General features: G+C 59.4%; 2 protein-coding genes across 2 annotated transcripts; both read right to left on the bottom strand.

Moving 5' to 3' along the window:
- Window positions 1-1,874: 1,874 nt before the first annotated feature.
- Window positions 1,875-65,074, bottom strand: CACNA1E (calcium voltage-gated channel subunit alpha1 E). The gene is made up of 47 exons (XM_082766470.1): window positions 64,974-65,074; window positions 64,411-64,550; window positions 57,176-57,279; window positions 56,403-56,555; window positions 56,000-56,181; window positions 47,807-47,910; window positions 38,352-38,467; window positions 37,218-37,271; window positions 36,874-37,008; window positions 36,559-36,768; window positions 35,498-35,610; window positions 35,304-35,416; window positions 35,090-35,221; window positions 34,760-34,832; window positions 34,288-34,405; window positions 33,909-33,976; window positions 32,959-33,056; window positions 30,557-30,613; window positions 28,927-29,526; window positions 28,564-28,826; window positions 28,207-28,366; window positions 27,693-27,822; window positions 27,090-27,149; window positions 26,704-26,810; window positions 24,885-24,896; window positions 23,456-23,552; window positions 22,520-22,680; window positions 22,050-22,187; window positions 21,435-21,636; window positions 21,121-21,285; window positions 20,352-20,462; window positions 19,444-19,527; window positions 19,230-19,355; window positions 18,995-19,060; window positions 17,349-17,440; window positions 17,086-17,251; window positions 16,813-16,940; window positions 14,891-14,987; window positions 9,220-9,325; window positions 8,091-8,198; window positions 7,524-7,624; window positions 7,275-7,381; window positions 6,626-6,734; window positions 5,602-5,730; window positions 4,052-4,232; window positions 3,741-3,934; window positions 1,875-3,277 (listed from the first exon to the last, which is right to left on the bottom strand). Exons 1-47 carry the CDS (start codon window positions 65,064-65,066, stop codon window positions 2,741-2,743), a joined length of 6,600 nt encoding a protein of 2,199 aa, XP_082622596.1. The 5' UTR covers window positions 65,067-65,074; the 3' UTR covers window positions 1,875-2,740.
- Window positions 65,075-65,472: 398 nt separating this feature from the next.
- Window positions 65,473-90,268, bottom strand: LOC309880779 (uncharacterized protein; the record flags this gene model as incomplete). The annotated part of the gene is made up of 5 exons (XM_082766044.1): window positions 90,106-90,268; window positions 80,060-80,477; window positions 70,222-70,592; window positions 67,419-67,535; window positions 65,473-65,720 (listed from the first exon to the last, which is right to left on the bottom strand). The coding sequence occupies exons 2-5, from the start codon at window positions 80,449-80,451 to the stop codon at window positions 65,473-65,475; spliced, it is 1,128 nt and encodes a 375-aa protein (XP_082622170.1). The 5' UTR covers window positions 80,452-80,477; window positions 90,106-90,268.
- Window positions 90,269-107,022: the final 16,754 nt, after the last annotated feature.

Raw genomic sequence — 107,022 nt, forward strand, 5'->3', positions numbered from 1 at the left:
CTGCCTGCAGGCTGGCCCGAAAACTTTTAGCACTTCCAACAGCTCTGCACAGGAGCGACGTAAGCCCTGATTTCAGCATCTTTGGTGGAAAACCCACCCGAAAGCTCCAGGCCGGGCAACAGGAGCTGCAAGCACCCGACCTCCGCGTGCAGCACAGACAGGGCGCGGGGCGGTTCTTTACAACAAGGTTTTATTTTTCTTTCCTTTTGACAAAAAACATTGAAGTTGTACATCGCCGCCCGTCGGTCCGCTTCCCTGTCTGGGTCCGAACGAGCATGGTTTGTTACAACATCCCGCCCTGGCGGCGGAACATCTCCCACCCCCCCTCGGCTCCTGGCGGCCACACCGGGGGTCTCTGCCCTCTGAGACCCTCAGGGGGGACACGAGGATGGGGAGGGGGCGGCCGGCCCCAAGGGGAGATGCTCCGGGGCTGCCCCATCTCCCCACACACCCCCACGCCCCTCTGTCCCCCTCCTCCCTCCCATGGTCAAAAACGACCACCGACGGCGGGTCGGGGGCTCGGAGCTGGAGGAAAGGTCCAAAAAGCCAGGGAAGAGAGGTCGTGCAGCAGCAACGTGAGTCCAGCGACTTCAAAAGGAGAGACGCGGGCTGCAACAGTGCCCGGGGGCTGGTTCCGCTCCCCCCTCGGCGGAGTCCTTCCCGCGGTTCTCCCGGGGTCCTTTTTGGTTTCGCAGGCTTGCTTTGGAGGCGCCGCCTGGTCCCCGCGTGTCCCTGCCTGCTGCGGGAGCAGGAGCGATGGCTGCTGCGGGAGAGGCAGGATCGGGGCATCTTCGTGCCCCCCAAGGGGAAAAAATAACAAAACAAAAAAAAACAGGCTCTGGTTTGCTTTGTACAGTTTCCGTATGTTGGTACAACACAGCTCTCAGGTAGCAAAGCTCGGGTTCGCCGACTGGTGCCACGTCGCCTCCTTGCACGCCCAAGTCCCTGCCACCGGTGGTCATGGTCACAGCGCCAGACATGAAGAGCTGCCTCCTCCCCTGCCCTCGGGCTCTTCCTCGCTGCCTTTGGAAGGAGAAAATGCCAGCACCTACATTTTAGGGACCTACAGCATCTCCTCCTGCAGCACTGCCAGTCCCATCTGCGTCCCTGTCCCCCACGGGGCATGGCTCGTCCCCAAACACGGAGGCTGGGACAGTGACAGAGGGTTTTTTGGGGGAACTTTGGGGACCATTTTGCAGCTGGAAGTGTCCGATCAGAAAAAATAAGGGGCTGGCAGGGCCAGCAGAGGTGCACCCACCGGGCAGTGAGGCAGTAGGGGTTTGGTTCCACCACGGAAACCCCTTTCCTGGGTGAACAGAGGGCGCTTTGGCCATTAGAAAAAGGGTTTTTGGCTCATGACGAAGCCCGGCACGGGGCGGGATTTGCTTCTTGCAAAGCAGAGCAGCTCTGGGGGAGCTCCCTGGGGGCAGGGACTGATCTGCACATGCAGGAGCGGGGCCGTGCGTGCCCATAGCATCTCTCGGTGGGGAGCAACGGGGACCAAAGCCAAGCCTGGACGGCCAGAAGTGCCGGGGGCAGCCCTGGGGACACCAAGCAGAGCATGAGAAGGGCAGGATGAGGTTCATCACCTCCCCGGCGGGCACACACCACCTGAGGGCACCAACTCAGCACCATCCAGACCTCCGGCCCGCAGCGCTCCAGAGGGCGCAGCACCCTCCTGCTCCCCATGGCCATGCTCTGGCTCCCCACAGACAAAACTCACAGCCAGGGCGGGCCACCGGGCACCACGGGGCCATGTAATTACCAGATTAATTAATGACCAGCATGGGGCATCCCGCTCCCGCTGCCACCACACAGCACGGCCGGGCCACCCCTAAGGCAGAAAGCGCGATTCCCACCACTGTGATTGCCAAGGGTCAAGGGGACCGAGGGGACAAGGGGACCAGGAGGACGTCCCTGCTTCTCCGTCACATCCACCGACATGCAGCGAACCCCGCAGAGGCTTGGTCAGATGACTAAAACGAATCCATGTATGTGTATATCTTTATATATACAGCATATAAATATATATACACACACATACCGTATGTACACGCACAGGCACACCTAGAGTTAGTTCTCCGTGTAGGAATACAGCTAGGTCGCTGCCAGACGGGGTACATTCGGCAGCGCCGAGCCCCCCTCGCTGCTCCCGTCTGCCCCAGTACAAACCAGTTGGCGTTGGCGTGGCCCACAGGGGCAGGCACAGCCGCTCCCAGCCGCCTCGTGCACCCTGGCCCCCCGCACCTCGCCCCTTCCCCGGGCCGGTCTGAGACCCTCGGGGATGGAGGCTCAAAGCCACGGCAGCACAAACCCGAGCGACTGAGCCCTGGGACCCCCTTGCTGGGGTTTTTCCGGCCGCGGGGAGCAGAAAACCATCGTCTCGAGCCTTCCCGGGTCCTGGGGCTCTTGCTCGTCCCCGGCCGGGGCCGCTCCACCTCCGGTCAAATGCTTCTCTGTGCAGAAAAAAAAAAGTGATCGTAATAAATGAAAGTCGACAGATTTTAATTTTTTTTTTTTTTTGCACAAAGACTTTTTTTTTTTTCCCCATTCCGGTCAGTTGGGTTTTCTTCTTTTTTTTTTTTTTCATTTTTGTTTTTTTGTTTTTTTTTTTTTTTCATTTTCCCCTTGCGTTTGGTTTTGGTTTCGTTTCATTCCCAGGCGCGGCGAAGAGCATGCATTGGGGAGGGCAGGGCGGCGGGGGCGGTGGCGGCGGCGGCGGCGGGGGGGGCGCAGCCTTCTAGCACTTGTCGTCTTCCTCGGTGTCGCTGAGCACATCGATGCTGGCCCCGCACATCACGCCCTGCCCGGCCCCTCGCCTCCGCCGCCGGTAGTGCCCGTTGGGCATCTGCCAGCTGTGCCGCAGCGGCGGGGCCGAGCCGATGGTGTTGGAGCGGCCCAGGCTGGTGGCCACGGCCGCCTCGAAGGTGAGCGTCTCCTCCTCGCCGCAGTCCGAGGCGTGCGAGTCGTCGTGCAGGGCCAGGTAGGGCTCCGAGATGTAGCGCTGCGGGGTGGACGGCCGGCTCGGCTTCCCCGCCGGGGAGCTGGAAGACTCGGTCAAGCCGGCGGCGTTGGGCTCCTTGGAGAGGAGCGGGGACCCCCCTTCGGTCTCCTCGGGGGGCGGCGAGGCGTCTCCGGCGGCGTGCCGCAGCATGGAGGCGTAGGAGAGGAGGGGACGCGGTTTGGGGGGCACCGGGGGGAGCTGGCGGCGGCCTCGCCGGGGTGTGCTGGTGTCCGAGATGGAGGGGATGGAGCTTTCGCTCAGCGAGCCCGTTCCCTGCAAGGCACCGAGACACGAGGGGGAATGCAGGGGCTGAGCTCTGCTCGCGGTGGCGAAAAGCACAAAAAGATTTTGGCGTGCCACGGCCAGCGAGAGCAGGGTGTCTGCAAAGCCGTGGTGGGAAGTGCTAACTGCTCTCTGGCTGCCGGTCCCTCTGCTCCGAGCGCTGCCATCTCCAGCTTTTGCAGCTGGGACACCCCAGCCTTGGCAGGGAGCAGGTGCCACGGTGGTGGGATTGGCTCCAGAGGCACCAAGACCCTTGTCCCCTCTCCCCACCACACCGCAGGGCGCACCGGGCATCCCCAACCCACCAGTGCCACACCAGGGGACACGGATAGATGCCACCACCGGGAGGAGAGACACAGCAGAGCCCCCACAACCAGGGCTCATCTCCCCAGCTTTGGCAGCGAGCTCTGTTTTTAAGCCTCCTTTTGCACTTCCGAAGGTTTCCTCCACCCACCTGCCTGTTGGGTGTCTGCGACCTGCCCTCGCTGGGTGACCGGGACTCGCGCCGCCGCTCCGGGGACTCGTCGTGCGCCTGGGGACTCCTCTCCTCCGAATTGCAGCGGGAGATGTCGGGGGACAGCAAGTGCTTGCGCTCTTTGGATCGGCCCCGCTCCCTGCCGCCCGAGCGGTGCCCGTCGGACCTGTGGCCTGCAGCAAACCCCATCAGTCCCCGCTCTCCGTCCCCAGCAGCGGGGATGAGAAGGGACGGTGCTGGGCTGGTTTTTGGGGATGGGAAGGGGCTCGCAGCCGCCTGACCCCACTCACCCGAGTCGGCGTTGAGGCGCCGGGCGGAGAGCTGGAGCGAGGAGTGGTAGCTGCGCCGGCGGGACTTGTAGGTGTTGTCACTGCTGCGCTCCATGGAGAACTCGTCCAGCCAGGAGGTGTTGGTGCGCTTGTCCCGGATGGTGGAAAACGACCGCCGCATGGAGCTGGTGTCCGTCACCACCTGCAAGCAGCCCCGGCCGGCCGGGGACGGGGTGAGCACCAGGGTGGGAGCTCTGTGGGATGCTCCAGCAGGACCCCCACCACCACCCGCAGCTCCTTAACGCAATGGGGAGGTTTTGGGGAGCGGCCAGCCTGGGCACAGTCCCCCAGGATGATCTCAGCACGGATCGGGGGCAGGAGGGAAGTGGGTTGAGCTGAAGCGTGCTGCTCAGCAAAGCGTGCGAGCGTGGCTCGCGGCACGGCCAGGTGCCAGAGGAGGGGCGGCAGCATCCTGCCCATGGCACGGGGACAGCACGGGTGCTGTCCTGGCATCCCTCCCGCCTCGGAAACAGGACCAGCAGAGCAAACAGTGGCAGTGAAAAATACATCATTACAAGGGAAGGGAGGCAGGGAGGGCCCTGCCTTCTCCAGTGGTTATTTTCCCAGCTTTTACACATCCCTCCCTGGTCCTGTATTATCCCCATGTCCCCTTGCCCTGTACTCATCCCCTCTCTCCCCACGCACACTGTTGTTTTATCAATTTTCCTTTCCTTTTGCTCTGCCATTCTTCTTCCTACCTTCTCCCTTCCTTCTAGCTTGCATTCTCATATGTTTTGTGGAAAGCATCACCCCCTTATATATTTTCCTTTGCTTTGCTTTAACAGCTTTGTACCTCTCCAACCTTGAGTCCTTCTCCCTGTCTCCTTTCCTCCTCTCCTCCCAACCGTCTTCCCCCACTGCCAAATGCTCAGGGAAGTCCACCAAAAAAAGCTTCCCTTTCCCTTCACGTCCCCAAAACACCCTGCAGCAGCGCCACGCTGCACCCGCACCCACACGGGGTGCTTGCACCTCTGTCAGAAACCACCGGCTTCATGGTGAAGGGTTGCAAACCTGACCCCCCAAAAAGCTCCCGTGCCTCGGCCAAGGCTGAATATGAGACAGAACAACAGAGAAACCAGGCAGACAAACGAGGAGGTGAAATGTGGCCTGGGCTCCCCCGGACAGACTGTCCGAGGACACATGCGGACAAGCACATGTGGCGCGACAAGGGGAAAAGAAGGAGAAGGCATTTCATCCTCTGGGACCTTACAGCCGGGCAGAGACCCCAAAAACCTCACCCAGAGCCTGGGGCTGGAGGAAAGGAGGGGTGCCCCATTGCCTGGGGGCCCTGCTCCAGGTCCTGCTCCACCATGGACCAGGTGCTCGGTGCTCCTGGCTGCTCTCCACTGCTGGTCCCCACCAGACACGGGGACAGCAGCTGTCCTCCTTGTGAGGCACCCCAAAGATGGGGAAATAGAGCCACGGACCACTGGGTGGCTTCCTCGTGGAGAGAAGCACCAGCGTTACCTTTGCTCGGACCCGGCACCCGTGGGGGCTTTGCTTGGTTTTACCTGGGGATCCACAGTGAGACGAGGCATGGAGGAGGCCCTCCCAGAGACAGCGTGGTCCTGAGTGTCCACGGGAAGGTAGCTGCCACGGTTAGAGGGCTGCACTCTTTGAAACTCCCTAACCTCTGGCTCCTGGAAACAAACACACAGCCACGCTCTTGGGATGGGGTTGGGTCACGGCAGCGCGCTGCTCCTGCGGCTCTGCAGGGGACAGCCCGGGTCCACCAGGGCTGGGTTTCACAGGGGGCCAGAAGGGTCTGAGACAGATTGTCAGGATCAAAAAGGATCTGCATTTCACAGCCTGGTGCAGGTGAGCCCATATGGGGACCTTCACGCTCATCTGATGCCCACCTCGCACCTCTTTCCTTCCGATGGTGGCAGTGGAAGCCCTGCCTGGATCAGCCCGTCCTCCCGGGCTTTGCCTCCTTCCCAATTCCCAACGTAGGGGAATTTGGCACAGGACGTGGCAGCGGGGACAGGGAGGGCCACACGTGTGCGTGGGACAGAGCTCACAGGGTGCGACAGAGCACGGGGACACGGAGCGGGCTGGGGACGCACGGGGGCACAGCGCCGCGCCCGACGGGCGTCGGGGTGGTGCAGGGCTGCACACGCACAGACACGGAGAGGCAGAGATATGTATATGTATATGTATCTGTATATATGTGTACGTATATACACACACACACACACACGGACACGGCTGCCACCCGCCGGAGTGGCGGTTTGGGAGCTCGCGTCGGCTCGGGGGGCAGCAGCACTGACAACAAAATGAACATGGATCCGAAAACATCAGATACCATCGCTCAGCACGGGGTGACCCGCTGAAACGAGCGCTCAGCGGGGGAAAAAAGAGCAGCCTGCGGAGAGAAGGATATTTTACTGCAGGGCATCGCGCCGCGCTCGTGGCTCCGGCTGCAGGAGGCGAGGGGCCAGAGCCCACCACGCCGACGGTCCCACACCTCCCCGTGCCCACCAGCGTCCTCCTGGGACCACAGAAAAGCACCTCAGAGGCAGTGCGTGACTTTACCAGAGACTGGTGCTCCTGGAACTGCCCGTGGGCCGGGTCCATGCACGCCAGCTGGAAGATCTCCTGCGGCGAGAGTGGGCTCAGCGAGGGGAACCCACTCCGGCTGCTCCTGCAAGGATGGTTTGGCTTCAGGGAGAGCACAAACGGGGTGCTGCCATCGCTGGGGGTCCCCACGCTCACCCCCCAGGCTGAGACCCCCAGGGCAGACACCATGCACCTTGGAGAGCTCAAATGGTGCCCGGGAAGGAGAGGACAGCGGCACCGCAGGTCCCATGGCAGCCAGGAGCCATCCCAAATGCAGCACCAGTAATTCAACCATCTCCTTGCCCTCAGCCAGGGTGCTGGGGTCCCCCCCTGGCCCTGCACCACCTGGGCTGCCCCCCAGCTTCCGCGCCACCCCAGCCTGCAGGAGAAACCCGTTTCACGTAGTGCAGGAGCTGGTGTGAAAAACAACCCCGTGGGACAGCAAGAGGGAAGGCTCAGTGCTGTCCTGCAGCCAGAATTTGGGTGGAAACGGTTTGGGGTCAGAGCGTGCACTTAGAGCTGGATGCTCCTGCTACAAGGTGTCCGTGCGGATACCTCAGCGTTCCCCCTTCCAGGAGCAGAAAAGCTGCAGGAAAACCTCACCTCTCCTCGGGGCGATACTCACAGGCCCGAGAGGGTGTCCTGCTGGAGGTACGGCAGAGCCTTCGCGTTTGAGATGATTTCCTGCGGCAAAGAGGAGGGCTCCATGCGCTGGAACATGGGCGCGTTTTTCTGTGATGGGGGAAAGGGAGAAGCTGAGCCTGGACGAAATGCAGACGAGCGTCCTGCGCTTTGCCAAGCACGGCTCCGCCGCTTGGGAAGGCGATGGGGTGCTCACATTCACCGCTGAGGATGCACAAACAGGGCAGCTCACCTGCTCCTCCAGCTGCTGCCTCTGCTTCTTGGCTTTGCTCTGCTTGTAGTAGTCCATGATCATCATGGCTGCGTAGATCTTGCCAACAGTCAGGTCAGAGGCTGAGAGCACAGCAGGGGAAGGAAGGGGGGATGCTTTTACGGCAACAGGAACTGCGGGTCTGAAGGCACCAGCGCTCACCTCGGGAAGAGCCCTGCTGTGGTCGCCCTCAAAATCTGCTCGGTGCTGGAGCAGAGAGGGCACCAAACACCCGGGTACTCAGGGGAGATGGAGGTGGCTTGGCAGCACCACGATAACCCACCAAGGCCACCATCAGATGTGGAGGAGCTTTGAGCAGGAGGGTTGGGCCAGGTGGCCTCCAGCAGTTCCTCCCAACCTCAGCCACCGCGTGGATCAGCCCAGTGATGCTCTGCCTCCTGCCCCTACGTGCTCCAGAGATGACTTACGGAAAACTCTGGGTTCATCAAAGGGTTTTTTTTTTTTTCAGAAGGACTCCCACGAGCACAAGCCCTCATCCCACCTCTTCCCCAGACAGGACCGGGGCTGCAGAACTTGGCAGAGACTCACTTTTTGGCATGGGTACCAAGAGGTCGAGCATCTTCTGAGACAGGTGAGGCCAAATGGTCAGGATCTCCTTTTGAAGCTCGGAGTCTAACTGCTGCCAGTCTGCACCACCTTCAACAGCAGGGAAGCAGTGGTCAGCGCGCACCGAGAGCTGGCGCCTGGGCCCATCCCAACACCCCCTTCCCACCCCGAAGAGGGGCCCCCTCGCAAAGACAAGCAGCAAACCAGCTCTCGGGGCTGGGAGAGCCACGTTGCATCAGCCAGCCGGCTCTCCTGCTCCTGCGGGGAAACTTTCCTGCCATCCCCTCCATATGTGCCGCCACCTCCCATCCCCTGCCCTCCCACTCAAAGCTGCCATCCTCGAGCTCGCCTTGGGTCCGTCTCTGCGGCTCCGATCCTACTGCAGCCCACACACACCTGCTGCTGCCCCACTTTCTCTTTTCTGGGGAGCGGATCATGTGCTGGTGCAAGAGCAGCTCTGCCTGGCTGAGATCCTCGAGCAGGAGGGGAGCAGAGCTCTCTGGCCAGCGGCGCAGGGATCTGCCGTGCTGAAAGCCCTGCTAACGCGTGCCAAAGCAGGGAGTAAATCCTGGGAGAAGGAACGCGGCCAGGCTCAAATCCCTGCTTTATCATCCAGCCAGGGTTCAAACCTGGTGTTTCAGGGTGCGGGCTGCGCACCGGGCTTCTGCTGAGCTCGCCCTGGGTTGGATTTTCTGAGCTGTTCCCAGGGGACGATTTATTGCAAGTGGCATGTTTCCGCAGAAAGCTTTTGATCCGATGAATCAGAGCGTTTTCAGCGACAACAACAAAGCAGGTTTTTTTTCTGCTCTGAACATAAAATGTTCCTTGCGAGACGGATTTCTGCTCCGCAGCCCTAGGAGGCCAGGCACACGGGACTGTCTCCCTCCTCGGTTTGGTTTTGCACCAAAGAGGAAATTCTTCTCCTCCTTTAAACTCTGGGCATCATTTCTGCTCTCTAGCAGCAGCTTCTCTTGCAGAAGGAGGCAGATATTTGCCTGCCTGGGTGCATCACCCCCATCCATGAGGCTCAACCCCACTTTGGCTGTTGTGATGCCCACGGGACCTCCCCCAAACCCCCCTGCTCTGCCCTTTCTCAACCCCCCGACGTTACCTTTGGCGATTTTGATGTCCAGGGCGGTGCGGATCAGCGCCATCAGGGTGGAGGTGAAGTGGACCGTCATGTCCTCGGCCACGGGCATGTTCATCAGCACCAGTCTCTGCGCAAGAGAGAGAAGAAAACAGCGGACGGAAAACAATATCGAAAAACACATCGACCGGGCTGGAGGAAAAGAAATCAAACGTTAAACGAAAGGAAGAAAAAAAATAAATAAAAAGAAAAGGAAATTAACAGGAAATAAAAAATAAATAAATAAAAATAAAAAGCAACAAAGAGTGTCAAAACAGCACAGCCAAAAAAGAAGGGCAAGGATCACCCCGCCGCCCCCGCCCCCGGCTCCTTCCACCCCAGGACACCGGCTCACTGCCTTCCAGGGCTCCTCCTGCGCCCCAGGAACGGCCCCTGGGCCCCCTCCCCAAAAAACAAGGCTGGCACGGGGCCGCCGCAGCACCTCCCGGCACTTTGGGGAAGACGCCGCTGAGCCAGCAAGGCGTCGGAGATGCTCGTGAGGGGGAGAGGGGGCTCAGGTCTCCGTTCCCGGGTGGTTTGGCTTTCCAGCTCTCAACCCTTCCCAGCTGGGGCAGGGGAGAGGAGGGTCCCTAACCTGCGGGGACTTCGGCTCGGTTCCTCTCGCATGCTACATCCTGGCGCCCCCTTTTTGCGTCTTTCAGAGATGAAGTTTGCCAGCACATGCACAGGGTCCGAATTATCCGAGGGTGGGGAAGGGGAAGGAGGGGGGAGAAAAAGTGCAGGAGGAAAGAGAGGAGGGCAACCAAGGCAGGTTAGACACGCCATGCTCCTTCCCCACCCCGGGCAGGCGGGGTGCAAACCGAAGTGACCAGATCCACTTTCCAGAGAGTATATTTTGCTTTGAGAACACCTGGGGTCGTCCCTTCCCTTCCCAGTCCTTCATCCCCCGGCTCCTCGTGTCCTCTCCCTGCCTTCAACCCTCCCTTTCTCTCCTGGGGGGCTGGCACACGTGTGAACCAACACACGAGAGCTGGAGAAGGGGCAGCCAAGGAAAGCTCCAGCTCGCTCCAGGCGGGCAGCACGTGGCTGCACAGCGCCGGCTCCTGTCCTAGGGGCTCCCACCCCAAATCCTTCAGGGTTCCCTGGGTGCCTGCTCTGCTCCCACAGGGCCAGGGCTGCCCCGGGAGCTGTAGGGGGGAATCTCAGAGGTTTGGCTCTGGTGTCTGCCCCGCACGAGCCGTCCTTAGGATGTCTCGTGCCGATGTGCCTGGCTCTTCACACCCCACGGGGCTGCTCCTGTGGTTTGTATCCTTGCAGCCCAGTGGGATCCCACCTCCGTAGGCTTTCAGCTGGCTGGGAATAGGGTGGCTGCCAGCCCAGGGGATGAACTTGGGCCAGCGTGGTCCTGCAAAAACATCCCACCTTCCTGAGAGTGCTACGGGGCCGCTCCTCATCCTCTCCACCTCCAGGCTACCCCTTCCTCTGCCCCTCTCCCTGCTCTCCCCCAGGGGTCTTCCACCCCACAGCTCCCCAGGCTTGCAAGCGACGATGCCAGCATCACCTGCACGGGCAGGGGAGACCAGAAAGCGTGGCCGGGACCCCTGCGGGCACACCCCAGGAGCTGAGGACGGGTGGGAAGCCCCCGGTGCCTCCCCGGCTCCCCCAGCCCCACCTCCCGCCAGCTCCTGCCGGGCTCTAGCCCCCCGTAGAAGGAAGGGTTGATCTACCTTATAGGCCACTTTGGAAGGACATCTCTTGCCGAGGCCTAGCGGTGGTGACATAAGAGTCAGCATTTCATACATCTCAGTGTAATGGATTCGGCCACTGCTCATGGAGGGGGAAGGGGAGGGAGGGAGATGCAGAGAGAGAAAGAGAGAGAGAGAGAAAGAGAAGGAGGCATTCCCAGAGAGCGGAAACAACGTACGGACAAAATAGTACAGGGAACAGGAGAGAAAGAAAGAAAGAAAAAAAAAAATAAAAAAAAAGAAAGAAAGAAACAACAAACGGACAAACAGGAAAAGAACAGGAAACCCGTTAATCAAGGCAAATCATACACGAGAGACTGTCCTGCTGCGGATTTATAGCACTGCTCACACAGACCCAGGAATGCCGGCGGAAAGCGACTCACCCCTCTCTCCGCTGCTGGCCTCAAAGCGCCTGCCCCGCCAGCAGCCCGGGGGTCCTCGTCCTGCCTCACCCCGTCCCTACAGCCCCCCGGCAGCCCCCAGCTCGCCCCACGGGTTCCAGGGCTGTGTGCGAGTGGTATAAATCAGATACACGGCGCTCGAGCCATGGGTTATCGGGGGTAGGGCGCTGCGCCCCACAGCGACTCAAAAGCGCTCGGTGGCCGCCGTGTCCTGTCTTCCCTCCCGGGGGGGGTCTGGGGGTTGCTTCGGCCACCTAACCCATAGCCAGAAGGCTGTGTATCCCCATCTCGTGGGGTCTATGCAATTGGGAGGCAGCGTCTTGCATAGAAGGCAGTGGGCCAGGGTCACTTGTCAAAGGAAGATGCCCAGTTGCTTCCGTCTGGCTCTGCGGATGGACCGCGTCCCCACCATGCAGCAGTGCAAAAAGGCATGCTGTAAATCGGCTGGAAAAAGAAAAAAAGAAAATCAGGAGGAAAAAAAGTTGTGCATGCCATGCTCCCCGCCCTGGCTCTCTCCCGCATGCGGCTGCAAGTTCCACCAGGTTGGAGTTTAAAGAGTCTCGGCAGAGGCAGCTGTTTGGCCCTTCCAACATCGATTGGGGTGCCTTTGGGTTTCCCCCGGGGGGGGCAGCACGGAGGGACCCCCGCCTCGCGCTCCTCCACTCGTAGGGCCAGCCTAGGATCGCCACAGCGAGGGGTGCTCCAAAAAATGCCCCGCGATGGGCTGAGGGGTTTGGGCTGTGCCTCCCTCTCGCCATACAGCCAGCGGGATGCTCAAATGCGTCTCCCCGGGGGGGGCGCCGGGCTCGGCCACCTCTTCTTCCCCTCGTGCCAAGCTGCTGCAATATTTGGGGTGGCTGCAGGGCAGGGGACACCTCAGCAAAGCAGAGGCACCGACCTCTGCTGCTGCATCGCAGTGGGGCTGGGAGGAGGGTGCTGGGAAACAACGTGCTCCTGCTGGGATGCTGGCTGCTTCCCCAGCCCCATGCTGAGAGCAGCGGGAAAAGGCAGCGAGAAAAGGGCCAAAGAGCCCCCGGCAAGATGAGTCCTGGTGGTTTGGGGGTGAACATAAGACAGAGACCACCCGCAGTGAGGGTTTGGGGCACAGAGCAGGTGGGACAAGCCGCCCCCTTTGAGACCTGAGACGTTAAAAGGGTCGGAGGGAGGATGACAGCAAGAGCAGGGGCTGTTAGGTGGGATGATGAAGAGAAAAGATCCAGGTCCAGCAGCCCGTAAGCGGCACCGCTGCAGAGCTGGCTGTGCACTGACTTGCTGTGCCTCACCGCGAGGTGACTTCAAGCCTTCACACTTGAGAACTTTGTTCGGAAAGGAAGCAAGACAGTGAAATTGAACCCGCCGTTCCCTGCGGGGTGGATTTCAGCACCCACAGCATATGCCAGGCTTTGTCTTGTGCGCTGAGATTCCCTGCACCACGAAGGAGGAACAGATTCCCGTGAAAATAAAGAGATTGCAGCAAACCCCAGCAAATATTGCATGAGGACCGTGCTGTTCTCAGACGGGCTGCACGCTCTGCATCTGCCTGGAGCAGACGCCTTAAATCTGCGCTGTGCCCAGACACCACGTCCCCGTGGAGGAGGAATTTAGGGCAGATCTGCCCTCCCACGGGTAGGAAATGACCATAACCATGCCGTCGCTTGCTGTTGGGAAGAGAGCACAGGAATATGGAGCGGGGAGGTAGTAGGTTTGGGAGCAGATGTCCGTAGGGACACGAACATCAGGGATGCTTGCAGGCAGCAGAAGCGATGCCTGCTTTCCTGGCTCATTTCTGCTTGACTGCCAGAGGCAGAAGGGGTTGAAGAAAGGCAAGAAGAGCCCCAAGGAGTGGAGCAAGACACGGTTACAAGACCTGCTCTCCCCAGCACAAGGACAGTTTGCTGGATCTCCACGGGAAGGCTTTCTGCATCGATGCCCCCTTGTAAACCCACCTGCAGATTCACTTCCACACCCTGCTGCACCTCCATGCAGCACCCCGGAAATGCCCATGCACCACCTTGCCCAGAGCACCCTGTCCCCCAAGTCACAGACATGTTTTTGGCTTTTCTGCTAGCATTTGTTGCCAAATTGCCTGGTAGGAAAGGGGTGTGGGCTTGCTCTCTTATGTTATTTTGGAAGTTAGGGCTCTTGCTGCCTCCAGGAACCTGTGCACTGCATGGGGCAGGCTGACCAAACTGCAAGGTGAGTGTAGGGTCGGCATTTGGGGATTTGGTCCATGGTGGCAAAAGTGTGATGTCCACGGGGGTCTTCCTTCTTCATCAGTTCCCTTCTGGGAATTGCTCCAGGCCAGCCGGAACCCCTGAAAATCTCTCAGATCCTCAAAATCCCCAGCTTTGGGGGGCAGCATTTTCCAGTTAAGCCCTGACATCAACTGATAAAGAGTAGGAACTCCTCCTGAAGGCGTCTTCTGTCCTCGGGACCTCAGCACAGCCCCAGCCTTTGCCAGGAAGGCGGCAGAGAAAAGTGGAAAGGCTGCAGGGACCCCATCCTTGAGGGGCTGAGACATCTGAGGGTCTTGAAAGAAGCACCCACCTTTCCTTAGACCTCTCCCAATAAATGAGATCATCATGTCTGGTTTCCTCTGCCCTGCTCCTGGTGCCAGCCCATCCCATAAGACTTCGGGCAGCAGTGGGGTGAGGCTCTCCTCCCTCGCAGGATGAAGGCTGCGGCCAGGGGTGCCTGAGCTCCCCTCACACATCTCGGATGCCCGTCGGGTGAAGAGGAAGGAGGAGCTCTGGTTCAGCCTGTTGTGCCATGGAGATGGGTGGCGTGGCACTAGGAAGAAGAAGGCGGCAGGCACAAGGTTTTGCTCGGTTGCCACCCCGAGGAAAAACGTAAAAGGAGGTGCAGAGATGCACAAGGAGGCCTGGCCACCACCTTGGACTTAAGGCTGAGAAGCCGGCTCAAGCAGGGGGAGAGCTGAGCTCCAGAGGCTGGGAAGGAGCCCAGGTGGCCGCTGGCCCCCGGGGGAAAGGTGCAGCCCAGGCTGGGGCTGGGACAGACCCCATGGAGCCAGCCTGGCCCCACACCTCCTCCCAGCGGGGCTGGCAAGGCATGGGCACGATGCACAAGAACCTGGCTCCCCAAGAGGGTGCCACGGGATGTCCCCAGATGTCCTACAGGGAGAAGGGTCACCCTGGCATCCCACCCTCCCTCTCCCAAGCAACAAAAGCCCCAGATCCTCCATCCCCAGGAGCAAACCACACCTGAGCCCCCTTTCCAAACAGGCATCGGGGGGGAAAAGCCCTGATCCCACTGATGCCACCGAGCGGGGACGGTGGCACGCGTCCCGGCGGAGCTGGGGGCTGGCTGGGGGCAGTGCAATTTATCAAACACCCCCAAACCCCCCCAGGAGGCTCCGGGCCCCCCCTGGGGGGGACAGCTGCTGGCCCTGGCAGGCCGCGGACCTCTTTAAACTCGAAGGAAAGCAACGTGAGGGTTCCCTCGGGAGGCGCGGTGGCGGTGGAGCGGGGGGAAGGAGGGGTGGATGGTGCGTCCCGTGGCCAGGTTGTGGCGGAGGACTGGGAGGCAAACCTTGCACGCCACCCTGTAGGGGCAGTTCTCTCCTAGGCCCAGAGGAGGCGAGATCACCCGTACTAATTTGTACATATCCTTATACGAGATCCTGCCGCTGCAAAGGAAGCACAGGTGGGTTAATAGGACACTGAGAGGGTGGAGAGCTTAACCAGGGGGGCTAGGACCAGCTGCGGGGCATGGCTCTTCTCCTTCTGGCTCCGTCAGACCCAGAGAGGGGAAAGCTGGGAGCATCAGTGGCCGCCTTCTCCATCACAGGCCAGCTCACGCCTCCTCGCTCTGCCCCACGTGCCCCCGGCCACTGACACCTGGTGCTGGGACAGGGCTGGGATTTTCGGGGCAAGGGGGGGAGGTTGCAGCCGGTTTGGGCCATGAGCCCTGCTGGTGGAGCCGCGTCCTCCCCAGTGCCACCAGCTCTCTGCTCCTCCCAAGGGCCCGGGAGGCCGGCAGCCGAGCGAATCGTGTCTCCGGTGTCTGGGGACCCCGAGGCAGGGAGACATAATGTGACCGCTGGCTCTGGTGCTAGCACCTAGGTCTCACCAGAGCACGCTGTGCCAAGGGTCCACATTATTATCCCGTACACGCACCCCTTCTCCCCCAGGCCCAGTCGTTATCGCGGCAGGATACATCCCGTATCCACCCACCGCCGGCTGGAGTAACGAAGCAGTCGATGCAGGAGCTGTGCAGGGCCGGGCGCAGGGGTGCTGAGCCCCCAGCCCCAGCTCCGAGCCCTTTTGGGAAGCGCACGGGGGCCGTGCTGAGGTGCAGCGTGCTGCAGCCTCCTGGGCATCCTTGGACAAGCTGGGAGGGAAACCGCACGAGGAGGCAAAGAGCAGCAGCGCTACCGTCCTACCCTTCTTTGCCTCTGGTTTCTCCTCGCCCTCCTCCCCCCGTCCCCTCTCCATCGCTGAGCCAACCGTCTGGGCAGAGCCAGTCCCTGAGCCTGCCTGGCCTCGGACCCGCGTGCTGTCCCCACGAGACCCCTCCTGGGAGAGCTGCTGCCCTGCGTGGGTGCCGGGACCCCTGGGGATGTACTCACCCGTTCCTCGCCCCGCAGCGGGGGCCGGGGCAGCCCCGGTGGCCCTAATACCACCGGCTCTCGTGCACGGCCCCTAACCACCGTGGTTTGCTCAAAAATCAGAGGGGGGCTTCCTCAGGGACTGTCCTGGACAGTCTCCTGGGGCAGGTTACGGTTTTAGGCTCAAAAAGAAAAAATGAAACTGTGGTTGGAGCTGGCCTCTCACAAGGCCAGCAGTGGAGGCGAGGTCTCCAAAAGGAACACGTGGCTGCCAAGGGTGCTGAGCCAACATCACCCTGGCATGGTGGCGATGGGACACGGCTCCACAGAGGCTGTGCCCAGGCTGGGGGTGGCACGAGCCACCCTCACGGTGCCAGGGCTGGCAACCTTGGAGAGGTGGGGGCTGGCTGGGGGAAAGGTAAGCCCATGCCCAGCCTCCACAATCCCCAAACCCCTCAAAAACTCTCTGAATCTCATCTGCAGGTGAGCTGGCAGGAGCCCAGCAGGCCCCCAGCATGTCCCCAAGGCCTGGGACAAGCCACCCTCTGCCCTGCCCCAGGAGGAGCCGGGGGCGCTGGGGACCCAGCCATGGAGGCTGCTTGGGCAGAGGCTGGGGAGGATGCTGAGAGGGACCTGCCCATGGGATGGCAGGGGAGGAGAGGGGGAGCAGGAGCCTCCAGCTCTCAGGATAAACACCACGGCCAGCCACGGACGTCTTCAGGCTCTCAGCTAAGGTGCCTGTGCCACCAGGCGTCGTGGGAACTGGCTGGTACCTTTGTAAGGACCGTGAGTGAGAGCAGCCCTGCCCTGGGCACTGCAGCTGGATTTCGGCAGCAACAGGCAGAGGCACTGCTCAAAACCAGCTCTGAGAGGCTGCCTGGGAGAGAAGGAGCTGGCTACATACCACGCTGCTCTGTCATACTCTGCCCAGATCCGGACAAACTCATCCAGATGGTGAGGCCCCAGGATGGAGGAATCGCGGGTCAGGTATTCGAAGTTGTCCATGATGACGGCCACGAACAGGTTGAGCATCTAGGCGAGGGGGAGAAGGGCGGAGAGAAAGGGAAATGGGAGAGGGAGCAGAGAAGGGAAGGGAGAGAGAGAAGGAAGGGAAGTCAGGGTGAGATGGAATTAAACGAGGAACCGAGAACACACAGCACGGGGCCGGGGAACTCACCAGGAACGAGCAGAAGAAGATGAAGGAGACGAAGTAGACGTAGGCCAGGTCGGTGCCGCAGCGCTCGTTCTCGTTCTGCCCGGACGTCGCTGTCGTGTCCGGCTCGCAGCCCTTGCCCTCCAGGCAGGACAGCATGATCTCCTGCCATGCCTCCCCGGTGGCACTCCTGCGCCCAAGGCACCGCGCTCAGCACCCCGCGGCAGGCAGGATGGAGCAGGGAGGGTGGACCCCCGTCTGTGAGCCCCCCGCCTGTGGTTCCCTACCTGAAGAGGAGCATGAGGGAGCCCAGGAAGCTGCGGAAGTTGTTGTGTCGGTTAATGTGGCTTTCCTCATCCAGCTTGATGTTGCCAAAAACCTGCCGGAGGGAGAAAAAGGTTCAGGCAACACCGCCGGTGCCGGGGAAGTGGCTGCGTGCTCACCTTGGCTGGGGGTGCACGATGTGGTGTGGGATCAATCCTGCCCCAGAGCCCAGGTGGAGAAGCAGCCCCATGAGGGCAAGTGGGCACAAATCCTGCCCAGCAAGGACAGGAGGTGGTAGAGGCTGCTGGAGGCTGAGCTGCCATGGAAATGGGGGCTCAGAGGGTCTGGGATGAGCCGAATTTGGCCGCTGGAGATGACCTGCGATGCTGGAGTCGGGCACAGTGGCATAAACAGGGTGGGGAAATGCTCAGTGCCCAAGGGACAGACGGACCACTAGCTCACCACAGACAGACAGACACTGGGGGTTACCAGCCCACGGCCCTTCCCAGGAGGTCCCCAGGGCCAAAAGAGGCAACGAATCCCCAGATTTGGGTAATATCCTAACAATGACCCACAGCCAAGGCCACGATAGGACAAGGAACGCTTGCAAAGTGCCTCAAATTGGAAAAATGTGCTGTTATTACTGTTAAATATTTATTCCACTTTCCGTGAATCTAAAAATACACCAACTGCAGAGTATTTTTTTCCCTGTACAGGTTTTTTTGCAATGTGTAATTGTAGAATATTTTCTGCCTCCAGCTATTTTGCTCAAATAACGCCCACAGACTTTACTGCTTGGGGATTTGTTCACAATAGTGTTAAAAAATAAAATAAATCAAATACTACCACACGGCAGGGAGGGGGGCTGAGTCAGATGGCAGTTGTTTAGCGCGGAGAACACCTGGAGCCGGTGCTGGGATTGTGTGGGCCAAGAGCAGCCACGCGCCTCTCGGGGCGGGAGGAGGCCAAACACCAGCGCTGCCAAGCAGCCCGAGCCGGAGGCGACCGCGCTGCCCACTCCCCAAAATCTGCTCCCTCCCCTCTCCGACCCCTCCTAGCGCTGAGCGTGTTGATTATCGTGGTGGCTGGCTCACCCGGCGGCTCCGGACCCTGAGCGTGAGCAGAGATGCTTTGTGAGAGCCTCAGCGTGGGGCTTAGTCACCGAGGCAGCCCCGCCGGCACGTGTTTGACCGGGAGCTTTCGCTCACGTGCCACTTCTGCACCAGGCTGGAGCGTGGGGAGCTCACGGCTCTGCACATCTCCCCTTGGTAGGTTGCTGCAGGGCCCTCAAATCGGGATCCCACCAGCATTGAGCCCACGAAAACCCTAGGTGGAGGGATGGGTGGGTGCACGGCTGCGGGTGGCCGTGCCATGGTCCCTTTGGTTTTAGAGGTATTGGGTACAACCCCTAAAAGCACAACGCCTGTGGGATGAAGGGGTGGTGATTTGGGAGCAGCTGCCACACGGGGTGCCCAGCTGAGCCCCCATGTCCCCAGGGGTACAGGTGAGGAGGGCAGCTGAGGTCCCAGCAGTGCCACAGGCTCTGCGGCTCCCAAATGAGCTCTCCCACCCCTGGGACCTCCCTGGGCACCCGGGCTGGCTGCTGTGCAGCGTGGTGCTGAGCACACGGCCGTGCCAGAGGGCTGCTCGCCGAGCTGTCCGTGCCCACCTGCATCCCAATGATGGCGTAGATGAAGAAAAGCATCGCGATCAGGAGGCAGACGTAGGGGAGGGCCTGCGAGGGAAGCACATGAGTCATCTCCTTCAGCTCGGGTCCAGCTCCAGAGGCATACAGAAAGAGCAGCGAGCAGGTAAACTGCTCCAAACCAGCTCTCCTGCGAGCCAGCAGGGCAGCAAGGCCCGGGGAGCAGCACCCCCAGGAGCCTTGGGCATGGGGAACTTACCTTGAAGGACTGCACGAACGTCCAGAGCAGGATGCGGATGGTGTAACCCTGGCGCAGCAGCTTGATGAGCCGAGCCGCTCGGAAGAGCTTCAGGAAGCTCATGTTGAAGCTGCTGGTGTTCACCAGCTGGGAGAAGAAGAGGAGGAGGGGGTCAGGGGATGGCAAGAGCCCCCCAAGCCCTGCCAGCCCCCCCCAGCCCAGCCCAGCCTGTCACCTTGGTGTCCGTCAGGATGATCTCCGTGATGCTGCCGATGACAGTGATGAAGTCGAAGATGTTCCAGGTGTCCCGGAAATAATTCTGCAGGAGGAAACAGAGAAGGAGCAAGGATTTGAGATTGGGGTGGCCAGTCTGAAGGGTGCTGGGACATCCCCATGCAGAGCTCACAGGAGGCACGCACGGATCCCTTCCCTGGCTGCTCTGGCACTGGGATGCCCAGCCCGCTGGTGGCCACAGGTGGCAATAACTCATCACACCAACCCTTGGGGCCACAAGGCTGCTGTGTCCTCCAAGGGTTGCAAAGAAAAAGCAGCCCAGGACTTAAAAGAGCAGCTGGGGACTTGAGGACCAGGAATTAGATGGAGAGGTCTCGCTGCTGGTCAGGCCTGGCTCAATGCACCAGCACCTGGTGGCTCCCAGGGACAAGAAACCACTGCCACCAGCACGGTGGCAGCAGGGACTGCACGGTACATGGTCCATGCCCCAAGCACAGAAGAAACGAGGCAAAAAGCCCTGCAGCATGGCTTCCCCCAGCACGACACCCACCCGCAGCAGTGGAAATCTGCTTAAAGCTGAGCAGTGCCAAGCTCTGGCCGCAGGATGCCTGCTGCTGCAGGCTGAACTGACCGATCCCTTTGGGCTTCACAACCTGCAGCAGCTCTGGCTGCTGGCCCGGGAAGCCTGGAAGGACTGTGCTGACCGAGAAACCAGCATCTAGCAGTGGGAAGTCTAACGGGAGCCAAAGAAGTGGTTCCAACCGCCAGCCTCCAAACAGCTCCCAGGCTGGGACCCAAAATAGATGGCATTGGCCTGGTGTTATTAACACCTTCCCTCCGTGAACTGGAGGGATGAGGTGTGCTAAGTGCAAATTAACACCCTCGTCAACAACAGGATCAGCCACTCACCAGAAAGCCGAAAGCAATGATCTTGAGGACGCACTCCAAGGAGAAGACCATGGTGAACGCAATGTTCAGGTACTTCAGGGCCAGCTCGTAGGTGTACGGAGCAGAGTAGTACTGATGGAGACAGACATTGCAAACTTGGAGGGGGACAGCCAGCCTCTTGTGACTGATGTCTGCCCCCAGGAAGATGTGGAGGCCCCTGCTCCTTGCCCACGGTGCCTAGAGACCACCTTCTTCATCCCCTCCCCACCCCTCTCCCAGGACAGGGGCTCTGCTTCTGAGAAGGAAGAACAGAATAATTGCAGATCTTCCTGCAGCAGAGATAACCCTTTACAGGATTTGGAAGTTTTCTTACTCCTTTTCACTTTTTAAAAGTTTCAAGAGCTGGAGTGTGGAGAGAACAAGTTTTCAGGGTGGGAAAGTGGAAAAAGTCCCCAAACCCAGGCTTGGGAACGAACAACTCTGTTTGGACAAGCAAACTACATGGTCACATTTTTCACCTGGACGTGGAAACTTGCAGGGACTTGCTCAGAGCCCTCTGAAAAGCTGCTCTGGTCCTCTAGTGGACCACTCACAGCCACTGTGGACCACATACTAAAGACACCAGGAGCTGAGGCTGACCCTCTTGTCAAGCAGCAAAAACACGCTCAGGCTCTGCCTCAAAGCATCTCCTAAGAACAACCTCAGTACCCTCTGGTCCCATTCAGGACAGGATCTGATCTTCCTCCTCCCTGCCACCCTAAGCAGGGCAGCCTGACCCTGCCCAGCTCACCTTCATCATCAGCACCACGGTGTTCAACGCGATCATGGCCATGATGGTGTACTCGAAGGACGGGGAGACCACGAAGTGCCAGACCCGGTACTGGAAGGTGTGCCGGTTCTGGGGCATGTAGCGTGTCAGGGGCTTGGCACTGATGGCAAAGTCAATACAGGCTCTCTGGAACAAAACCACGTGTGTCAGACCCTGACCAACGGTGACATAGGGAACACTGGCTGCCACACTTCTTTTATGGGTTACTTGCACCGCTGGACAGCATTTTAAATGCCCGGGGAGCCCCATGGTCCCAAACCCTCCCCAGACTGTACCTCGTTCTTCTCCAGACTGCACTCCTCCATCATTTTGTCTCCTTGCTCTTGGAAGGTGATGATGATGAGAGCCACGAAAATGTTGACAAAGAAGAAGGGAAAGACCACAAAGTAGACAACATAAAAAATGGACATCTCCATGCGGTTGCTGCGGCTGGGCCCACGGTCCTCCTCCGTCACGTCCACTGAATGCTGCAGCACCCTGTGGGCAGACAGGTGAAGAAGAGCAACCAGAGATGTGTCCCTCGGGACTGCCGCTGTACAGCACCTCCCATGGGATCCACCTCGGGCTGTCCGTGCTGTCCCAGGCTCTCCTGGGCATGGAGAGAGGGCTGCTCCTACAGCCAACGCTAAAACTGACCCACAATTAATATATCATATATATCTTATAGCCATGCAGGAGCAGGGATCATCCATCATTCACTTTCTAAGGAAGAAGCTAATACCAACTTCATCTAGGGGTTAAAATCTCTTTTGTCCTGCCCTAATTTCTCAGCCCTCCCTGCTACTATCAGTTCCAACCCCCGTCCCACCTGGGTATATCCAATTAACCCAACCAACACAACGGGGACGTGCCCACCCCATTCAAGGGAAGAGGACAGAGAAAATACTCACTGGGGCCAACCCTCGCCCGTGGAGACTGTGAACAGGGTGAGCAGTGCCCAGATTATGTTGTCGTAGTGAAACTCGTGTCGTTTCCACTCCCGGCACTTCACCTCCATCTTGTTCTTCTCGTGGTCCACGTAGTTCCCTCTGCAGGGTTGGGAGAGAGCAGAGGCCTTGCTTTACATCGCCAGACAGGAGATGGGGGCTTTAAACCTGGGGGCAGCGCGTGGTGAGGGGACACCACAGAGGGGGAGAGGCTGGATAAGAAATAGAGGGAGCAAAGAAATCGGAGAGGAGGAAAGACAACAGGATGCAGAGTGCTGATACACAGCAATGGGACAGGACTCGGACTACATCGCCCATCCCAAGAAACTACAGCCAAAAAATGAGCAAAGGACTCCACCGCTGGATACCCAAAGGGACATCGCCCAGCACCCTGCCTCTGCCAGAGCTGTCGGCCCACTGCGTGGGGCACCTACATGCAGTCCTTCTCCGTGTCCTTAGAGCTGTCAGTGCAGTAGAAGAACTTCCCCTTGAAGAGCTGGACGGCAATGACGGCGAAGATGAACATGAAGAGCTTGTAGACGATGAGGATGTTGAAGACGTTCTTGAGGGAGGTCACGACGCAGTCGAAGACGGCCTGCAGGAGAGGGCACAGCTCACCGTGGGCAGCCAGCAGCCCTGGCACGGGGCAGGGCCCAAATCTTCCTCAACACTACCGGGTGGAAGACGTCTCCCACTCCCAGTAGGAGAGCAAGGAAGGAGGAAAGAGCCTCCAGTGCTCTCTGCAACCATGGTGGCAGACGCCCAGAAATGAAGTGACATGAGCCAAAGACCATCCACCCACCAGGAGGAAAAGCTGGGGCAAAAAACTGTCTCTGGGGTGCCACCCTGGGCCTCATCCACCAGCCAAAAATATCCCTTCATGGGGATCACTCAGGGCTCCCTTGGTCTCTTAGTCCTTTCTGGCTCCATACCCCATCAGCTAAAGCAGTGAAATCCACGATCCTACCTGCACTGCATGAATAATCCCGCTATTCAGCAGGGAACCACCCCCCTGCTGTGACACGAGGACAGCACAGCGTGCAAAATCTGGGCTTGTTCATGAGCTGCTCTGGTGGGAAAGATAATGAACTTTGGAGAGGGATCTGAGCTCTCCCAGAGCCGGGGCCGTGTACTCCACCAGCAGAGCAGCTGGGCTTTGCTGCCTGCTTTCCGTGCCAGCCCCGATGTCCCTGGCAGAGCACCCGGCTCGGATCTATCTGCTGGGCTGCCTTTAAATAACTCACGGCACCGCCAGATGTGGAGCAGTCTGAGAGGAGCCGTGTTTGGAAACAGGGCTCCTAAAGCACAGCAAACGCCCTGGAAATGGCTTGTTTAATCACGACGCTAGCGCCGGGGGCGGGCAGCGTTACCTTCAGCTTGGGCAGCCGCTTGATGGTTTTCAGGGGCCTCAGGACCCGCAGCACACGGAGGGACTTGATGGTCTTGATATCCCGGCCCTTGTTGGTCCTGCCGCATGGGAGGGAGGCGCAGGCACCCAAAAATGAAGAGGAGACACAATAACCTTCGGGACCTGGGGCTGGGTGCTTTCAGAGCTGCCCCCAGCACGTGCACGGGGAGGGGACTGGGGCCACGTGCCACAGCACCGGGCAGCAGTCACAGGCGTGCTGCTGAAGGAGAGCTCAGCCCACCTAAACACGTCTCCTTCCATGCACACGCTTGTCGGAAATGAAAAATAAAGCCAGCCTCTCCCCTGGAGGATTAGCATCTTTTACAGGGTCTCAGCTACCTTAGGGAATCCCCTTACTGTGTGGAGATGCCAGGTGGCACGCTGCGTGCCCCCACGTCCCCAACCCCTCCTGCAGGCACAGGACATTTCCAGATGGGGCTTACAAAAAGCCACCACTTCTGCAAATGGTTCTGCTGCTGCCTGCCAGAAATCCCCAGTAAAATAAGAGATGAACCCAACAGGCAGGTCCTTCACCAAGGGTTTTCCATCCTGGTTCAACCTCAGGATTCAGCACCCACACCATCTGTGGGGTTTTTTTGCACAGATGCCTCATCCTAAGGTTTTCTGCCTTTTTCCATCAGTGCCCCCTGATGTGGTCAGCCCTCCCCACATCAGGGTCGTGCTCACCTCCACCCCAAGCCAGCTGAGCAAGGCAGAGCTCCCCAGTGGTGGTTCCTTCCTAAAAAACCCTAAGGCACCCCCTTGACCCTCATTTCTCAAAAAAACACCAAGGAAAGGACTTACAATGCCAGACACTCCAAATTACACAGCTCCTTTGCGAGGGTTAATGCAACAGGGAGCACAATAACGGGCGTAATCATTAACAGATTTAAACAAAGCCACTAATTAATGCTCCTCCCCAGGAGCGTGGCCTCACAAAGGGGTGGGAAGAGATTGCACCAACAGCTCCAGGACCTGCTCTGCACCTTTCACCTCCCAATTTTTGCCCAGTGGCAGGGCCTGGGCATGCAGCTGGAGCATCTGAGAGGGGGGGTGTGGGGCAGATCCCTCTGCCTTTAGCTCCGACAGCGCTTTCTCCATCCCCTGGGTGTGCTTCCCACCATCACGGGGTGTGCACGGACACTGTGACCCGTGGTGAATGAATCCTCCTCTAAAGGAAGGGAGATGCATTGCTTACAAGGAAAGTCCTGCCCACCCTTCCATCCTTCCTGCACCTGCAGGGCGCACAGCAGGGCGCTCAGACCTCGGGGAATGGCAAACAGGGACACAACTAAGGGGCAGCACGGATGGCAGACAGACGGACACCTGCTCTCCCTCCCCGTTTCCCCCCCCAGGGTCCCACCCCACGGACACTCAGGCGGCATAGTTACCCCAAAGCATTCCTGCCGGAGATCCCGAGCCACCGAACAGCATGAACAGAGGGGAAAAAAAGAGAGGAGAGAGAGAAAGAAGGTAAGGAAAGCATCACGGGAGCTGCATGGGGATGACCGCAGCCCTCTTGGGCAGCTCAGCTCATCTCCGGCGGTGCAGGAGAAGGCTGCCCAGAAGAGGAGGTGCAGGGGAAGTGGCAAGAGCCAGGCACTGACCACTGCTCAGCCTCTCCACCTGCTGCAAACCCACAAACGTAGGTCTTACAGCCTGGCAGCTCCGCAAAGCCGCCCGCTAATGCCTCCTCTGAGGGTGCCACGGGAGGCAAAAGCCGGCGGGGTCTTTAGTTATGGCTCTGGTTATTCCAGCTAATTTAATTCCAGCTCTTTGGAGATTTATGGCAGCATATCAGGCTTTTTATTTAGGCTGCGCTCGGGCTGATGCATTAAGCTCTCCGTGCTGAGAGCAGCCAACAAGAGGCAGGCACAGGCAGCCTCTCGCTCGCGAGGCGCAGGCTCTGAGCGAGCAAACTACAGCATCATCCGGAGACGTGGATGGACACAAGCTCATTTTTTATTTCGAGGTGGCACTGATGGCCAGGGGGTGATGGTGGCACCATGGGAGGGTGATGGTGGCACCACGAGCCAGCTCGCAGACCTCCTGCTGCAGCCACAGGGGAAACCCAGCCACAGAGGGGGCAGAAAATACAATTCAACACCAAAGCACCCCGTATAATTTTCTGCCAGCGAGTGCTGGAGCTGCCCACGAGCTGCTCTCGCCACCTAACAGCATCAGCCACCCCACGGGCATCGCTATGCCTGCCGACAAGGAGAATGGGCACCTGGGGAGACATCGGTTCTCCCCGTACCGAAGAGCTTAGCGAGGCAGAAGGAGGGGAGAGGAATTCAAACAGCCCTGTGAGAGTTTTTCTCCCCAGACCATGAACCAGGCAGGTCGGGACAGTTGTTGCCGCAGACTCCCCGTGGCTCCGGGGGTGGCAGCATGTCACTCCCGGGCGCTGATGGCAGATGCAGGCATTCTTATAAATGCTTCGCAATTCAAAACCCATCGGAAACCGCTGCGCTGCCTTTGTTCCCCTCACCCCCGAATTTATGAGATCATCTCCTCCAGCAGGAGCCACCGGGGGACACGGGGGAGAGGGACAATGGTGCAGGTTTATGTTATAAAGGGCCCTCCTCCGTGGCACAAGCAGCTCAGTGACTGCCCAGCCAGAGGGGCAGGTTACGTGTGTTTGCTGCAAACATCCGTGGAGATGCACAGGCCCCTCGAGACTTCAGCTGCCTCAAGTCAGAGGGGACCTCTCCATCCCTTGGGAGGGTGGCTGGGGACAGGAAAATGCCACGATGCTGCCCACCAGGCAGTGTCTGAGTGTCACAGCGAGGAGGAGCTCAGAGCAGGACGCATCCCATCCCTGGACTCAGCACCAGAGCCCAAATACATGGTGAGGATGCTTAGCAGGTGAAAGCTCCACTTCTGCCACCCATTCCCTTATTGTTAAGGGCCCCTTTCAGGTCTGGTTCCACCACCAACCTCTTCCCAGCATCTCCACTGCTTTGCCTCCCTCGCTCCCTGCCTCCTCGCTCACTGGTATTAGACAAGCAGGGAGCAAGGAGCCTCTGAGGCTACCCAAGTTTTGGCTACCAGGGGTACAGCCGGGCTTTGCACACTATTGTGAGGAGCCGTTCCCAAAGCAGAGCACAGAGAAATCCCCCCAAGCCCATCAGGGTCCTGTAGCCACACCACATGGCTGCATCCTCCCACCCCAGCTGAGGCAGAGCCCAAAAGACAACGGCCACTTACGCCAAGGCGAAAGCCACCAGCGCTCCCACCACCACGATGAAGTCCAGGATGTTCCAGAGGTCTCGGAAGTAGGAGCCGTCCTGCAGGATCAAGCCCTGGTCGATCATCTGGGAGGGGAGAAGAGCGGGCAGGAGATCACCAACTCGGCCATCGAGCGCCCAGCCAAGCTGGGAGACACATCAAGGAGCATCATGTTTTGGGAGAGCCTGGAGGCTGGTGTAAGTGGTGCTGAGCTCTCCTGTCTCCTATTGCTAAGAACCAGGCTTTAAAATTTCTGTTGTTCACGTTTAGGACCAGAACTGAAAACTGAGCTACTTCCCCCGTGAGCCACCCCCTGCAGCAAGCACGCTGTGGGACCTGCTGCCACCAGCACAGCCTTATCTTACCTTGATAACCATCTCGAAGGTGAACACCCCGGTGAAAACGTAGTCAAAATACCTCAGGACCTGCGGAGAGAGGGCAGGGGTGCTGCCAAGGGGGGAAGCAGTCCCTGGGCACATCGCTATCTCCCCACTTTAAGGTGGACAAAGCCCTGCTCCAGACCCCTGGGCCCTACATCCTCGTGTCTGAACGTGCTCCCCCCGTGAGGCTGTGGTCCTACATGGCCCCTAACCACTGCAATATTTTCTTGAAGGCCAAGGGGGATTTGTCCATCGGAGTTGCTCAGCTTTCCCTTTTTTTCCTGCCCTCTCCAACCTGCCCACCTCTGAGATGCTGCCGAAGGCACGAGCCATCCCCATGGCCATGTGCCACTCCAGCTCAGTTTTACCTCTCACTGCCAAACCCAAAACACCCCTTTTTCACACCAAACCCATGTCCTCCTTGCCTCCTTGTTCCTACCCTCTCATTTGCTCTTCCCCCAGCCCAGCCACAGCACCTCAGAGCCCACCAGCAGCCCATCCCCAAACATCACTGTGACACCACCCCAATTTTGGAAGCGCACAGCAGGCGTCCCTCTCATTTGGGGATCACAGGGGGCTTGCAGTCACCTTGTTACGGTCGGAGTTGGTGAGGACGGGATCCTCGGCCGCGAGGGCGATGCTGCTGGCGGCGATGACCAGGAGGATGCACATCTCGAAGTAGCGCAGGTTCACGATGTAGTGGCAGGCTCTGCGCACCCTGTGCCGAAACAGCGGCTGACCCGCTCACCACTGGTGTGCCCCACGCACCCAAATCCCACCCCACGTCCCCGGCTAGTGACCTTATTGGTACAGGCTCCCAGGGCTGGGTCATAGCAAAGGGTGGCAGAAAAATGGAGGGGTGTGCAACAAGCATTGAATAAAATCCCAGCTAGCACCCAATGGTCAAGAGGAAGCGGTGAGCGGAGCTGGCACAGGGGGAAAGCGCTCTCAGGCAGGGGAAAGACACCGTTAATCAGGTTGTTGGGAGATATTCAGCCCCCTTCCCAAAGGTATCACCTCTTTTCCATGAATACGAGATGTCTGTCCCCTCACAGCCCTCCCAAGCCCTGAATACAAAGGCCAAAAATAAAAGAAATCTCACGGGTTCGTGGTGCTGAAGATGAACATGGAGCTGTGCGGCACCATCGCTTTGCCCGTCTCGCTCTTCTCCTTCTTCCGCTTCTTCTTCTCCATCTCCTCCTCGTCCTCCTTGCTCTCTGCCTCCTTCAGGGGGCTGGCTTCCCCGTCGGTCTTGTTGCTAACTGCAGAAAAACGAGAGCCTTTGCCAGGTACGGGGCGAGGGGCAGCTTCTGCCTCCAGCCCTGCCCTGCTCCCTGCCGTGGGGACCCGGGGAGGAGAAGGCACCCGATGGCCAGGGATGGGAAAAGCCACGCAAGCAGCTCTCTGCTCCCCCCAAACTCCCCCCCAAGGCTCTCAGGAAAGAGAGAGGGGTCCTCACTCTGTACCACAGCGGACTCTTGGACATCGATCATGATGGCGGTGCTCTCGGTGGCCTTCTCGGTGTTGGCGGTGGCGGAGGAGAGGTCGGGCTCGCTGCGGCTCACGGTGCGGCTGGCCCCCAGCGCCGCTCCCCCCAGCAGGGCTTGCTCGCTGGTGTCCGGGCTGCTGCAGTCCTGCTCGCCCAGGCTGCCCTCCAGCCCCCGGGGGGGCTCGGGTGCCGCTGCTGGGGGGCTCCCCTCCTCAGCAAGGACCCCGTTAGTCCTGCGGGAGGAAGGGGAGGAGAAAAAGGTGTATGATAACTGGAAGATGATGACTCAAGGAGATATGGGGGCTACAAGATTCCCCTCCCCGAGCTACAAACCTGGCGGGCTCCCCGCTCGCCTCCGGCTCGCCCTGGATCAGGTCCAGTGCCGCGGCAGCATCCCCGCGCCGGTCCCCATCCTGCGCCCCCTCCGCGGGGCCGGCCTCCTCCAGCCCCATCTCCTGGCTGCCCGAGCGGCTCCCCAGGGCCGGATCCTTCCCCTCCATCCTGGCTTTCCGGTGCCGGCTGCGCCGCTGGCTCTGCCTCATCCGCGCCCTCTCCTCGATGCCACCTCCTGCCCCTTCCTCGCCCGGCTCGCAGTTCCCGTGGCACGCTTTTTGGTGCCACAGCTCCTTGTCCCGCCTGGCCCGGGGCGATGGGCTCCTCCTGTCCTCCCCGCCGCCCGCCTTGCTCCCCGGGGCCGGCTGCTCGGGGCCCTCGGCCGGCGGCCGCTCGCCCTTGCCACCCTGCTCCTCGTCGCACTTCTCCAAGGCGACGCCGTCGCCCGGTTTCTTGCGTCGGAAGATGCTGGCGTGGGGGTTGATGAGCGGGGGCTCGTCCTTGTTGATGCCCTCCTGGCTGGACATCTGCATGTGCCGGCGCAGCTGGCTGGTGCGCTGCTCCCACACCGACATGTGGTGCCGCCGGCGCCGCTCCCGCCTGCAGCGGGGACAGCCGGGGAGCGGGGTCAGCGCCACGAGCCCCCCATGTTGGCATTTCACCCCACAGCACCCCAGCTGCATGCACCCACCGCCCCGGTGACGAGACATGGGGGTGCACATGGAGACACAAACACCTGCCTGGTCACCGAGGGTCAGTCCCCTTTAGCCTTGCAGCATCCCCCTGGTGCTGGCAGGGGTTGGAAATCGGGCTGAAGCTGGTCCCCTGCCCCTCTGAAAGACCTCTGCCCCATCCCAGCCAGGTGGTGACCACCGTCCCCTTGCTTGCTTGGGGACACCACTTAAAATGTGGCCGAAGTCCTCCTGCTGCAGCCAGGATGCTGGCACTGGGGATATTTTTTCTCCTCCAGCTCCTTGGAGCCAGGCTCCTTTTTGGAGCATGGCTGCCCTAATGATGGCTGGGCTTGGGTGGCAGTGCTGATGGGATGGGGATGGAGAGTAAAAAGGGAAAAGGCACCAGGTACAAGGCTGGCCTGCTCACTGAGAGGTGCCCCTCTCCGCCCTCCGATGGGACATCTGCAGTGGGGCACCCCTGGACACACAGCCCCTTTCCCTGCCTGTGCTCGGTGTGCAGCCAGCACGTCCCACGGGGAGCCCGTGTGCGAGGATTTGGGGCTAAAGCTGTTGGCTTCCCCCCCATCCGGGGGTCCTCTGTGCTCCTGCGGGTGTGCTCTGGGGGAGCTGCGCCTCCTGGGGCTGTAAACGGATCCTTTCCACCGCCATAAACATGAACACAGACACCCCGGCGAGGACAGACGTTCCCTTCCCGACACACGGAGACACGCACGTGCACACACGTACACTGCTCACCCACGGAGCACACGCCGGTACACACCCACGGGTACACCGACACGCACACACACACTGCGGGGAGGCTTGGCACGCACAGAGCCACGAGCGCACGCAGGGACACGGGTGCAGGGCAGCGCCCCGAGGCACCCACAGGAGGGGCAGGGGCTGCCCAAAAAAAAACAACACAGGGGGCCACAGAGGACACGCGACCCACGTACAGGTGGCTGCTGCGCGGCTCCCACATCGACATGTGGTGTCTCCTGCGCCTGTCTCTTCTGGGGAGGAAAAAACAGACCCATTCAATCCCCAGCACCCCTCCTGTGCCTGCCCAATTTGCACACCCCGCCGGGGCTCACACACCGTTAGGTGAAGGGATGCACGCAGCGGTGCTCACCCCGGGGCTGCGGATCTGCTCTGGGGAGCAAGAGGGATGTGGCCAAGCGAGCTACCTCGCCAGCCACTCAGAAATCCTGGTCCTCAGGAATTTAGCAGCTCTTTCCAGTGCTGAAGGAAGAGCTGTTCACTCCTACCCAGCTCCACGCTGTGCTTTGACAGAAGAGGTGATGTCGGGCCGGCCCCGAGCTGCTCAGAGCACCACCACCCATTTACACAACCATGCGTGCTGCCCTGAGACCACGGAACAGGATACGAAGCTCATATATGCAAATCTGCATGCGATTTACATTTTCTGCTTTCTGCAAACGCCGCATGTGCGCTGTGAGCAAAGACACCCCGACTGCATGCGATCGAGCACACGTGTGCGCGCAGAGCTCACGCGCGCGAGTCGGGGCGCTCCCTGCTGCTTTCCTGCAGGACACCTGCAGCCCCAGCACCCCCCCGCTGGTGACTGCCACCATCATAGGAGCGAAGGGACAGCCCGGTGCCACGCTCAGGGTGCACACCCGCTGCCTGCCACCGTCCCCGCAGCAAGTGGCCGCGCGGCACCGCCGCGTCGCGGCACCCGCGTGCGTCCATCTGGCCACCCACTCGCCCAGCAGCCCGAGCCATCTGCACCACAGGCGCCCGTGCGCACACGCCGTGCTCCAATCTGCACCGCGGCCACCCACGGCAGCCTGGCCACGTGGGAGCACTCCTCCCGACGGCAACCGGACCTCTCCGCCGGCACGAACGCGTGCACCGAACCTGCCCGTGCCATGGACCCACCGAAGCCATCTGCGTGCACCCGAACCCGAACCGATCCTGGAAAACATCACCTACAGGGCATCACATCCCTCTCCCCTGTCCCTGGAACTAGGGACCCTGAGGAGGGGAAGGAACTAGAAAAAAGAGCTGCAAATATCACTGTCTCCCATTTCAATGCCACAGAAACAACAACAAATTAAGATTAAGAAAAAGTAATCTGCTTTCCTAGCCAGCTGGACGTGACAACAGCAGGAAGACCAGCAAGGATGTGCGGGCAAATCCTTCAGTGCCCTAATATATTCCATCTCCCGCCTCTTCCTCTCATATCTCTCCCTTCTCCAGCCCCTTCTGCAGCCTAAATCCTTTTATTTCTTCACTTTATCCAACGTGTTCACACTGGCAGCCAGAGCCAATGCCCGTGAGCTGGTCACAACACACAAACTCTGCCATCTCTCCTATAAAACCCCCAAATCCTGCTTGCGAGGAAGAGAGGGAGATTTCTCTCTTATTAGGAATCTCTCTTCACCCCCAGGCAGGTCTTACAGGCACTCGTGCCACCCCAAAGCCAGCAGGGTGGGGGACCATCGCATCCCATCCCTGGGAAGCCGAGGAGCTCAGGCAGCTCCCCAAAATCGGAGCTGAACCTCGCTGCTTCCTCCATCCCCACGGGTTGGAGCTCGCCTGGGTTTCTCTCGGCAAATTTGCAAAGAGACGCAGCCGTGTGTGAGCTTGGCTTGGTTTCAAAGCATAATGAAACCTAAAATTCCCTGGGAAGGGATTCTATGAAAAAAAATAAAAAAATAAATCCTTCCAGCCGTACCGAAGTGTACTGTTTTGGGAAACAAATCAAAACGCCTCGTTCCAATGTTGACTTAGAAAGTTTTATGTGATTTAGACCATATGACAGGGCAAAATAAAAGAAAAATAAGGTGTCTAGGAAGGAAAAACAGAACTTTCTGCTGCTGCAACGCAGAGGCAGGGCTCCTCAACAACAGAGTGTCAAGGGTTTCATGTGGGTTTGGGTTTTTGCCTTCCCCAAATCAAATTCCCTTACCATGAAATGCGATTTTGCAAGCCTGCTCCATCCCGTGTAACCGCATTACAGCCGGGGAAGGAGCCGGGGGGGGGTCAGACTTTGGCACTGCTGGGACCCCCAGCTCCCACCTGCTGCTCTCCCCCTGCCCCACCACAAAGAAACGCTGCACAGGAGCGACCACCACCCATCTCCTCTTCCTCATCAGCCTCTTCCCTCACCCTTAGCAGCAACTTCACCTATCGAGGCTTTGTGTTTTGGGGCAGGAAGCCTCTCTGGGGAGATTTCTGCTGTATGCAGGAGGTGAGGGAGCATGGGGCAGCCCCAGGACCTGCTTTGGTGGCCTGGTGTCTGCCTCACGGAGGGCGCACATCCATCTCCTCCTGTCCCCCTCTGCACCCCCAGGGAGGGGAAGGGGGCTCAAGGGGCTGTGGGGTCACTCACTCGATAGCTGGCATGTTGGGGGCGGACATGGGGCTGACTTCCTTGGCTTTCTGAAGGGCGTGCTTCTGGTTAAAGGCCTCCTCTTCCTCCTGCTCATCCTGTGGAGGAAACGGAGGGGTTGCTTAGGGGGAGGCCGGCGTTTTGGGGGAACGTGCGCCCATCGGAGACTGTGGGGTGAGCTTCGGTGCCAAAAGAACGGCACAGAGACAGCCTTAGTTTGTCTCACACTATGGGGATGCAATTTCCCCATCACACTGGATCTCACCGAAGGCGTTAGTGCTACCTGGAGAAGTGAACCCAGCCAAAACGACCCCAGATGGCATAGACCAGCACAGCCTGTCCTCCACAGCCACAGGGTGAAGTGGGGCAGAGAACGGGAAGCCAGGGACCCACAGACAACCCCGGCACAGACCATACAGCTTTAACGAGCCTGGCCACATCTCCAGAGCAGAAAAAAAGTTCTTGGGAATCATCTTAACTCATTCAGCCTCTCCAAGAACCTCATCACCTCAAACTGGTGCTGCCGGCACACCACAGGGGCTCACCCAGCCCTCTTCCCCCGAGCCACAGCCCCCAGCACGTGGCGGGGCAGGGGGATGGGAGCCCCCTGGATTCTCCTGTCCCATTCTGTTTGCTAGGAACAGGTCGGATTTACCCATGGGGGCTGCCTGGTGAGCCCACAGGAGCCGAGGAACAGGCACAGGCTGTGCAAAAAAATGAGCAGCATGGGATCTCTGGGCTTCTTTGAAGAACAGCAATGAACCCTGCAGCTCTTGCCTGCTTTACCCAAAGGGCACCCCAACATTGCAGCCTTCCCCAAATATTCCCCAGCGCGGTCTTAAAAGCAGCCAAGCCCAGCAAGCTTCTTGAGCACCACCCTAAATCACATCCTAAATCACCCCCGCTGCCCTGAGAGCTCCCACCAGCAAGGAGGAGCAGCTGGGACGTACCTTGGTGAGCTCCTGAGCGTTGGCCAGGTTGTCCACCGCGATGGCCAAGAAGACATTCAGCAAAGTATCTGCGGGCAGCTAAGGATGCACAAGCCTCGTGGTAAGGACAGGGGCGTCTGCAGCCACCCCGGGAGGGTGGCCCTGGGGGCTCCTCGCCAGCTCGGGGACAAACTCCTCGCCCATCCCATCCATCCTGCCCGCAGCACATCTCCAGGCAGCTCCTCCTCTGCGCCCGAGGTGTCCAGGGCTGCCCCACGCGTGGTGGGACCCCCTCAACGGGGAGAGGAGGAAGGGGCAGAGGGTTGGGAGGGGTGGGTGTCCCCGGGGAGGGAGATGAGGCGGGGTTGCCCTGCTACAAGCACAGCAGCCAGGCGGATACAGTTTCCGAACAGGGTGAGGACGATGAAGTAGATGGAGGACCACATGCCCGAGCGAACGCCTCCCTGCGAGCGGATGCCGTTGTACATCACTTCGTTCCAGTCCTCACCCGTTAGGATCTGCACAAGAGCAAGCCAGCAGGTCAGTCACCGGCCACCCTCGTCACCCTGACACCCTCTTGTCACCCGGACACTCTCCACCCACCCCACCAGTGCACAAAGGGCAGCCTTGAGGGAGAAGCTATGGGGCTTTGCTGAGGATTTGGGTCTCCTCGGAAGGGTTTGGAAACTCTTCCACCTTGGAAGAGTTGATAATAACAGAGAAGAGAGCCAGCTGCTCAGTTTTGTGGAAGGAGAGGGAGCGAGGGAGTTCTGTCCTAGCAGCTGGACCCGTTTGGCTTCAAGACCCCATCCAGCAGCGAGCAGACGGCCCCAAGGCCATCAGGTGGTGTCCCCCTGCAGCCCGGCTCCTACCTGGAACACCGTCATGATGGCTGCGGGGAAAGTGTCGAAGTTGGCCGACGGTGTCCCGTCGATGAAGTTAAACCTGGAACCACGAGGACAAGAACAGGCTGGGGTAGGGGGCGGCGAGCCACGGCTCTGCGCCATCAGCTCGTTGGTGCTTTGGAGGCTTTCCCCTGCTCCAAGGAAGGTCGTTCCCAAAATATGCCCCAGCCAGAAGGACCCCCCAGCCCCGAGCACATCCCAGGCAGAGCTTTTGGTGCAGGAGAGGTACCAGCAGCAGGCTGAGAGCAAGGCTGCAGACTTCCTAGATGCCCTTTCCCCAGACTCGTTGTGACCTACCTGCCTCCGAACAGCTGCATGCCCAGCAGGGCGAAGACCACGATGAAGAGGAAGAGGAGGAAGAGCAAGCTGATAATAGACTTCATGGAGCTCATCAGCGAGACCACCAAATTCCTCAAGGATGCCCAGTACCTAGAAAAGAGACGTGGCTGGAGCACCCGCAGCAGTGCTAGCAGGAGAGCAGCGACTGGATCTGGGGGTGGCTGGCTCCTACTTGGTTATTTTAAATATCCGTAGGAGACGAAGGGCTCGTAGGACACTGATCCCAAAGGAGGTTCCTGGTCTGAAGATGGCCCAAACCACTTCAAAGATGCTTCCCACCGTGACCTGAGAAGCGGACGTGGCCGTGAGTCAAAGATGAGCTCAGGATGAGAAATCTTCCTGCACCCCATCCCCGTGGCCACATACCCCACAGTCAAAGCAGTTGAAGGAAGAATGGAAGTACAGGCGTGGCCCCATGCCATACATCTTCAAGGACATCTCCAGGAGGAAGAGCCCAAGGAACAGGAACTCTGCATAGTCTGGAAGAGAAAACCCAGATGTTCTACCCTTGGGACACGGAGCATCGAGGAGCACCAGTAGCCCACGTGGCACAGGGCAGAGGTGGGACACGCCGAGGAGCACGCTGCTTCCCCCAGCTCTCAGGCCAGAGGATGGGGTTGGGAAGCAAGCCTGCCAAGAGCTAATCTGCGAACAACAGGGCACCAACCCCACAAATTAATCTTCAGGGTAGGTACACTGGTGCCCCAGTTGTTAGAGAAGGCCAGAGAGGGCTGGCACGGAGCAGAGCAGCTCCTCAGCGTTATATGGTGGCGGTTGGGGTGTCCGCAACGACGTTAACCACATGGCACTGTAGGGGAACATTAGCAAGCTGGACGTAAATCATTGCACGGCTGGAACTTGGCCAGGGTAACCAAGCCAAGCAGCCATGAGCCAGGGAGAAGCTTCTCAAGCTATTTCACCAACATTAGCAGGCCAGAGCCTGGCTCTTCCCCTTGCCCAAAAGCTGCGTCTCACCACGACCAGCTGCCATCCCACACCGTGCCCTGCTGGGATCCCAGCAGGCCTGAGCATGCCAATGCAGATTTGGGCAGGCCTGCTGCTTGACAGGGACATTTTCAAGGTGAAGAAGAGTAAAAGTGGATGGGAAAGCAGCAGTGTCCCTCCTGCAGCAGCTCAGGAGCAACACACGGCTGCCGGGGGTTGAGCACAGTGCTGCGTGCCAGGTTGGATGTGGATGTACTGAGCACCACTGCTCACAATTTTGGGATAAATCCACCTGAATCCTGCAATCTGCCTGAGAAAACCATCAGACCCAAAGCGCATGAGGCCAGGAACACTTCTCCACGTTTTCCTGTGGGGCCGAGACCACTACCAGTGGCCAGGGTGTGTTGGAGATGAAAGGCTACCCCAGGTGCAGGAGGTTTTGCCGTCCCACGCACGCTCTGCCCCCGGCACGAAGGACTCACAGAGGAAGTGTGTGAGCCAGGCGGGCTGGTTGTGATGCACGATGGCCACGCAGGCGGTGTTGAGGGCTACCAGGCTCAGGACGATCCAGTAGAAGACCTGGGATTTCACCATGTGGCGGACGGAGATGCGCAGGAGGCGCTCCTTGTGCCGCAGATAGGAGGCACCATCCACCCTGGCGCCTTTCAGGCCCGAGCGGCTCAAGGGGTTACCTGAGGGGGGAAAAAAGGAGAAGATACCAAGGTGAGAGGACGAACCGGGTGCCCCAGCCCCGCAGGAGCCACGTCGGGGGGAAAAAAGCTTGGAGCAGCACCGACCCAGGGTGGGATGGAGAGGTCTTCTCTGCGCCAGCCTCCGCTCGCCCACCGAGGCAATGTCGACGCAGTGCTCGTCGCTGGAGTCGCGGTTCATGGTGTCCGTCCGGTTCCTTTTGATGGTGGCTCGCCTGAGCACTGGCAGGGGGAGAGGAAGGGGTGCTGGAGCTGCGGTGGCACGGCTCTGCCAGCAACACACTCATGGCTCCACACCCCAGTGCTTGGCTGACCCGGGTCTGGCGGTGGGATGTGCCCCCTGGCACGTCTGCAGACCTCCCTCCACCCACGGAGGAGGGTTTCAGCCTCCGTTTGTGGCCAGCCACCAGGAAGGGCTTGGCTCCTCTTACCTTCTAAGGCTGAGGTCCCGGAATTTTTGTTCTCTTCGGCCAGCATGACTTCCTCTACGCAAAACACACAGTTCAGCATCAGGAGACAAGACACCAAAGGTGGAGCACACCACACGTCACTGCCTGGTACCTAAGCACTTTGCCCAGCCCAGAGGTGGTCGCTACAGGTTGCAAACTCTCATCAAGCGTTGGGGCAGTGTCCCAAAGCAAATTCTTTGGGGTGGCAAGGGGCAGCTACTGCACATTGCATCAGGAAGAGAAATTACTTCTGATCAGCCTGGCTTCTGTAATCAGCCTCCATAAATAAGCTGAGTCTTGTAGACAGAAAGTCTCTTTTCTGAGTCATGCTCTTGGAGGAGACCCCTCTCCGTATCCTCTGTGTCTCTGAAGGGCTCCTCACCTTCTGCTAACTCCTCGGAGGAACAAAACATCTGCCCTCTACTCACTCACAAGCTGATTTTATTCATGAATTCATGAGTATAAAGAAAAGAAAGAAAAAAAAAAAAGCAAAAAAAAAAAAAAAAAAAAGCTGGGGATTTATCTGAGTCTTGTGGATGCCAGGAAAGCTGGGTCCCAGGGCCAGGCAGTGGCACGGCAGAAAAGGGAGCTGACTATGGCGCATGAGGCAGAGCTGAAGGTGAGCAGTGCTACCCTTGTTTAGAGGAACGATAGGAACCTGAGAGCCATCACCTCTCCAGGGGAAGAAAAACAAAAATAGAAATAAGGTTAACAGGTGGAAAACCACTGGCACCGCTCACCGCTCTGCTTCCCCACTGCCCACCTCTGCGTGAAGCTCCAGCGAGCACCAGCAGACGGGGACGTGTTGCGCAGCAAGGCTCATGGCCGCGAGGGCTCAGCTGCCTCTCCTGGTGACACTACGTGCCTCACGCCCCAAATATTACATTTCTGTGCCACAAAACGCGAGGTTTCATCAGCTGCTGGGGATGTCCCTGCTCACAGCCTGGCTGGAGAGCCGCTGGAGCATCACTCCTGCTGGGGCTGAGCCCGTCCGTGCGCCCAAGGTCACCATGAGAGCACCCAGACAGCCCTGGGGTTACGCTGGGTGATGTTCAGAGATCCGTCCCCATCTCAGCCACCCTCAGCACCATCACCCCCGAGGTTCCCAGCTTTTACCCGCTTTGTCTATCCAGGCCCTGTAGCCGTTGAGCTCCCGCTCGATCTGCTGCTGGCGCCGCAGCTTCATGAAGGCTCGGCGGTTCTCCACGCGCTCGCGCTCTTTGGCAAACTCCCTGGGACAGGGCAGAGGGGGAGGTGAGAGCACAACCAGGGGGTTCTCCTGCCCCACGGATATCCCATCCCGTCCACCTCGCCACCCTGCAGCCCCCAGGTTGGGCACTGCCACCTCCTGTGTGGCTTTGTCCCCTGCTTGGCCTCGTGTCCAGCTGTCCCCTGATGTCCCCTGTGGCTGTTGTCACCCATCTGGTGGCCAAACCCAGCAAAGCAAGGTGAGACCAAGAGCCTGGATGAGCAAAAATCTGCCAGAAGGGACAGTTCCAGAATGGGGGAGTTATTTGCAAGGGACATGGGATGAGCAAAGAGGGAAGGGGAGCAGCGCCCTCAGCTCCTCTCGCACAGGGCAGAGGATGCAGCACGGGGAAGGAGCCAGGGGAATTTGGAAGAAATGGAAATATTTGGCAAGAAACACAGATGTGGCAAAGCAGGCAGCCCCACGCACAGCATCCTCACACCAGCACCCTGTGTTACATGGAGGATGACTTCAAGGAAGTCCCACACCCACACTCACACACCCCAAACACCTGGGGCATCTCCACCCACACGTTCCACCTCTACTGCTGGACACGTTGACACGCAAAAAGTGTCCCCCCCTGCAAAAAGACATCCCCCAGCACACCCTTTCTCGCACAAGCATCACCAGGATGGGCCCTGCACCAAGCACCCCCGCCCCACCGTGCCCAGATGAGCAGCAGATGGGGAAGAACAAACAGCTCCGCTCCCGTTCGAGGCGAGCATCTCTCTCCCCAGAGAGCAGCAGCAGCAACCTCCAGCCTCCAAATACTCAAAAGAAGCGAAAGAATCGGTCTGTCTGCTGCAGAGGGAGTTCAAGTGCATTACCCCAGCTGAGCTATTACACCCTTAATGCTGTGTGGGCTTTTGCATGTGCGCGCGCGTGTTTGTGTGAAAAGCCCTGAATGTTCCCTGCATCTCTTGTTTAAGATCCCCAGACAATTCGAGCATTTTTAATTCCACCCCAGGAAGGTGAAGTTTCCTGCCGCTCCGGCATTAAGCATCAAATGCCTCTCCCCCTCCAGCTCCGGCTTTCAGACTGAAATGAGACTTTCTTCCTAGGGCAGGGAAGGGGGAAGAGAACAAAAGGGGAGGAAGAGAAAAAAGCAGCCTAAGCGGAGGGAAGGAGGGCGGGGGGGAGAGCGAGGAGGAGACCTCCCACAGCCGGCGGGGAAAGGCGCTCGCCAGTTTGGGCACGGCATGTGAAAAACGCTCCTCGCCTGGCGCGGAGGAAAGGCAGGATGATTTTGGCTTCATCCCCCACGCCGCTTTCTGCACAGCAGCGAACTCGAGGTGCCAAGAAGCGGGGAGCTGCCATTCGCAGCCAGAGCCAGCGGGGACGCTGCCTTTGTCCCTCGGTGTCCTTTGTCCCTTGGGTGTCCTTCGTCCCTCGGAGCTGGGGGGTGCCAGAAGCAGGCACCAACGCTTCCCCGTGTCCAAGTGCTTGCTCGTGCAGCCCTAGCTTGCAAGAAGCTGGTGCCATGCACACAAACCCAGGGACACCGCGGTCCCTTCTGCTGCGGCAGCATCTCCGAGGGAGCCGCTTCCCACACTGCTGCTCCCTAATGGAGCCTAATTGCTTTTGTCCATTAGGAGGAGGAAGGGGGGCAGAGAGGAGGCATAAGAAGAAGAAGAAGAAAAAAAATAAAGTTAAATTCAAGTTAATGAATTATTACATCTCAGAGAGACACGTTACCGAGCGGGGCAGCAGCGGGGGCTGGTGACATCTGAGAGTGGGTAGGCGATGCTGACAGATCAAGGATTGCTCAGAGCCAATTTGCAGCAGCGGGTAGAGATAGCGCTGCGGTGCGAGCACGGGGCCGGCCGCGCTGACTGGCAGCCGCCTGGGAACGCTCCAGGCACGGGGCTGGCCCCCCGGGAGGATGCTGCTCCCCGAGGTGTGCGGGTCACGGCTCACGGGATGGCACCGCTCAGCTCTGCAAGGGGCTCCGGGGGGCCAATTTGAGCAGGGCATCCCTCCCCAGGCCAGGGGGGCTCTCCAAATCTGTAAAGGCAGGGTGAAAGTGTGCACAGAGAGCCTGATGTAGGGGTTTCAGCCTCCAGCCTCCTCTCTTTCCCCCATGGAAAAGCCTGTGCCGAGCACGGGGATGTGTTGGACCTGGTGTGGTTGCAGCTGTACATTTTGGAAAGCCAAAGGTGGGCACCGAGGGATGGAGGTGGCGGGGGGAGCTTGGCAAGCAGTGTGCCATCATCCTCCTGCAGGCGAGGAACCATCCAGACACCGTGCCCAGCCTTCCGTGGCGATGGGAGCAGATGGTTCGCTCCTCCCGGGGAGGAAAATTCCCGTTTAGAGCCCTGGCAGTCCCCTGACGCAGGGTGAGAGCATCCTGGTGGGAGACCCCGGGGGCATGGCCACGCTCAGCAGCCTCCTGCCCCAGGCTCCTGCGCCCTCACGGCAATGCTGCTTCAGCATCACTGCTCTGCAGGGCCCAGATCCAGTCTTAATAGAAGAAAACATGTTAAAACATCCACAAAAGTGCCCCTTTTTTGGGAAAAAATAAAAATAAAAATAAGGGGAAGAAAAAAAAATATCATGGGTGCTGCAGCCCACTTGTATCCTTCCAGGAGCTTCTCTGAGCCCAGAGAGGGGATGTAGCACTGGTCACACCAACACTGTGCTTTCCATGCTTTGAAACAAGCCAACCATCTTCAAAACCATCTATTCATCACCTTTCACTGCCATTAAAAGCACCTCCAACAAACCTGCTACTAAAAGGGTCTTGAAATGACCCAAGGCAGCAGGAAGGGTGGGGTGGGGAGAGGAGAGGTACTGGCTTACATGCTGGAGAGGAGGCAGCAGCAGCATGCTGCTGTGGAAAAGCCAGCTGTGGTGGGTTGTACAACAAGGAGAACCATCTGTATGGCATCAGGTAACACTTCTGCTCTGCTCAGCACCAGCAAGGTCTCAGCACACGGCTCCTGTCCAGTTTCAAGCACCACGATTTGAGGAAAAACACCCTCACTCCAGGAGGGTGTCAGAAAAGGTTACGGGACAGAACGGACACCAGGTGGTTTGGAAAACAGGGATGAAAAGGTGCAACTCAGGAGGATCGGATGGTATTTACCCAAGAGACGTAAAGGAACCACAATAAGCGTGCTGAACTAATGGTGCAGCCTGTAACCCGGCACCCGAGCCTAAACAGAGGGTGGCAAGCAGGGAGCAGGGCTGGCAGCACCAGGCAGAAAGTCTGGTGGTGGCACCAAGGTGACAGCAAAGGCTGGAGCAGGGACCCTGAGGGTCCAAAACCCCCTGACTGTACTCCTGTGGGCATGCTTACAGCGTTTAAGAGAGGCAGGTGGTGGTGGTTGCCTTCTCCCAGGGAGAAAGCTCGTGATTTAAAGCAGATTTTCCTACGGGTGCTGCTGGAAGTCTTCTACCAGGGTGAGGAATCTCCAGGGGAGAAGTCACAACTCCCAGCACCACAGGGCTCCTTCTATAAGCTGGTCCCTCAAAGGGATGCGGGCTGTTGTGGCTCCACGTCAAGCCCAAAATCAGTGGGGACACAGCCACCACTGGCTGGTTATTTTACGGGACACCCCACTTTTCCCAAGGAGCGACGCTGTCACAGGCACTGCTGCTGCCGGGCAATGGCAGGAGAGAGCAGGCACCCTGGAGATCTCTCGGGCCTGGGCTTTGGGCAGCTTTGAAAATAAAATCCAAAAATTCAAATAACCGGGGGATGAGCCAGAGTGGAGACAAGACAGAATGGAGACACGGGGATGACACGGACACATTGAACCCCTGGGGCCAGCAGCACAGCCCCTCCATCCAAGCCAGCTGGGGTGTTCCAGCTTCAGGTTTCTTTTCGAGGTACAGGCTGCAGTCTTTGGATCTAAACTCACAAAACCCACGGATCCCCACGGCTGGAGTCGTTCCTAACCTCCCAGCTACGGCAGCAGCATCTCAGTGCAGCCCCCGCTGCGTTCGAGGTGCTCAGAGCAGTGAGAAACATGGGAGAGGCTCACACTGCGCCTGCTGGTGGCGAAGGCAGCCCACTGAGCGCATTAAATACCTCCCCTCTTCTCCCCAGCGACTTCGTGTCTGCACTTGGCTCCAGTCAACAAGCTCTCACCCATCCCAGAGCAAGCTCCACCATCGTTTGGGATCGGGGCCAGGCATCTGTGTCACTGCAAAGTCCCTTGAGGATGTCTCTGGTGGAGCAGGTGCCCTGCACTTCACGGGGCCGCCAGCCCCAGGGCAGCTCAGCACCTCTGCGCACGCACTGCGCTCGCTCTCCGGGAGCAAGCAGCACTCCGTGACCCGAGAGAAAAGAGCAGCCGAGAGCTTGCAGAGCTCGTTGTTTCCAAACAGAGGAAAACAAGTCAAAGAGGGCAAACAGCACATGGAAAAAGGGAGCCAGCCGCCGAGTGGCAGCTCCAACGTTTGTCCCGAGGTGACAGCGCGGGGGTTCGCAGCTCCGTCCCCCCTGCTCGGAGGGGGTGGCATCAAAGGCAGCATAGCAGGGTCAGCCCTTGCTGCCAGGAGCGTCTGGCAGCCCAACGAGAGCAGCAGAGGTGGAAGCTCAGGGCTTTGTTCCGCTGCAGGCAGGGCAGCACCGGTGCAGGCAGCGCTGCTTCGAGCGCCCCGGGCTCTGCCAGCAATCGCTGCCCCCAGCTCACACCGCATCGCTCCTCCTATCCCCTCCCCGGATTTTGTCTCTGTAAACAGGGAGGGTTTTGTCCCCCCTTTGCACGTGACAGCAAACAGAAGGTGTGGGACCAGTGCTGCGAGTGAGCTGCTGCACAAAGCAGCCACCGATTTCCAACGTCTCATGGCGCTAACTTCCCAGGAACTGCGGAGCGCTCTAATTGATGGCTTCCAAGCGAACACAATGGATCCAGAGCTAAGCATCGAGCGTGAAACCCACAACGCATCCGCTAGGTATGTCACTCTGCTGCTGCGAAACAAACAAACAGCCTCCTACGACGTGCGGAGAGCTGGCAACGTGAAGTGATTCATTCGGGGGATCCTGCCCAACCCACCCAACACCGGCACCAAACACCCCCTTGTAACGTGGTGTTGGTCACCGTGAGTTGGCACCTTTCCAAGGCCAGAATCACCTGGGTTGGAAAAGATCTTTGGGATCATCACAGAGTCATAGAATCACCTGGGTTGGGAAGGACCTTTGGGATCATCGGGTCCAGCCATCAACCTGACAGCTATTGCCAACCAGGACAACTGAAATTAAGGAAGACCTGGAGCGAAACTCCAAAAACAACACATGAGCTTTCCACTGAGTGCTTTGTGAAGAGCGTCAAACCCCAACCTGTCCCCCCCCAGCCTACAGAGCAGATCCCCAGGAAGGCACAGAGCCCAGCAAACACAACGTGGCTGAGACCTGCTAGCAAATAATCCCCAAGGAGAATCAACGGGGAGCGCCACACATCCAACGCGCCGCTTTCCGGGCACACATGGTGGCATCCTGCTGTCACTGCCGACGTCCCCACCAGCTTTTCCGTGCTGTGGCAGTGTGTCTCCCTGCTTTCCCCTCCGCAAACCACCCACCTCCCAGGCGTTGATCCTCTCCTTCCCAGCGCTTGGCTTCGAAGCACCTGATCCAGCTCGAACGCGGGGCCCGGGTTTTGCGCGGAGCCGTCAAAAAATAAAAAAACCCAACCCTGCCTCCGTCGAAAACGTGCGCTCGTTCCTTCAACGCCCTTATTATTAATTGCTAAAACTTAATCTTATTCATCGTTTGTTATGCCTCAAAATTGGAGAGGAAAAAAATTCAAATTAAGCCAAGTGAAAAGATTTCAGAGATGGTACAGAAGGCTCCTGGAGGAGCTGAAGAATGCTCTCCGGAGACCGGGAGCGCAGCGCTAACCCAACCTGAAAGAAAGAAGATCTTAAGACAAAGAAATCTTGCCAAATTGATCCTTTAATTATAACATTAGTCGTTTCTTTCAAAGGCTTAGTGCAAGAGCTGGGGGTGGGGGGCAGAAAAGACTTAAAGGGAGAAAAGACTTAACATCACCAGGATGAGTGGAAGCAATTAGCAGGGTTTAAATTACTCTCTTGTTTGGTACAAGGCAGATGGATCTCATTTTTCCTGCCATCGTGCTCAGCTTCTTGCTCTGCCATCGGCTCCCAGAGGACCTCTCATTGGCACTACCACAGAGCCTCCCTGGGTCAGTCCCCATCCCCGTCCATGCTGCAGACCACGAGGTGCCACCACACCAGGCCAGCATCGCTGCTCCCACCAGGTCTCTGCAGCTTCCAAGCACTGCCACGCTGGAGATGCAGCCCGAACACGTGGATCCAAATTGGTTTGCATGGAAAACAACCGAGGAAAATGAAAAAAAAACTCTACAAATTTGCAGACCTCTGCAAATCTCCAGCACGGGGCAGCTTTTGCATCCCCCTGGCTCGAGGCTGAGCCCAGCCCCGGGACACACGACCTGCTGTGAGCCTCACTCTTCCTGAGCTCCTGATCCACAGCCTGCGACAAGGCAGAAAGCAGGGCATCTTGGCTGGTGCTCCATCCTTGCTCGCTCCAGCTCTTCTGCCAGGATTATTTCAGGAGCCGTGTAGCTTTAAAAGCTGAGCAGTCACATCTCCTTGGGCTCTATACCTGCAAAATGTTCTCAAAGCGGAATGGGGCCAATTTTTTTCCTTTTTTTTTTTTTTTTTTTCCCTCTCCTTTCTGCTTTCAGTTAGAATTAATTGATCCGTAATTGCACCCATAGAGGGGAAAAGTTAATAGACACAGTAATAAATGCCAAAGCCCCAGAAGAACTTGCTCTCCAAGCCCCTGCCTGGAGCGACTCCATCTCCTCTTAATAGCCTTGCATGCGATTCCAGCGCATGTGTGCGTATTTAGAGAGAGAACTGAGGAGCCTCGCTAGGATGGAAATCATTTCTTTTCCTCTCCCACATACATTGTGCTCGGGAGCAGATGGATCCAGGCTGTTTACATCACGGAGGTCATGCCTCAGCCTAACAGTTGGGGAACTGACTGTTGGGAGAGATGCGCATCGCAACCAGGAGATTGCTAAATCTGGGCTCCGGCGAACTTCTTCTGATGGTGGCACATTAAACAAATGTCCTCCTGCAGCCTCTTGGCACTCAGGACCTGCCTGGGGCGTCTGGTTGGTTCCTCGGTGAAAATAGTTGCGAGATGAAGCAAGAGGAGGAGGCTGGAAGAACCAAGGGGACCTTGTCAGTAGTCAGTGCAGGTTGCAGGTTTCGGCTCCTCATCGTGGGTCACGCAGATGATTTTTTGGGGTTGGCCAACGCACAGCAGCATCACTGTAACCCTGTCTCAGCCAAAGTCATGGTAAACAGGAGGGCAGAGGCCAGAGAAGAGACTCCTGCCTGCTTTTCCCCTACAATAGCAGATGGGACCAAGCACGTGGGCCACCAGGACTCGCTGCTGAGCACAGCGCCCCGAGTTAGCAGAGCAACTGTGTTTTCAGCTGGCCACACACAGCCTTTTTTCCTTCCCCCAGAGCAGCGCTATTACACCAGGAAACATTTCTTTCCCATGGAGATGTTTCCATGGAGCTCGTCCCCAACATGACCTCCTCCTCCCCACTCAGCCCAGCGCAGAGGGATGCGGCCGGACCCCAGCTGCAGGGCACGGTGATGGAGAGGTCACCTTTGCCTCCTGGAGTGGAGCCCGGAGCTCTCCTCCAGCACAACAGAAGGGTGAGAAGCATTAAAAACAAAACCTCAGCAAGCAGAGCGAGGCAAGGAGCCCTCACACACCTTCGCTCAAGGACGCACGGGGCGTGCATGCAGAAGCACCGAGCCTCACACCCCTCCACCAGCTCAGCAAGAGGACAGCCAGCCTCGCTGCCAAGGGGGTCCCGAACCCACGGAGGGGCTGGGGACACCACAGCCCCCTTGGTGGCCTTGCACCCATGGCAGAGCCCAGCTCGCCCAGCCCCGCGGGAGCTGAGCAGCCGTGCTTTTCCCTAGGTAGCTGGCACGCCACGAGAGCATCTCCATTGCCAATTAGGCCACCCGCCCACGCGCATCCTTCCCCAATACAAACCCTATCAGCGATAAACAAACAGTGGAAATGCCAGCCGGCGCCTGGGAAGAGCCCGAGACAACTGCATCCAATTCGGCAGGCACGAGAAGGGCTGCCCCATACGGTCCTGGTGAGGGCAAGCACCCAGGGAGGGGCAGGGCACAGCCGGGTGTCCCCACAGCCACCCCGGACTTGGCATCTCCAAGCTGGATGTGGCATAAGGAACACAAAAGTCACCCAATGCTGCTTGGGATTCTTCATCCTCCGCAAGGCAGCATGTAACCTCGTTGCAGCCTGTCCCCACAGCCCCTGCACCTGGACCTGGGGAGCTGCAAGCCACCTGGAGATGTTGAAGCCCTGCCTGCCTCTCTAGAAGCATGTCCAAAACCACCACCACCACCCCTGAACACACAGGGATATTTAGGACAATGATAGAGATGGCCAGGACCAGCTTCCACTTCGATACCCGCATCCCAAAATCACAAGCCATTAAGAAACAAGCACCAAGGAAATGTACTACATGGCTTTAAGCTCAAGGAGAAATGTGCTGCTCACAGCACCAGCCTGCACACACAGGGAAGTCTTTTTTTTCTCACCGAATGCTATCTCCGAATCCAAAAGAGCAGCTCGGAGTGCCCACAAGGCTACGTGGGGATGTTGATCACACACCAGGAGCCCAGCACAAACCCTCACGGTGCCCCCTGCCCTCACCACAGCCACCCCTCGCTCCCAACAGCCTCGCTCCCTCCCCGCTCTCTAACCCCTGCCAGAGCTGAGGATGCGCCAGTGCAACCTTGGTTCATCGTCATGGAGACGAGAAGCCTTTTTCTCTCCAAACCCAGCTTGATGGCTTGGATTAAAATCTCCGTTCCTTTGGGAAGAGCACCGAGGTGCCCCAAGCCCATCCTGTGCCCACCACACACCAGCAGCTGGCAAATGCGCACCTCACTGCAGACACATCCCGAGCTCGTACCCGTTTCCATATCGCTCCCTCATGCCCTGTGCCCGCCAGCAGGTTGCAGATTTGTGCCAACAACAACTTGCACATGACCAAAACCACAAGCTCGTCAGGAAGGAGAACCAAAGCATCTCCAACGAGGGTGATAAACAAGCACCAGGCGGTGCGGAGACCATGGGGAAGGGGGAGGACACCGGTGGAGATCTCCGCCCCGGCATCCCTCCCCAGGGAGCAGAGGAGATGAGCCACATTTGGAGCAATCCCCTGCTGTGGGGCAGGTGTGGAAGGGGACAGGGGGACCTGAGGGGCACAGCAGAGCAGAGCTTGGGGCTCAGGCACGGCCCGGAGGAGGACAGCATCTGGCTTACCCCGACAGCACTCCCAGGACAAGGTTGAGGACGAAGAAGGATCCAATGATGATGAGGGGGATGAAGTACAGCCAGTTCCAGGTGGCTCCTAAGGCATCATTGGTCTGGAGGGGAAAGAAAACACAGGTATGAGGTTACACCCAAGGCAGAGGGTGGCACTTCTCCCCCCACACTGACCACACCACCCTCCTCCGGGCATTACAACCGTGCCCCTGAACCTGATGGGCTCCTGCTGTCACCCTGCTGAGTTATCCCACCCGAGCCCCAAGGAGCAAGCTGCAGCTCCAGGCAATTATTCACTGGGGCTTTTAATAAGGCAGTGCCCCCCCCCGGTACCCTGCAGCCGCTCCCCGGCCCCATTTGTCCTCGGGCGCCAGGCAGCGCGCACATGACGCCGGGCTGGAGGGTGATGCGGCAGAACGTGACTGTCTGGGGGAGGTGGCATCAATCTTGTTGCGATGAAAGGCTCTTTCTCTTTTCTCTCTCCTTCTTCTCTCCCCCCCCCCCTCCCCTTCCCTTCCCCGTGCTAATTAAGCCCTCATCTTCGTCTGACTCATTGGCACTACGTCTCCCCGCCGGCCAGCGCAGGAGCCGAGCCCATCTCCTGGAAGGGAGGAGAAAGCCACCATGCTCGAGCCTTCCTCCAGTGACCAAAGTGTCCTCACCGTGCCAGCACGGAGGATCCCAGCACTTGACCAGCACATGGAGGGGGATGCTATGGGCAGAGACCCCGGTGCTGCCTGCCAGCCCCTTCCCTGGACACCCCGAATGGGTGCCTTGGCTTTGCCCCATGCCATGAGCACCTCTTTGGGGTCAGGGAAAGCACCTGTGGAGGCTCATCGCCCTCTTCCTTTGGCAGCAGGGGCACCACACATCTTCTCGAGGTCCTACTCCACCACAAGCCCCATTCCTTGGGGCCAGAAGTGAGCACAAGGATTGGGAACGGTGTATGGGAATCTCAGGCAGCCAACGCTCACCACCACCCTCCAGGGACACCCAGACCTCCCCGAGTCCTGGCTCCAGGCCACTGCTCTCCAACAGCCCCGTTTTCCAAGGCATCAGCCTTGAAGGCACTGTGCACCCCTTGGACCAAGCCCACGCAGGCCTCCAGCCTGCTGTCACAGTGCCATTGGGTGCCTGCCACCCATGCTGGGACCAGTCCCTTTCAGAACAGGCCCCTGCCTGAAAGCCGGGGGATTTCCCCCAAGATGCAAAATAGCTGAGTCTTTAATGGGTGAACATCTTCCCCTGGGGCTGGACACAGGACAATTTCCCCAGGGTCACCAGCAGCACCCCGACACCACTGTGCTCTGCGGGCACTGCCTAAACTGGTGGCACTGGGGACCAGCACTGCCCTGCTCCAATGGCCAGAATTTGTCCTTTTACTCCCCCAAGGATCTCGTGGCCTGAGGGGCTCGGCATTTCCCACTGCTTCTCCATCCAGCCCATCGTGGCCACCTCTGCACCCCAAGGCTGAAGCAGGCCAGCCCGTGAATAACGCGCTATTCCCACTGGAAGGCTCCTCGAGCAGACGCTCTAATGGTTGCCCTACCTCTCAGCCTAAATTTATTTGTGGCCAGTTTATACCCATTTGTTCTCTTGCCAGCATCGGCCTTTGGCTTAAAGAGCTCTTCGTTTCCCATCCCGATGTGTTTATAGATAGCGATCACGGCCATCCCCAGCCTCCGCCTTGCTAGATAAAGCAAGGTTCCCCCAGTTTTCTCCTAAATCACTGCCTCTCCCTCCCTGATTTTCCTAGTAGCCCCTTCCCTGCTCCAGTCCATGGTTAATGTTCATCTTCCCAGGACACAGGAGACCTGAAAGAGCCATCCCAATGGGTCCCAGGGCACCCCAGCACGATGCTATGAGCCTTCATCATCCTGATGGCAAACCTCTCATCCTGCCCCTCCGCCTCCACCCTGGCACTTCCAACCACAGCAACCCGGGTTCTTAGGGGGTGTCTTCACTCTCCTCCAGCACACACGTGTCTCATCCCCATGAAACCCCACCAGCAGGTCCCAAAGCCCCATCCAGCCCCCCCTCGGAGCTGCTCCCTTCCCACCAGCTCCTCTTCGTCACCTCTTTCCCATAGCAAAAGCCTTACTATGACGAGCAGCTCTGCACGTTTCCTGCACTCAGAAAACCTGTCCTCTGCTGCCAGGTTAGCCCGGCATGACCTACCTTTGGCAAACCCATGATTCATTTTCCTCTTTTGCCTCCAAAATCTGTTCCGAAATGGCATGCAATTGAGGTCAGGCTCGCAGCCTTATTCCTGCCTGCCTTACTTTTTCCTTCCTCCCCCCGCTTTTAAATATAGGCATCGCATTCGCTCTCCTCCAGTCAGCTGGTGCCTCCCCCAGCACGCCGGAGCTGTTATAAATACGCGTTACCAGACCTGCCATTTCGTGTGCCAGCTCCCCCCAGAACGCGGGGGGAGGCGATGCCCAGCGCCACGGCGATGGGCACCATGGGCTGGGGCCATGGCCATGCTCTTGGTCATGCTGCCCAACCTCTGGTTGCCTCCGTGGTTGTGTTCACCAAAACTAGGGTGAGAAGCCCATCCAGCACAGGAACCATGCCCCAACATCCCCAGCCTTCTTCTTCCAGTGGCAGAGCGAGGAACCGCTTGCTGCCCCTTCAAGCATCCTTCATGAGGTCCGTGTTGGCTTCAGTTTTGGCACTTCTTCGGCACGAAGGTGTCGTTCTTTTTACCAAGCAGCCTGTTTTTCCCAACCCTTTGGAGCACCATTTATTTTTAATAACCTTCCTCAGTTAATAATTCATTGGCCTGGTCCCCTGTGCCTTCCCATAGGTTTTTCCCCTTGGTCATCCATCACATGCAGAGGCCAGGGCAGACACACCACGGTACTTTAATCCCTAGTCTACACAATCCCTAGTGTCCTTGTGCTGGAGACCAGGTCCCATCGCTCACATAAGCCCTTTGGGAAACCAAGGCGCTGCCTGATGGCTGATCCTTCTTCTCCCCTTCACTTTAAAGTTGCAACCTTCTTACTATAGAATTTTAGATCCATCTCGGTTGGGAAAGACCTTCAAGATCACCAAATCCAAGCCAAGTCTCCCCATTCCCCTCGGTGCCACATCCACACATCTCCTGGATACCTCCAGGGATGGGACACCCCCACAGCCCTGCACACCCTATTACACACCTCAGCACCCAAAACACCACCACCCGTGCTCTTCCACGGCCACCTGCCCAAGAAATATGCTCGCTACCACCTTCAGGAATACCTGAGACACCACCGTGTGCCTTCAGCCTACAAGGGACCCAAGCCACCCCATGGAGCTCTGTCCCCAGGGGTGATGGAGCCAGCCCTGCAGCCACCCCAGTGGGCACCCGGGCACCCCAGGGAGCAGCTCTGCTCTTTGGGCAGCCCCTGTGCTTCCGAAGGGCAGGAAAAGGCGCAGGGAGCTGCAAAAGCAGGTCTCACTCGGGGGCCAGAAATCTAAAGAAGTCTAAATATATCCCGCCGTCGAATGCAAAGCACAGGCTTGCAGCCCACACGTACCCTCCCTCAGGCTGTGCTCGCATAGGAAACTTCAGGATTTCTTTGCTGGGTTGGGGGGGGTGAAATAATAAAACAACCACAAACTCAATTTCTCCTACCTAAAAATAAGCAGAAAGCGCCTTCTGCCTTTGCAGGGCACCTTTAGTCCTTATTTCCCGGTGGCTTGATGGAAAGTGGAAGGAGAGGAAGGGCGATGGGTGGATGGAGAAGGAGCAGAGCTGTGCTCTGGTGAAGGTGGTCGCTGCGCCCAGCACCCACACAGTGCCCTGCACACACCGGTGGCCCGCACGCAGCCACCTCCCCTGTCAAAATTCATCTGCATTAGGAGAGCCTCCACGATTTCTGCTCGAATATGGAGCGAGACAGCAGGTAATTGGATTGGGGTGATATACAGCCAATGCCGCAACCGCCTGGCCACCTGCTCGGGGACACGCGCAGCACGGGGCACCACGATTCGCACACCAGATCCCTGGTTTGGCATCTCCTGATGGCTTTTTGGGGTGGCTGCAGCCATCCCTCCTCATCCCCGCAAACCGCAGCCACATCCAGGTGAGCCGCGCGCACAGGCCAGCAGGCGCAGCATCGCAATCCAGCAAAAAAGAAAGACAACAACAACAACAAAAAATCTCCCAGCAGATTCCCTGACCTAACCAGCTCCCTCAAGACCTTGACACCCGCTGCTGCTCTCTCCAGCGCAGTAACAGATCTCCTTCTTCCCTTTAATAGCAGTAATTTCATCTCCCGCATGCAGGGCCATGCCTCACTCCCCGCCAGCCGCGCCTGGTATCCATCAGCGACCCCGGTGCTGTACAAGATCTGAATGAAAATGCTTTTCTTCTCCAAATTAGGTTAATGAGGAAATTGGTACATTTCCTTCACCGAGCAAGGGCCGGCCCCCAGCGGGCCGCATCCTGCCCTTGGTGGGCGCCCCGATGCTGTGCCCACAGCACCGCGCAGACCCCGGGGGGAAAGGGGATGGGGAGTGGGAAGAGGTCCCCAAAACAGGACACGGGATGCTCAGCGAGGGCTGAAGCGCATGGGCACACGTCTTGCTGGGAAGGAATGGGGAGAGAGGGAAAAAAAAAAAAAAAAACAACAAAGAATGGGGAAAAAAACTCCGTTCTATTTCATTTTTCTATTTTCTAAATTTTTGACTTGGAAAAAATGATGCTAAAAGCATTACGGAAAAAAATAAGTGTTTTGGAAATTCCTGAAACGGGCGTGGAGACTGCTTTTGGCTATGTTTGACTCTGATCTGCCGAGAAGTCGCAGCCAGGCACCCCAGCACCGCCTTCCAGGGGCTGCGAAGGAAACCTTTGCTGGGATGCGAAAGGCAATTAGAGGCTCTGGGCTTAATGAGGAGGGGCTCGAGCCCCCTGCTCATTCTCGTTGGGCAGTGCCAGAGCATCCCAGGCTCTGCTGCCTTCAGCAGCCGGCCCAGGGCAGAGACTTTCCCTGGCAGGCAGGCAGAGGGTGTGGGCAGGCAGCTTGCAACAGAACATGCCTGCGAAGCTGTGGATCCAGCAGACACAGTTTGTTTCTTGCTGTGTCATTTCAGCGTGCACACACATTTTAAAAAAAAAAAAAAAAAAAAAGCAGGAACATTTGGCAAGCTGGAGAGGGTCTGGCTTTAAGTGCTAACAAAGAGCCGAGCCAGGAGGGGAACAAAAACCCGGCTTTCTGCCCGTTTCTGTGCAGGGTGCGTGCAGCAGCACCTAGCAGGGCGCAGCGACCAGGAGCAACCTTGGGGTGGGGGGAAAGCAGCTCAAATAGTTAAAAGTTAGGATGGTTTTAAGGCTTTGGGGTGGAACTTCCTCAGCTCCTCCTTCCTGAAGCCCTCGCTTGCCTTTTAAACCTGTGGTTAAGTTGCAGGCAAGGAGCAGAAGGGGCTCTGTCCTGTGGTGTTCAGGGCTTTTCAGCTTCCCTGGCCCCCCAAAATAGCCACGGAGGTAATAAGATCTGCACCTGCTGAAGGCATGGTGTGTCGATTAAATTTTGATCCCTCCCCAGCTGGGATTTTTGGTTTGTTTTAATTTGAAGCACACGCAGCAGGACTCCTCCCTCAGCGAGGGCATCAGCTCGAGCGCCTGGCGGTGTCCCAGGGCATGGAGGGCTCAGCCACCGAGAGCTTTCCCCCTTTTGACACCTCTCCCACCTCCTTCACTCACCAGCATCCCTCCCTCTGCCTCCTCTCCCTTGGAAAGGCACCGGGCTGAATGCACCTGAGCGATGCTCAGGGCCTGCCAGTGCCAAAAATGTTGATCTCGTGGCACCCCCTGCATTTTACCACCCTCTTTTTCCCCAGTCCTACCTCTTGTGTTGCAAGAGGGATTTGGGGTTTACAGCAAGCAGCTGTGGCCTGCTTGCTCCCTTGACGCCTTGCCATACATTTTTAATTAGCAGCACGGATGCTCTTCCAGTGCTGCTCAGGAGGCAGAAGGATTTTACCCATTAGTGCTGACGGCCGTGGCCCTGGGCAAAAATGGAGCCGGCTGCTTGCACGACCCAGCTTCAGCACGGCTACTGGGGCTGTGCCAGCCCTCCTGTCTGCCTTGGGTTGCTCCAGCCACCCTCATTTCACTGGGGCTGCCTCTTCCCACCTCAGCATCCCTTCCCCAGTGAGGAAAGGAGGGTTTTTTCCATGCTCTTGTCCTGCACCGAAACCTGGCCATGGGCTGCGGTCCCTGCACCACGCAGCCAACATCCCCAGCTCCATCAGTGCCGGGGGCAAAGCACACAGCTGGGACAGGCGAGGGTCAAACCCTATCCTGAGGCCACGTTCCTCAGCCTGTGTGAGCACTGGGTGCCCTCACTGGGTGTTTTTGCCCCAAATCCCAGCTCCCAGCAGTGCGGGGAAAGTGGCTGCCAGCAGCTCCCAAAAACGCGCTCCTGCCTGCTACCTGCAAACAGCAGCCGAGCGCCTCCAGAGCTGGAGCAAACAAACAAATCCTGGTGAATAAACAATAAACACAGCCCTCGGAGCCGGTGTTGTGGAGGAAGTCATGATTTCAAGCTCCCTTTCCTGCCTTTTCACCAGGCTGAGCCTCCCCGCCGCGCTCAGCATCCCTGCGCCACTGCAGCAGGGAGGCAGGACAGGGGTCCCTTCTGCCAGCGGGGGCTTCCCTGCGGTCCCAGCAGAAATCAGGTCTGGTTTCAGAGCATCCCAGGCAAGGGGGATCTGCTCCAGCAGCAGGAAAAGCAAAATGTTCCTCAGCTTCCATTTTGGACAGCTGGAGGGACCGCCAACCAAAACCCACCTCAAAAAAAGAATGAAACCCTTCACGCTCCCAGGGAAAGACACAGCACCCCGCAGTCTGAGGCTTGTTTTTCCTCCCCCCAAGCACATGCCGATTTCTGCAGAGCAAGCCTGCCTTTCACGCAGGCAAGGCTGTTGAAAACAAGGCGAAAGCCGAGCGCATCCACAAAATAACACACGTGGAAAGCACCGCGGGGCTGATTAGCTTTCCGCGACGCTTTCTACAAATTGTGAGAGCCGCGCTCCGAGACCTGGCAAAATTGGGGGAAAATGGGTCTTAAAATCACGAAGCAGCTACGCGGGGGAATATTAGAGTAAGCAATTTCTCTGAGAGATTGCAGAAGCGTTTTCCCTGCCACCTCCTCTCCCCTGCAAGGCTGCCTCGCTCACCTGAAGGGACTCGGTCCCATCACTTGACACCAGCAGCGTAAGGCAGAGACCCCCTGGCCAACCTCCCCAAACCTGGAGGGGGTGAGAACCCCCCTGGGGACCACAGCCCCCCATGCACATGCCTGCTCACACCTCCACATTTGCTTTTTTCCCATAAAAAGGGTCTGAAGCCCATTTTGCTGCTGTCACGTGCGGGGACCGAGTGCCCGCAGCCTTCGCATCCCTGCGAGACACGGGGAGGGCGAGGGACGTGCAAAGTGAATCAGCAGCATTTTACCACCAAGACCCAAGTCCTCACTCAATTAGCAGCCGAGGAAGGTCCCTGATACTTCCCATTACGGGTAAGTAATAGCTGGTACTCTGCAGAGGAGCGGGAAGGGGAGGCAGCGTGATGTCCTGGCCGTCGGGGACAGGATGACAGAGCACAGCTGGCCGCCGAGGCGCCTGCTGCTGGGAAAATCATCCCAACACCCAGTCCCCAGCATCCCTGAGAACCCCAAATGAGCATCAGTGCATCCCCCCGGTGTGATGGCTGTTCAATTCTGCCCCATTCCCCACCAAAGCAGCGAAAGCCAGGCACCAACAGCTCCTTTAGGGGGAGGAAAAATGAAACCTCATGGCAGGACCGAGCCCTGGCCACGAAACGCTCCCCCAGACTGGGTTTGGGTGGTCCAGCAGCCCCGTGGATGCCAACCCATATCCCTTAGCACAAATAAAAAGGAACGAGGTCCCAACGCTTGCAGCACACCACCTTTTCTGGGGTTACAGAGCAGTCTTCCTCGGCAAACATTGAAGCACATCTCCCCATGCCAAGCCGTGCAATTTGCCTCCCGCAGAGCGACGCCACCCTGCGAACCTCCAGGCGTTACGGGAGCCGGGGCAAATCCCACCCAAATGGGACGCGCCGGCACCATCTCCATCCCTCAGGATCTCAAAGCCTTTCAGGCCACGGAGCTGCCATCTCCGGCACCCCGTCCCCACACCCAGCCACCCCACGGACCCCCCGGCCTCGCCACTCACGTTGTACAGGACTGTGGTCCACCCTTCCATGGTGATGCACTGGAAGACGGTCAGCACAGCGAAGAGGATGTTGTCAAACTGCGTGATCCCGTCGTTGGGACCGATCCACTCCCGGCACTCGTAGCCCGGGGGGCAACCCTGCACCCCGCACGGGTGGGGGGGGTCCAGCTCCTCCAGCTCGCCTGCGGGCACAGGGCAGAGCCAAAGGACGCGGCGGTCAGGGAGGAGAAGAGCCCAAACGCAGGGGGGCTGGGGACAGAGCAGGGCACGACGAGGAATTGATGCACCCTGGGTGCAAGCCAGGGGTCGCATGCACTACACGGAGCAAACCATTTTTTTTGGTTTTGGTTTGTTTTTGGTTCTTTTTTTGCATGCTCAGGGTGCACAGAGCTGCCTTCCTCACCTGAATTGTTCGTGTAGCAGGCTCGGTGCAGCTTCCCGCTGTAGAACTCCAGGCCGATGATGGCAAACATGAGAATGGCGAAAAAGAGCAGCAAGCCGATCTGGAGGAGAGGCACCATGGCCTTCATGATGGACTTCAGCACGATCTGCAGGCCTGGGAGGGAAGAGGAAGAGCCCAGCTCAGCTCAGCACACGCTATTCAGAACCAGGCACCCCCGCTCCCACCTCACCAACAACCAGGGGGGCAGGGTGAGCTCCCCAGCACCACCTGGGCATCGCTGGGATAAACCCCACGACACCCCCAGAACCCCAAACTGCTCACTGCCTGCAGCACATCACCCCTACAGTCTCCTGGGAGGGGGTGGTAAAGCTCTGGGCATCCAGGTGAGCATCTCCTCAAGGCAACACGAGCAGGTGCCCGAGGAGGGAAGCCACGGCAGCAGCCTACTTTATTTATTTATCCCTGTTCCTGCAGAGGAAACCTTGCAAAAAGATGAAATCTCCCCTGAATCAAGTCCTGGGAGGATCCACCCACAGCCTGCTGGCCAGGGAGCAGGACCCCAAAGCTGGCAGGGGGCACCAAGCCACCGGTGGGCCGGAGGGGACCTGGGGACACCGGCTGGTCACCTCCCTTTGTCACCCACCAGCTTCTTCCCCTCCCTTTCCCCAATTTCCAGCCCACATCGCCGAGGTGAAACAAGCTCCCCTCGGTCTGGAGGAGACGGGAAAGGGACACGAACGCCCCGGGAGGAGAACTGGGATTGTCTGACTTACTGGGAATGCCCGAGACGAGCTTCAGGGGCCTGAGGACGCGCACGGCACGCAGGGTGCGCAGGTCCACGTGCGTGTTGAAGTGCGTCCCGGCCGTGGCGAGGATGCTGCGGGCAGACACGGAGAGAGCGGGGTTAGGGCCCCGTGGAGCATCCCCCACCCAGGGAACGAGGTCCCACGGGCAGGACCCGGTGTGGGTGCAGGGATCGAGCACCTCCCAAAGCCCGCGTGCCACCAAAGCCCCCTTGGATGCTGCAACAGGGGCTCGCGGGCTGCTGCGGCCAGCCAAAGCTCCCCAACCCTGGGAACCCCCAGCGATCCCCCCACCATAGATAAACACATTCAAAAATATACAGCGATGAAGGTTTGACAACCTTGGAAGGCACGGGAAGGGCTCCAGAGGTGTTTTTTTAAACACAGAAATTTCCCAATCTCTAGAAAACAAACTGGGGCAGAAGGGGGCCAGCACGCAGCGGGGCCAGCAGTGGAAATACCCGAGGTGCTGGCAGTGCAGGAGGAATCGGGGGGCTTGGTGACACCGACAGCACAAGACGGTGTCACCAGAGCTTGTGGCCACCCGTCCCACCCGGGCTGGGTGAGGAAGAGGAGGAGGAGAAGGCAGCAGGAGCAGGGGGAGGAGAGGAGGGGACGGTGAGGAGAGCGGGACAGAGGGCGGCAGCCACCTCGGGGCTGCTTGCAGCAATCCAAAAACCGAGGGAAATTGGGTCATTGTTCCACTAATCCACCTAATTACAGGCCAGAGCGGCTCTCTGGCGCGCTGAGCAATTAGCGCTCGCTCCCTGCCCCGCTCCCCGAGGCACGCAGGGCCCGGCGCCCCTCGGGAAGGCGGCTCGGTTTCCTGGCACCAGACCCTCCCAGCAGCACAGCAGGCTCTTACAGCCCGTTTCCGTGCCCTCCTCCCCATTTTACCAGGCCAGTTTTGTTTGCAGAAGGGCGGCACAGCCTGCCCCAGCCTCACCCCGACACCACCCAGGGCCCGATCCCAAGGGACCCGTGGGCTCGCAGCCGTGGTGGCACCTTCAGGCTGGGCCCCAGCCCTGCTAAACACTGACACCAGGCAGCTGGGAGAGAGGAGAGGGGCTTCATGAAGCCAGGAGCACCCAGAAGCTCGGGAGAGCTGCTTTGTTAAATCGTCTGTGAGATCAAAATCAATAACCGATACAGCGCGGCCACTCGGCAGCGCACAGGAGAGAGAGGAGCGCGGGTGCTTTCATGTCTTTGGAGCCACCTGCAGTGACAGCAGGACAATCCAGCACTCCCCAAACACCAGTGGAAGCACACCCTGTGCCAAACGGCCCCCAGGACCTGCGGCTTTTGCTCCTCGTGTCCCTGCGTCCCACAGGGATGAGGAAATGCACTTGCACCGAGCTGGTCCTACAGAGCCTGGGGGAGCGATGGAGATGGAGCCATCCCAACCTCACCAGCATCTCCCCAGCTTCCAGCGCCGGCCGGACACCCCACGAGCTCGGACCAGCCCTGGCTGCAAAGTCCTCTGCTAACCCAGATTGCTTTGAAGGGCTCGGGAGCCTGTGCGAGGAGCCTCCAGGCAAGGTTCATGCGATTCCAGGGCAGCCCTCCGTCGCGCCCTAAATTCGCTGCTAAGAATGGGACTCCTCTGTGGCAAGGTGACGTGCTCCTTGTCCTTGCGGGGGGACAGGGCACATCACGAGCTCTGCCACCGGGGGGGTCGGACAGATCCCCGAAGCGAGGTGGTGACACTGTAGATGTTTCTCCCAGCCAACAGCCTAAAGATGACCCCACGCATCCTTCCCATGAAGGAGGGCGCACCGCTGGAGCTGCTGTTGGCCAGCCCAGAGTCCCAGAGCACCCACACGGCCCTGAGCAGGGGCTCAGCTGCCCAGGATTCATTTTAGACCAACCGAGGTGGCTGGAAAAAAACAAGCAGGCTTTCAGGCACGCAAGCCTGGCTTCTGTCTGCTTTTTCCAAGCCCTTTGGTTGCCCTAATAAAACACATCGCATCTCCCGATGGCCAGGCTTCTGTACACACAGACATCTCTGCTCGTAGGATGCTCCAAACACCCTCCTGCTCTGGACACGGGCGTTTCTGGACATGGGCAGCTGTTAATTGCTCGTTAACCCTCCCAGGTGTGCTTTTTTGGCACAGCGTGACCCACATCGCGCCGCGCGACCCACTTCTGCTCCGGGAAGGCGCGAGCCGGTTTCAGCGCCACGCGCATCGCTCGGGGAAAGACCTGGTTCTGAAACCACCCGGGGAAGGTCCAGCCTCTCCTCCTCCCCCCTTTAAATCTGCTCCAGGGGTGTCTTTAAAAGCTTCGTCAACTAAAACGAACCGAAATGAAATTGGAAACGAGCTTCAGCAGCCAAAACGTGAAAAACAAGAGAGAAAAATCGCTCCAGCACCTAGCCCGCTGGCGAGCATCAGCCCCAGGGCCGGGCAGCAGCATCCCCTCGGCACGTGCCCACGGATTTTGGCACGCCGTTTTTGGTGCCTTGTGGCTTCCTGCAGAGAGGGGACGGCTCCGTGCCGATACAAGGAGGCAGCTCTGGTATCTGCAGAACAATTTCAACCCTCTCGAACGCTTTACAATATCCACGTCTGAGGTACTAATAATTATTCTTTATTTTTAGGCAAGGACCCAAACTAAAATTACATCTCGCCATCCAAGTTATCTGAAAAAGCTGCCAGATTGGGCTATAAAAATCCCAGTGATCTCATGCTTTTCATCATATGTACCGGAGAAAAAAAAAAAAAAAGAAAGAAAAAAAAAAAGGGAAAAAAAGTGAAGGCGTTTTTATAGGTCACCCAGGCAAAGGGGTGAGCTCTACTTCTTCGGAGGGAAGGGGGAAGAGAGATTCAGGTGGAGAAAGGAGCAGAGAGGATCCACTAGAAGGATGCAAATAAGAGAGGAGGCAGGATGGGAAAGATATGCTAATCCGCAGAGTACCATCGAATAGTGAGCAATCAGCAGCAGACAAACACATGCTTAGGAGAAAATAAATAAATAAATAATAATAAATTATAAACGGACGGAGCCGGGACGCGCTCCTTTTATTTACGTGCAGCCCCTGGAGCGTGCAGTGAGCTCCGGAGGCACCTTGGGGCTGGAGCCCTTGTCCTGGGAGGGGAGGGGAAAGAAAAACAAAACAAAAAAATCACATCCCAAGTTCCCAACAGGCAGCTCTGTCCTTAGGGACCCTGCTGATGCGTATCCCAAAGCTGTTTTCCCAAGCAAACGCTGACCCCCAAAGCAGACGGCTCCGTCTCCCCCTCGCCAAACTGAGCACCCCCCGGCGATGCCCACCCGGGCCCTGCACGGGGCTGCAGGTGCCAGCGAGCTGCCAGAGCCATCCCGGCTCCAAATCTGGGCCAGGCAGGGTGCTGGCTGGCACACAAATTAATATTTATAATTAAGTGGAAAGGCCCCTCAAGGCCTGAACCGCCACCTGACTCCGTGAGGGAGACTAGCGCGTAATTAATAGACTGGTCAAACGGCTCATGGAAAAGAAGCTACCTGGTGAATTTACCCCATTCTTCCCCTTTTTGGCCACTGGATCACCCCCTTCTCTGCAGATACCAGCACCAGTTTCGCAGACCAACACACCCCAGCAGTCCTGCAAACAACAACCCCGCTTGCCCTGATATTCCCAAAAAGTGATGGATGCACCACGGGGACACAAGCCAGCCCCACACCCTGCCCACAGCATGGTTTGGAGCGACCTGAAAGACACCTTTTTTTTTTTTTTATCCCCTTGCTCTTCCTAGGTTTTGGGGCTGCAACATGAGTGGGTTGTGGGGCTGCAAAGCTGCTGGTCCTGATGGCACAGTGGCTCCTGGGTGGGGAAAGATGAGGTGAAGGTGTGTGAGTGGCACATGGGATGGATCCTGAACCCGGGGAACACAGCAGCATGGCTCCCTCTCCCCAAGCATTAGGAGCCCAGACCCTTTAGGGTTTAGAAATCAGGGTCTTTCTCCAGGAGGATGCTTCTGCACCTCCCGTGATCAAGGCTGCAGCATCCCCTCTGGTACGGGGACACGGCCACATGGTCACCGAGCCAAGTCATGGAAAATGAATAAAACTGCAACAAAACGGCGCTTTGCTCCTGGAAACCCTGAGCTGAAAATGGTGCAGAGCATCGGGGTGAGCCGCTCTGGCTCCTAAACTGGCCACACAGTAAGATGGGGGGATTTTTGTGCCCCCCAACCCCAGCCCTCAGCTCTGCCTGCCCAGGGGCAGCCCTGAGCCCCCCAGCCCTAACGCGCCCCCTGCGCCTGGACGCTCCCCATCCCTGCCCTTTGTGCGAGGTGCCGGTGGCAGGCACGTCCCGTTGCCATGGCATATGGCACATGAATCATTCACAAAGCTCGGGAATTAATTATTCATCCCAACGAAAGACCAAACACTTTTACTAATTGTCCTGGAAGGGAAGAGCAGGGGAGAGGGGTGAGAGGTGGGGGAGACACCATGGTGGAGCCTGGCTCCATCCATGAAAAAAAAAAAAAAAAAAAAAAAGGATAACCGAGGTGGCCATCCCAAAATCCTGTGCCCATTTGCTGATGATGATGAGCCCCAAACCGACTTGCCCTAATCTTCATCGGGGCTGGGACAGGCAGGCTTTGATGGCACACGCTGCGGCCACCCTGCCGCCCCTTGGCTGTGCTCCACACCACAAAATACCCGTGTGGAAACCTCTGTGCCCAAGGGGGTGGCAAAAGGGACCCAGCTGGTTCCGACCTGGGCATTTATCCCCTCTACATTCAGCAGGGATAACCGCCAGGACACCGGGGCTGGCACAGCCCAAAGACGAGCTTCCCCAAACCTCCGCGATACAAAGGGAGGCGCAGGAAGGGAGAGCACGTGCTGGAAAGCAGAGCGACCCCCCGACAAGTAGTACCAGCACTCAGAATGAAAAGAAAACCTTTTGTGCCAGCATCTGGCCTTCACACAACTCCACAAGGGCCTTTTGATTTCCGTTTTCCTTTTTCCCTGTCGCTGGAAGTGTTCCCCCACCCCTTCATCTCACACGTGGCGCCTTATTGTATTGCTGCTGCGACCAGAAGAGCCGGCACACAGGGCGAAGCACACGCCTGCCTGGGAGCTTTCAGAGCCAGATTAACCCTTCTTTTCCACGAGCTCTTTCCCATCCAGTGCAGGACAACGCGGGCTGTTTTGGGTCGGGGCTTTCCATTCATTACACCACTTCCAGACCCAGCCCTTGCGCAGGGAGCTGACGCTCCCATCGCCGATGCTCCATTAACCTCCAACCTCTCCCTCTTAGGAACCACTGGTTAAGAAGTGACCATGATCCACCAGCCCTTTCTGACCATTTCTGAGCAGTTTTCCCCCTTTTTGGTCCAAGAAATCCTGCACCGAGCAGGTGCCAAGCTCAGCTTGGGTGCCCGGCCAGGCTTGGCTCATGCAGGGCGAGCATCCCCATCCCCATCCCAGTTCTGCCCCAAAACCCGTGAAGGCAGCTCACTGCACATTTTCTGAGAAAAGTATTTTTTGCTGGGGGAGAACAGGCTGTTTTTCAGGCAGCGACGATGATTTGGAAACCAGAGGTTATAAACGGAGCAGGTTTATAAGCGTGCCTATTAGTTCCCCGGTGGAAGCTTTAGCATTAGGGAGTTTTGGGTGGGCGTTGATTTCCACCGAGATGAAAAACCCGGGTTTATTGACATAAGAAGCAAACACCGGTTGAACCCGAGGTGCCATCCATCCCTGCGCAGGGTCCCAGGAGGCTGCTCATTTTGCAGCCCCTCGTTGGGGTAATTTGTGCCCCCATGGGAACCTCAGTGAGGTGCCTGGGCAGAGATGCCAGCAGCATGGAGCACCTCTCCGACCAGACACGTGGTGAAATAAACTCAGCCAGGGAGTGTCACCCGTGGAGGGACAGGCCAAGGGCCAGCAAGCGTGATGCTGGGTCCACCAGGACGGATCCTGCTCCTGTGGATGTCCCCCCTGTTCCCTCCCCTAGCCCTCTGTCCACAGGCACACAAACCAAATTTGGGGCCACAACCACCACCTCCAGACCCCGCACAGAGATCCCATTTGCCACCCACCCAAGGCAATGCACACGTCCCCCATGGGCTGCCTGCAGGCCACCTGCCAGCCCAGCAGCACTTCCTGAAGAAATTCACCCAAAATTTGGGGGAGCTGACGCACACACGAGTCCCTGGTGCGGGGAGGCGCCGCCGCCACTTCTACTTGCGCCTCTCCAAGCGCAAGCGACACAGGGGGGAGAGCTTTTTCCATCTGCTGAGGCACAAATTGGGATGCCAGGAGGGGAAGGAGCAGCCCCTCTGTGCCTCATAAGCGTGCCGGGGGGGGGGGTTGGCACCTCTGGGCACACCAGCAGCCCGGCACGGGCGATCAGTTCCCTGGCACGGGGCCCGGCGCAGGAGGGAGCTGGCGGGTGAGTAATTGCTGAGCGCTGACTCAGCACTGGCTCGGCCGCAGCCAGCCCGTCCCGACCCGCAGGAGAGGTCCCTGTCAGCCCCATCCCCACCCCCAAACACAGCGTTTCCCCTTGGCTGCAAGCTCCAAAGGATGCCCAGCTGGGCAAGCCTGCAGCCCGCGGGCATTCCCCGTCACCGCTTTGCTGCTTCAGGTGGATGCAGCCCTGCACCGTGGCTCGTCCCCCGGTCCCTGCATCACCCCGCTGTCCCCACAGGTGCCACCACAAGGGCCTGGCCCAGCTCCTTGCCCGTGGGCACACCAGGATTCTCCTCCCGGCCCACACCTCTCCACCCTGGGCACGCAGTGCCCATCGCCACGTCCCATGGCATCACCACGCTCAGTGTCCCCTTCAAACCCCTCCTGTCACATCCCACGCGGTGACACCACGCAGGAGCAGGCTGCAGGCCAGGAGACAGGGCTGTGCAGCTCGGCAGAACCCCGGGTACCACGCCTGGTGCCGTGCCTCAGTTTCCCTCCATCACCCCGAGGCGATTCTGCTCGAGCCCCTTGCCACCGCCAGCGAGCAGAAGCCCAAACGCAGCCGCCCGCTCCTTGCTGTGCCACCAGCACAGCTCGTCACGGCCCAAGCAGGGCTCGAATCTGGGCCACGTCCCCAGCAGGTGACACGAGCAGTGACACAACCAGCACCCGCCACGCTCTGCCACCCCCAGCACTGCTGCCGGGAGCCAGCATCACCCCGTGCCCTGGAGCTCGTGGCACCACCAGGACGCGTGCCCTGCCCGGCCACAGCAGTGTCCCCGCGCCGCCCGACTCACCCGCTGAGGACCACGATGAAGTCCATCACGTTCCAGCCGTTGCGCAGGTAGGAGCCCTTGTGGAACACGAAGCCCAGAGCCACGATCTTAATCCCAGCCTCGAAGCAGAAAATCCCGATGAAGTACGGCTCCGTCTTCTCCTGCCGGAGGGGAACGGGGGGACATGGTGAGGGGTAGGGGGACATGGGGCAAAGAGCGCCGGACATTTCACGTGGGGTGGCTTCACCTCACATTGTGCCCAGCTCCTGCCCCGTCCCACCTTCCCCAGTCCCATCCCACCTTCCCCAGTCCCATCCCACCTTCCCCAGTCCCTCTCTTCCCCCCCAGGAGCTCTCCCAGCCCTTCCTCAGCCAGCACCAACCTTGGAAACCCAAAATTTGGAAACCCAACGCGGGGGCTGTGACCCACTCAAGCTGCTCAATTCCCCACCCCACTTTTTAGGATTTTTAAACCTTCCCGGACCCTTTCCATGGAGGAGGAGGCTGGCGGGGTGCCCTCCTGCCCCACCACCCCAAAAAAAAAACAGCCGAAATCATCAGGGGGTGCCCTCGGCTGGCACTGACCAGTCTCCGCGACATGGGCGTCTTGTCGTCCTCGGGGAGGTGCTGCTCCAGGGCCAGCACGATGCAGTTGGCGATGATGGTGGCCAGGATCATGTACTCAAAGGGCGTGGAGGGGAGTCAAGGAGCAGAGCAGAGGTGGATGGAGTTCCTACCACCCTTTTTATCCCCAAAAAGCATGCACAGAGCCCGGCTTTCACCTCCAGGCAGGACATTTGCCACCAACAACCACCCTTTGGAGAGGCCACGAGTGCCTCATCAGCAGAATGTGCTTAGACCCTTGCCAGCATCCCAAATCCCAGGCTTATGGCAAGTCACGGCACAGCAGCGGTGACCACCGAGCACCAAAACCCTCTCACACCTCTCCAAAACCCTGCAGCCACGTGGGCTCCATCACCGGTGCCAGCGGGACGGGCACCGGAGCAGGATGGCTGCCAGGAGGGGCAGCCAACCAAAGCTTGCAGGAGCTGGGATTTATTTAGGGAGAGGAGCCAGAACAGATTCAGCCAAGGCGTTTAAAAGGCCACTCAGGGAAATTAATAGTTGGGGAGGCAAAAACAAACCGGGAGAGACCTCTGCGGCGCACGGGTCCCGTGCAGAGGGTGCGGATGCGCACAGTGAGCATCTCCCCGTGCTCGGCCAGCTCAGACCCAAGTTCTCCCAACATGGGACAGTCGGGGCCGTGGCACCGTGCCCTACAACTCCTGACGTGCTGGGTTTGGGAAGCCCGAGGGGGAAAAAAAGCCTCCCCTAGGGCCAGCAGGAACAGCCGCCCAAAGCAGGGGGAAAATAGCCACACACCAGCAAGCGTCCTCCCAGCTCGGGGCCGGACAGCGCTCGGTCACATCATTTCCTCTCTCATTAAGCATTAATGCCCTGACCTTCCAGCCACCCAAACCACAGAGCACCTCCCTCCCAGCCCAGCAATGAAAGCCCATCTCCCTCCAGCCTTCTCCTCCTCCTTCGTCTGGCTTCTCCGGGAGGATCATTAGGGAGCCGATAAAAATAGGTTCCCTTATTGATTTATCTCCTTTATCCACGCTCTCGCCCCTGAATAGTTGACTCGTTTCCTTAGCAACTCTGCTAATCCCCCTGCACACCTGCAGCCTGGTGCGCTCGGGGTGGGGAAGGTGCCCCAAGGCTACACTGTCCCCAGCCCGTGTCCCCAGCCCGTGTCCCCACTGGTGGTGGCGATGCCGTGGTGGAGATGCCGAGCTCGCCCTGCCATCCCCACCCAGCAGATATCGCTCACGTGGAGACCGTGCCCAGCTCCCAGCTGGGATTTGTGACGCTGGTGGCACGTTGGTGAGACCTCACCGAGTGGCTGGGTGGGATGTGAATCCCTCCTCAGGTCCAGGCGAGGTTTGGGAGCCGCAGGGAGCTCCCCTCGCCTCCCCTGCCAGCAGGAGCAGCTCCGTGCTCATGCTTCTCCCCATTTTTGAGGCCAGTAGAGGTGGAAGGAGCAGAGAGAAGCCTCCTGGGCATCTCCAAGGACCCAGCCTCCAAAGGGCAGGAGTGATTTCACCCCTCCAGCATCCCCCAACCCATCTCCTATAAACCAAAGCCTCCATTCCCCAAAGATCCCTACATTTCCCCCAGGACCTGCTCCCCTGCAGGGCTTTCCCTGCTCCCAAGCTGTGAACACGACGGACCTTCAGCTCCTACACCATCAGGGGGCTTCACCCCACTTGCACCAAGCTGCCACCTCACCGCTACCGGGAGCCGTCCCCACCGGGCGCCTTTTGGGTGCCCCCATCCCCACACCGTGCTTCTGAGCAACCCAAAATCCACCTCTGCCTGTAGGACACGGGGACCTGGTCCCCACCCAGGACCCTCCTGAGGGCTGAGCCCAGCAGGATGCAGCCAGGCCGGAGCTGCCCGCAGCGACGTGGGCGCAGGCGCCTGCCTGCCACGTGCAGCCAGCTCCGGGGAGAAGCCTTCTCCTCAGAACTGGAAACCAAAACCTTTTTCTTTTTTTTTTTTTTTTTTCACCCCACTCCTTTTTTTTTTTTTTTTTTTTAAACAAAAAAGAACCGCATCATGTGATTTTCCTGCCTTAACATCAGTTTTTTAACTTTGGTCGCCGCAGCAACGGGATGCAACTTGGCGTCGCCATGACAACAGCTGCCTCTGCCCGAATTCGCCATCTGACGGGCGGCCGCGCTCCAGCCCCGGTTGCCAGAGACGGCCCTGCCCTGCACCCACCCGCCCCTCCCCGAAAGACCACGCTTCAAAATCCCCGACGGATGAAGGAAGGGCCCAAAAAAAGGGGCCCCAGAGGAGAGGAGATGCTCCTGGGTAGTGCCAGGAGGTGCCCGAGGGCGGCACGGCGCGGTGGAGCTCTTCCCGCAGGGAAATGGTGGTGGAGGGGAGGCAATGGGGACAAAGAGGCCACCACTGTCCCCAAGGGACGGTGCCCAAGAGGCTGATGTGGGGGTGCTCGCTCACCCCAAATTGCTGCCGTGTGGCACGCGCATCCCTCGCGGTGGCCACCAAGAGCGGCCTTGGGCACCGGGAGGTCGCCGTGGGCGCAGAGGAAGGTGATGAGGAAGGCTCGCCAAGGGGCTGGGGACGGAGCCAGAGATGGCACCCCCTGTCATCTGGCCCTCCTGGGGAGGGAGAGGGATCTTGTCCAGGTCAAATGCGATTAGGCGGATGAAGGACGGAGCAGGGAGAGGAGCTGCAGCCCATCTCGTGCGCTAACTGAATTGCGGCTCTCCAGGCAGGCAAACAAATGAAATCAGGGCTGAGGGCCTGGCCGGCAGAGTGGGGCTTTGTTTCGGGAGGAGAGGAGAAGCGAGGAGGAGATGTTCCCACAGCCAAAGCAGCGGCTGCCTCGCGTTTTGAGCCTGAGCAGAGAAAAGAGCAGCTCCGGCAGAGGTAGCAAGCCGGGCTTTCGGCAAAGACTCGCTCTCCCCACGGAGCTGAATCCCGGCCCCGGTTCATCGTATTTCTCCTCCTTCCCCTCCATGCATCATCCCTATTTACACCGGGAAGCCAAACTGCAGAGGCTGCTGGTTATAATTATACAGTTACCCAGCAGATACCCAGGCCTGAATCACCGGTTATTTTTAGCCCTATTACCTAGTCAACTGGAGCTGGATGAAGAAGAGCCTCCACTCCTCCCCTCGCTCCATCCCGGCCCCGGGTGCCGCGGGCCAGATGCGCACAAATCCCCCCGGCCCTGCCAAAAGGCTTCCGAGGAGCGGAGCAGCTCGCAGGGCCACCGGTACCGACACCAGCTTCCACCCACGGAGACCTTGCCACGAGGTTGGCGTGGCCCAAAGCCCTGAGGTTTTGGGCACGGGGCATTTTGGCAACGCCCGGCGTTTTGGGCAGCGTGCCCTAGCGCAAAGTGAGGTGGCACCGAGGTCCTCTCCACCGGGCACAACCACGGAGCCTCAGGAGAGGCTTCTGCCTTTCCCAGCAGAAACGAACACCTTCTGAAGGCCCCCTTTTCCCCAATATTTCACGCAATGGGTACAAAGCCTTCACCAAAAAGCCCTGCCCTCGGGAGCTCGAAGGGAAGAGCCGCCGTGCCGCGCTGCAAGCCCCATGGTGGGCGACTTGGAGCGGGCTGGCAGCCACGCAGGGAACGGCCATGGGGGCTCAGCACCACGCACTCACCCAGGGATATGCCACTTCTTTTAGGGGAAAAAAAATATAAATAAAGAGCCAATCTCCCTCCTGCCACGCAAATGCCGTGGAAGGATAACGCCGAGGGGTTTTTGCAGCGTGGCGGCCGAGCGCCAGGCTCCGGGAGAGCGCGGCAGACGAGCTGTGGTGCCGCACCACGCCAGCACGGGACCCCGGCCCGCAGCAGCGCCTGGAAGCAAAGCTGAGCAGCGAGGGCCCTCCCACACCGCGCTGGAAAAGCACATGAATAATTTGGCATATTCTGGAAAACAAGCCCCGCCGGCCCGGCGAACGCCCTGCAGTGCTCTGAGCGGAGCTGCCGCCTGGCTGAGCCTGCCTACCCACGCCGCCGCACCGCCGCTCCCAGGGCACCATTTGGGGACGGCGCAGGGGGTCTTGGCGAAGCTGCCCCCCACCCCGGGGTGCCTTTGCACCCCCCAGAGCACAGCCAGCCCCCCCGAGCATCCTCTGCAGCTGCCTGGGCAGGACTCGGAGGCGGCGATGCAGCAGCACGCCGCGGGGGTCATCTCCCCAGCAATGCTTAGCGCCGGGGGTGGCGCGTCCCGCGGCACCGAGGGTGTCCCCGAGGCACCTGTTGCACCAAATAACGCCGGTTCTGCTCGGTGCCAGGGCAGGTGCCTCCATCCCGCGCCCGGCGGAGGAGCCGGCAAGTTAACCAACAAGTTGCAGGGAGAGCCAGCGCCAGCAAGAGCCGCATGTAATCACCACTGCAGAAAACGCTACGGGGAGGGTCCTCCGGGAAAAAAAAACGTGGCCATGGGGAAACTTCGGGCTTGTGTCCTCGGCGAGGAGGGGACCCGGGGGGCAGGGGGGTGCCGAGCACAGGTTGGATGGAGAGGAGCACGCTGCGGTGCTGGGCACCAGCCACGGTGCCCGGGGGCACCCATGGGGAGGGCGGGAGGGAAAAGAAGCACATGGGGGTATTGGAAGGATGGGGGAGCTGTGGGGACCCGTGTCCTCCACCCATCGTGGATTCCTGGGGTGAACCACGGTCCCCAGAGCAGATCCCAGAGGCCGTGGGGAGCAGCAGGGGGCAGGCAGAGGGGCTGGCATCTTTCTGTGCCCCAGGGAGGGGGCAGCTGGGTCCCAGGGGAGTGGGATGGAGGCTGCGGGGTGAGGACAGCCGTGCCCCCGCCAGGGGCGAGCAGGCACACGCAGGTGACCGCAAGGGGACAGGGAAGCCGCCACCCTGCAGGCTGGGGGGCTGGCAGGGGCCCGTCCCCAGCAGGATGGGTGGCTCTGGGTGGGGTGGCAAAAACTCCAGCGAGACATCGAGGCGCAGAGGAGAGACTGTGACCCCCCCGGCCACGCACCCCCGTGCCCGAGGAAAAGGTACCCCGAAACGCGCAGCGCCAAAACCGCATCGGAGAGCCCCTCGCCAGCACGGGGGGGCTTCCGAGTTCAAGCCCCAAGAGGGGCTGGGGTCACCCGGAGGAGGAGAAGGGAGAAGGAGCCCACCCCAGCACACGCTGAGCAGAGCAAGGGAGGGGAAGCAGCAGCAGCAGCAGGGCGAGGAGAGCATCCCCGGGGACGCTCTGGGGTGCCAGGGCACCCCTCTCCGCGCGCCGAAGGAGAGCAGAAGGCAGGCGCTTACCTGCCAGCCAGTGCCACTCGCACGTGTCCTGGGAGGCCACCGAGGCAAATCCGGGCACGGGGAGCAAGGGGGGGGGCTCGCCGGGGGGGTTGCAGAAAGGATATGGCCAGTCGATGAGCTTCTTGGCGTATTTCCTGACTATGTTCTCTTCCCCAAAGAGGAACAAGGATCTGTTGACGGTGAAGCAGTTCTGCCGGACGGGGATGGGGTTGTACAGAGCCATAGTCCGGGCTCGCTGCGCTTTGGTTTGCTTGAAGGCTCCCGGGGTCCCTCCCGCAGGGGCAGGAGCTCCTTGCCGGCTCCGGTTCTGCTCCGAGCCCCCATCTCCAGAGCCAAGCCTGCCGGCCACCGCCTCCCCGAAGCGAGCCATCCTGGAAGAAAACGCACAGGTGAGCCGAAGCCGCGCGGCCGAGGCAGCGGGGGAGAAGAGGGAGGGAGGAGGTGGAGGGGTGGGGGGGCTGCGGGGCCCCCTCCTCCTCCTCCTCCTCCTCCTCCTCTCCGGGTGATGCTCAGCTCCGGCGCTCCTCCAGCCCTCCCAGGGAGCCGAGACCCGCGTGGGGAGGGAGAGGCAGCGTCGGGCTCGGCACCCGCGGCACAGTGGGACCCCAAACTGGGGGGGGGGGCACAGCGGGGAGCCCCCGGGGCACGGCGGAGGCTGCGGCGCCCCGTCCCTAAGCAGCCCCCGCGCCTCCAGCCGTGATGCCAGGGGTTAAAAGCAGCCCCATCCCTCCCAGCACCCAAACCAGCCCCTTCCCTGCCCCTCCTGGCGAGCCCTGCACCCCAAAGCCCTCCATCCGCCACAGCACCCGGCACAGCAGCGCAGGGGAGGCCGGGGGAACAGGTTGCAGCGCGGTCCAGCCTAGTTGGAGCCTCGCAGCCAACTTCCCCCCGCCGGCTCCATCTTCGGCAGCCCCCGGGAGCCCCCCGGGTGGCCCAGCTCGCCGGGCCTCGCAGCGGGGCCCGCAGCCGCCGCAGGGATGCCGGAGCCTTGGGCTGCCAGGGCACGAGCACGCAGGCACCGGCGGCTTCCCGCAGGAGCCGGCCACCAAATCGAAGGCTCGCTCGCCGCGCCTCTGCAGCTCGGGGCTGGCTTTGCTTTAATGAAGTCGGCTGCAACACCACACACACACACACACACACACAGACACACGCGCACACGCACCCCGCACGCACACACGCAGGCGGGCGCGCACAACACGCGTGCACGCACGCCCGGCTCGCTCGCTCGCTCCATCCAGTGCATTCTTTTGGCAAGCACGGGAGCCGCTGCGAAAAGGGAAGGCAGCGGGCGAGGGGAGGGTCTGAAGGGAACAAAGGCGCCGGCGGAGCCCCCCCTGCAACAAGCGCTCGCCGGCTGCAGAGGGGTTTCCAGCACCCGGGCGAGCGGCTGCTGGTGGAGACGGGGTTTTGGGGGTCTCTGCTTTCCCTCCCCCTCTCTGCTTGCAGGTCAGGGTGGCGAGGGGCTCGCCCCACCTCAGCCTGCACTGAGCTCCTCTCCAGGCACATGCGCGGCCCCTGGGAAACCTGGGGGCTCCCCCCGGGCTGCCCTGGTGCCCAGGGAGAGCCCTCCTCTAGATTAGGCTCCTTCACCCCCCTCCCCAAATACACCCCATGCTGTTTTTTTTATTTTTTGTACCCACAGGGGAGGCGAACGGGGCTGTGGCTGCCCCCACCCACCCCATCCTGCTGGGGCACGCAGCTACCGGGGTGGGGGACCCCACATCCACCCCACCCCAGGGCTCCCTCCTCACCACTCACACCTGCACATCCCCCAAGCGATGCTCACAGCATCGCCCGTCCCTCCCCCCAAAAAATAAAATGAAATAAAAGCAGCCCTTAATCAGGTAATCAGCCCTCATCAGCCCAGCTGGGCAAGGGCTGCACCCACCAGGCAGCCCGACAGCACCTCACCGCAGACATCCCCACCTCCAGGCACCACCCTGGGGTTGTCTTTTTGGTCCAAAAGAGGAGCATTTAGCTAAAAGGCCACGGGATTGCTGCGCCAGCACTCAGACAGAGCCCCCCGAGCTCACCAGCTCTCCGAAACACCCACCTGCCATGCCTTGCACCCACACGAGCGGTGAGGGTGCTGCCGGGGATCTGGCGAGGCCCCCCCCAAGCTTTGCCACCACAAAATCACAGCAAGGAGCGGAGCACCCAGGGCAGCCCCCTCCCAAAAGGCAGGGATTTCACCCTGCTGCTGCTGGGGGAGGCCACCCCGCCACCAACTCCTTACAGCCCCGCTGATCCACCCCAAAACGCTGCCCTAACCAAACCGGGTACGATTTGGGGAGCGCTCCAGGGAGCGTTCCCTCTGCTGCCTCCCCACCACCGGTGTGCCATTAGGATCGTGCCACCTCTCAGCCCTTTAAGACGCCGTTAATTAAGCCCAGGGCTGTGCTGATTGCCCCGAGCAGATCCTCAGCCCTGCAGATCCCCCACCTGAGCTGACCTCTGCATCCCCAAACCTTCTCCTGCACCACCAGGGCAGGCACCCAGAGGCTGAGGATGGAAAAGGTTGGACCCTGCACCCCTTCCTGGCTCAGAGGTGCCGTGACAGCCTCGCTGCTTCTCCTCTGCCCCCCCGGGAGCTCAGGCACCCCCTTACCTGGGCACCTCTGCCCCGGGCTGGGTTTGCTCTCCTCCCTGCTCTGCGCTGCAGGATGACCCCGCTGGGAGCCTCTCTCCCTCTCCGCCGGTGCTAACGGATGGGATATTTATGAGCCAGCAGCTCCTTAAGCGAAGATTGAAGGCACAAAAAAAGAAGCCCTGGCTGTGCCAAGAGGCGCAGGCTCCGCTTCCCAGGATGTTTATTGCCATCCCCGTCTTGACCCTCACCCCGGCATCCGTGAGTCAGGGAGAAGCGTGCCTGATGCCTACATGATTCAACATGGCACGGAGCTTCGCAGCCAGCTCGGTGGCGGTGCTTTGCACTGCTTTTTAATAATAATAATAATTATTATTATTATTATTTTTGTCAATGAAGGAAATCCAAGAAGACAGGGCACCGGGGGGGGCACCAGGACGGGAAGGAGCCTGGTTAAGACTTCCAGAGGGAGGCTAACTCCCCTCCCCACGCGATGGCAAGGTGAAACCCAAGCTTTTTTTCCTCGATCTTCTCCCCCAGCAGCACACCGAGGGCTGGGGTCTCCAAACCTGCCCCTGGCAGGGGACCCCCGCCCCATCCCCGGAGCCCCCCGGTGCTCGCAGCGCGGTGATGCCCCGAGCGGTGCTGCCCTGCCCGCTCCGGCACCGCCATCTAGCGGCTGCTGGCCTCGCCCTGCAGCCCGGCTGAGAGAAAAAAAAAATACTTAAAAAATTCAAATAAAAGCACTCCGTGCTCCCACCGCAACCCCTCGCTCGCTCCTTGCCTTGCAGAGGGCACCGGCGCCCTTACGGCACAGCCTCCAGCTCATGGGGACCCCAGGGGACCCTGCCTGTCCCCCCCCGCGTGCTGCCACCCAAAAATGGGGCAGAATGGTTAAATGCATCCCCTGTTTGCTCAGTGAACCCAAGATCACACGTGAGACCCCTCATCTCGGGGTCAGGTCCCTCAGGCACCCAGGGCACGGCTCCATTTCGGTGACCGCAGCTCCCGGCAGCTCTTATGGGCTGCACTTGGATTAGAAAGTGTCTTTTGGCATCATGATTCATTTTTTTTTTTTTTCATTTTTTTAAGTAAGGCTTCAACCGTGCGGAAAGGGGGAAAAAAAAAAAAAATAGGCTGAAATGAGAATCGTCTACATGGCTCTGGCCCCATTTCAAATTGGGACCGGGTAGCTCTGACTCAGAGGCGTGTTTATAACCACGCAGGACTGGAAGTTTTTTCCAGGAACAGATTCATTACCTGCAGGGCTAGGAAGAGGTGTTTCTCCTGCTCCCCACCAGCACAGCTGCCCCACGGGCAGTGGGGCCGGGATGCTGGTGGAGAAGGGCCAAGCAGGTCTTGGGGGGTGACATCCTGGGGGCCCAACACCACGCTCCAACACCACGTCCTCACCTTTCCCCAAGTGTTTCCCTAAGAGAACCCATCCCAGAGCGACTCCAACCCCATTTTTAACAACATTCACCTCTCTGCAGCCGACAAGCAAAGCGCAACACGTCCCAAACCCACGGTGGGCTGCCAGGGCCCATGGCACATCTTCACCACCTTTTTTTCGGGGAGCTCTGGGCAGAGCGTGGATGAACGCCCACGCGTCTCCAGCCCTTCTCCTCCTCCCCTCTCTCCCGGCGCTTGCGCGCACGCACAGATGCTTCCCAGTGGCTGATCTGTTGTGACATCCACCTGTACAAGCAGAAGGGGAGACGTGCCGGAGGTGTCTCCACGAGCCAGACGAGATGTCAGAACAGAGCTCAGGCGCGTGGATGCGCTGCTCCCTGTGCTCTCCCCGGGCGCCCTTCAGCGCAGGCCGGGCTCGGAGCATCCCATCCATCACAGCTGCTAGTGGAAGGATGCTGCGTGCACCAGGGGAAAGCCAGCAGTTGTGAGCTGAACAAGTTGGAAGGGACCTAAAGACAGCCAAAAAGCCCACGGTCCTGAGCGTTTATAAGCCGTGAGGTGCTTTTGGTGCTTGGTCTCACCACCCAGCAACCTCTGCTCCAGGCACCCGCCCCACCACGGGCTGCCCACAGTTTCCAAAAAGCCCAAACCGACCAGCACACATCACCAAACAAGCACAGGACTTGCTGGGGGCTCAGCAGAGGCTCGCCACAGGGACCCCTGTGGGACAAAACCTCTTCTCCGTGACCACCGTGTGCCTTGGGCCAGCTCTCGTAGCTTTAGGCTGGGAGGCTTCGCAGCTCAGCTGAAGAGCCCTGAAATAATTACCCATTAATAAATTGCCTGGAGTGCCCCGCTGCTTTATTTAGCCTGGCAAGTCGGGCTCTAATTGGCATTCGCAGCCACGTCCCGGCTGCTCCGGGCAGGCACGCAGCAATCCCAGCACCCAAACAGCTCCCTGCCTGCCTCCCGTCTGTACCAGCGAGTTCCCATCCCTGCTTCCAACCCCAAAACCCCTCCGTGTGGCTTCTCCCCTTGGCTAAGGAGCATCCCAGCTCAGCTGCCAAGCCTTATGTGTGCACAGGACCCAGGAGACCAAGCTCAGAAGAGACATCCCATGGCCATCTCCTTTCTTGACAGGGGAAAGCTTGTTGCTGGTACAAAGGGTCCTTCAGGCATTGCTCCAACTCTGTGCTACCTGAAGCAGAGGAAATCCTTCCCATCCACAGTTGAGGTTGGCAGGGACCTCTGGCATCACCTGGACCAACAGCTCTGTGCAGGCAGGGACCCCCAGGGCAGGACACCTGGGGGGCTTTTGGAGGTCTCCGAGGAGGAGATTCTTTGGGCAGCCTGTGCCCTGTCACCCCCCCGGCACCCTTCCTCCACCAGCATCCTCACAGACCCCACGCATCTCCCAGAGCCAGCAGACTTTCTTCTCGGATCTCCCCTCTGCCCCCAAAAGGCAGGCGAGCTCTGGGCTCTCTGTGCCCAAGGAACATCCTCTTATCCCATCCTCTGCCTCCCTAAAGGCTCAAGTCAAACAACCTCAGCGACCTCCTGAAAATCCCCCCAGCGATAAAAGGAAAGCCAGACCAGAAAACCAAATCAGAAAACCACCATCCCCATCCCCGACACAACGAAGCCAAGCTCACAGGCTCCGCTTTCTCAGGAGCGACCGTGCTCGCCTGCTAGCAAACGGGGTGGCTTCGGTGAAATTACGCTGTCAGGACGAGAGCCAGGAGAAGATGGAGCTGTGGAAATTCTCCGGCAAGCCTGAACTGGCGCTGAGCAGCTGATGCTCCAGGCAGCCACACGAGCACCAGCCCTGGCTTCCAGCCAGGGGAAGGAGATGCTGCTCGCGCCTTCCCAAACCTGTGAAAGAGAAGGGGCCAGGGAGCAAAAACCTCTCTCCGAAAGCTCCTCGGCGCTGGGAGGTGCGAGAAGCGCCCCCCTCCCCGTGGCACCAGGTGGGCACCGAGCTGCAGCTCCTCTGCGAAGGCGAACGCCCTCGCTGAGCACACCTCATCGCCTTCCTGAGGTTCCTCCGCGGGGAAAAAGCCTACTGAAAACAAAATAAAAATATTTAGGCTCGTTTCCACCCGAGGAAATGTGTGGAGGGGACAGCTGCAGTGTTAGCTGGTGTGGGATCATCTCACGAGGTGCAGTGGGGAAAAAAAAACAGCCCCTGGGAAATTCCTTGGGGTGTGGAGGCTCAGGATGCTATCGTGTGCTTTACACTGATTTTGCACAGCTTTTTCCAGCTTGGCAGCGCTGTGCCCCAAGCTGCCAGGGCAGCTGCTCCCTCCAGGCAAACCCTCCTGCAGCTGGGTGGCTCCACGGTGAGGATCAGCCCCAGCTTTTGGGTGCCTTTTGGGAAGGGCTGCAGCAGCCCCGCTGATCTCCAGCCCCAAATCTCCCCGTGCTGGGGACCAGCACAGCTTTCCCAGCTGAGGCTGTGCACACACAGCCACACAGACAGCGGGGGGCTTTTGGAGACCTGCGTAACCCCACGCTGAAGGATGGGAGCAAAGCAGCCATCTGGGCGTACAAAAAGGTAAGTGGGGACAAGAAACGCGTCTCATCTCTCCTCCTCTCCAAGAGATCCCTCCACGTCTCAAAGGCCACCTGGGAAAATCAAGGAGCAAGCTGGGAGCTGCTCCAGTGCAGCCCCCAGGACCTCCCAAACTTCGTGCATCAATTTTTTGGGCTATAGCACGCAGAGCAGGCCCCCAAAGGCAGGGATTTGTGCTTGTCGCTCACGTCTGCAGCAAACACCTCTAGAAGTAGAAAGGACAGGCTGGCGAGTGAGGAATAACGGGCTGCAGCCCTTCAGAGGGAGCTGAAGACGGACACGAGCCAGAAATTCCCCCATCGGTGGCGGTCAGGTGGAAGCGCAATTTCCACGGGAAAAACAGGCGAGGCTCTGCAGGGCTGCCTGCATCAGCTCCGACAGGGAATTCCTCCAGGGTGTGCCAGAAACCCAGGCTTGGAGGCGGCTCGGGAGGAAGGATGCTGCCGTTGCCAGGACACGGGCTGGAAGCGGGGTTCATTCGGGGTCAGAAACCAGCCTCAGTCTGTGCCCAGAGGAGTAAGAGGGAGAGGAGAAGGGGCAGGGGGCAAGGGATGGGCACCTCTGGGAGAGAGGTGTCACTCAGCCACTGCCCGAGGCCAAAATCCCACAACGAATCCAGGCGGCGTTGCTCCCAGGCAATGAAACAGCACAGCCATGGCTTTTCCCTGCATCGCTGCTCTTGCGGGGTAAAACAAGCAGGGAGAGCCAACCTAAAGCATCCTAAGGGCATCCTAAAGCAGGAGCATCACCGGTGAATAATTTATGGACGGATGAAGAGGGTGCTGGTCCCCAGCTCAGGGATATTTCCTGGGCAGCCCCGCTGTCCCCACGGAGCCGGCAGCAGGGATGCCCCATGCGCACCCGCACCCTCTCCATCACCGCCGCCAGTTAAACCCAGATGGTGCCACGCGCTGGGGAGCAGCAGCAGCGCACAGCAAGGGGGCCTTTTGTGTAGTGCAGCACCGAGGGAAAGAAAAAAAAAAAAAAAAAAAAGGAAAAAAAAAAAAAAAAGTCGGCTTCATTTGTAGTCTGGGATGCAGCGCGCGCACGTAACCAGCCAGATTGCCGAGTTGTAAAGAGATGCTGAGATCTGCTAGCAGCACCGCGCGCGTTTTCACAGCTTCTGCCACGCTCCTGCTTCCCCCAGGAGCAGTGCACGAACGCGGAGCTGCTCCTGGCCACGCTCCCTGCACGGATGGCAGCGAGCAGCCGGCGCCTCCTGCCCTGCTGCTCCACGCCGCAGCTCCCAGACGCGCCCCGGGGGACCTGCAGAGCCCTCGGCTGCAGCGTTGGGGTCGGGGAACTGTTCCCAAAAGCAGGGCACAGTTTGTGTCCCTCCCCAGCCACGCAAGCCAAACTCCATAAATAAACGTGTCCCGCGGATTTACGCCGTGCACAGTGGCTCCTGACCTCTGCTGACTGAGCTCGAGGCTTTCCTTGGGGAAACCATAAAGGTTAGCCTCCCACAGAGCCATGACCCCATGCACACTCGAGCAGCACGTGGTGTGCCGTGCATTCTGCTCTCTGCCTCTGTTTCCCCATGAAAATATAGGGACAAGAGCGTTGTGCCCCTCCTGTTGTTCCCTGTTATGAAGGGGAAAGCACACTGCGCTACTTCTCCACTGCCAAAAGGCAACAGTGGCAAGGCTTTGGTAGGGACACCCCCTCCCCAAGCTATTTTCCAGGTGCTGAACCTGAAGCTTGTGCCCAGCAGCGCTTTCCAAACACTAAATCTCAGCCAAAATTCATCATTCCAAACAAAATGAGAGGTAAGGAAAATCATTTGACGCTTTTCTCCCCCACGTGCTACCCACCTAGTCTGAGAGGGCCCTGGGCACCAGGGCACATACCCACGGGTGGGTCGGGGATCCCACCAGCTGCAGGGCTTCTCCAAAGCCTAAGGGACCTTCCCAGCCTGGGAAACCACCCGATTAAAGAGGGACAGGTTGGGTTGGCAGCCCCCTGCACGTCCCCATGGCATTAAACAAAGAAACCAACACCAGACCTCGTGTCGGAGCCACTGCTCGACGGAGGGGCCGGCGAGGGCGCACCCCGTGCCCAAGGGCTCCGGGTCACCTCCCCGCCACCCCGCGGGGCTGCAGGCACGCAGGCAGCTAATTAGCGAGCAGCCCTTGCAGCAGCTCGCTCCTTAACGAGGCCAGCCCTCTCCTTCCTGCCTGCCCATGATTTATTCATCCGGCAGCCCCGGTGGGGTGTGGAGGATAACGAGCCCATGTGTCACCTTCCTGGGCTGTCCCCAGGCTCGGACACATCGGTGCCCAGCCAAAAAAAGTGCTGGCCACGAGAGAAGGCACAGCTGGCTGGGAGCAGCCTTGATTTTATCACAAAACCTGGCAGTGGCAGAGCAGGATATTGGGCAGCAGCTCATCCCTGGCTGTTTTTTTTTGTTTTTTTTTGCTGAGCAGACACAGACGGGGAACACCCCTGCAATTAAATGCGGGGTCGCAGCACGTGGCTGCAGCCCGGCTCGTGCAGCAGATGCTGGGCAAGGGAGCGTGACCCCAGGCTCGGTGCTGTGAGAAACACCCAGCTCCAAGGCAAACCACGGGAGGGAGTTAATTAAAGGAAAGTAATGAGTAAAAAAGCTGCAGCAGGCGCTAGCTCTGCCCAGCACTTTGATCCTTGTCTCCCAGGCTCGTTAACATCCCCGGCTGGCTCTGAGTCAGGGACACTCGGCCACCTCTCAGGATGAAGTGCAAGCCCTCTTGCAGCGGGGCTGAAGCCACAGCAAAAGCAGAAGGCGATGACCCCAAACACATTCCGAGGGGAACTCCATCCCACCAGGACCCGGCGCGCACAGGGGACCTGGCCTGGCTGCCTGCTGGGTGGCAGAGCCACTGCAGCACCAGGGGGAGGTGGGGATGGAGATGTCCCAGCCCAAAGCTCACAGCAGGGACCTCAGCAGCCACCCAGGTCCCGTTTGGTTGAACTGCATCACATTTCAGAGATATAGGACATCCAAGACAACCTTCCCCAGGCTCTCCACCTAGGGAGCCCCTCACCTGCCGAGGCTCCCTCACACCATTCCCATCAGATGCACCCACCAAGAGACACCCCCAGCCAACAACCACCACAGGGAGCACCACGCTATCCCTCCCCATCTCTCCCACGCACCCCACAAACTCCCCAAAAACCCATCCTGGACATGCTGCAGGTCGAGCACCGCCATGCTGACCGCCCCACGGCGCTGACACCGCTGCGCCCGCCGCCCCCTGCCCACCCTTTTGACCCCGGCCCCTACTTACTCCCACTCCTTCCTCCGTGCCTGCGGCGTGCTCTGCATCTTGTGCGCCTCGTGCGCCTTGATGATGTCCCTCTGCTCGATCAGCCCGCCCCGACGGCGCTTGATGACGTCCGGGCTGATGGGGACGTACTGCCCCAGCTCCAGGGCGCTGCCACCGTCGCCGTCGGCATCGCGGGGCTGGTAGAGGGCGTCGAAGCTGGCGGCGCGCGACACCAGCGCCTCGGCCAGGCTCTGGGGCTCCAGCAGGTTGCAGGACTGGGTGCTCTGCATCAGGCCGAGCCGGTGCTTGCGCCACGTCTCCTCCTCGGGCAGGGCCAGGACGTAGCGGGGGGGGGCGGCCAGCTCAGCCCCCCTGCCCGGGGCGCTGACGGAGCACGCGCCGAGTCCGAGCATCCTCGGGGCCGGTGCAGCTCATCACTCTGGGGGGGCACAAGAGAGGGTTTTGACTCTTTGACTCCTTATTCCCTCCCAGAGCAGCCCTACAAGTCCCGTTTCTCCTGGGGGAGAGCACGGCAGGGACCCCCAGGCTGGGCTCAGACCCCCTTCACCACCACTTTCCATACAATGGAAACGCTTTGGCTTGCAATGAGGAGAGGCTGGCTGCTCCCACTAAAAACCATAGCCAAAGATCCCTATAAACAGAGATCCTTCACTCCACTACTTTGTTTGCCCATGTGACTTTATTTATTTTTACTTTTTAAGTGCATTCATTAATTTCTTTTAAATCCAGCCCTGGGTACCCTCGCAATTCGGCGTTTTCCCAGCTCACAGCCCTTCTCCCGACCACGCTTTGCTCACTCTCACTCCTAGTCTGGCCACTCTGGTTTATCACAACCACCCTGCAGCCCCATTTCTTTCCAGAGCATCTATTTGGGTAGGGGAGGAAGCAAGGGCAGGGGCTGTTTGCATTGAGCAGGGCTGCAGCAGAGCCCAGGGGCCAGGATCTGTCTCCAAAAAAGACGGGACAGGGGCGCAGGCCATGGTGCTCCCCTAATCCACGCGCACGAGAAGCTCCAGGGCCACGTTTTGGGAGTTGGCTGCTCCCAAGGCTCGGAGGCAAGCGAAAAGATCAAGCGGAGCCATCAAACTGAAACGCCGAGGAAGTTTGAGGAAATAAATAGAAATAATTAGCTCTGCCTTCGCCTTGCAAACAGGGCTCACGCTGCCAGGAGAACAAGGCACGTTCCCTCCGGAGCGGTGACAAGCAGCGGAGGGAGGATGCCAGAACATTTTGTTAAGGCGAGGAGCTGATGAGGCTGCGCGCTAACGAGGACACCGAGCATCTGCAGCACGGCAGCCCCTGCTCCAGCCCTCGGTCCTCCTGCTTACCCCTGAACCAAACCGGCTTTATTTTTACCCAAAACCCGAGTTAGTGGGAAAAAAAAAAATGCATTTCTTCATCCAGCTACTGCTGTTTCATCCCGAGCCTGGCCCCACACAAACTCAAAATCAGTGCAAGCCAACACACAGCCAGCTCCAAAAATGCATATGCCCACCGGGATCCAGCCATAAATGGGTTAAAATTGGACAAAACAACCCAAAGAAACTCTTGTTGCCCCCAGCATCCCCCAAAAAAGCCCCGTGAAGGTGTTCTGCAGTAGGGGTGAACCGGCCGCGGTCCCACCACCGAGACGGGCCCAGGGGAAAATTAGTTAATGACAGCTGATAATTAAAAAAGCGAAAGGCAGAGGCGTGGGTAGGGAGATTATTAGCACTGCTCGGGGGAGCCGCGTGTCGGGCTCCAATAATCAGTTCCCTGGGAGATTTGGGGAGGGAGGAGAACCAGAAAGGAGCTGGCTCGCCCAGGGATCGGCCGCCCGGGTGCTTTTGTGCTCGGTGAACAAGGAGCACTCGTGGTGGCTGGCACAGGGCCGTGCGTCTCATGGCGTGTACCAGTTAGCAGAAAACCAAGCTGAGAGCAGAATTTGGCAGAAAAAAGCAGTGAGTTGGGGGGTTTGCTCCTTGCCCCTGAAATAGGGAAGCCTTTGAGGGACACGCACCGAGCCGGTGAGCCCGAGCTGTGATGCCAACGGGGTGCCCCATCCTCAGGAGATGACCATGTGCTGCCAGCTCACTCGACCCATTTATTGGAGGTTTCGCCCCAAAATGCTCACCCAGGCCGCGGGAGCAGCAGGGCAGCTCTCCCGACACGCTTCTTCTCCCCTCGGCAGCTGATTAAAGACCACAGAGCCGCGGCCAGCTCCCAGCCGAGCTGCACGAGCACGTTCCTTTTTGGGGTTTCTCTGCCTGCCTGTTTACATTGCGGTGGCAGCAACCGAGCCTCCAGCCAAGTAACTCCCTGTTACCAGAATAACCCCGCTCGGCTCACAAGGAGCTCCAAAATCTCTTTGCAACTCTTATCTGAGCAATCCTCCCCGAATTTAAACAGCAAACGCTCAGTGCCGTGCTGCCCCACGGGGCTGAGCTGCACCCCAGGCTGTCATTTCTGGGGGGACACAGCACCCTGGGGGCACAAACCTGCCCGCCAGCACTCCAACAAACCGTGGGGGGATGCGGAGACCCCTTCCAGTGACAGCCCTCAGCCTGTGACAGGCGCAGCCCCCGGCGGTGTCCTGCTGGGAAGGACAAAAGCTGCCAGAGCCCGGCTGTTGTCCAGCAGCCCAGCATCCTTCCCTTGGGGTTTGGGAGGTGCTGAGAGCAGGGGGCAGCTCTGCTTCGATGGCAACACGTCCCCCTGTGGGTGTCCATCCTGCCTGCTGAATAAATAGGGGGATAGAGGGGGGGAAAAAGCAGGCAGGAGCATCCAGGAGCTGCTCCAAGAGCACCCCGGGCTTAACCCGAGCTGCCCTGTACAGGGGAGAGCACACACAAGGACACAAAACAGAGCAGCACAAGACCTCGGAGAGAGAGAGAGGCCTTTTCCAGACAGCCTTTTGTCTGGGAAACAGCCTTTGTTCCCTGCAACCTGCCATGCCCCCACGTCCCCGGGCTGAGCATCGCCTGGCCTCCCCAGGACAGCCCGGAGAGCCAGCCAAGTGACTCTACAGCAACCCCACTATCATCAATACAATAACACCTCGAGGACAAGGCTGGGAGAGATGGTGACTGCCAGGGGACATGGGGACAGTGAGGTGTCAGAGCACGGGAGGGGGAAGCTGAGGAGGCGTGTGGTGATTTGTGAGCAGCGCCTGAAGCCGGCGGCGCCCGGGGCGGTGCGCGCACCCAGCCAGGGATCGCGCCCCGAAGGAGCTCCCTTCCCAAAGAAGGGCACAGCCAGGGCTCCTCAGGATCATTTCCAGCTGCAAGCGCCGGGCCAGCCTCCAGGAACACAGCCCTGCCCCACGGGGCACGCCGCCCTCCTTGCAAGGAGATTTAGCTCAAAAAAAAAAAAAAAAAAAAAAGAGATGCGAGGTCACTGCTGCGCCGCCTGCTACGCACAGCACGGGGCAGGTGGGTGATGCTGCGGTGCTGGGTGTGCAAACCAGCCCCGAGCAGCACCTCCACACCACCCCCTGCTGCCCCCGAGGATGGCGTGGGGTTAAGGGCACGGCTGCTGTGACCAGCAGGCATCACCCCAGCATATCCCAAATCCCCCCGACGCTCACCCCGCAGGAGGCTCCAGGCGAGCATCTCCAAGTTGCTGGGGCCGATCCTGCCCCACAGGGACAGGGGACGTGGTGCTGCCCAGCCTGGCAATGCAGGGCAGCTCATTTCAGAGCCAACAAACGTCCCCAGAGGGTACCCAGCTCCGCACTGCTCTCATCCCGAAGGCGACCGATGAAACCGCCGAGGTGGAGAGGAGCAGGAGCTGCCAGCGCGCGCCCGGGCGCGTTGGAAGCTGCTGTGCAACAGGGAGAGGAAACGCGCTGGAAAATAAATAGAGCGGTCTCCCAGAAATGCCACTGGCAGGGAGCTGCTCTCTCCTGGAGCACCTGGACCGGCGGCGGTGGCACCAGCGTGGCTGATGAGGGACACGGGTCCCCGCGAGCCACGGGGAGGGCTGAAAGCAAACCGAGGGGAAAACACGGAGCCAGGAGGAGCCTTCGTGCTATGGCTGCTCCAGAAGGGCCTGGTGTCCCCCCACCACCACCAAACTTCACCAGGAAAATAACAGCGGGGTGTTTCACCTGGCGAAGCTGGGGAGAAGCAGCTCTCGCCCCCTGCGGCGCCTTCGCCACGGTGACTCACAGCCCCCAGCGTGTGTCACCGCGTAATAGACCCGCCAAGGCGGTGACAGCGCCGAGCAAACAGCACGCCCGTGGCACCGGGAGTCACAGCACCCCTGAGAGGTTAAAACAATGGGATGCTGCGGAGGTGAGCCACGGGAGGCTTTGTTCTCTGACTTTCCGCCTTCTCGTGCGCAGATGCTCACTGAAAAGGTCTTGTTTGTGCAAAAATAAAAATAAAGAAGGCTCTTGCACGGATCGCACGGCGGAGAAGCAAAGGGGATGGGGAATTAGTCTGCCCTGCCATGGAAAAGGCTTGCAGAAGTAAACCTATATACATATATGCAGACTTATATGGACATAAACACATACACACACCCTATACACACCCTATACACCATGAGGTCCTCACCCACCACGAGCCCCAGGACCAGGCAGAGCAGAGCAGGGGACGTCACACCGCATGGGGTTCCCCTTCATCAGCAACCCCAACGAGCAGGGATTTGACCCCAAAAGGGCATTTTCATCACGCTCCCTTCTCCCCAAAATATTTATTTTTTCCCTGAAAGCTCACCCAGCCCCTCCAGCCCGCGAGCTCTGCTTTTCCCCTTCTTTTATCAGTTCCCTACAGTCGCTGGCATGGAGCTGCTAATACCTCTCTTGCCTCTTTTCTTCTGCTCTTTATTTGCGGCGTTATTTTCTAGCTGCTTTTTCATCTCTCTGAAGCCCGGCACTTGGAATAATTTACACCTGTGTAAGCGCCTTGAGGGGGAGCAATTTGTAGGACACCGACACCTGCGTGGTGCAAATGAGCCCAAAAATAGGGCTGAGATGGGTTCGGGGGGCACAGGCACAGCCAGGAACAGCGCCTGGGTGCAGCCTCCGACCTCCACATCGCCAGCAGCCACCACCTGGAAGGATGTAGCAGGGGAAAGTGATGCACCTCTTGTTTTTTTTTGCATCATTTCTTGATGGTTTAATAATTTAATCATTTTCTCTGTGCTCTGCCAGGAGCAGTTCTGCCCTGCCCTGAGATGGAACTTTTCCTTCCACCACCCTGGTGCCCATCCCATCCCGTGCTGTGGTATCCACTGGCATCACTTGCTCACTTTTGGCACCTCGGCAGCAGGAGATGCTGTTTCCAACAACCTCAATTCCCCCCTTTCCTCTTGCCCTCCCGCTCCTTCCTAAATAGTTTATGAGGATTGATTTTCCCCATGCCACTCAGGCGCTGGCTCCCAGCAGGCTTCGGCAGCACCGCGGCCTCGGGAGCGCTGCCTGTGCACAGCCAGGGCCCCCCCAGGGCCAGTAATTGGGCAACTTCTTCCCGTGGTGCCTTGGCTCCTCGGCCCCAAGCCACAGAGCTCCCAGACCCACGGGATGGTGATGGTTTTACCCAACCTACGCCTTGGCTATGAGATGTCGAGGGGCAGTGATCTCCTGTGGCAGATTTTTGCAGGTTTCTGCAAAACGGGAGGGATCCAAGACTTTATGCTTCCTAGCCAGCCTTCTACCTCCTTCCCTGCTCTCCCCTGGGGGGTCAGACCCCAAAATTCATCCCTCCAGGAGGGCAGTGACACATCCTCCCTTCTGCAGCTGGATCCAATGCAGTCCCTTTACATTTTGGGTTTAAATCAGGTTGTTCTTTGGCTACATACCACCAACAAAACTTCTCATGAGGGCTCCTGCTTTTCCTTGCAAGCTCTCCTCTGACATCTGTCAGTCTGTCTGGGGTCGTATCAAGCACCCATTGTGCTAGTGTAGGATCCCCACCCGGGAACACGAGCCCTGAGCCACCCCAGGGCACCCAGCACCGACCCCACCACCAGGCAGCAGGGGCACCCGTGCCGAGCCACCCCTCCACACCCACACTCACAGATGATTTCCACCACATTTTGCACCCAAAAATAAAATAAAAATCCCCAGAAATTTAGCACCGGAGCTTATGAACATAAGCAAATCCAAAAAAAAAAAAAAAAAAAAAAGAGGAAAAAAATTGTCAGCCCTACTGCAAAGAAATTTCCAAGCAGTCAGCATCTTCGTTGTGCGGGGGCGCAGCGCCGCGGATCGCACCCAGCCACCGAGGGGTTTCCAGACAGGAGGCAGCACAGCCTCGGCGCTGAAGTTGCCACTCCAAGAGAAGCTTTTGGGAGGCAGGAACACCCCCCCAAAACTGCCAGGCTCTTCCCAGCCACCTCCAGCCTCCACCTGAAGCATAAAACACCCGTGCCCAAGAGCAAGACGTGCAACGGCGCATCTGGAGCGTGGGGAGCGGGGCACAACAGCGTGATGGGCCAGGACCCCAAAGCACAGCCTGATCCCCAGTGAGGGTTTATAGGAGGATATCACACACCGCAGCCCCTGGGGAGCTTTGCCATGGGAAGAAGCCGAGGGGGACGCAGAGCAGCCCCGAGCCCCCCCGTGCCGAGGACCGCAGCCTGCTGGAAGCGGCTAACGCGGCGCCTTCACTCCAGGCTTGCTCCTTCCATATGCCAGCGAAAAAATCAAGTCCAAAAGCAGAGCAGCAGCGATAGATCTCTACGGCTACCATAGCGAGGAAAAAGCCCGTGGTACAGAGAGCCGCGTGCCGTCTCCCAGAAACTCCCCGCGCTGCAAATGCCAAATTATTAAGTCAAGAGGAAGAAGGGGGAAAAAAAATAAACCCTCTCCATAACAGATTGCGATTGTGTTTCCTCTCAAAAGAACAACACTATCCACATTCCCTCGCTGCTGCTTCCCTGTGTAGCCCTCGCTCTGGCAGCTTGTTGTTTAGGAGCTGGGGAGGAACACCTGCACCCATGGGTGCCCCCTTGGCTGCAGCACCCGGTCCTGAGCTGGCACCCACACCCCCGGAGCGGCGCTCGATAATAATAGGCTCTACCTGCAACAGTGCCAGTGGCACCGAGCAGTGGCATCGCAGCTGGAGGGAGATTTCCTCAGTGTGCGAGCCAGCCCAGCCCCGCAGGGATGCCCTCACCCCACAAAGCCAACACTTGGGGTATTTTGGCAGAGCCCAGGGTCTGGAGGGGGGTGGAATTTGGGGAGACTCAGCCCCCACCGCAACAGGTCCCTTCCTGCCTGCCTTCCTCTCGTTGCCGGGTCCCAAAGTTTCAGAAAGCAGAGACAGAGCTGAAAATGGGAATATAAGGAGCAATAATATTTTGCAGCTCTTTAAAAAAATAAATAAATCACAAGTTGTGATTTATTTTTTTTTAACATTTCTGTAAGCCGATGGGACACTTACATCGCCTTGGCTAGGAGAAAGGTGGCATGCTTAGAAAATGATGTTTCTCTTTTGAAATGATATCTCCAGGAGATAGAGAGCACAAGGCAGGGTGCTCATGGTCCCTGTCGAAGGATGTTCATGTTTTCTACGAGGAATTCAGCACCACCTGGAGCAGAGCCACCAAGCCCAGCGCTTACCCTGTAGCTCCAGGAGCCACGCTGCCCTTATTTGCCCAATCTGCTCTCCTCTAACACCAAAAAGGCCCTGAATTATTGAGGAAGCTGATGAATAGCACACCAAGATGATGACACTAGAAGCTGCTCTCACATCTGCCCACCACGATTTTGTTTAGTTCCCAACCCCTCGCTCTGACACCACCCCACTACTGCAGGAGGGCCAGCCGCAGGACGAGCCTTTATTAATAAAATGGATATTTGCTCTGATGGGGCGTTTTCAGCCTTTTTTCTATCATTTTGCCCCAGTTCTCCTGGTGAAATACCTCGAGGACGAGAGGTGGTGCAGGGCTGGTGCCAGGGAAGCCGCCTCTGCCCCCCGCTCACCTCCCGGCACCGGCCGAGCATCGCAGCTGATGGGAGCAGGAGGAAAGAGATATCGCATGCAGGAGACTTCCAAAATTAAAAAACAGAGAGAAGGGCCTTCGGGGAAGGAGCCTGGATAATTAAAGCATTAATTCAGATCTCGGCGCCTGCTCGGAGCGAGTCGCCCAGGAGCCTGCAGGATGGAGAGCAGCGGGCTGCGAGCATCGGCCTGCCAGCACCTCGCCTCGCGCACCCGGGGGCTGCACCCAAGGGTCCCCAGCAGCACAGCAAGGGGGTGGCAGGGGCTGAGCCGAGCCCCAGGTGCCTTCCATTAGAGGGGACAGCGGTGACAAGCTCAAGCTCCCCGGGAGCGGGGAGAAAGCCAGCTAGCTGGAATAACAAGCAGGAAGCAGGTGACAGCTCCGAGGTTAATAAACCCTCCCAGCAGCGCTGGCAGCTCCCTGCACGAGCAAAACAAAGTGACTACAACAAAGTCACGACAGGCGCAGGCAAGCCGAGCGAGGGTGGTTCGCTGAGCATCCCCGCTCCGTGCCCAGCGTCAACCTGATGGGAGAGCAGCATCTCCCCAAAGACCCTACACAAGGCTCAGGTTTGCACGTTGCCATCAGGGTAAGGGCAAAAATCCCACAGCAGAGGGAGAAAATCCACCCGGCCAGGCCGTTAATAAGCACGCACGTGTTGCCTGCCGGGGCTGCGAGGAGCAGAGCCAGGCACGGGGCAGAGGAGCCCTGCTGAGTGGAGAGAAAAGCACCAGCGCCAGAAGTCGCTGGGGAAAGGAAAAAAAAAAAAACTCCAAGAGAAGGGAAGAAGGCATTTGGAGCAGGTGGAAAGTGTCTGCTCCAACCCAGCAGACACACTTCGTTTCGGTTTTGCTTTTTATGTCACATCCACCAGAAGAAAAAAAAAAAAAAAAAGAAAAAAAAAAAAAAAGACACGCACCACCGGGTTTGAAAAAGCAGCTTCCAAGCCCCAAATCCTGGAAGCGTTTGCCTCCCTGCTCCAGCAGGCAGCACAAAATTTCAGTGCTCTCCAAGCTTCTGCCCTCTCCTCCCTCTTCCTCTTGAATTTGCCTGGTGCAGACCAGCGTTGCTCCATAGAAACATTTCGGTATCAACCAAACCAGTTGCTTTGGGGCTGGGGAACTCGCCGTGCTGTGCCACCAAGCCTCGCCGTGGCGGCACGTCGGATGCCCGTGGGCTCCGTGCACCGCAGAGCTGCACCCCCAGGGGAATATTTCCCCCTCTCCTCGCTCAGCTCGGTGCCCAGGCACTCGGAGAGCATCCCTGGTCCCCACCGCATTGCTCGGGTATAGGATGCAACAGCTGAACATCCAGCAAGGAGAAGGGGAAGGGCGAGAGGCACAAAGGGATCTGTAAATCCACGCACGGAGGGGGAAAGCCAGGCGAGCGGGGGCTCAGCAGAGGATGCTGGCGGCCGCCACGTAGCAGCGCACGGCGAGACGCCAGCCCCGGCCCCCAGGGACCTGGCACCCTGGGAAAACCTGCCCAGCGTCTGCGTCTTGCAAACCTGGGCTCTAAAAATAGCCGGCGGTGCAAGTGACACATTTCGAGCAGAGCCGGCGAGCGGCAGCCCACAGAACCAGACTCGCTTAGCATCAGCGGAGATGTGTTTTGTAAACAGATTTTTTTTTTTTTTATTATTTATTTTTTTTAAGGTTGCTTAGTAAGGCGCTGATCAACCAGCAGCAGCATTCCTCTGATGTGGCAGAAATGAAGTGGGGGGGAACCCGGTGAGAGGAAAAATTCCTGCGTTGAACCGGGTGAGAGGAAAGCCTCAGTGGCTGGTCCCGATTCCCACCATTTCCCCATGCCCCAGCCCCAAAAACGGGGCTTATAGCCCCAAATATCATACCTACAGCCCCAAAAATGGCACTTAGAGGAGGTGGAGGAGCAACAGTGGCCGTGTAAACCCCGCTGGCACCGGGTGCCCCCTCCCCAAGCCCCCCGGCAGGGCGCGATGCACGGGGGCCGGGATGACCGGCAGAGCGCGGAGCAAGGGAAGAGTCACCCAAACTGTTGCTCAGTTAATGACGGTAATTAGCCGCCGGCTTGAGCGACTCCCATTAGTTACAGCCCGATTTCCTCCGCGCACGCGACCGCAATTAAAAACTCACCGCCCGGCCAAGTTGGAAGCGGCCCCCCCGGCCCGCCCGCGGGGCTCATCGGGGACGCACGCGGACGAGGTGCGCGTTCCCTCCGGAGACGCGGATTAATTAGCTCCAAGCGGGGCTCCTCTCCCAGCCCCGCTCGAAAAAAGCCTCGGCGGCGGTGGCACGGAGCAGATGCCGCGTGGCTCGAAGGGGAGAGGCTCGCTTCGGGGCTTGGCTCCGTGCCCCCAGCGCAAAATGGAGCTGGGGTTTCTCTCTGGAGCCGTGCCCGCGCCGAGACGCAGATGTCTGGCCGAAGCGGAGAGCTTCACAAAAATAATGTTGTCGGCGGCCCCTACGAGCTGCTGGCAGGGGGATGCTGCTGCTGCTGCTGCTCGGCGCTGCCCAGCCCTGCCCACGCCTCCGGGCTGGTTTGGGGTTTATTTATAGGCACCAGCCCTCCGAGGGTTGCGGGAGACGGAGCTCACAGCCGCGGGGCTGCCCCGATCGGGCAAATCCAGGCGTTGATTTCACCTGCAAGGGGGGGTCTCCACAGCAGTGTACGGGCATGCTGACAGCAGCTCTCCGTGCTGGCGAGGAGGGGAGCATCCCTTCTGAGCCGACAGCTAACGCCGGAGCCAGACAGGGCTGCAAGAGGGTCCCCTCGGCCTTGCCGTGTCGTTTTTTGGGATCGCTCCCCAGCAAGGCAGCCCCTCACCCCGCAGGTGCCACGGCTTATTTTGGAGGGGAAACACCGCACAATTCATGCCGGGGACCTCTGACCCAGCCCATCCAAGCAGGGCCAGGCCGATGCCAGCCACAGCAGAGAGGGAGAACCCCTCCAAAACACCCCAAATCTCATCCCCCCGACCACCGGGCCGGTTTTCCCAGCCTGACAGAGCACTCGTCAGCCTCTCCCCAGGCACGAGGCCCCGCAGCCGTGACTAATGGCCTGTTTTGACATCCCCCAGACACTCCAGCGCTTCCTTGCAGCCGCGGGGAGCAGGAAGGAAGGAGGGAACACGGCAGCGGGGGGCCGGCAGTGGCAGCGAGGGGCAGGAAGGGGTTTTGCAGGAGCAACAGGCGCCGAGAAGAAAAGCAGCACGGGAGGGATGCGGGAAGCGGCACCGGGAAGCCCATGCGGGGAGGTTCATTAAAAAGCACCCTCCTCGTGTTCGCACAGCCGCCTCCGGTGCCGGGGGGGCACAGCAGAGACACGGCCCCAGCCCTTGGCAGGGCAGCAAAGAGCATCCCAGCCACCAGCCGGGCTGCAGCCATCTGCCACCAGCAGCACCGCGGAGAGGAGCAGCCGAACGCAGGGGGCATGGCTTGCCTTTTTTTTTTTTTTTTTTTTTCTTCTCCTTTTTTCCTCCTGACAGCTCTTGCTTCTCTTGCTCTGCTGGCCCCGCTGCACCCCGGTGGGATGGGGAGAGGGATGAGCACCGGGATGCGGCTCCAGATCTCCACGGAGGTTTCGCAGTCAGAGCGGAGCAGCCCTGCAAAGCTGCCCCAAAACGTGCCCCGGTCTCACAGCACACACACAGGCCTACCCCAGCCGAACAAGAGGAGAATCCTCGAGCACTAAAACATCACCCCAGTGTCCTGCCATCCCCCTCGGGCCACCAGCATCCCCAGCCTGACCACGGCACGCAGGAAACCAGCAGAAGCCCAGCCGCTGCCACCAGGGCGCCACTCACAGAAGTCCCCCGGGGTCACCGTGGGCAAGGAGCCTGATGCCAACAGTAGTGGTGCCAGGGGGAGAGGAGGGGGATTGTTTTCTCTCTTCAGCTGTCACCGAAGCCATCAGTGTGGCTGTGTGTGAGTGATTCACACCAGTGCATGAAAAGCCGGTGACTCAGTCCTGGGTGCAGTGGGTGGGCGCATTGACTCAGCCGCGCCAGGGGAGGGGGCGCAGGGAGCCCAGGGAGGGTCCTGCCGGCGGGGGTCAGGGGCAGCGCCGGCCGGGAGCTCCCCCCACATGCTCAGAGCACGGCGTCCCCAGCAGCAGGGGCGGTGGAGACGTCTGCACGGCGCCTGAAATAGGTGCCAGGGCGCGACGGGGAGGGGTTTGTGCCACCCTGTGCCACGGCGCAGAGGAGACCCCCAGGATGAACGCGTCCCAAGCTGCTCTGAACAAACTTTCCGGGTTCTCCAGGACCTCCGAGGAGCAAGGAAAAAGTCAGGCAGGCAGAGCCCAGAGCCACGGGACAGCCTGCAGCCACCACCATCTCTCCACCTGCCAAACTCAGCCAAGGATTCCCAGCCCTCTGCCACACCAGCGCCAAGACATGCCCCGTGCCACCTGGAGAGCCACGGAGCAGGGATACAAAAAGACACCTCGAGGGACCCAGATCTCACCCCCTTGGCACCCTACTGCATGCCAGCAGCACCACGCAGGCACCTTGGGGAGGAGGAACGGAAGGGAACCCCTCCAAAACGCGTCCCCGTTTGGACGATGCTCGGTCCCCGACTGCTCAGCGGGTGACAGCGACGCCCGGGTCCTGCCAAGGATGCCACCAGCAGCCAAGGCTGCAGGCTCGTGTCTCACCGCGCCGACAGCGCCTTCCGCAGCGCCGCGCCTCGTCTGCCAAGCAGCCCCGGCGGTGGATCCGGACCAGGCGAGAGCGTCACCGCATCCCACAGCATCCTGAGCCGCTGAGACCTCCCCATCCGCAGCGCGGCCTCACGTCGGCACCCAGAGCAGGATGAGCTCACCCACCCGAGGGGACGCAAGCAGGGGGGTCCGGGGCTTGAAACGAGACGTGTCTGCTGGGGATGGCAGCAGGGGGTCACCCCCAGCCCCCCCACCCAAGCAGAGGGAGCCACGAGCACCAAGCCATGCGCTCTGCGCCGCGAGAGCTGCAGGAGCGTGGCAACGCAGCGCCCTGGTTTGGGGGGCTCCTCGCTGCCATCAGCACCTCCTGGGGGGGTTGAAAATAAACTTGTAGCAGGGCTGGGACCCTCAGTGAAAGCACGGGGGGGAACATGAGATTTGGAGAGCCCTGGGGGGCAGGAGGCCTCAGGGCTGGATGAGCTGAGCACGCAGCCAGCCCCCTGCCACCCTGTGCAGTGCCGGGGGGGGCTCAGTGAACGGGCCTGGCCCCCCTGCCCCAGCTCAGCCCCCCGGTGCAGACCCACGGGTGGGGGTCCAGGGGGTCCCCCATTTGCCAAGAAGCAGCTGAAGCAGAGGGGGGGGACAGGAGCAGGGCCCCCCACGAGCCACCTTAAGCACACCCAGCGGCCCCCCCGCGCTCGCAGGCTACCTTAATAAAAACTTTGTCGGAGCGGGGCTCCTCTCCAGCGCTCGGCCAGGCAGAGAATCCCTCGGAAATCCATAAAACGGGGGACGGCTCCGAAAACTTGGGTGCCCCCCCCCCCCCCATCCCCCCGCGCGCACCTCCCCAGGCGCACCCCGCGCGCGGCGGGGCCGGGCCGGGCGCACCCATGGGTGCCACCGCGCCTCGCCCCCGGCTCTCTCCTTCCCCCCTGCGGCGTGGAAAGAAAAAAAATAAATAAATAAAACACCGAGATCCGAGCATCCTCGGCTGCCAGGGCGAGACAAAAGCCTCGGGAGATGGGAGGCGAGGAAATGTCCACCGGGAGGAGGAGGAGGAGGAGGAAGGCGGCTGCCGGGTGGGCAGCGAGCAGCCGGCGGCTGTCCCCGGCGGGTCCCCAACAGGTAGCAGCTGGGCTCGGCGACATCCCCGGGGACACGGAGAGGGGTGAGGGGGGCCCGGGGGGGGCTTACCTGGGGCGGGAGGCATGGCTCCGGCTGCCCGAGCTATTCCGGAGGCATCGCGGAGATGGCAGGGGGGGGGCCGCGGGGAGGGGAGGGAGGAGGGAGAGGAGCGGGGAAGGGAGGAAGGCGAGAGGGAAGGGGGAAGGGGGAGAGAAGGAGAAATTATTAAAAAAAAAAAAAAATAGAAAGAAAATAGAGACAGTTAAAATCTGTCTCCTGCCCACACAGTGGAAAAGAAATCTCTGACAATCGGAGAAAGAACTCGCGCACGCACACACACACACACCGGAGGGGGCAGACGGGGGATAACAAAGGAGGGAAGGAGCCGAGCTCCGCCAAAACACGGCGAGAAGTGTCCGGGCACACCCCCTGCACACACACACCCCCCCCGTGTGCACACCCGCCCCCGGTGCCCACCCCCAGCTGCCCCCACCCCGGCTGCTCCTGGGCTCCTTTGGCCAAATCCAGCCCGGGACAAGGTGGGGACCCCGCGGTGTCCCCCTGGCCAGCCCCGCTGCGCACAGCTCCGTCCCCAAGCTGTCCCCAACCTCCTAGGGAGCCAGGACATGGTGCTGCGTGGTGCTCAGCCCTGCCCCAGCACCTCGCCACGCAGGGCACGAGGTGCCACCACAGCCACAGGTGTCCCCCCCGGCAGGGCAGGGTGACACCGCAGGCTGGGGGTGCTGGAGATTTGGGGACGGGTCACGTTTGTCCTGCTTCGCCAGGGCCCTGTGTGGCTCTGCAGCACCCGTGGGGCCACGCACCCAGCACCCCCCTGCAGGGCTGCACGCTTGTGCCACCCAGCCCGGGTGCTGTCTCTTTAAAGCCTTCATCTGGAAATGTGAATGGAGCTAAGGGGAGAAAATCCCAGAGATGAGAGCTTCACTTCAAGCGCGTCTCCTCCAGTGCTTGGGTTCATTCACACGCTCACCAAGAGTGCTCCCGCCCCAGCACGCTTCCTCCACCAGCACCTTGGGGAGGATGTGCATGGCTACCCATCCCTGATGCACAAAAATCCCTCAACCCACTGCCTGTGGCACCGATATCCCAAATCCAGCCCAAGCAAGGCCATGCTGGCACGTCCAGGAGGAAAAAACACCTCTTGGGCTTCTGCCCCCAATAACTCGTGCACATCAGCAGCCCCACCAGCTTCTCCCATTTTATTAGTATGGGATTGCACAGGGATGGATGCAGCTGCACCTCGTAGCACTGCATCCCTCTGGCCCCACAGTGGCACGGTTTGGGCACAGCCCTGCACCCGCCACTCCCCCAAAATCCTGCCCCACGGCTCGGGCAGCCCCAGCGCTGCGGCCACCCCGAGCACGGAGCCAGCTCTCCCCACCACAGGCCTGGGGTCTGCATTTTCACACACAGTTGTGCTGCGACTCGGGGCCTGGCGATGCCTCGGATTCGGGTGTCTCCATGGTTACCTGCTCACGGTGGAGCTGGGGGTAATCGAGCTCGCGGGGTTCACCGTCGGGCGCGCATCGCCCTCTCCCCGCTCAGCCCAGCCCCGCTTTGCCCCTCTGGGTGCCACCGCCAGCCGGGCAGGAGCAGCGAGGCTCACCCCGAGGACTCAGTAGGTGCGTGGTGCCGCCAGCCCCGCGGATGATTAGGCACAAAACCAGAGCGGCATCCCGAAAGCAAACGCAATCCCGAGCCGCGCAGAGACGAAGCCGAGCGTCTCCTCCCACCGCCCCGCACGGCTCCGGCGGTGAGACGGGAGCGAAGCACGGAGAGGGGCGGGCAGGATGCGGAGCTGCTGGCGGCCCCGGGGAGCCAGGAGCAGCAGCACCCACCCACACGTGGCTGGCCCCACGCCTGCTTCCTCGCAGGAGCATCCCTTGGCCGCAGCGTGCCCGGGGCCACCAGCCCAAGGCGCTGGCTGGAAGCGCTGTGCCAAAAATAATAATAATAATAATCATCATCATAATGCAGAGCTGCAAAGCACGACAGCCCAGCGAAACAAAAATGAGAGGTTTTATTATTAGTATCTGACTTTGCCTGACCCTAAGCTTGTGGGAGCAGCCATCGAGACGCCCAAACCCGTTGCCATAACCCAGCAACGCTTCGCTCTGCAGGCACTGCCCAGGCTTTGCACATCCTCGCTGCTCACTTGCTGACCCCGAGCCCCCTAGAGCAGCACTCTGGGGTAACCTCAAGGACCTCCAGCTTTTGAATCCTGCCTTCTTTCTGCACCAGCACCGAAGCCCAGGCAGCTTTTCCTCGCCTCCTCCCTGCGTGCGCAGCCACAGACTCCTCAGATGTGGACTAATTGGAGAGAGTTCGGAGGGCAGCAAAGAGCACACAGAGGGCAGCAAAACAACCTGTTGGAAAAAAAAATGCCCCCAAGAGCTGGATTTGTCTGGTCTGGAAATCAGAAGGCAGAAGAGACGTGATGCAGTCTTCAATTATGCAAAAGGTTGCTACAAAGGGTGCGGGAATAAATTGTGCTCCATCCCCACTGGGAACAGGACAAGAAGTAATGGGCTGTAAATTGTAAATTAGACACTTGGAGGGGAAAAAAAAAAAAAAAAAAAAAAAAAAAAAAGAGATACTTAGCAGCAAGATTGCTTAAGCTTTGGGATAGATGGCAGGGGAGCCGCTGGGCTTTGATAGCAGGCAGACAAGCCCTGATGAGCTATGGTCTGGCTAAAGCAGCTCCCATTCTGCTACAGGGAAGGGATGAGAGCAAAGCGTGCTCCAGCCCTCGTGGCAGCGCTGAGAGCTGCAGAGCCTGCCCCAAAAAACATAGGATGCTGAGGAAAACGAGTGCTGCTCTCCTGGAGAAAGCAGCAGCTAAGGATTGATGCGCCCTGGGGCACCAGCCAAATGCTGGTGCCCTCATTAAGGTCTGTTTCCAAAGGTCTGCAAACCCCAAAATACATGCTCATGTTCTCCAAATCCAGACAATCCTCACCCAGAAAGCTCTCCAGCAACAGAAACTTCTGAGACTGTTTTCAGGAGGGAAAGCAGAGCTATTTTCAGCCCGGGCAGCACTGTGCACCTCCAGGGTGAGCGATGCTGCGCAGCTGGAGGCAGCTCAGGGCCCAGCCCTGTCCCTTGGGGACCACGCTGCCGCCCAGCCGAGCCATAAGCAAGCTGCATCCCAAAGGAGATGATCATTGAACACTAAAATTGTCTTCTATAAATATATATGTATAAACCTATGTATAAATATACAAAATTATCCTTTGGATATTGCAGACAGTGATATCAAACACCTCCGGGATGCTCTGGCCAGTTTTTGTCGGTGGGGTTGGTGACGGGACGAGCCCTGCCCGGTGCCACCTGGGGCCAGCACCACCCCGTGCCCAGGACCAGCACCAGCACTGCTCTCCATGGCTGAGCTCCCCCCTGCGTGCCTTTTCCTGCTGCTCATCCCTCTCTGGTACCCAAGGTGTGATTACCCCTCGTGTGTTTTAAGCGCATCTGCCACCTGGAAACCACGCAGAGCCCCGTACCCTCGCCTTGCCCCTCTCCACCTGCACGCAGCCCCAGAGCCAGGCGCACAGACGTTTACCCACTGGTGTTTTCTCCCCCCCCCGCTTGCATCTGAGCTGCTTGACTCAAATCTGAGCCGTTTCTCAGGGTCTGTCTCACAGCCCAGTCAACACGGAGGGAGCCGGTGCCAAAAACCCAGTTCCTTCGGATCTGATTGTTTGTTTTCCTCCTTTCCCAGTTTGGGATTTTTGAAAGGGAGCCACACGAAACCAACTGCTCACTGTTCACTGCGAAGCCTGGGGCTGCATTTCAATCGTTTGCCCGAGGATCAGGTGGATGGAGAGGGAATTAGCTCCTCGCAACAGCCCTGCACCCGCACACGCTGCCCCTGGGGACGCCGGCTCCCCCAAAACCACCCCAAACACTGCCCCAGCACCTCCACCTCCTGCCCCCTTCATCCCATGCTGCTAACACTGCTGCTGTCTCCTTACCCAAAATATTAACTCGAGGCAGTCTGAGATGCCTCCCCAAACCCACCCTGTGATGCTCCTATGCTCACAGGAGCACCACACGGATCCGGTAACTTCCTACCCTCCTCCAGGTCTATTGATGTTATCCCTACTGAGGTCAAACGATGCCTAAACCTGCAGTGAATTAAACCTGGCTTTATCACAACAACCAAGCCAACATTTCATGTTTCTGCCTCTGAGCTCGGCTTGCAGGCCAGCAGAGGATGAACACGGTCTTTTGGGGCCTTTTTTGGGGTACCCAAAGTAGCAGCCAGCCCATCACGAGAGGAGCTCTTTGCAGGAGCAGAGCAGGGGGAGGACACAGCGTGCTGCACAACCTGCCCTGGTTTCCCCCATTTCTCCTAACCATGGGCAGAGGCAGCAGCTGGGCTCAGTCTGACCCTGACCCCAGTCTCATCCTCACAAAGCCCCAGAGCCTCACAACACCCCGAGTACCTCCACCCAACGCCCCAAACCTCTCCCAGCCAAGCATCCCCTGCTTTGCTGGGAGCCGTTCCCACGCAGCATCCCTCCCTCCCACCCCGACACCCAAAAATGGGCTGGATTTCACCCATCCTCTGCCCCAGGGATTGCCCTGGAGCTCCCCACGGGGCAGCAGCAGCCACAAACCCACCGTGCCCAGGTCCTTAAGCAGCCCCAACTTCACCCAAAACACCAGCAAAGCTCGAGTCCCCCCCCCAGCAGAGCCGGGACTGGGTGAGCTATGCACCCATGGGTGCTGGTCCTGCAGGGAGCACCACGGCACCCCGCCAGGCGTCGGGGCTGGCAGCCCCCGAGGCTGCTCAGGCTTCGAGGCACGGCTCCAAGAGGCAACAAACAGCAATATTAGCAAAATAACACCGAAACGGATCCAAACAGGAGCCTCCTGCCAGCAGGCGGGGAGGGCGTCTCGCCGCAGGGGAGCGCCCGGAGACGCGTGTGAGCAGCGGGGAGACGCGGCGCTGAGCAGCTTTTTTGGCATCCCTCTCCTCCTGAGGCAGCTCGCCTCGATTCCAGGCACCGAGCAGCCTCTCCCCTACACCAAAATGGTATTTTTTTCTCCCCCATTACTCTACTGGAGGGACGGGCAGAGCCCTGGTGGCTGCTTCCCATGCATGGGTCTAGCCCCCGTGCGCCCAGGTTAACCCTCAGAGCAAGGGGGCTTTGAGGAACTTCGTAACCAGACCATGCAGGCAAATCCAGAGCAAAAGCATCGCCCTGCAGCTGTAACAGCACACGGAAGCGTGGTGCTTTTCCTACCAGAGTGACCACTGCCTTCGCTGACAGGTCCCAGATGTGCCCCCTGGTTGCTGGGAGCTGCTATGGGGACAGCCCATGGCCTCCCAGGCTCCCGTGGACAGAGGTGAGGGACTGGGAGGTGGAAATCCTGATAAGGTACAGATAGGGAGCCTCGTGCACAGCAGGAAGGCCTCTGTGGTCCTAGCCTAGGTGAGAAATTAGGGTTTTAGGAGAGCAGGGGAAATGCAGGCATGGCTGGGGCATGAAGCTGTGGCCAGGACAGGACCTTGTGGAGCTCCTGCGCATCCCCTGGGGCTCCCACCGCAGGTCTCACAAACCCCAACACCCATGGGGGGTGTGCTGGCAGCCAAAAAATGAGCTGAACACATCCATCGGACACAGAACTGAAAGCTGGGCATTGGGGAAGGCAGGGAGCAGCTTCAGCTTTGAGCCCTGGGGTGCCAGCCTGCTCCGCCGCCCGGTTCCCCCCCCGGTTCTCCCCCTGCAGCGCACGTTCGGGCAGCTTCAGGAAGGCAGCAAGGAGCTGGGGAAGCTGTTGCTGGGAAACTGTTCACAAAGCCTGGCTCAACGAGGCACCAAAAAGCAGGGGGCTGGCAGCACCTGAGCATCCATCCATCCATCCATCCATCCATCTGTCTGTCCATCCGTCCTCAGGTCACCGCTCCGTCACAGCGTCACCCTGGCGAGACCGGCCCCGGGGTCTCGGCCCCATTCCCGTGATTTCTGCCCCCAAATCACAGCGCAGCTCATCTCCACATCCCTCCGAACTGGAGGGAGAACTGAAGGCATGAATCACTTCCTCCCCAGCTTCTCTTATCCCCACAACAAAAGCCCAAGGAGCACATCCATTTCCTTTCCCTCTGCCCTGCAACGAGCACCGAGGGGGCACTTGAGCTCCTCATCCCCAGCCTCCAGCAGAAAAGCTGTGCCGACGCCCTTGGGCACTCAACAAAACCCTTCAGAACAGCTTCAGAGCCAAAACCATTTTTGATTTTGTGATTTGGATGCTCGGGGTGCTCCATCACACGGATGGGGAACCCCCTTGGTGGCTTTAGCAGGGGCAGTGCCCCCAGCATGGCACCGAGCAGACCCTACCCTGCTGCCCCACGCCTCCCAGCCCCACATCCCCCGCCTGCTCTCAGGTCCCAAAGGATGCTCGCAGCCTCATCGCCAGCCAAAATCCCTCTGGAAGCCCCAGGCAGCTCGCAAAGCCAGCAGCACCAAGCAGATCGGTGCCTGGGGCGCACACAGCACCCCAAATCCCACATCTCGGGTCACCCCAAGGAAGCTGGGAGCCTGGGGATTTCAGCTCTGGCAGCACTCTGAAACGCAGCTCCGTCTCCATACTGAACAATCACCTTTTATTTGCAGCCTGAGACAGCCGAGTGCTGAAATGCTGCAATTTCCTAACGGGAAATCTGTTTTGTCAGCTCATGGAAGACTAAATTGATGCAACCCAAATCTCCGCCCGCCTCCCCTAAGCACGTGGCCTCCCACCCAGCTCCTCGTCGGGAGGCAGCCTGCAGGCTTCGTGGGGCTCAGGTGCCAGCCAAAACTATTTTTTCCCTGCTCCAGAGACAGCCACAGCCAAAAAAAAAAACAGCTTCTCAGTGGCAGAGGAGGTCCTCGCCACGGCACCAGAGGATGTGGCTCACTCCACATCAGAGCTGGCATCGCCCCCAGCTTTACAAAACGTCCAAGTAACCTCAAAAGAGTCTCATTGCAGGGACCAAAGTCAATTTAATCTTCCAAAGTAGGATTTTGGAAGGCCCTAAGGGAAGCTGTGGCAGACACGTAGCAGAAGGCTTTCAGTGCTGGAGGTGTTCCTCCGAGCTGCAGGTAGTTTACAGCAGGAATTCCAGAAACGGGACAGGATTTATGTTTGTTTGACTTTTTTTTTCGAGTGCCTTGGCCCAGAACTCCCTCGGCAGGAGGTGAGGGATAAATCAGCAGCCTCGTGAGCCACGGAGGGGGCTGATTCATCAGGAACCAACGAGGAGATGCAGCACAGACGAGGAAGGAGCGACGGACATTGGGCGCACCCCAAATCCCTCCCTGGGGACCCCGGGAGCACCTGGGGCATGGTGAGGGACAGCAGGAACTGCTGAGAGAGGCGTGAAAGCCTCTGGCACCCGATTTTGGCACGGCCAGGAGAGGCTGGGAAGAGGAGGCACACAGCCAGAGCACGAGACCCAGAGCTCAGCACGGGGCTGCCATCTCCACTGCGGCAGCAAACAAACAGCAGCCCTGAACGCGTGCCCGAGCACAATGGGTTTAGAACAATAGATCTGCTCCCGCGCCTATTTTTTCAGGTGCTGTGGGTAATTAACCTGCGGGACTCATCCCCACAAGGCTAATTGAGAGCAAGGACTCGTTGGAGCTGCAAACAGAGCAGCGTTTGTGCGTGGTGAAGCACCTGAGCTGGCCGGGCACGGGGGGACGCATCCCCCCTCGTGGGCATCCAGCTGAGCCTGCCCGGGGCTCAGCACCCCCACCAAGGGCACGGGCTGCGTGCTGCTTCACCGAAACGGGGGAAAACAAAGGAGATTCAGCACCTCTCGAGAGCTCCAGCAGCTGCACCTGGCGCCGTGAGTCACCCCGAGCAGAGCTGCGAGCAGATGGCACGAGGGGACAGGCCTTGGAGAGGATCACGGTGCCCCTTGCAGCACGCCCACTGCTCTGGGGCAAGGGGAGGCCAAGCCTTGCCCTATTTCCACCAGCTCTGGCAGTGGAGCAGAGCCTTTTGTTTTACCAGCAGTCATTTTGAGGCCGTTTCCATCTCCCCTGTGGTGCAAGCCAGAGGTCTGCATCCCAAAACAGCCACTGCCAGGGATGGGCAGCTCTCCCCAGCATCGGAGGGATGCTCCAGCAGGATCCCCAGATACCTGCGTGTGCCAAAAAAGCAACATCGGGAAAACAAAGTAGCTAAAATTGCCCTTTTGGAGCAATTTAGTCCCTGCTCCAGCAGCCTTCTGCTCACTTACGGCTGGGGAGCACAGAGGGAGGGAGGAAAATTGCAAAATGCAGCCCTTTATTTTTGGAGGTGGGGTTTTTCCTGGGGAAAAGGTGGTGCTGCTGGCTCTTCTGCCTGGCCACACAGCGTGGTGCTGGACATCTCGGAGGGCAAGCAGTGGGGCTGCAGGCACGGCCCAGAGCTGCCTTGCTGAGGAGCTCCACGAGCATCCCACAGCTCACCCCTCCTGAGGGCTGCCAGCGTGCAAACGCTCCTTTCGGGGTGGAATTCGCCATGCAAGGCACCGTGTGCCATCCCAAACAACTCCTCTACGGCTCCTAATCACGAGCTGTGGCAGCAGCAAACGAGGACTGATTATTTTTGAAGCACCCCCAGCAAGGAGCCCCACCGCCTGCCACCACCCCACTGTGCGCGCCTGGATCCTGCTGCAGCCCCACAGACCTCACTTTGGGGTCCGCAAGCAAGGGATCCACCTGCATCCTCCCCATGCTACTGTTATCCTCCAGGAGGCCCAGGGGGCTCAGCAGCTCCCCCCAGACAGCCCAGGAACCCTCCCTGAGCTGGGTGCCACCGGCTGCTCCTCGAGACACCGCGTCCCTCGGAGCCGCGGCTCCCCCGGGCTCTGCAGGGCAGGACAGGAGCAGCGAGGAGCCGGCAGCGACAGGCAGCTCTGCAGCTCCAGTAAAGAGGATGAGAGAGTCATTAATTCCCATCAAATCACTCTACGCCCATGAGGTTTTTGTTTTATTACTCTGGAGATGGCAGAGGGTAATTTATTGATCGAAGCAGGAGGTGCTGCTGGAGAAGCCAAATGAACGCCGCGGCTCCGCGCTCACGGAGCCGGCTGGCAAGGGGGGGGAAGGTGGCAGGGAGACCCACAGCAAGCAGGATCCTACACCAAAAAGGGCCGGGAGCTGTGCCCGGAGCAGCCGTGGGGCAGATTTATGCCTGGGGAGGAATAAGCAATAAGAATAAGAAGCTGGGGAGCTGCTGGTGGTGGGACATCCCCGCGCAGGAGAGCAGCAGGAGGCTGGAGAAACAGAGCCACCCAACCCGCCCCAGAGGGCAGGGGACACCAGTTCCCCCTCTCCATCCCCAAAACAGCAGAGGAAGGCTCTCAGGCACTCATGCAGCCTCACTGTCAGCCCCAAAACCACCCAGTCTTCACCCAAAACTATTTTTCCCAGCCCCCAGACCCCGCAGGCACCCCGCTGCAGGGCTCTGCGTGCCACGGGAAGAGGCAGGCTGGAGAAAACCGAAGGGCTGGTGCCGAGCGAGCAGAACCACTAAATATTTACACAGCCTGCCATCAGCCCCCCAGGCGAGGAGGTGGCAACCGTGCAATTTCAGCACAAGCAGCACAACAATTTTTTTGCGTAGCGAGAAGTGCAGGGAAATTGCTTAACCACAGACCCGAGGCAGGGAATTAAACCCATTCGGGACAAAAAGCGGGGGGATGGAGCGCCTGGGAAGCAGCCTGAGAGCTGGGGTTTGGTCTTCGGGAGGCATCCACGGCCCCACGGCACGCGGGGACCCCTTGCTGCTGCCCTAAGAGAAGCGGCATCGGGGTGGGGGGACCCCAGGAGAGCGAGGAGGGGCAGGAGGCTGCTGGAGGCAGGGCGTAATTTCTGCGCCTGGAAGCGAGCCAGGGCTCGGGGGCTGACAATGGAGCGGTGGCTGCAAGGTGGCCATTAAGTGGGGCCTGGAAAGAAAGCGCAAATAATCCCTTCGGAGATGCTGGCTCGCTGTGCCAGACGCTTACATGCTACAAGAACCGCGTGGAGGACGCCGCTCTGCAGCCAGCGCCACGGCCACCGCAACCAGCACGGCGCACGGGAAGGTGCCTGGAGCTCGGGGCCACAACCCCGTGCTCCTACTGGCACCACGGGCAGCCCCACGGGTGCATCCAACCAGCCCAAAACCCAGCCCGAGGAGAAAAAAAAAGAGCAAAGCACAGCCAGGCGGGCACAACAGGTGAGCCTGAGATGGGGCAAGGAGCAGCACGGACACACCGACACGGGACGGGAGGACAGAATTTGCTGCCTGATTTACCCCAAGGGGATTTGGGCTGCTTGCAGATGAGCAGAGTTTGGGATTATGGCAGCGAACACCTCAACTCCCCCAAAAATAGAGGCCCCCAGAGCCCAGCCCACACAGCCACACGTCCCCAGCACTGGGTTTTGGCACACCCCCGGGCTGGAGGAGCCCCCCGTGCCCCAGGAGCAGGGTACCCCACATTTTGGGAAGCTGAAGCTTGCCTGATCTCCTCGTCCCAGCCCGAAGCAGGGCAGGAGGTGCTGCTGCAGGTCGGACATCCCGGGGCAGAGCAGGGCAGCCTCTCCTCGCACAGCCCAGCCAAAAGAGGGAGGAGGAGCCCTGGGCTGAGCTTAAATACCCCCTGACCCCACAGGGGGCTGGGGGAGCTCCAGGTGTGGGCATTGATCTCTGTGGGGGGAAGGCAGGGACGTATCCTGCTGCCTGCCCCAGCGAGGAGCCCATTTTGCTGGCATTTATTGCTTGTCTTCACCCCAGAGCCTCTTCTCGGGCAGCTGATTTCCCCACCCGTGCTGCCAGCAGCACAAGAAGCGCCCCAGCTCCCCCAAAAAATCACCGGGATGGGCAGCAGGGGCTCCCAGGAGCTCGCCCCGGGGTGCTGGCTGGCGGCGCAGCAGGCAGCCGCTCGCTGGCAAGCTACTGCGGGCCTCCACGAGAGGGCTTTGCTGCACAAGGAAAGGGGAGGAGGAGGAAGAGGAGGAGGAGGAGAAAGGAGATGGGGACGTTGGCACAGCGGTGGTGGCACCGCGAGCCTCCTCCTGCAGCAGCCAGGGCCCAAGCGGAGCCCGCAGGGTGCCAAGCAGCACCCAGGGGTGCTGGGTGCCCTCGGTGGCTCTCCAAGCTCGCCGGCTGAAGGAATTCGCCCGCTCCCCGAGCAGCAGCAGAGGCAACTTCCCCGGGGTGCCGAGGCCGGCGGGGATTTCTGTCCCCTGCTGCTCAGAGCCACTTCCTCCTGCTGCCTGCTAGCGAAACCCCAGCCGGGTTTGGGATGAGGTCCTGGTGGAGCCTCCCGGCCCCATCGGTGCCCTCCCGCTCGGGCGCCAAAGCAAACAGGAGGAGAGCGGCCGAGGGCAGAGTCCAGCGGCGGGCAGCACGCGGTGCCGGCAACACCGAGCTTCCCTGGCTGAGGTCCCCAAGGAGGGGGCAGATTTGGGGCTCGGGCCTCCCGTGATATTTTCACGGCCAGGTCTTTCCATCCTCCGGGTACCGCTCGGTGCCAGCGGGGGAATGTTGTCCCCCGGGGGGTTGTTTGTGCTCCTTCCTGCATCTGCTGGAGGTGCCTCGGCCTGTCCGGGGCTCGGATTAAGCCCCTGAGCTATGGGAGACGACAGCTGAGGTCTCGGAGGCGAGGAGGAGGAGGAGGAGGAAGAGTGGGGTGAAAGGATGTGGGGCGACGTGCCATGGGATGAGGTGCCAGAGCATCGGCACATGGAGCAGCCCCGTACCTGCCTGGCCGCCGCTCCGAGCCCTCCCCTCCCCAATAAATCGCTCTGCTGGAGGAAACCAGAGGCACAAAACCTCAGCCGGAGCCTTTTTTTTTTTTCCCCCTGCTGTTGCAGGCAGCTCTGCGTTTCATTACCGCTCCCCGCGGGGCGGCCAGCCAGCCGGGGGGGGCCCCGCAGGGTGCATGCATCGAGCAGAAATTACAACCAGAAGGGATTTGGTCGCCTTCATCCCCATATCCCAGCGCTCGCCCGGCCCTCACCCTGCCTCCAGGACCCTCCTTGGCCTGGATTTTCTCTTTTTCTCCCCCCGGCCCTCGCTCGGGTGCCTCCCATGCAGCCGGGAGAGGCCCCAGCAGGCGCGCAGCCCCGAGGCGCTGCCTCCTTCCCTCCTTCCCTCCTTCCCTCCTTCCCTCCCCGCAGCTCTCCGGATTCCTGAGCGCTGACACAGCCCGGCAGGATGCTGCAGCACCCAGCCCACACCGCCCGCCCCGGGCAGGGTGGCCCAGGAGGGGTCACAGCGGGCCGGGATCGGCAGCAGCGCGACGGGATGGGTGAATTGAGAGCAGCAACAGAGTCCCGCAGCCTTTTGGGAGCGGCGCGAGGTTTGTCTGACGAGCGCAGCCCCCAGGAAGCAGAGGCCGGGGAGGCGAGCTGCAGCTCAGGCAGAAAATCCCCAGCTGGGAACAATTGGGGCGGCCGCAGAGCTGCTCCCACCCTTGCCCGGGGCCAACGCAGCCGCTGCAGCCCTGGGAACGGCCGCCTGCTCCCAGGCACTCGGGCCACGGGAGGCTTTGTTCTCGGGCGCTGGATTTAAGCTACAATTCTGGGGTTCTGCTGCTTCCAGCGGGGAACGGCTTCCTTTGAAAACACACGTGGTTTAAAACACACTGGGGAACACGGCGAGGAGCAGCCCCAAATGCCTGGCTCCTTCGGGGACACCACGCATCGGCGATAAGCGAGGACCCGCTCATTTCAAGAAAAAACTCAAATTACTAATGACTAATTTCAAGAAAAATCAAGTGAAAATGGGAGAACTTGGGCTTTCCCACGTGGGAACCGCTAGCTTGTCCCTCCACGACATCCCAACCCAGACAGCTTCTCCCCCACCCTGTTTCGTAGCATTTGCAGCTGCCACAGAAACGAGGCATAAAAATTGTGAGGGCACAGAACTGCTCCCATTTCATCCACAAAAAGAGAAAATGAAGAGCTGAGGGGTTGTGCTCGTCATGGCTCACCTCCCAGCCCGCTGCCCAGCTCTCCCACCCCAGACAGACCCCGATGTCTGGGAGATATCCCGGGCTGAATCACACAGGGCGGCTCGGAGGGCACACTCGAGTCTTACCTGACTTCAGGAGATGTAATCTGCAGTGGAAGAGTTCAGTAATTAGGAGCAGAGAGGCCTCTAGTGAATCTCCCAGCGAGAAGCAGGAAAAAAAAAAAAAATCCCCCACAATTCAGTCTAATTACAGCACCCTGGGGCGCTCCCGGCGCTGTGAAGCCCAGGCCAAACTTTTCTCC

The sequence above is a fragment of the Aythya marila genome, assembly GCF_965140915.1.
Source record: "Aythya marila genome assembly, chromosome: 8".
In the NCBI taxonomy this organism is placed as follows: domain Eukaryota; kingdom Metazoa; phylum Chordata; class Aves; order Anseriformes; family Anatidae; genus Aythya; species Aythya marila.

Coding starts and splice junctions, on each gene's coding strand:
- CACNA1E (XM_082766470.1), bottom strand. CDS start 65,066: ATGATCCTGGCCACCATCATCGCCAACTGCATCGTGCTGGCCCTGGAG. Junction 38,468..47,806: donor GTCCTGGGAGTGCTGTCGGG/GTAAGCCAGATG, acceptor GCCCTGTCCCAG/GGAGTTTGCCAAAGAGCGCG. Junction 21,286..21,434: donor GCAGTCTGGAGAAGAACGAG/GTACAGTCTGGG, acceptor GTTTTGTTCCAG/AGAGCCTGTATTGACTTTGC.